The 121896-nt window shown below is 36.7% G+C and overlaps 2 protein-coding genes across 3 annotated transcripts; one reads left to right on the plus strand and one right to left on the minus strand.

The window, feature by feature from the left end:
• Window positions 1-18726: 18726 nt before the first annotated feature.
• On the plus strand, window positions 18727-121587 carry ATR (ATR checkpoint kinase; the record flags this gene model as incomplete). Of its 2 annotated transcripts, XM_080934922.1 has the most annotated exons (47): window positions 18727-18840; window positions 23982-24073; window positions 25739-25888; window positions 27808-28685; window positions 29444-29619; window positions 30342-30533; window positions 32765-32955; window positions 33472-33621; window positions 33855-34047; window positions 34272-34528; window positions 35264-35454; window positions 35533-35633; window positions 35887-36058; window positions 36767-36937; window positions 39230-39424; window positions 41372-41557; window positions 45458-45550; window positions 47682-47812; window positions 50298-50441; window positions 52950-53043; window positions 54289-54414; window positions 60126-60332; window positions 64482-64595; window positions 67742-67857; window positions 69975-70095; window positions 71349-71486; window positions 72329-72539; window positions 80086-80264; window positions 82719-82883; window positions 84153-84244; window positions 89497-89588; window positions 89811-89988; window positions 90781-90960; window positions 92684-92843; window positions 96285-96464; window positions 102015-102157; window positions 105446-105543; window positions 106144-106376; window positions 107406-107540; window positions 109323-109523; window positions 111067-111210; window positions 112683-112833; window positions 116015-116171; window positions 116286-116439; window positions 117449-117600; window positions 120549-120654; window positions 121414-121587. In XM_080934922.1, exons 1-47 carry the CDS (start codon window positions 18782-18784, stop codon window positions 121585-121587), a joined length of 7923 nt encoding a protein of 2640 aa, XP_080791048.1. In that variant the 5' UTR covers window positions 18727-18781. The 2 variants fall into 2 exon arrangements, with proteins under 2 accessions (XP_080791048.1, XP_080791049.1); XM_080934923.1 differs by lacking the exon at window positions 30342-30533.
• On the minus strand, window positions 42393-42698 carry LOC308434149 (small nuclear ribonucleoprotein E-like; the record flags this gene model as incomplete). Its single annotated transcript, XM_080934331.1, has 1 exon — window positions 42393-42698. One exon carries the CDS (start codon window positions 42696-42698, stop codon window positions 42393-42395), a length of 306 nt encoding a protein of 101 aa, XP_080790457.1.
• Window positions 121588-121896: the final 309 nt, after the last annotated feature.

The following is a 121896-nucleotide window of genomic DNA, read 5'->3' on the forward strand; positions in this document are numbered from 1 at the left end:
ACCCTGCGGATCTTCTCTAGCATCTATCTCCTCAGTGCTGGGCTTGCAGGCCAGCAGGACCACACCCACTTTACACATCGATCGAGGTCAAACTCAGGGCCTTATGGGATACAAAGCAAGCCATCACTCTTCCAGGATAAAGCAAGCTATATCCCCAGGCACTCTCTCTTTTTGTTGTTGTTAAAAAAATTATTTCCTAGATCTGTATCTTTCGACAACTTAAGATTTTGTTTTTAATAACATAATAAAACTGGTGCCCTTCAGCATTTTTAGTCAAACACACCACCAACACCTGGGTTTTTTGTCATAAAGGAATTCCCACCCTCAACATACACATGAACACACTTTCTTCTACATTACTAAATCATCTATCTACTCTATTATCAAAAAAAAAAAAAAAAAAGACTATGGTTTCTCCTGTTTTCTTCCCGATCAGATCGGATCTTTCTCTTCTTTCTCCCTTTTTTTAAAATAATGTGTGTATATATGTGTATAGTTAAGAGCTCAACTTTCATGAATTAGTTCTCACCTTCCACCCTGTGGTCTCTATGGACTCCAACTCAGCTGCTGAGTCTTAACAACACTTTTACCTACTGAGCCATCTTGATGGCCCCAGATTGGATCTTTTAAAGAAAGCATGCTTCTATAGTAAGTTATCCGTCCCCCTGGTATTCTTGTAGTTCTCCTTACAACAAATTTACTCTAAACCTTAAAACAACAACCACAACAATACTCCCGTTTATAAAGCTGGGACCTTACACAGCTCAATGGTCGAGATCTGTGGAGCAAGCGCAAGACCCTGGGTTTGGACCCAGCACTGGCTAAAGAAAGAAAATCGGTTTGTTGGTTTACTACAAAGACTAAATAAAGCCCTTCTTCACAAGGGGACCTTAGGAACAAAGCTATCTCTAGAACCTGTCAAAAATATTTTCTAAAAAGAGGGAAAAAACCTTACCCATCAAACTCCTCACCTCTCTGAGACCACAGTGTAATTAAGACAATTTGATAATGAAAATAAAATAGGAAATAATTAAAAAAAAAAAAAACCTGCTTTTACAGAAGCCAAACAGGCTCTTCCACACACAGGCTTGCTCGAATAGAAACTAGATGATCAAAGCTGACCTCATGCAGTAGCAAAGGTCCCAGCTTACCATCATTTTATAGCCAATAAACATGGCTGTAGCACAAAGATGTCTTTCTCCTTCCCCAGTTTCCTTCCTCACCCGCAGTAAAATGTCAGTTCCAAACCATAGGACACGGTAAACCAGTGAATGTTTAAAATGGCCGTAAGTGGAGCCAGATGCCAACGGCCTTCTTCATACCCAAATCACATGCCCTGGAAACGCCCAGAACAACTCTGGGGAATTCCAATCCGGCTTCCATTTCCAGGTTCTCAGGAGTGGACTGGTGGATGGCTCAGGAGGAGAACAAATTTCCTCACAAGCAACTTAGTAGACCACGTGTGGTCATATCTTGGCCTCAATGGGCCTTCAATTGCTTTTCACCTGCCCTCAGCATCTGTACCCAACTAGTGAAAGCTCACATGAGCACTCGGCATTCTCTACTCTCCCTCCTTCCCCCTCCCTTCCGGGTGTGGGTGTTTTGCCTGCATGTCTGTCTGTGCACCACTTGAGTTGTATGCCTGGTGCCAGAGGAGGCCAGAAGAAGGCAATAGACCCCTCGAACTGGGAGTTCCAAGTGGTTGTGAGCAGCCATGTGGGTTCTGAGAATAGAACCAGAGTCCTGTGGAAGGGCAGCCATAGCTCTTCACCTTGGAGCCATCTCTCCAGCCCCTTCAATCTTGGGGATACATGAAGACACACTGCATGTAAGGATTTTCCCTAGGGGTTTACGAACACAAACCTTCAGCCTAAAACTAAGACCCACACATAACCGAGAAGCTTCAAGAAAGGGATTCTGCCAGAGAAGAGAAAAATTCTGACAAGCCCGGTCAGACAAAGTTGCTATATCCTTACACAGATGCATTTTTACCCACAGCTCCACCGGGTGGATCACTGCCCCTCACCCTACACTCACACAACTCTACCCAAGAGAGAGCTATGGCCAGTCAGAGGTGCTTTTAATGCTTCCTAAAGAAAAAAGACTGCTGTCTCTTGTCTCTAGAAATGCTTCAAAGCAAAGGTGATAAGATATTAAGTATAAATAAGTAACAGAAAGTTTCTCAAATCAAGTGCTCATAAAGTCCTGAGATGGCCTATGGCCATTCTAAGCACCTATTAGAATCTCCACAGATAAAGAGACTTGATTATTTGAGCTCTCCAGGCCCGACGTCAGGCAGTCCTAGGGTCAAATCTCAGTTCAGTCACACACTAACCACGTGGCCTAACACAGATAAGCCTTATCATTCTATGTTTCTTTTTTTTTTTCTCCTATATAAAATGAGGGTAATACTCCCATCTACCTCATAGGATGCTTTGTAAAAGTTTAATTTTGTCCGGTGTTTAGAAAACACTAGCAAACTAAATACCAATATAGTATTACTGTGATCTTGAGAAAAGCTATGTAATACAGTCATCTTATACAAGGCCATAGTAAATGCTAACTTACCATGTAAAATTATATTTACTATTTGGGCATGCTTAGCTATATCACACAGCCATTCAAACATAGACAATTTGTCATTTGTCTAATGTGTCTAATGTGTCATTTGTCTAATCATTTAAACATTAACACGATTCTTAGCTGGGCAGTGGTGGCAAAGGCTTTTAATCCTAGCACTTGGAAGGTAGAGACAGGTGGATCTCTGTGTGTCTGGGGCTAGTCAGTCTACCGAGTGTGAGTTCCAGGACAGCATAGAACTGTTATACAGAGAAATCCTGTTTCAAGGGGGGAAAAAATTAAAAAGCTTCTTTCCCACCCCCAGCAGGGTTGTGACCAGGCTGACCTCACGCTAAAACTCACTGTGATCCTTCTACTTCCTGGATACTAGGTTTACAAGATTATAGTGTCATAGTACTATACCCTGTTTATGGGGTGCTGGGTTCAAACCTTGAGCTTCGTGCTCTGCAAATTAGTTCATCTCCTCAGCCTGATAAACCTCTTGACTTGTGCCATATAAGGCCAAGGGCAAGAATGTGCCCTCCAACGGCTTCCTCGGGGTGGTGTATGGCTCAACAGAAAGATTGGGCTTTGATTTGAAAGGCAGCCATTTGCAACATCTGTCCCAAGTCAACAACTGCATTCCAAACACTTCTTGAACTAGAATCTAGGTTTAGAACCACTGCCTTCTGCCTTGTTTTTCTAGGCCTAGTCTGATCACAATTTGTCCTTGCTCTCTCTCACCCTGTCCACATATTGCTGGGTCCAAAAGATCATTCTTCAGTGTTACTGACTCTGTGAGCATGTTTCTGGCACAGTAAAGCCTAGAATAACCTGCTGTCCAAAGAGTCCAGGCTAACCTGCCTTTTCTCCCACTTTAAGTAAGCTGAGCTGGCAATGATCTCTCTAGACTATTTTCTTTTTTTTTTTAATTTTAATTTTTTACTTTTTTATTAGATACTCTCTGTATTTACATTTGAAATGTTATCCCCTTTCCCCACCCCACTCCCATCCCCCTCCACTTGTCTTCACGAAGGTGCATTCCCTCCTAATCACCCTCTCTACCTCAGTGCCTTGGCATTCCCCTACACTGAGAAAATGTGCCCTCCCTGGACCAAAGGCCTCTTCTCACACTGATGCCAGACACTGCTATCTTCAGCTACATATGCAACTGGAGCCATGGGTCTCTCAGTGGTTGGTGTTTTAGTCTGTGGGAGCTGTGGAGGGTTCTCTAGACTATTTTCAGCTTCCACATGTACAGACTCTCAGTTCCCCAGCCTGACCCAACACCCCCACCTCAACTCACAATCCAGACATTTGATTACAAATTGGCCAGTGTTTCTCTCATTTCTTCCAGTGACACAAAGAGTTCCTCCTTTGAATAATGAGGCCATGGGCTAGACAAACAACCATGGAGTATCCTAAATCCCAACTGCCTACCTTCGACAAAACACCATTTATTCATTCATGCAGTAACCCTTGAGGATCTGAACAGTATCCTCATTTGAGGATGAAGTGTAATGACCGCCTCTCAAAGAGTTCACCTTCTGGAATGAGAAGACAAGGACAACAGTAAAACATAGAAAAGAAACAATGTTCCAATGAAAATGCTTGTAAGATTTCTAAAAGATATTCATAAACCCACTACCAATATCCCAACCATGAAAGAGAAATTTTCAACACCCCTCCCTTCTCTACAACAATTCTTTTTAACCACGTTTTTATTCTACATAAATTCTTTTTTGTTTTGTTTCTCTGTTTTGAAACAGGTTTGAAACTTGCCATGTAGACCAGATGGACCTCAAACTGGCAGAGATCCTCCTGCCTCTGGCTACTAGGTACTGGGATGATAGGTGGGCGTCACACAGGGCCTTTACAATCCTTTTTTAAAATGTGTTTATTTTACATGTATGAGTGTTTCAACTGCTCGTTTGTCTGTATGTCAGGTGTGTGCTGGGTGCCAGAGGAAATCAAGAGTCTATTGGATTCTCTAGAATTGGAGTCACGGATGCTTGTGAGCCACCACTTAGGTGCTGGAAATCAAACCAAGATCCTTTGGAAGAGCAGCCAGAGCTTTGAACGACTGACCCTCTCCTCCGGTCTGTTTCTTAAGTCTGTGTCTCCACTCTGCATTTATGTTTAACCCACACCCTGGGGACACTGCTCACTTGCACCTTCACCCCATTTCCAGGGCTCCCAACTAATCAATCCAGAAATCACTCCAGCTTGCTTTTTTGTTGTTGGTGGTGGTTTTTTGTTTGTTTTGTTTTTGTCTTAATCTCTTGTACTGCTCTAAGGTGAACTCCCCTGTCATAAACCGAGCACACCAAATCCCCGGAAATGTCCCTCCTCCCGAAAACAGCAGCTGAGAGGAGTTTGAACTTAGTACCGGGTGGGATCTTTTAAGTCATACACTATCCAGAGTTTACACACCCAACAACTTTGCAGTCAGAAAATAGGAATGTGTTCTAATCTTTAATTCAGGAAGCTGTATCCAAAGGGGAGAACGGCAGCATGGACAGAAGTCATAAAATACTGTGGGGTTGGGGTTGGGAAGAGAGCTACACATGGCTGCTGTTATCAAAGGAAACTACCGAAAAGAGGCTACGCCTGAGTAATGCGCTCAAACGGAGAGGGAAACAAGCAAGCACTCAGGGTGAGAAAGGGCACAGGGTTTGGTTCCCGGACCAGCAACCCCACCGGAGAAGCTTGAGAGGCGTAGGCCTTTGTGAATTGAGCACATAAAGTATGAACAAGGTAGAAACTAAGTTCTGTGCGGGAGATGCGGGAAGATAAGCAAGTTATAATCGTCTAAGCCACGGCGAGAAGAGTATCAGAGAGGCCCAGGAAAGAGATCCCTGAAATCAGAAAACCAGGTTCCCAGGGCCCAGCTTTGCCCAGAGGGGCGAGGGCGGGCACAGGGAGTCATCTAACCTCCCTGGTCTCAGCTTTCTCATTTGTAAACTGAAGCAGCTGAACTGGCTGACCTCAAAGGTCCCTCGGAACAAAACCAGACCAACTGTATATCATTTCTACCACGAAAACACTTATCGCGGCAGGAAAATAAAGGGAATGGGGGGAGGGGTTTTCTGTGATCTCTTTCTAGCTTTTTTTTTCCTTCCTCGCCTTCAACTTTGTTTCCTAAACTTACTACAATCATGTGCCTCTCACATCACAAATTTAACACTTTCCTATAGAATTTCACTAATGAATTAAGTTTAAGGAGGAGTTGATTACAAGAGGTAGGGGGTGGAATTAAATGCCCTTGCTTCACCTTTGTGGACCAAAACATCGGTCTCTGTGTTCATCCTGAAATTCTAGTTATGACTTCACATTCTTCGAAGAAATATTCATTCAGTGTTGGCCCCATTCTATACGGCGTTGAGGTAGAATACATGTCCGTGTAAGCCATACAATGTAAAGAGACAGGAAGGTTTTTTTTCTTTTCTTTTCAATACTACCCACTGAAGCATGGGACGGGGGCAATAATGTTGAAAATAGGTTTCTGTGTCTTGTTTTCTTGTTTAATTTTTAAAGCTTGTACTTGAAAATGCAGCCTGCTCAACCGCACAAAATTCTTGGCACTTTCCCCGAAGCCGAAGACTGACATTTCTTACGCTGCATCTAGAGGCCCCAGGGGTTGCAGGAAAGGCACTAACTAAATCCAGCAAACGCGGATGCAATTTTATTCTGCCCCTATTTGAGCCTATGCACCAGAGGCAAACACGGCAGTCACACGAGTTAAGAGAAACACGGACGGGTCAGAAAAACCTCAACAGTCAAGCAAAGTTTACAACAGAAAACTTAGTAATCCTCCCTTCCTGGACGCAGGGTCCCCCGATGCGCTTCCTGGGCCCTGGTTTGAGCAGCGACACCCGGACTTCACACCTGAGCGCCCGACGCAGGGCAGGAGCGCGCCCGCAGGTGTCGGAGACGCCCGGGTCCCGGAACCCCGAGAACCTCGCGGAGCACCACTAGAGACAAGCTTGGCTTTCCTGCACGGCCTCCCTCTCCTGCCCCGCGCCCGCCCGGGCGTCCTGGCACCCGGCTCCCGGTACCTACTGCGGCCGTTTGCCCGGGATCCTCGCGCCCGCCGGTCTGGTCCGCTCCGCTGCGGCTCTCTCGGGTCCGCCTCCTAGTCCCTGCGCTCGCGCCACTGCGCATGCTCGTCCCGCACCCCTGCCCGCACGCTTGAAATCCACTTGCCGGGTTTTAGTGGCTGCACCCAGGGGAGAGGCTGCCGGACCTTTGCAGTCAGGTGGAAGGAGGCTTTGCCGGAGTTGAAGAGGTTTGGGGTGGAGGTGGGGCTGGGGGTAGTGGGGAGGGGGGAGCGGACTTGCGCTGCAGGGGCGTCATAACTGTCTACACCCTTGAAATGAGTTCAGCCCCGCGATTCTCAAACAAGGGGGCAACAGGATTACCTGGATTTTGTTCAAAAAGCTCTCAAACCCAGAGTATCCACGTCTTGTGTCGGAATGCTTTGCATTTCTGATGTGTTCTCAGGACACTAGTATGCGTACCACTTTTGAAAACCACAGCTCAAAAGGCAAGATATTTATTAAAGTAAAACAATTTCTCTCATCCTTCTCCCTTTGGGAGAGAATTCAGATAATCCTTCCTCTTTATTAAACAGCCACACCTATTTAAAATAAATAACCAAAGGCCACACTCAAACAAAGGTGGGATCTTTTCCTGACAACACGTGAGTCAAGTAAATGGAATGCAGCTTCAAGGGTTCTTGCATACTTTTCTGGTAGCATAATCCACAGGCGTGCAGGGCACCTTTGCTGCCCTTTGACCCAAGCTCCTATGTGTCCCTTAAGCCCCGTAGTCCTGAACTGATTCTGATTCGGAACAGGTAACAATCAGGCCCGGAGGAATGTGGCTTAAGAAGATGAAACTGTTTAAAATCCAGAAGAATTGGCTGGGCCAAAGAGAAATGAGATAAAGATTTCTCCGTGCCTAGAAAAATCCCATAGCCTAGAAAATCTCCTAACCCAGAAAGCCCTGTAACCTACAAAGTCCAATAAATTTAACGTTTTTGTCTGAGCTCAGACCTTCAAGAGGAATTGTGTTCTCACAAAATATTTACTTAAATACGTATGGACAACATGACCCAGCCATTTCATCCTTAGCTCTTATCCAAGATAAATTAAAGACTTGAATATTAAACGTAGCAGCTTCCTCCCTTCTTTTCTTCCTTCCTTTTCCTATAGCCACAGTCTAGAAGGAATTATCTGTGAATGACAAACAAATTGCTACATCAGTACAATGAAACACTACTTAGTACTAAAAGAGTGACCTTTGTAAATGCTTCACTATGGATTGCCACATCCTGGTATACCAGGAGTGAATGAAGAAAAAGAAAACACAGAGACAAATGGACAGAAGAAAAAAAAAAAAGCTGAGATGGGATGGGCTGGGCTGCAGGATGGAGAAACCACAGAGTCCTGGAGGTGGTTTGTTATGTACGGTTTATTATGGCGAGTTTATTACGTGCAGTTGACCAGGGGGGTAGGGTTATTGCATGAAGCTGAACAAGGAGGCAGACGGTGTAGGGAGTCTCAGGGAGAGAGCAGTGGAGCAGTCTCTGTAGGAAAGCAGTCCTTGGGCAGCAACCGTGAGGAAGGATAGAAAGCAATGCTGGCATTTTCAGCTCACACCATCATCAGCGGTAAACGGTCCAGAGGAAGGAAGGCTTGGCCATCTCTCCAAGCCTGTCCTGTCCAGGCTTCCATAGGGCTGAGGCACTGGGTCCTTGACATGGTCAAGCCCGTTCACTCAGGACTTCATTTGCTCCCTACAATAGATAAATCTCAAAATCATTATGCTGAGCTGGAGAAAGCAGAGAGAAAATGTACAGTGTAGAGCTTTGCTTCTATGACGTCAAGACTTTAGAAGGGCAAAAGCAAAGTCAGCAATTGCCTGGGCCAGAGGTGGAGAAGGAATGATCTGCAAAAAGACAATGTGAATCTTTCAGTGCCATAGAGACATTCTCTTTATTGATAATTATGATGATCTGCTGGGTGTATACAAGTCCCAAGCTAAAGTAGACACTTTAAATATGTAAAATTCACTTTCTAGAAGTCATTGCCTAATAGAATTGGAAATGATAGTCAAACACACACACAAACACACACACATACATACATACATACATATATTGAAAATATTGACTGATAAGTCCATGAAGAAATGCAGAACCCAAATATGATATCACTTGATTTGGAGGGAAAGCAAAAGAAACTCATTCCCCTAAAGGAAGGTAAAACAACCAGTTTTTAATCATTTGTAAGGTAACTAACTAGTAGTCCCCAGGATGCAACTTGATGATAAAAGCCAAAGTATTTTGCAGAAGTTTCTCTCAAACCTAATGTGTGTGTGTGTGTGTGTGTGTGTGTGTGTGTGTACGTATACATACACACACGCACATCCTCATGGAAATTTTTTAAAAAATAGGCAAGGAGGTTCCACATGCCTGTAATCCCAGGGAAGGCAAAAATCAAGAGTCCTAGGCCAGTCTCTCCTACATAGCAAATTCAAGGCCTGCCTGGGCTACGTGGTGCCCTATCTCAAATAAACACATATTGGGGGAGGGGGAGTGGCTGAAGTAATGGTCTCAGGAGCAAGAAGGCTTCACTAAGAAGCCTTACTTAGTAAACACAAGTGTACTGTGTTTACTTTGACCGTGGCCTGTGAGGGATGGTTCAGTGGTTAAGAGTATTTGTTGCTCTTGCAGAGAACATGGATCCCCAGCACCCACATGGTAGTTCACAAACCTGTAACTCCAGGTACTGATGTGGAGAAAGAACTGCAGCACTGTGGCAGCAGCAGGGTAGATACACTGACCAGCAAGCAGCACAGTCAGGCAGGGTCTCTTTATCTCTGCATGACACTCACTGGAGGAGGAGTGTCTAGGGGATTTTCCCATCTAGATTAGGCACTTCCAGGAAATGCAGATCCTTACAGTTGATTCCATATCCAATCAAACTGATGGCCAAGATTAACTACTACACCATATGCTCCAGGTTTTCTAGAAAATTCCCAGTTTTGAATATTTGCTATTCACATGAATCAGGTTCAAACATGTATCCCAGTTGCTGCTTAGGGAGGAAGTCAACTAATACTGAAGTGGGAATATTTTCCATATCTTCTATCACATGTATAAAATAATAGCTAAGAGTTATTTTGGCTCCTGTTTAGTAGAAGTCACTGTTCTGAACTCTTCAAAATGTTGGGTTGTTTTTTTTTCATAGAATATACATAAGAACCCTAAGAAATTATCTTCAGTTATAGGTAATTTTTTTATCTAAAATATATTTGGCTTGTTTGTTTAAGGGCTGGCAAGATGAGTGTTTGCTGCACAAATCTTGAGGCCTGGAGTTCAGATGCCCAACAGGGTATAGCCAATGTAGGTGGGGTTCAACAGCCACAAGCAATCCCAGCCTGAGGGACAGGTAGGGACAGTAGATTTCTGAAGGAAGCTGGCTAGCACGATTAGATGAATTGGTAGAGCTCTGTGTTCAAGTGAGAGACCCTGCCTCTGTATATAAGGTGGGGGGAAATCAAGGAAGACACCCAATGTCAACCTTTAGCTACCACACACATGCACCAAAAACAACACAACTACATAGAAACTGAGCCTTTCATACACAGACCATCTTTTCTGATTCCACACTTTGCAAAGACTCATCTGGATTATGAGTTTATCTGGTGATTTGATAAGGGAAGGGTGACCATAGGAGAAAACTCTAGCGTTTGTCACGGTCACTGCTACTGTTCAGCCCATGTTTTCTCTGTACTCACTACTATGCAGGCTCACACGTGCGTGCACAGGAGTAAGATTTCAACTCAGGATCAGTTCCAAACATGTGCTGTTATCACAAAACTAGTCCATGAGAAGGTATGTCTCTACTCTGTAGACATCTCGTGAGCCGCTGTGACTTAGCTGGCATTTGCTCTCTAGGACACAAGGTTTCAAACTATGCATAACCGTGATCAGTCACCACCATAGGCACCAGTTTCACTTTGAATTTCAGAAAAAACTAGAACCATTGAAAACAGTTCAGCAGCAGGGCAATGGTGGCTTGTGCCTTTAAACCCGGCACTCTGGGGTCAGAGGCCTGTCTACTACAGGACCGGCAGGTGGGTCTACACACGGAATCCCCCACTCCTCGCAAAGGCCCTAACAAACTGAATCGGTTTAGCATATATTATTTGCACAAAGCAATGGGGTTCACTGCAACCTTTTCCTCCACGAACATAATTAATATGCTTTTTCTGTATTTCAGCTGCCCCCTTACCCTCTCTTGTTGCTTCCTCAGCACATTTCTCTCCCCAAATACTTCTCCGATTTTCGAGTTGTTTAAAACGTTTTATTGATTCTTTGTGAGTTTCACACCATGAACTCCAGTCCCCCTCATCTCTCTCGGTCTCCTTATAGCTGCCCTCTGCCCTTGCACCCTCCCACCACACACAGACGCGCACACACACACACACAAAACAAAGCAAAAAAAACCCAAAAACATAAACAAAAAAACAAAACAAAACAAAAAAAAAAAAACCCAAAAAACAAAGCATAGAAAGCATCTTGTCACGGAAGCTGTAGTGTGTCACGGTGTGTCACAGTGTGTCACTCAGTATAGCACTCTGTCCACAGATCTTCACTTGCAAATGTTTATTGCAGTGAGTCGTTGGTCTGGTTTTTGTTTTTGTTTTTTTTTTTTTTTGTTTTTTTTTTTTTTTTAAATCTGGACTCTCTCTACACATGAGAGAAAGCATGTGATATTTGTCTTTTCTGAGTCTGGTTATTTGGTTTAATATAATAATTTCCATCCCCACCCAACTTCCTGCACATGTGATTATTTTGTTCATCCTATGACTGAATAGTAATTCACTGTGTATACACGGACCACACCGCCTTTATCCATTCATCTGTTGATGGGCACCAAATATAACTATTGATGCATTCAGAATGAAACCAGGAAGTAGAAGATAAACATTTTGAGTTTATTTGGCTATTCTTTTAAACAAAACAAAATAAAAAGCAATAGAAGTGAAGAGGGCAAATATTCAGTTTAACAACATTCAGTTCAACTCTGGATTTATGTTGATTTTCTTTTTTAAAAAACGTCATTTAGAGGAGAAAAAGAATAATCTAGGAAATAATACGGAGAAGGAAACAAACCTCCATCTCTTCTGTTTGATCCTCTCCTCTCCTGTTAGGGCCTCCACGTGTATAAAAATGAGCTGAGCCTTTGGGGACTTGTAGTTGTGGCTAAAATTCACAGCTAAACGGATAGCCTCACTTTTCAAGTGGACACAGATGAGTAAGCGGAACTCGAACTGAACAACTGTCCTGGGGAGAAGCCAGCACACCGAGCAGCAGCGGGGAACAGAGTCACACACACTGGCCGAAACAGATGGCAAGTTATCCGAGAAAACAGATGTGTGGCAGAGCACACACTCCCCAGACATCAGTAAACCCTTCACTGTACAGATGAAATTATACAAGCATCAAAGCGACAGCATTTCAGGATGCTAGGCTGCTGGTAACGGCAGAACACAGGTGCGTGACCTGCCCCGCTCTCTTACACTGCCTTTCTGAAAACGCCAGAAGTAGGACTTTCCACATTTACCTGTAACTGGAAAAAATTACGTAAAATCTGAACTTCCTTTATGATTTCTCTTTACTCTAAACCTTTGGACATGTTTCCAGAAATCTGCTTTATGGGGCCCTCCAGGTTACTGTGATGAATGCTCAGATGTCTGCTTCATCAGCTTGAAAGGCTACCTAAAGCATTTTTGAAAATGGTAAAAAAAAAAAAAAAAAAAAAAAAACCAAAGCATGATTCTAATCATTACTGTTATATTATACACCCTCAGGGTCATATCTGAACCCTTTCCATTTCAAGGACAGTAATTTGTTACCTATACAGAAAGCTCCCACGTGCATGGGTAGTCTTTGTTCTTTATGAACTGCTTCCAAATTCAGTGAAGCCTGAGAAAGGAGGGGGAAGGGGAGAGAGAGAAGAGGGGGAGGGAGGGAGAGAGGAAGGGAGAGAGAGAGAGAGAGAGAGAGAGAGAGAGAGAGAGAGAGAGAGAACATGCAACTGTTTTAGAAATGGAAAAACAATGGTTTGACTGAGCAGATCCTGTCTGGGTTGTAATGGGTGTTTTCCAAGTCTCTACTAACTGAGGCAGGTACTCTCATGCAGTCAGGCTCTAGGGAATCGTTTGTTTTCCTTCATAACGTTTCAAACGATGGTTCATAGTTAGAGTGTTCACTGCCTGAGACTCTACCCAGCTGATAACAACAGACATGTTCTCCCTTGTAACTATAACCCTTGAATGACGATATTCAATACATGACCACCCTACTGAAGAAGGGAATGGATTAATCAGATCTGGATTTTACAAAGGCTTGTATTCGATGGCATAGAACAACTCCGAATAATGCCATATTACATCAACACTAATTTAAAACATCAGCTATGGAGGACTGGTGATAGCTTGGCATCACAGAGCTTATTAAGCACGCATGAGGCCTCATATTGGATAGCCAGCATCACAAAAGGTAAAAATACACCAATAGCACTCATATACCAGGTACAGAAACTTTGAAACTGTTCACACCCTTATTTAGGATTTACTAAAATACATGCACTTTAGACTGTGCATTATACAATGAAATCCTGACATAATACAGTACACGAAGGAAAACAGTAACATTAACAATGTGTTGTGACAGGACTTGAACTGGCAGACAGTTTCCTCAGCCTCTGGGTAGCAAGTCACGAAAGTCTCAATGGGGATGTAGTGCCACCTAGCGGTTATTTTGATAGTACTTTCTCACTATCAGAGACAATTCTACAAACATGACTAATGAAAACTTTCAGGTTGGTTGGCATCCCTTTGTTCACTCCCCTAGGACACAAAGCTTAGCAAGCAGCAGAGACACTGGATATACCCACACCAGACGTTCTGCTTCAAAGCTTCACCCACCCCTCCAAATTTCATTTCCACCATGATGAGACAAGCACTCACGAGGCCCTAGGTTCTGTCCTAAGCGCCACAAAAATTAAAAGACGCAAAGTACTGAATGAGATTGTACACTAAGGCAGTGTACATTTAAGCACAGAGAGTCATTTCTAAAACAGTTTACATTGTTTATCTCACTTAAGATTTATGTCTTACAATTTATATCACGTATAGTAGACCATAGTACTGAATATACACGATTAATAAAAACTGTACATAAAGACAAATACTTCCTAGGCGTAGTGGCACACAACTGTAATCTCCATATTCAGGAGACAGGGGTAGCAGAGTCATTGCAAGTTCAAGGCCAGCCTGGATTGAGTTGCAGACTAGCCAATGGTTCACACTAAGACCCTGTCTCAAACAAAACAAACAAAAATTAAGACATATATTTAAAATTTCCAACTACTAACTAACCTAAAAAAAAGTACACCCTCCCAGTATGGAAAATGGGTTAAAGAAAGGGTAAGCCCATGGGAAACCTAGACAGGGTCCCATGTACGCAGACTAGCCTCGAGCTCCTGCTCTTCTGGCCTGCACCTCGTAAAGACCGGGATTGCAGACCTGCACAAATCCACCCTGGAAGGCTTGTGAACTAACTTATCCAGGGCCTGACAATCAGCTGAGGGCAGGGTGTGGTGATGAGATCTGACAGGAAATCCATGGGTCTGATATTTCAGAAATCGAATTCTAGAAATACAAACCAAAGCAATCACAGATAAACTGATATTACACCTGGGATTTCATTTAAAAATGATCCAACTGGGGAAAGAGGGCATAGGAAGGGTGTTCGTAAGGCCGGGGTGTAGTTCATTCAGTACAATACTTGCACTGGTCAGATGCCCAACGGGGAACAATGGGGATAATGACTCGACCAAATGAAAGGACTGTTGGGTGAGTGGTAAACGTAAGGTGATTCTGGATTTTTACCTTTGTTCTGTTTGTTAGTTTGTTAGTGCAGATTTGTAAGCCCAGTCTTTGGGGGAGGGGTCCGGGGTGGGGGAGAAGGAGCTCAAGGCTAGTCTAAGCATATGAGATCCCATCTAGCTTGTCTTCCCTATAGGCATGTTTTGCTTTGTTTCCCTTTTTTTTTTTTTAAAGCAAAACCAAAAAAAAAAAAAAAAAAAAAAAAAAGTGCCTGTGAACATTCAAGGTAGAGAAATCCAGTAAGGAGGTAGACAGATGAAATAAAGCCCGAAGAGTGTGCAGGAGACAGGTGGCGAGTTCCAGAGTGGTCAGCTGATGGAAGTTACCTAAGGTCTTCAGAAGGAATAGGGTTACCCAAGAATTAAAAAAAAAAAAAAAAAAAAAAAAGAGCAATGAAGACTCCTGATGCCTTGGCGTTCGGGAGGGGGAGAAAGAGAAAAGAGAGTGAGAGACCCCAGGGAGGAGCCAAAGGAAACGTGAAGAAAGATGGCAAAGAACATACTGCTGAAACATGGGCTACTGAGCCAAAGAATGCATTCCAGGGATACAGCGATCTAGACTGGCAAATCGTAAGAAAGAAACAGGGTGACCAGTGTCTTTTGGATTTAGCCATCTGAAAGCCATGAGAGGAGGGAAGCGACTTGGAAGAAAGGCACTCGGGTGGGTGTCTTTAGGTGGGTGCTCTATTGAGACAGTTATTAACTGCACAGGCAGTACAGCTGGGGGCTGAGGGAGTGCCTGCACTCCCCACGGAACAAAGCCAAGCAGGTGTCCATTCTAAAAGGTGTTTAAGGGAGGGTGTGATCCTTGCACACTGAGGAAGCAGGCTTAGTTAATAGATGACCTGTGCTCCGGGACCTGGATGACAGGAGTCAAGGAGCGACACCGGCTAGGGGAATGGGCTGGTTAATATGTCACATTAGTCAAGCTGTAGGTTGGTGAGATGAGGACATTGCTTTTTGTGAGTGCTGTGGGGAGAGAAGCATGCAGGCTTGTAAGGCTCCTGATGGCAGCTAGGTGCGCCTGTCAGCTTCCTTACAAAGATTACACGGGGTGGCCTCGCATGGGACTGCTTCCAAGATCATCTGGAGCGTCTGTCCAGGTGTCTGTCTAGCATAACGAAGGCATGATTCTTAGTTGCTGTCCTATTGCTGGAAAAGAGATGTTATGACCAAAGCAACTTAGAGATCAACAGTTTATTGGGGGCTTGTTTACAGTTTCAGAGAGTTAAAATCCATGGCCATTCTGGCAGAGACCATGGCAACAGGCAGGCAGGCAGGCAGGCAGGCAGGCAGGCATGGTGCTAGAGCAGTAGTGGAGCACTTACATCTTGATCCACAAGCACGGGACAGAGGGGAGAGAGAAGAGAGAATGGGGAGATAGGGAGAGGGGGAGGAAGGGGAAGAGGAAGAGAGAGAACTAACTGGGAATGGCATGGTCTTTTGAAACCTAAAAGTCCACCTGCCCCTCAGTGACACTCCTCCTCCAACAACCCTTCCCAAACAGTTCCACCAACTGGGGCACCAAGCATTCAAATATATGAACCTTTGGGGGTCGTTCTCATTCAAACCACCGTGCATAAGCCTGTAACCCCAGCACCCAGAAGGTGGAAAGAGGATCAGCAGTTTAGGGTCAGCCTCAGCTACACAGTGAGCTCAAGGCCGGCATGGGTTATGGGGGAAACCAATCTCAATAAGCAACAATAACAGCAGCAACAGCAGAAAAAGAGAAACTATTGGTGACTCTGGGGAGAATTAAGGCAGGGAAGGGGAGGACAGAGGGACAGAGTATAATAAATACTGGGCTGGGACTGAATGGGAGATGAAAAACAGAATCAGCCTAAGTGAAAAATTCTTCCCAGAGTTTGGCAAAGACAGGAGTCCTTGGAGGGAAGGTTAACACTGGCCTTGACATCTGCTGCTCATTTGTTGAACTGTCACTAAAGCCGATACAAATGGCTGCCAGCTTCCTTTCATTCTGACTTGCACCTTCCTCCAAATTCAAGTGTAGCTTTGACTGGCTCTTGCTACTGTTTCAGACTGTGCCTCACCGCTAGACATCTCGAGCTAGTTGTCATGCTGCCTCCTCCCCCAAAGTGCCAGAAGTACGGTCACACAGTCCTACCCAGCTTATTGTCGCTCTATGGAGAACTATCAGTGCCTCCCCACAACTTACTCAAGTGCGTCCTTATGATACTGGGTCATGGTGCTGTCATTCACCATTGTGCCGGATGGCCTTTGTAGATATCCTAGGACGTGTAGACTGCCCACGGTGGCCCACCAGAGGCATTGGGGGGAGAGGGGCCGATAGTGGGATGTAAAGTGAGAACAAATAGTTGTTTAAAAACCACTTTTTGGATCCGACCGCCAGAACTTTGCTGTTGGGGGTCCTGCACTTCAGAACTGCAGTGCTGCTCAATGATGAAATTATACTCTGGCTGTTTTTTTTTTTTTTTTTTTTTTTGTTCTGTTTGTTTTTTGTTTTTGTTTTTTTGAGACAGGGTTCCCCTGTATCCAAGGCTGCCCTCAAACTCATTATGGAGCTAAGGATGGCCTTGAACTCTTGATCCTTCTGCCTCTACATCCAAAGAAGGGGACTGTAGGCATGTGCAATTATGCCTTTTTCATCGTTCTAAATGTTTTTTGCTCAGGTCCTCTGTGCCTGGAGCCTTGTGTGCTACGTTAGTGCTCTTCCACTGGTATGCACCCTCGGCTCTGTGAGCTCTCTCAGTGTGAGTTAAGAAGAGCTAGCTTGTCTTGCTTTGTAGCTGATGCACTTTTTCAGTCGACTGTCCTGTGTTAGGTCTCTACTGGGTGACAGAACCCCGTGGTGGACAGTGACCTGGGTAGGAAAGGGTTTATTTCAGCTGACACTTCCTGTCACACTGCATCTCTGAAGGATACCGCGAAGGAACCTGAGGCAGGAACCTGCAGGCAGACGCAGAGGCAGAGGCCGTGGAGGAGTGCTACTCACTAGTTTGCTCTTCACAGTGTTCAAAAGGAGGTTTCAGGACAGCATCACCTACAGTGAGCTGCAGCCTTCCACATCAGCCACCAAAGCAAGAAGAGGTACCACAGGCTCACCCCCAAGCCAGGCTGGTTGAGGCATTTTCTCTATTGAGGTTCCTTCTTCCCAACAGACTCCAGCTTGTGTCATGTTGACATAAAACTAGCCAGCACAAGGACTTACACACGTCAAAAGGCATACTCCATTCAGTAGTGGCACACATCTGTAATTCCAGCATCTCAGAGGCTGAGGGATGGGAGCCTGCATCCAGACCAGCCAGGAATCCACAGGGAGATTCTGGCTTAAAAACAAAGGGAGGGAGAAGAGAAAAAGAGAGGAAGAGAGGTGGCAACAGAGCAAGGGAAACAAATGACATTCTCTTGTCTGACTCTGGCACCTTTTAACCTTTACTATATTCTTAGGAGATGAAAATACAAAAAGATTAAGTACTTTCCTGAGGTCATATAGCTTCTAGCAAGCGCAATAATAGTTTTCTTCTAACATTCGACAATTCATTAAAAAAAAATATTTACTGAACATAAACTAAGCGCCAGGGACTGTTTTAATTTTTGGGTTGCCAGCAACAGGCAAAATAAACAAGCCCTTGGTTTCAAAACACACAGTATCATTAGGTTCTACGTGCGATAAAGAAAAATAAAAAAGATGAAGAGGGGGAAAGAGCGAGTTTATGTTGCTGGTCTGTGTAAGACTCGTGTCGTTTCTGCAAGCATACCTGAAGGGGGCAGAGGAATGGGTGTTCAAAGTACAGCAGGTTCCAATCCTGCAGTCAGGAGCGCTCCTGGCTGCCATTCCACCACTGTTAAATTTTATTTTTGGAAGTTGTATCAGTACCCTTGTGTCCTAAACAGCAAATGTAAGCATTGCAGCATGGCCTTACCTAGTTAAATATGTCATTCTGACATAGTGAAATATTTAACTTTGTTGAACGGTCCCTCTCCAGCCCAGATCCTGGCGTACTGCTTCGCTGAGCATCCAGGTTTGAGCAAAAATACCCGCGGAAGGGTAATGCACTCACGTGGGAGGAAAAGTGGGCGGGTACGTCCGCTGTCAGCTCCGCCCCTGTCGCCTCAGGGATGCCCCCCTCCCGTCCCAACAGCAACCGACAGCGCTTCCGGGAGGAGTTTTGGACCACGCGGGCCCCCGTTGACGCTCCGCCTTCTCTTCCAGAGGCGGCTGTAGAGAAGTCCCGCGCTGGCGGCGGTTGTTTTGAGAGCCGCTCGCTGTCACCATGGGCGACCACGGGCTGGAGTTGGCGTCCATGATTCCCGCCCTGCGGGAGTTGGGCAGGTAGGGCCGCGCGTCATCGCCAGCCTCGGGACGCCGGGTCTCCTCAGCCCGCGCCGCGGCCTGTGGGAGCTGCTCCCTCACAGTGGCAGTTGGCTGGAGCGCGGTGGCGACCCACGTGCCCGGGCAGAGGCTCTGCGCTCGCGGGGGCTCGCCCACGCCGGCTTCTTTCTGCTTGGCTTCGAGAAGGGCCTCTCCTGCTCATTTTACCACACTCGCGTGCTTCTCGAAAACGTTCCCTGGGTCCCGGTCCTTGGTCGCTGTTGGGGGAATTGATTGGCTTAGGTTTTGTTTCAAAATCACGGCCCCGCTTCTGAGAGAGGAATCAGTGGCCGAAAGCGCCGTTGTTTCCTCTGGAAGCTGTGCTTCGGCCAGCCCGTTACTTTAATCAGAAATCCCAGGGACTGGCCAGAGGTCCACGGAGTCTAACGTGCACAGCGTTTCCCAAACTAAAACATGAGGTGGTATCCATCTGCAAGTGCCTCTTTGGGGCCGTACATAGGGTCGCACGCTGCCTGAAATCCCAGAATTTGGGTAGCAGAGGCAGGGGAACCTCGAGGCCAGCCAGAACTAAATTGTGAGATTTTGCCTCAGGAAAAACAAAGACAAGAGAAGACAAACGCAAAAGCCTGGTTTCTGTCAACCTTAAGAGTCAAATGAGAAACGGTTCCAATTTGAAGTTAGTGCTTGCCACGCCCCTTCTTGTAGGCTTTCCTGTATCTGGAGCCCTGGTGCTGCAGATTCAGTGCAGAACAGTGCCCAGTTCTCAATCAAAATCGGTTCTCTTGTAAACTGGAAAGTTTGCACGTAGAGTCAGTGCTGACCTTAAGTCTGTGAGATGTCTGCTACCTTTTATTTTTACACCGCAGCTGCGTTTATTTCCTCCTGCTGCCCATACCAAAACACAAAAACCTAAGTTAGAGAATAAATGAAAAGACCACTTTTGTCCTAACTCTGAGTTTCTTCCTTCCTTCCTTCCTTCCTTCCTTCCTTCCTTTTTTTTTTTTTTAACTTTGCAAGAATGTGGCAAAATGACTTTGTGGGGGCAAAAAATAATTAAAAATTCGAATTTAGTAATTTCTTTTTCTAAAAGTATATGAGATAAAGTGGTGATTTTGGGAAACTGATAATACAAATTTTGTCATCATCACTGAAATTCTGGAAGGCAGGGACCAACACCTGAGGTTGTTCTCTGACCTTAACTCATGCACCATGGCACAAGTACCTGTATTCATATGAACATGTACATATATACATACCTCACACACACATACAAACTTTTAAAAAATACTTTAAAAGTTAAGAGTTTAACAGCTATTAATATATTAAAAGTTTATGTACTCAAAAAACAGTTTGATGAAAAAATTAGTAAGGAAATTGAGCAAATTTTTCTCCAGAGAGAATATAAAATGGCTAATAAGCAAAGGAAAGATAGATTTTTGCTATGATTAATAATAAAGGAGACACAAATACAAACCACAAGGAAGTTGGTGTGATGACTTGGGAGGTCAAGGCAAGAGGCTCACTGAGTTTGAGGACATCTTGGGCTATTGAGGTATTAAAGGAGGATATACAGTGCGATCCTGTCTCAACCCTTCAAAAAAACAAAACGAGATTCTATTTCAGACCATTGCAATGACTATTGTGTATGTAAAAGAAGTGGTAAGGGTATGGGGAAATGCCTGTGCTACATTGTCAGTATGGATATAAAACAGTATAACAACCATTGTGAAGTGGAATGAAGGTGCTGCAGAAGGAGGATGGGATAAATACAGTTACCCTAAAGCCTGACAGTTCTTCTTAATAGATACTCAAAAGAATAAAATGGATTTGAACATATATTTTTATACTTTGGTTCATCATAGCATTGTTATTCACTATAGCTCAATGGTGCCCCTCCCAATGTGACATAAACATAGAGTATTATTCAGTGTGATAAGAAAAGAAATTCTAACATGCTACAACTAAACCAGTGGTTTTCAACCTGTGGGTCAAGACCCCTTTGGCAAACCCCTGTCTCCAAAAATATATACATTGTGATTCATAACAGTAGCAAAATTATAATTATGAAGTAGTAACAAGAATAATTATATAGTCAGGGAGTCACCAAGATATGAGGAAGGTTGAGAAGCACTGCCTTAAGAAATAAGTCACAAATAGGTAAATATGATATACCACTAATATAAGAATCCTTAGAGTAGGCAAGTTCATGGAGATTAAATAGTGGAATGAATATTGCCAGGAAATAAAAGAGAGGAAGTTGTATGTTATTGCTTATTAGGTGTAGAGTTTACTGTTGCAAAGGTTAAAAAGTTCTGTACATGAGTGACAGTAATGTACTGAACTTAATGCTATAGAAGTATATACACTTTAAAATCATAAAATGGTAAATTGTATCAAAATAAAGCCAAAAGATAATTTCTAAAATTGATGTGATCCTGTTCACTGTTCCCTTTGTGAAATTCCAACCTTCTTGGAATTTAGAATCAACCTCAGTTTTCCTGTTTGGCTTTTTTGTGTCTCCTTATGGCTCTTCTAGCAAGCTTAGTTGTTTCTCTGGTCTTTTTAATCACAATTGCATTTGTATCCCAGACTTCCACTAATCTGAGCTGTGTGATCTTAGGTGATTTAACTTCAAGAGCTTCTTCACATCCAAATTAAGCTTAGTTTCCTGTCTCATTGCTTATGAGTTGAAATAGCATTGACAATAATGTTTAGTCTTATATAGTAGATATTTTATGACTCTTTCTTCATGTATCTTAAGATCTGAAAGTATCCACGAGTCTTGTAGATAAACCACTTAGTTATTACCTTGAAACCTCAAACAGTATTTCTGCTAGTTTTATTTTTCTCCCACATCTGTGCTTCTTATGTTAACTGTTTTTGGTAAGTGGCCTTACAGTCTACCCTGACTTAACAAGTAGTCACTGAACTGCTTCTTTTGCAATCTCAACATTAGCTTTTGTGCATTGCCTGGTGCATTATGGGAGTGCAGTAAATTTATGTTGACTCTAAGAATAACTGCATGATTATTATAGCACAGACTATTACATTTTCATTTTCTGTTTTGTGGTGGTTTTATATAAAATCACAGAGCTCAAGCTGAATTCATTCAGGATTTTAGGGAAGTGTATTCTTCCTTTTTTCTTCCAATGCTGATTGGACTTAGGGTCTCCTAAGTGGTAGACAAATGCTCTGTCTCTTTGTATTTTTCTTAATTAGCCCTAGGAATGAATATATATTTCTAGAAATATATATTTCTTAGCATTTTTGTTGACTTTTATGAAAATTTTCAAATATAACTAAAGAAAAAGCATATATTGATTTTTCCCTCCTTTATAGCCTTCTTTTCAGCACATATTATGTAGTAAATCTCAGAAATTTCATCCGTATCAATAATTACCAGTAAAGGACAGAGACTTCTATTTTAGATTTGTTTATTTTATTTTTTGTGTGTAGGTATTTTGGCTGCATGTGTGTGTATACCACATGTATGCCTGGTGCCCTCAGAGGTTAGAAGAGGGTGTTGGATTCCCTAGAACCGGATTTAAGGATGGTTATAACAGTGTGGGAGGGGTGCGGGGGGGGCAGCAAACCAGTATCCTCTGCAAGACTAGCAAGTGCTCTTAATACTAAGCTGTCTGTCTGCCCAATACAATGAGCAAGATGGCTTATAGTTTCATAGATGCTTGAACCCAGGACTTCATACACAAAGTGTAGATTTGATGACTGCTACGTTATAGGAATATGTTTGAGACTTAAAAATAACTACAGTACCATTATCAGTTAAAAAATACTAATATCATTTGGGGAGGTCCAGATTAGGATCACAAATTGTAATTATTTGATGTGGCTCTTAAGTCTTAATTATAGGTTTTACTTTCTTTTCTACTCTTAGGATTTTTGGGGTTATGTTGGTTTGGTTGGTTTATTTTGTGACAGGATCTCTATTATGTAGCTCTGGTGTCCTGGGACTCACAGAGACCCATCTGCCTATGCTTCTTGAGTGCTGGGATTAAAGATGTGTGCCATTATGCCTCTTCTTTCATCTTCCCTCCTTCCTTTTTTCTTTCTTTCTTTCTTTCTTTCCTTTTTTTTTTTTTTTTTTTTTTTTTTTTTTTTTTTTTTTTTTTTTTTGTTTTGTTTTTGAGGTAGGGTTTCTCTGTGTCTGTCTTGAAACTTACTCTATAGACCAGATCTCAGAGATCTGCTTCCTTTCCCTCCCTCCCAAATCCTGGGATTAAAGAAATAAGCCACCAATGCCCAACCCCAGAATTTCTTTCTTAAAGAAACTGTGTGCTATAGATTTTCTCAAGGTCTAGATCAGTACTATTTAATGGAACTATAATAGAAGCTACATATGTAATTATTTAAAAGTAGGAAGGAAAGAAGTAAAATTAAGTTAGTAATATGTTTTATGGGGTATGAGTTAACTCATTATATCCAAGTATTATTATCACGTTCATATGTAACTGGTATAAGATGATTAATGCAACATTAATTCTTTTGTCCAAGTATGAGTAATCCAATATGTGTCTTATATATACCTTAATTTGGAGTAACCTCTTTTCAAGTATTAAATTGTCACATGGATAATGGCTACCATTTTGAGCTACATATTTCTGAAATCTGCAAGTTAGATATCTGCGCTGTCATTTAAGTGCTCCCCCCCCAATGTAGTAATGTCTTTAGATTTTCACTTTTAACGAGTATAATACTGTCTATGGTAACATTTAAACCAATCATATTTGGTAGGTTCAACTTTAGAGTTTTGTACAAATTGAAAGGTAGGTTCTTTTAAAGATAAAACATTTTTTGCTGGTTTAGTTTGTAGAGACAGAATCCCTCTAAATAGTTTATGCTGGCCTAGAATTGCTAGTGTTCTGCCTCAGTTTCCAATTATAGGTATGTGCCACCGTGCCTCTAATAAAACATTTTTTACATTAATTTATTTATTGGGAGGGTGGGTCATACACATCACTGTTCATGTGGAGGTCAGAGGATAACTCATGGGTTCTCTCCTTCCACTATGTCAATCCTGGGGATGGAACTAAGGTCAGGCTTGGCAGCATGTGCCATTACCTGCTAAGCCGTCTTGCTAGCTGGCATTGTGCCTCTTTTAACAGCTTCACTTTGTATTTCAGCGCTACTCCAGAGGAATATAATACTGTTGTACAGAAACCAAGACAGATCCTCTGCCAATTCATTGACCGAATACTTACAGATGTAAATGTTGGTAAGAGGAAATTATTTCTTCCACAAACTTCAGTGGTTTTCCATGTAGTATTGCACTACCATTTTTTCCTCTAAGCAGTTTGAGTCACAATTAAATTTTGTTATAGTTACTGATTTCGAGCAAGTTGTTACTCAGTATTGCTTATTACTTAAAATATAATGTAATTTAGACCTTAAAATCAAGTGTGTGTTTCTATTAATAACCATGATTTTTCTATTGCTTCCTAGAATTCTGTAATGCATTAGCTATAAAACATTTGACTGAGTCCAATCATATGGGCTTTATCAACAGCTTGTACCAGTGGTAAAAACATACAGCAAATACAAAAAAAAGTGAAATTTGGTACCAACATATTTTGTGATTTATTATAACCATTCAAACTGTTCTTTTTCAGTCTACAAAGTTATAGGTTGCTAAAAAGATAGCAAAGGACTATGAACACTTGTAAGACAAGGTTTCATCTGGTTCTCCCTCTGTTTTGACCACTTGCCTTTTCATTCAGCCAATTCCTTATCTAGGAATTCCTTCATGGTATCTTTTGTCTCATTTTACCCTGAATTACCAAGTTGTACTACTATTTTTAATTTTTTTGACTCCTTCACCAGATTATTGTTTTTGTTTTGTTTTATCTTAAAATTTTAGCATAGTGCCTGGCATCTTACAGGCCTATAGTACAAATGTTTGAAGAATGTGCCATATTATAGATGAATGTATATGGTTATTAGACATTGAAAATTAGGTGGTAGACTGGAGAGATGACTCAGACATTAAACTTGCTGCCTTTAAATTCCCAGCACAACACAATGGAGTACTACTCAGCCATCAGAAACAATGACTTAACCAAATTCTTAAGAAAATGGTTGCATCTAGAGAATATCATCCTGAGTGAGATAACCCAGTCACAAAAGAATATGCAGTCACTGATAGTGAGATGCTAACCCCAGAGGCTCGGACTGCCCCAGAAACAACTCACAGACTGTGTGAAGTTCAAGAAAAAAAAGAAAAGAAAACAAAAAAAAAAAAGTCATGCTCAATCCTTACACACCAAGAAAACGTTGACTAATTCCAGGTTACATCCTGTTTTACATGCACTTTTTGCTCATTGTAACTAGTAAGACCTTAATGCAGAGTATCAAACCTTAAAAAAAAAAGAAAAAAAAAAGCCAAGCACTGACACAATTGTATTTGTATACATTTATGCAAAAATGTTTAAAACTTTTTTCTTTTATCTTTGTTTTTTAAAATAAAGTTTAAAAAAAATATATAAATTCCCAGCACAATCTTACAAAGCAGCTGCAGCTATGCACACCTGTGATTGCTGCAGGTATCACAGCAGATCTGTGGCGCTTCCTGGTCCAGCCAGTCTAGCTAAACTTGGATATCTTGTCTCAATAAATAAGGTAGAGAATGATTGAAGCAGACACCCGACAATGACTCTGACTTCTACATCCATGTCCACACACACACACATGAACATGTACATAGACATATACCTTATACATACAAAAATAATGCTTGATAAGATCATAGGACTTCATATATCAGTTTATTGATATATGAATATCATATATTTGTTGGACAAAGTTTTGATTACCAAAATCTAGTTTCTTAGCAAGAGCTCTAAAGTTTGTCATGACTTTTTAAAAATAATATTTTATCTCTTAGTTGCTCTAGAACTTGTAAAGAAAACTGACACTCAGCCGACCTCTGTGATGTTACTTGATTTTATCCAGCACATTATGAAGTCTTCTCCACTTATGTTTGTAAATGTGAATGGAAGCCAGGGCCAAAACGAGGCCAAAGACAGTTGTATTGGTAAGTGCTGTTATTTTATGCTAATCCTTAACCAGTTTTATTAGATCTCCTTTTCTGAATATCACACTTACATAATTACATACTTCCAGAAGTCATATTTGCTTTTGGGGAAAGGTGGTAGCAGTTTTGTTTAGTTTTTGTGACAGGATCTCTTATACATCTCTGGCTGGTCTAGAATGCATTTGTAGACCAGGCTGGCCTAGAACTCAGAGATCTGCCTGCCTCCTGAGTGCTGGGATCAAAGACGTGTACCAGCATGCCCAGCTTTAGCTACTTACTTTTTAAACAGTTTTACTGAAACATCGTCTCTAATTTCTACAAAGTTTGTTTAGACATTCTATTTAAAAATACTTACACTGGGTGTTGTAGTGCACACATTTAATCCCATTTAATCCTAGTGTTCAGTGGTAGAGGCAGGATGACCTTTGAGTTGGAGTTCATCTACAGAAACTTTCTTTAAAAACACAAACCAAACCAAACTTATTATATTGCCTTTTAATAAAAATTTGCTTTCTTTATTTTAATGCTTTTTTTTCCCTAGGCTTTAACTTATTGTTACTACTCCATTAATCTGCCCCTTCCCTGATTTCTGATTCTCCCATAAAGAGTTGCAGAGCAAACATTTTCCTATATAATGAAATATTTTAAAATTTGTTAATAGTATCTGCTTTGATAATATAGCCTTCAAAAAGTGTTTCTGGAGGCTTAGCTGTTAAGAGCACTGACTGCTCTCCCAGAGGTTGAGTCCAGTTTCCAGCAACCATGTGGTGGCTCACAACCATCTGTAATGGGTTGTGTAATCTGTAAACTCTTCTGGTCTGTCTGAAGACAGCTATAGTGTACTCATATGCATAAAATAGATCACTCTTTTTAAAAAAGTTTTCCGACTCCTCCTGACCATCTAGGACTAGCCTTTTTGCTGCTGATTTATATGTTCTTATTATTGATGTTCTGTATTTCTTTTGTTATAAGTTCTTAAACTATACTATAATCACATTTTCAATCTTTGTTATATTTTCTAAAGTATGGACTACAACCCACAGTGGGTTATGAAATAACTTTAAAACTAGTAACAATTAAAATAAAATGAGCTGGGCATGGTATCACACATTAATCCCAGCACTTGGGAGCAAGAGGCAGGCATATCTCTATGAGTTCAAGACAAGCCCAGTCTACATAATAAGTTCCAGAATAGACAGCTATGTAGAGACACAAACAAATAAGTAAATATGTAGAGAGACTGTCTTGAATAATGAATGAATGAATGAATGAATGAATGAATGAATGAATGAATGAATGAATGAATGAATGAATGCTATGTCCATATGGATAGGGGACTGAATTTAGTACCTTACATGTAGTAGATAAGTAATCTTAACACTAAACCACACCTCCAGCTCTACATTCAGTAACTTTTCATTGAAGGACGCTGGCTGTTGTGGCTTGTACATCTAATAATTCCTAGCACTTGAGAGGTGAGAATAGGATCATTTAAAGTTTAAAGTCATCCTGGGCCACATAGCAATTTTAAGACCAGCCTGGGCTACATGAGATATTGTTTCCAAAAAGAAAAATATGATTTTTGTTGAAGGGATAATAGTTGCTACTGTTAGTTGAGTATTTATGATGTTTTGGGAACTATACTGACGATCTCACATATGTTACATATGATCATTACAGTAGCCAGTAACATAGATATTATTATGCAGCTTCAGAGGTGTGAAGTTGACATAGGTAGTAGATAGTAAGCTAAAACTTTTTAACCCCAAATTGATATTCTGAAGTACAGCCTTTCTGTCATGTAGGAAATGTAGACTGTTCTCTTCGTAAAATTTGTACTTTAAAATTCAATCATCAAACATTTAGCAAATTCACACTTATACTAATTCATTTAACATTTTTTTCTGTTTGTTTCAAAGAATTCAGTCATTGGATTATTACAAGACTTCTACGGATCACAGCAACTCCATCTTGCCACATGCTACACAAGAAAATATGTGACGTTATCTGCTCATTATTATTTCTTTTTAAAAGCAAGAATCCTGCTATTTTTGGGGTACTCACAAGAGAATTACTTTATCTTTTTAAAGACTTAATTAACCTCCACAAAAGAAATGCAGTGGGTGATGTTATGGAATGGCCAGTGGTTGCTAGTCGATTTTTAAGCCGATTGGATGACCACATGGGATGTTTACAGCCAGCTCCTTTGCAGTTCATGAACATGCAAAATGTAGAATTTATTGAAGTCACTTTATTAATGGTTCTTATTCATATTGTTCCAACTGTGTTTTTTAGACGACAAGAATTGTTACTGTGGCAGATCGGCTGTGCTCTGCTAGAGTATGGTAGTCCCAGAATCAGATCGTTAGCAATTAGCCTTTTAACTGAACTCTTTGAGCTTGGAGGATTACCAGCACAGCCAGCCAGCACTTTTTTCAGCTTATTTTTGGAGTTGCTACAACACCTTGTAGGAATGGATGCTGACCAATTGAAATTGTATGAAGAGTCATTGTCAAAGCTGGTGAAAACACTATTCCCCTTTGAAGCAGAGGCTTATAAAAATATTGAACCTGTCTACTTAAACGTGCTGCTGGAAAAACTCTGTGTCATGTTTGAAGATGGCGTGCTTTTGCGGCTCAAGTCTGATTTGCTGAAAGCAGCCTTGTGCCATTTACTGCAGTATTTCCTTACATTTGTGCCAGCTGGGTATGAATCGGCCTCACAGGTCAGGAAGGTTTATGTGACAAATATTTGTAGAGCTCTTGTAGATGTTCTTGGAGTTCAGACACATGTTGAGGTAAGTAATTATTAAAATTACACATTAAGTGTTTTGTTCATTTAAATGTGTATACATATATAGGATGTCTTAGCAAGAAAAGAGAACATCTCATACAATAATGGTGTATCAAGGGCATGATAATTTTCATAGTTTAGTTTTATTTCAGACTTTTTACTTCCAGTCCAGAAAAACTTGTTCATTAAGTAGTGTACTGCCTAGTGAAGTAGAATAGATGTTTTCAAGTTGAATTCATAAAATATGTGTTTATAACAGCATTCATTGAAAGGGGACTAGTTATCTTAATTGGAGAAAAACTTAATCATTGAGATTCTTATCTGTGAATTTCACTTTATAATATGTAATTGGTGATATTAGTTTATACCATTTTTCTTGTTTGGACTGTCGGGAAAGACAGGCAATAAAATACTCAGATGTGTAGTAACTTGATTCATTTACTACATTAAACATTTTAGCTTATTTTAGTCCATACATTCTGTTAGATTTGTAATATGAAATAGCTAATGATTCCCGTATAAATATTTCTGCATCATATTTTGAGAAAAAGGGGAGGGATTATAGTATGTATTTGTTGTAAACCTTTTTAAAGTTATAGAACCATCCTTAATAGAATGTAAAATAATATTGATTGATGTGGGTATTTGATTTGTCTTAAAAGACTTAGAATAGTTTAGCTTCCTAGAAAACATGTAACATGCATTTTCTGTTTCTAAATATATAAACAGAGGTGGTATTTTAAATTGTTTTTGTCTTCTCAGTATTTGTTAGGACCATTTTATGCAGCCTTGAAAGTGGAAAGTATGGAAATTATTGAGAGAATTCAATGCCAAACTCAACAGGAGCATCTTTGTGGTAATAATGACATGTCACCAAAGAGGCGTAGACTCAGCTCCTCTCTCAGCTCTTACAAAAGGCCATCCAGACAGTCTGAAGAGTATGACCTCATCTGATTTTATTGTAGACAGTTCATAAAATGTTATCTTAAAAAATAAAGTTTCATTAACTATTCTGATTTAAGAGCACAAAGCATATCTTTCTAAACATGGGCAATAGGAATGTTTAAAATATTTCTCAGTCATTATAATGTCTACAGTATGACACTGTAAACATAGATGTAGTTACTTTGAATGTTTTTGCATGCCTGTTTAATTTGGGTTTTTACTATTTGGAAGTTCAGCCTATTACAAATTGTCTATTACAAGTTCAAATCTTAGTCAATATACTATTTTTTGTATGTAGCTGAAGAATTGCCATAGTTCAGCCAAACTGAACATTGTTTTAAATCTATCCTAATGTAGATAAAAAGTTGATGATACATTGCAGTTCTTGTTTTATTTTACTATTACAATTACTAGTGTATGTGTCTGTCTGTATTGTCTTCATGTGTATATGTATCACAACAAATGTGTAGAGATCAGTGGAAATAGGGTCCCCAGTGATCAAACTCAGGTTCTCAGGCAATGTACCAAGTGACTCTTGCTGACTCTTTTGTCTTAAATATAGGCATTTACTTAAAATTTTGTTCTGAACTTTAAGCCTTGGACCTATGTATATTAAATAAATAGTATTCCTGAGCTCTACTTCATTTCAAATTTTGTTTGAAACACATTTGTATCCTTTATTAATACCTTGTACTGTGATTATACTTATTTGCAGAGTTAATCGTGTGGATATGGACAAAAAGAGCATATTATGGAATGTTCTGAAACAGAAAGCTGAATCCCTTCAGATTTTCCTTGAATGTGGGACTCTCAAGAATTCTGTAGCTGAGGCATTAGAAGGAATCACTATTGTATTACAGCTGACAGCTCTCTGCACTGTTCACTGTTCTCACCAAGACATGGATGGGTAAAAATAATTCAGAGATTTACATTTTTTTGTTATGTGTGTATGATGTTTGTGGTTGCACGTTGCAGGATATTTGATCACACTGTGAACCCAAGATTGTTATTCACTGAGAAAATGCTGTTTCTAGTTGTGGTGGTGGCTCATCCCTTAGCACAAACCTTTAATCCCTCTGGCTGGAATACAGTCATGCCTTTCGTACACGCCTTTAATCCCCAACAGTGAAGGTAAAGTTAGTTTGTAGAAGGAAGCATGTTTGAAAGTGATGCTTAATTGAGTGGCAGCAAAGTGACAAATCTGAGAAAGATATACCCAACTCTCACCAGAAGAGAGAGGGGAAGCTACTTAAGAAAGTGGTGCAGAGAGTGGGACAGGTGAGGAGGCAGATTGCAGAGAGAGCAAGGCAGACAGAACAGGTGATGCCAGAACAAGCCAGTGAACGAAAAGGAGCCATAGATTAGAATAGATTGCCAAAGTTAGTATGAAGTTAAGCAGAGTAATTCAGTAAGAAACTGAGAGAAGCCAGATTGAAACAATGAGCTTGGAGAGGAGTTTGAGTTAGAACAGCTCAGTTGAATCAGCCAACCAGAGTTCAGAAAGAAAAAGAAAAGCTGAATTTATTCAGCAGTAAGTCTCAAGCTGAAAACATTCTAGGCCTTGATAAGAATGTATGGAGGCTACAAGCTTCAGGACTAGGTCTGGGTTAGCAGATGGAGGCAGTAAGCCTCAGAGATAACAATTACTACAGAAGAATAAAAGGTACTTTTAGTGCATACACATCATGGAATGCATGTGGAGCTCAGAGGACAACTTTGTGGAGTCAGTTCTCTCCTGCTTTTACATGGGTTCCAGAGATGAAAGTCAAGTCATTGGGCTTTCAGGACAAGTATTTTACCCACTAAATCATCTCATTGGCCCATCTCCTCTAATGAATTTGTATTTACCATTACTCACTTGATTCCTTTGACCTTAGGAAACAAATTTTGTAGTGAAGTAGGTAAGACATTTTCTATTTTATACCTGCTGAAGGCTAGATACTGTGCTTAATGTTGCTTCTGTCTTACTAATTTTTATGGCAATCCCAGAGGAAAATTCTGTTATTTACCAGTTTACTAATTGTTTACCAATTAGATGTTAAAGCACAGAAATGGTAGATTTTTTTTCTCTTAAACCTAAATAATTTTTACCAAGGACACATGATATGAAGATACTAGAACATACTTATGTGCAATTCAGAAACTCATAGGTTTTTTTGGGGGGGCAGTATATTTCTTAAAATAGAGAGGAAATTTAGAATTCAGAAGAGGTAGGTTTTCTGTTCAGTATCGTTAATATAAATTTTCTATCGAAAGAAGTAAAGATGTACTTTTACTGCCATAGTTTAGGACAGCTTGTAATTCTGTACTTTCTGACCAGTTTGTATTGACTAACCAATACAGAGTTATAAAAGAAGAGATTTTAAGAAATTTTATTAATTTAGTTGCCACTAAATTTAGAATTAAATTCCCAGATAAAAATCTCAATGATTAAGTTTTCTCCAATTAAGATAACTAGTCCCCTTTCAATGAATGCTGCTAAAAACATATATTTTATGAATTCTACTTGAAAACATCTATTCTACTTCACTGGGCAGTTCAATACTTAATGAACAAATTTTTCTGGACTGGAAGTAGAAAGTCTGAAAATAAAACTAAACTATGAAAATTATCATGCCCTTGACATGCTATTACTGTGTGAGATGTTCTCTTGTTAATGGACTCGATTAACAAGAAATAGATTATTAGATGCATGAACTTTTATGAAGAATGTCTGCCATATCAGTTATAATTACACAGGCATGTCTTCTCTCATTATTTAAGCCTGGTAATTAAACATTCAAGGACCCTAGATCAATTCCCCACATCACAAGAGTGATTTAAGAGGCTGAAACAGGAGGATTGCCTCTAGTTCAGCTGCCTAGGCTACAAATTAGACTTAGTATGTCTGCCCTCCCTGCGTCCCCTTCTACCTCCAAATATACACATATGTCACACACTGCAATAGAAAAAAAACAGTGACTTAAATCAATATAGAGAATACACTTAAGCATAGGTTGTTTTGCATATTGACTTTAAATTGGCTTAAGGTTGTAGGTTAGTTCTGTACTTAATTTTCCTTTGGCTTTATTAAAGAATTGTTATACTATAACAGAATTCTTAATTTTAATGTCTTTTTTAAAAATGTGCTCGTTGCAGCCATAATGTCAAGGATTATCAACACAAATATAAGAAGAAACCTCCAGCAGTAATAACTTGGATGTCTTTGGATTTTTATATAAAAGTGCTTAGAAGCTGTAGGAGTTTGTTAGAATCCGTTCAGAAACCTGAGCTGGAATTAGTCACTGACAGCGTGGTGAGGGTCTGTGACGCTTTGATGTATATGCAAGGTGAGTGCAAATAAGTGACAGGCTAGGCGGCGGCGTCTGTTCCCGCCTAGGGCTCAGATGCAGAAGTACTGACATACTTGGAGTAGTTTCAAATTTTCTGTCAGTTAAACTTACTGCTAGTTTCTGAGTTTCGAATTTATTTTTGTAATATTTTGATTTAGTCAATAGACATTCGTTTTAAACATTTAAATGTTTTGGTTTGAGAATCTGAAGAATACGATGATCCGTATAGACAGTATATAGATGTGTATTTTTAATTGGCCTCACAGACTTCAACATGGGCTAAGACGTATAGTTCAGTGATAGAATACGTTTTAAACTCGTGCAAGGCTATGAGTTTGCCACAGACTCCCAGTTAAAACAGAAGATTGTTTGTTTCCCTTTATTTTAAGAATCCTTATTTATTGAATGTTGGTTGTAATTTCACTTAATGTTTTGAATGTCTACATTCTTACTAGTAAAATGACAAATATGATCAAGGGTTAGGTTAATTTATGTCCTTTTGTCTGTCTCTAGTAAAAAGTTCATTTGAAGATCATGTTCTGGAAGAGTTATGTGGAATGCTCTCACTTCCATGGATTTATTCCTATTCTGATAACGCTTTAAAGATGACCTCATTTGCTACTAACCTTCTGCCATTAAGCCAGAGGGTTTGGGATAGTTACTGTAAGTAGCCACAAAATTGTCTGATGTGTATAGCTTATTTTGTTGTGTTTGATTGATTTCTGTATAGAATTTATATGTTATCATACATTTTTCAGTAATTAAAAGGGGAATACTTAGAAGAGTAGAGTACAGAAAGGAGTTTGGCATATTCACAGTATACTTGCTGTATACCTCAAAATGATAAGTGAATGTTTTTTAAAGAAATCTTGTTTCATAAAGTTAATTCTGTTTAGCTCCACAGGCACAGTCACAATGTGTGTTTCTTCTGACACTGTTTCCAAGAAGAATATTCCTTGAATGGAGAACAGCAGTTTATAACTGGGCTCTGAAGAGCTCCCATGAAGTAATCCGGACTAGTTGTGTTAAAGGATTTTTTATCTTATTGCAGCAGGAGAATTCTTGTAACCAAATTCCCAAGATGCTTATGTATGTATTAAGACTTTGATTTGAATATATCATTTGATTGTATAAATCATTAATCTGAGTGTCCAAATTAATATTGTAGAACACATACAACAAATACTGCTTGTAGTTTGAAACTTATATTTTTCTCTTCTAAATTTTATTTTTCCCCTTTGTCTGAAATTGAGAAAGTCTCATCTAAAATATTTACTAGAAAGATTTCTTTTCTTTCTTTTTTTTTTCTCCAGAGATAGAGTCAAAGATGATTCTGATGTGGTCAAGAAAGAATTTGCTTCTGTGCTTGGTCAACTTGTCTGTACTCTTCACGGCATGTTTTATTTGACGAATTCCTCAGTAGAGCCTTTCTTTGACCATGTGGACTTGTTCTGTAAGAACCTGAAAGCTGCTTCTCAGCATGAATGTTCATCTTCTCAAGTGAAAGCTTCCGTTTGCAAGCCATTCCTTTTCCTGCTGACCAAAAATACACCCAGTCCAGTAAAACTTGGTGAGTATTTACTTGGGAATTAAAAACACTTTCCAGTGATACTGGAGTATGGGTTTGTGGGGGTTTGAGGTTTACACATACACCAGGAAGATCCATATGTTTAGATAGTAACTGGCAGTTTATTCATAAGCCTTGAGAGAGATAATAAGTGGTTCTATGAACCCCTAAGTTCTATAAAATTAACAGTAGGACTAAGATCTCTCACAGTTGAGAGTTTTTGAATTAAAGTTTTTACTTTCTTTCTTTTTTTCTTTCTTTCTTTTATCTATAAAACCTAAAAATGATCTTTTGATAACTTAGATTCTGGAATTTATTTTAAATTTAAGTAATTTATACCTTTTATTAAGTATGAAGTAATTTAAATTGGAAAGTTTGCCAGCTATAGTGGCACATGCCTTTGTGATTGCAGCATTCAGGAAGCAGAGGCAGGTGGATCTATGTGTTCAAGGCCAACTGGTCTACAAACTGAGTTACAGGCCAGTCAGCCAGGTTTCTACAATGAGACCTGTCTCAAAATAAACAAGTAAACAACAAAACAACCACAAAACCAACCAAATAATAATTTCTATTCTAATTTCTTTAAATTATGTGTGCCATGAAAGCCTAAATATTGACATATAAGGCAACATGGGATTGTTTGCTGTATTTTATTTGCTGACAGTGTTTTTAAGTACAACTTTGTTATATGATGTGTCAAATTAGAAAATATATAACATACATACTATCTCACTTTAGCTTTCATAGAGAATCTGCATCATCTTTGTAAGCATCTTGATTTTCAAGAAGATGAAACAGAGGTAAAAGCAGTTCTTGGGACTTTATTAAATTTGATGGAAGATCCAGACAAGGATGTTAGGATTGCTTTTAGTGGAAATATCAAGTATATATTGGAATCCTTGAACTCTGAAGATGGATTCATAAAAGAGGTTAGAAAAATTAAAACATACAGATTGCTATAAACCTAGGTCTAGAACTATTGTGACCAAAGTACTTTGCTTTCCTAGCTTTTTGTCTTACGAATGAAGGAAGCATATACACATGCCCAAATATCAAGGAATGGCGAGCTGAAGGACACCTTGATTCTTACCACAGGGGATATTGGAAGGTATGCTTGACAGTATTTGAATTGAAAGTTACTTATTTTTGTCACTCTTATGTGTCTGTTATTAGAGATGTGAGGGCTGGAGATGTAGTCCAGTAGTAGAATACATGCCTACTGTATACTGAAAAAAAGAGAAGAGGAAAATAGTGATATAAAGTGTATATTATAGAAAAATATGATTTCCATATATTTAATTGTGTGTCTGCATTAGTTTCTGAGACACTGACTTTATATATACCTATGTTTTTATTTTCAGGGCAGCAAAAGGAGATTTGATACCTTTTGCACTCTTGCATTTACTGCATTGCTTGTTGTCTAAATCTGCATCTGTCTCTGGAGCAGCATACACCGAGATTCGAGCACTAGTTGCAGCTAAAAGTGTTAAACTGCAGAATTTTTTCAGTCAGTATAAGAAACCGATCTGTCAGGTGAGAGCCAGCACTCAACCATTCAGTAGACAATAGTGACATTTTACAGGATTTAAAAAAGAAGCTGAAGCCAGGCAAAGTAGTGGTGTATGTGGATAGTCTCTGTTATCTCACTGGAAAGGTGAGGTAGAATGTGGTTACTTGATTCCAGAATTTGAGACCAGACTGAGCTTAAGGAAAACAATATATGCATGTCTTTTCATTTTGCTTGTTGAAAAAAATTACTTTTTAGATTATATCTATTTAGAACTGAGTTTTGTCATTTGTATTTAAGGATAATGGGTTGTAAATAAAAATGAATATCATCTTTTAATAATATATTAAATTATTATATTCTTGTTAAGTTTAGGGAGTTATCATTTTTTAGCCATTTTAGTGATGATATTGTAAATGGGACATTTTGTTTTCAGAAACAAATCACCAGTGTCTGAAAAATTAGGCCATATTAAAGTATTGTTCTTACCTTGATTTGTGATACAATCCTTAGCATAATATTAAGGTTTCTTAACTAAGATTTCTTGCTTTTCTGTAAAGTGGAGATTATGCTGTCATCTACCTCATTAAAGTGAATTGAATGAGTCCAACTATGGCAGTATAGAACTCAAAATTATCCTTATGCTAACTTAAAAAGTATTTATTTGTGGGCAGGGAGGGGGCTAGTAGGAATTCCTTCCTTCTTTGAAAACTAAGAAAAATCTTTTGCTTTAGTTTTTGGTAGAATCTCTCCACTCCAGTCAGATGTCAGCACTCCCAAGTACTCCTAGCCAGGCTGCTGAGATGCGAAAACAGGATGTTTTTCATCACAGAGAAATGGCTTTGAATACCTTATCAGAAATTGCCAATGTTTTTGACTTTCCTGATCTTAATCGTTTTCTGACAGTAAGTTGTCTCTCGAGTACACGCATGTGTGTGTGTGTGTGTGTGTGTGTGTGTGTGTAGTTGACTTATTTGAAGCTTTCATTTCAACATTTCATTTGTTTCATTATGTTTGTTTATTTTTAAAGAGAAAGCTTACAGGTACTGTCTTAAGTAGGGTTTTAACTGCTGTGAACAGACACTATGACCAAGGCAACTCTAACAAGGACAACATCTAATTGGGACTGGCAAGTTCAGAGGTTCAGTCCATTATCATCAAGGCAGGAACATGGCATCATCCAGGCAGACAAGGTGCAGGCGGAGCTGAGATTTCTACATCTTCAACTGAAGGTCACTAGAAGAAGACTGGCTTCCAGTCAGCTAGGATGAGGGTCTTATAGCCCACACCTGCAGTGACACACCTACTCCAGCAGGGCCACACCTTCCAACAGTGCAACTCCCAGGGCCAAGCATATAGAAATCATCACAAGGACCATATGAACCTTAGATTTTTAAAATCACATGCTTTATGTGTGTTTGTGTAAGGTCAGAAAACAACCTTGGCTGTTGTTGCTCAGCACTAACCATCGATTTGGGGGTGTGGTTGTCAGGGACAGAGTCCTATTACAATGCCTGCAATTTTTGCCAAGTAAGTTTGAATGGCTGGGCAGCAGGCTTTTAATATATTTCTGACTCTGATTCCATAGCACTGGGAATAAAGGCTTATGTTACAATGCCCAGTTGTTTTCTGAGGATTGAACTTAGATTCTCATGCTTACCTGGCATGCTCTTTACCACCTGAACTATCTCCCTAGTTCCTAAATTGTATATTTATTTTTACTTTGACAGAGATTATTGCTTTTACAGTATAACTTAAACATATATATATATATATATATTTACTGTTCTACATATCATATTTATTGATATAATATTCTGGTTAACTCTTTTGAGTCTTTAAGTTTTTAGTAATATTCTGTGTTCCATTCGTCATTAAAAAATTAATATTTACTAAGAAGTTGAATTATAAAATATAGAATTAGTGGTCTGCTATGAATTCGAATGTCAGACTTTGTAGCATGGGATAGTTTAGGAAGACTGTGAAATTCAGTAGGGCTAAAGCTTAAAGGATGATGGAGCATATAATCTTCTTATCTTTCCCCCAAAGTCAGGTTTATTGTTACTAAATTGTGATAATAGTTTATAGGGAGATTTTTTTCTATAGTATTATTTTAACAAACTTAAATAGCCTATAAATTGATTATATATACTAAGAAAATAGGATGCTATAAGAATCACAGATTCATACCTTATTATTAATTTCTTCAAAACCCACAAATGTTTATTGCAACATAACCCATTGGCAAAATAAAACTAAGACATATTACATAACCACCTTAAGCTAAGTATGACTCAAGTTAAAAAGGCATAAGTTATGCCTATGAAGGGAAACCTATTTGTTATTTTGTTTTCTCTTTTTCTTTCTTTTTTTCTTTCTTTCTTTCTTTCTTTCTTTCCTTCTCTCTCTTCATTTCTTTTCTTCCTCCCTCCACCCTCTTTCTTTCTTCTTTCAGACAGAATCTTACACTTGCAAGCAAAAATCTTGCTCATTGTTACAGCCCAGGTTTAGAATAATGACTTAACATGCAGTTGTAATCATTAGGACATGTAAAATAAATAGGCAAAATAACTATTTTTCCCTTTGAAGTTTATGTCAGTGTAATGAGCTAGATCTTAAAAGAAATAGACCAAAAAGGAAAGTAGATTTATTGCAGTACTGGGATGTTAGATGTGTTTAGCTGGCTGTGGTGTCTGTATCTGTCTGAGTCAGCTGCTGGATGGAGCCTCTCAGAGGATAGTTACGTAGGCTCTTGTCTGCAAGCATAACAGAGTGTCATTAATAGTGTCAGGGTTGGTCTCAAGTTGGGCTGGTTATTGGTAGCCCATTCCCTCAGTCTGCTCCCCTGTGCCTGTATTTCTTGTAGATAGAATAAATTTGTGGTTAAAAGTTTTATGGGTGGGTTGGTTTCTTTATCACTCCACTGGGGTTCTCGCCTGTTTTCTGTAATTATGATCTAAAAAAGTTCTTTAAATTTGCATTTATGGCTATTTTCTACATGTTTATTCAGGCCCTGAATTAGTAATGTGGTCAGTCTGTTACAGTCAAGTGAGTAGATGACAGAGTTGAACACAAGTACAATTCCACACGTACTTCCTGTAGCATTGAAGAATATTCCTGTGGATGGCTTATTTCAGCCGTTAATCACCCGGACAAATGTACTTTTTGATAATTGTTATGTGTTTTTTCCTCCCCAGAGGACATTACAAGTTCTACTTCCTGATCTTGCTGCTAAAGCAACTCCTGCAGCATCAGCTCTCATTCGAACTTTAGGGAAGCAGCTAAATGTCAATCGTCGAGAGATTTTAATAAATAACTTCAAATATATTTTTTCTCATTTGGTTTGTTCTTGTTCCAAAGATGAATTAGAACGTGCTCTTCATTATCTGAAGGTATTTGAATATTTGTATGTGTTTTATTCTTTTATTTAAATTAGCACTATTGGAAAAACTATTGTAACATTGTAATATAGGAAGGACAGTGAGTAATTTATAGCTTATACTATAAGAATACGTATAAATATTATTGTATTAAATAATCATTGTTGGGCTTGTAAGATAGCTCAGCTGCTAAGAATATTGGGTGCACTTCCAGAGGTCCTGAATTTAATTTCTAGTAACCACTCTGGTATTTAGGCATGCATGTAGACACAGCACTCCTACATTTAAAAAAAATAATCATTGTCTTGGGAAAATTCTAAATAAAATTATTTTTTAATATTTTTTGATCTTTTACTATAATGGGATAGAATAGCCATCCTTTCATGGACCTAAGGTTTTTATATAATTTTAGTGATTTCTTGCTGATTACAGCTAATTATTAGTTGGTGGATATTGTGCAAGTAATTGAAGAGATAGCTATCTTTAAATTGTATGCCTGTATTTGGCTTATTTACTTGTTGCACTGATTATAATTTGATTATAATTCTTCCTACATTAAAATATTAAAATTTTGGGGGGGCTGGAGAGATGGCTCAGGGCTAATAATACTTGTTAAAACCTGCATTCAGTTCCCAACACCCCTGTGACAGATCATATCCTCCGGTAACTGCAGATCCAGGAGATCTGAAACCCTCTTCTGACCTCTATGCACCAAGCACCTATGAACATATACCTACATATAGGCAAAACACTCTTGTGTATAATAATAAATAAATCTTAAAATTTTAGTGTGTGTGGAAAAGAGACCGAGACAGGGTGCATTGGGCAATTGTGCATGTGTGGAGATCAGAGAACAACTTTTGGGACTTTATTCTCTCATTTCATTATGCATTAGGCTGTTAAATTTGCATGTCTAGCTGATTTTTAAGTTCAAAATTATAGCTTAGGCTTCTTTTTTGGTTTTACATTAACAGCAGTGTCTTTGAGGAGTATAAGACTATAGGAACAGAGGACCTTAATATTAGTTTTCTCTAAGAGGGCAGCAGATCTCTTCTCACTTGAGTAATGACTATTAATTGTTTTCATTCATCTCAAGAATATTAACCTGTGTGTTATAGAGACAGAATGACAATATTTATGGAATACATACTACATGTCAAAATCTTCTCTGTATGCTTCTAGGTCACTTAAGTTACGTGGCAAGATAAAGGGAGTACAGCTTATCTTTATACAAAGTGCTTAAAACTAGATTTCAGATAATTTTTTTGCATTTTGGAATATTTTCGTATATAAAAACTGAGATATCTTGAGAATGAAACCAAAGTTTAAACATATAATTCATTCCTGCTTCACATACACCTTAAATGTATAGCCCAAAGCTAATTTTGTACAATATTTTTAATGTGCCTGCATTTTGACAGCAATGTTTTGTTTTAAAATCAGTTATGGAATTTTCTGCTTCTGGAATCATGATAGTGTTCAGAAGAATTGGTATTTGTATTTTTAATTAGAAACATTCAGGCAGTGTTTTGTTTTACAGATGATGACACTTAAGGCAATGAGGTAAGGTTAGATTAGGTAACTTGTCCAAATCACAGGACAACCTATAAGTGACAGCTAGAATTGAAATTCCAGCATTCTGACCAAAACCACGCTGTGAACCACTGCTCTTACTCTTGGTGTCTGTGCATCTGTAAATACTGTGTTGCTGGTGCAGAAAGACCTTAAGCAAGCATAGGTCTTCTTTTTTTTTTTATTATTTCATTTCAAAATTAAGTCTGATTACTCTTGTTCATTGCAAACAGCTCATGGGAAACCTATCAGGAGAAAACAAAATTAGACTCCTTTGACAATGTCCTTTCTTAATACTATCAGTGAACTGTGACACCTGACCTAGAGCTCTTGTCAACGTGTTTAAATTGGACACTAATATGAGGAAAATGTTTTTAATATCTTCAGAATGAAACAGAAATTGAGTTAGGGAGCCTGTTAAGACAAGATTTTCAAGGATTGCACAATGAATTATTGTTGCGTATTGGAGAACATTATCAACAAGTTTTCAATGGTTTGTCAATACTTGCCTCATTTGCATCTAATGATGATCCATATCAAGGACCACGAGATATCACATCACCTGAACTGATGGTAAGGAAATGGTACATGGTATGTAGTTTGTTTGGTTTTCTTCTTTTCTGTACCTTACTTAAAAAACTGAGAAAATTCCTCTCCCCTATCTTCCAAACATAGGTAGTTCTTTAAGTTTTAATTGATATTTTTCTTTTAGAAAAGTCTAAAGTTGTATGGTGGGGCCTCCCTCACTAATTACTAAGTAGGAAAATGCTCTACATACTTGCTTACAGTTCCATCTTATGAAAGCATTTTCTTAACTGAGATTTCCTCTTCTCAGATAACCTTAACCTGTGTAAGTTGACATCCACTACAGCAAGTGCCTCAGTATTGAGCTATCCAGGTGTAACCTCAGTCCCCAAAGAAATCTTTCATTATTTTTTCCTGACTTGATTCCCTTAATCTTTCCTTTGGTCAGTGGTACTTTGTATCATCATCTACTCGCTTCAGCCAAAACCTGAGAACAATGCATGAGTTCTTCAAATAAAATCTGCAAGACCATATGTGACAGCATGCCTTTACACCCACCTTTGTTCACTTCTTCTTCTCACTGCTTTAGCTCTATCTTTATTTCTTAAAAATGACAAACTTTCAGATTTGTTGTTGTTGGTTTTAGATGGCCTCTGTACTTATAGTAATAATTCCCGGGGATGTTTTTTATTGTTAAAAGTTTCCTTATCACTCTATTTAAACTCGTTTATTTAGTTTTTTTTTTTTTTTAACAAAAACAACCTCACAACATTTATTGTCATCTAATGATAATGTGCAAGTAAAATAAGATGAGTAGCTCCCAGCAGAAGACACCTTTAAAAACACCAAACAGCTTTCTCAACTTCTCTGTGTTTGACCACTGTTAGTTGGAAACACTCTGGAGCAGAGTAATATTTTCTCTTTTTAGCATGATCCAACCCAGTCGTTTTCTTGACTTTGTTTTAGAATGGATTTCTTCTGATTCATCTAATGCGAGGTTCATGTACTCATCAAAGCCGATAACACAACCCTCTATCCACACATTCACTCGCTCATGCAGCCATACCTGAATTCGAGACCTATTTTGCAAGTATCTGAAGATAAGGTTGATGGGCTGCACCGTCACCTTCTGCACCTTCTGGCCTTGGCCACTGTACACCACGGTAGAAGTCACAAAGACCACACCCATTTATTTAGTTTTTATCACATGCTCATGTTTATTTTCTTATAGCCCTTATCAGTTATATTTATGTATGAATTTATTTAGTACCTCCTACTAATTTGCCATGTATACTATTGCTTATCTTAAACACATGTACTTAGCATGGTGCTGTAGAAACACGTATATTCGGTGAATGGTCAATATACATATTCAAAGTACTTTTTTACTTGATACCAAGAACTTTGAAATTAGAATATTTATGTAGATTTGAGTGCCACCTCCACCTACATTTTATCTAACGTAGATTAGAACCATATTAGTGAATTGTGGGGTTTTTTTATGCCAAAGTTTAATTTCAATTTAAATTAGAAGTTTACAAAACATATTTAGGAGGTGCTGTAATGAACCCAGTATTTTGCTAATGTCAAAAAAAAAAAAAAAAAACTAGTGATGATTTTTTTAAAAGAACTTTACAAACCAAAAGGTAAATTAGGGCTTGAAAAACAAATGTTCCTCGATTGAGAACTTTTTGTTTAAGTCTGTACCCCATTTTTTAATAGGATTGTTTGATTCTCTGGTATCTCACATTTTGAGTTCTTTGTATACCTTGGATATTAGGCCTCTATCTGATGTGGGGTTGGTAAATATCTTTTCCCACTCTGTTGGCTGCCATTTTGTTTTCATGACAGTGTCTTTAGCCTTAAGTCCCATTTGTCAATCTTTGACAAATAGCTCAAGCTATTGGTGTTCTGTTTAGGAAATTTTCTGCTGTGCCTATGAGTTCTAAGGTTTTCCCTACTTTCTCATCTAATAGTTTCAGTGTACCTGATTTAATGTGGAGATCTTTGATCCACTTGCACTTGAGCTTTGTACAAGGAGATAAGAAAGGGTCTATTTTCATTCTTCTGCATGCTGAGTGCCAGTTGGAACAACACCATTTGTTGAAGAGGCTGTCCTTTTTCCATTTAATGTTTACAGCTCCTTTGTCAAAAATCAGGTGACCATATACGTGAGGACTCATTTCTGGATCTTCTATTCTATTCCATTGATCCACGTGCCTATTTCTGTACCAGTACCATGCAGTTTTCAGCACAATTGCCTTGTAATATAGCTTGAGGTCAGGGATAGTGATTCCCGCAGATGTTTTCTTGTTGTTGAGGATGGATTTCGCTATTCTAGGTCTTTTTTTATTCCAGATGAAATTGCACATTGCTCTTTCCAACTCAGTGAAGGGATGGGATTGCATTGAATCTGTAGATTGCTTTTGGTAAGATGGCCATTTTTAAAATGTTGATTCTTCCAATCCATGAGCATGAGAGATCTTTGCATTTTCTGAGGTCTTCCTCGATTTCCTTCTTTAGAGGTTTGAAGTTCTTGTCATACAGGTCCTTCACTTGCTTAGTTAGAGTCACACCAACTATTCATAGTTTGGTGACTATGAAAATATTTCATAGTTTTTGTGACTATTGTGAAGGGTATCTTTCCCCATATGTTTGTCCTTTGAATATAGGAAGGCTACTGATTTGTTTGAGTTAATTTTATATCCGGCCACTTTGCTGAACTTGTTTATGGCTGAGAAACATCTAAGGAAGTACTCAACATCCTTAGCCATCAGGAAAATGCAAATCAAAACAACCCTGAGATTCCACCTCACACCAGTCAGATTGGCCAAGATCCAAATCTCAAATGACAATAGATGCTGGCGAGGATGTGGAGAAAGAGGAACACTTCTCCACTGTTGGTGGGGTTGTAAACTGATAGATACAACCACTCTGGAAATCAGTCTGGTGGTTCCTCAGAAAAATGGACTTAGTACTACCTGAAGATCCAGCTATTCCACTTCTGGGCATTTACCCCAGAGATGCTCCAACATACAACAAAGATACATGCACCACAATGTTCATTGCAGCTCTATTTATAATAGCCAGAACCTGGAAAGAACCCAGATGTCCTTCAGTAAATGAATGGATACAAAAATTGTGGTACATTTACACAATGGAGTACAGCTATCAGAAACAATGGCTTAACGAAATTCTTAAGAAAATGGATGCATCTAGAGAATATCATCCTGAGTGAGATAACCCAGTCACAAAAGAACAGACATAATATGCAGTCACTGATAATGGGATACTAACCCCAGAAAGCTCTGAACACCCCAGAAACAACTCACAGACTGTGTGAAGTTCAAGAAAAAAGAAAAAAAAATATTTTAATTAAAATAGAACTGTATCACATCCCCCTTTCCTTCTTACAGCCCCTCCCAGTTTCTCTCCTATCCCCTCAAATTAATAACCTCTTTTCCTATATTATTGTTACATATATACATATGTGTATGTATATGTACCCACAAATACTTAATTACAACCTTATAAAAATGTATTCGTATACTTTTATGCAAAAATGCTTAAAAATTTGTACATTTATCTTTGTTTTTTAAAATAAAGTTAAAAAAAGAAAGAAAAACAAATGTTTCCTTTGCTTGGCAAAAATTTCTGTATGCTATATAGTTACCTAATTTATCTTCACTGTATGCTAGTACAGACCTCCTCATCTGTCCTCAGCCATGTATGTAACCCTAAGGCAACCTAAATCAGGTGGCTGAACGTTAACATGTTTTCAATTATCACTCACCACAACTCTTTTTCTTGCCATTTTTCCTGCCTGGCGTAGTTCAGTGGTTGAAAGCAGCCTACTAGGAGTTCTGTAGTAAATCTCCAGTTCATAGGAAAAGAAGAGAGACACTTAATATATTTAAAACATATAACATCTTTTCTTTAAATCCACAGGCTGATTATTTGCAACCGAAATTGTTGGGCATTCTGGCCTTTTTTAATATGCAGTTACTGAGCTCCAGTGTTGGCATTGAAGATAAGAAAATGGTAAGTAGTGGTATTTGAATTCCAAGAGACTAGAATAAAATTTATATTGAATATTCAGGGAATATGAGTTCTGCATCTAGTTGTAAATATTCAAGTCTGAAACGTTGTGGAATAAGCTAGGTGTGGTAGCTCACACCTGTAATTTCAGCATGTGGAAAGACTGAGAATGAAGAGTAGCGCCAAGCTTATACCAGCCTGGACTACATCATCAGTTAAAAGTAAGCCTTTTAACTAAGTATGAGACTGTCAAAAAGGAAAAGCAGCCAGACATTTGACATTTATTACTGCATATCATATATTTGTTCTTTATACATTGAAAAAATAAAAATTATATCATTGGCAGCTCTTTCACTGATGATGAGAATTAGGAAGCGCAACTCAAGCTGTCCTAAATAATTTGTTGGGTCTGTTACTAAATAGACAAAAATAATATAACTTGAGCCATAACTTGATTCAAGATTCAACATTTCAGAATCAGTATCTTTGGTCAGAGTCACCTAGATTAACTCTACTTTGGCTCAGGATGCCTTTGAACTTCTTTCTAGTAGTCCTCCTACCTCAACCTCCTGTATGCTGGGATTATGACATCCACCTTGTTTTTACTTGTCAGGTAATAATACTAATAATGTCTGCAGACCCAAACCATCATGACATGTAGCATAGTTGAAGAGATAAGTAACTGAGAGCTTGAATATCAGTTGTATAATTGAATTTTATTGGTTTATTGGGTCTACTGTTGGTATTTCTGTTCTTAGTGTATATGTGTGTTAGCCTGAATGTTCAACAGTACTTACATAGAGGTCAGAGGACAACATGGATAAATCAGTATACTTCTACTATATGGGTTTTAGGGCTAGAACTAGGTTGTCAGGCTTGGCTGCAAGCCTTTACCTTAAGAGCCACCTTGCTGGCCCAGTAGCAACTTTTGTTTCAGAATGTATTCCCCTTCTGATAACTTTAAGGATCCATGTAAGACAGCAAAATTTAGCTACAGATTTTAAGTCAGTGCCTATAATTTCAATTTTAACTAGTAAATTTTCAGTCACTTTTATTCCATTTATATGGCTTCCCAGACAATTATGCTAAATGAAAGAATAGATGACTGTAAGTCTAAGGAAAGTGGAATTTATTATAACATAGAGAGCCATAAAGAGCTTCCATGTTTTGGTACATATGCTGGCTAGTTTTACGTCATCTTGACACAAGGTATAATCATTGGCAAGGAAGGAGCCTCAGTTCAGAAAATAGCTCCCTAAGATCAGGCTGTAGCCAAGCCTGTGGAGCATTTTCTTAACTGGTGATCCATGAGGGAGGGTCCAGCCCATTGTGGGTGGGGCTACTCCTAGGCTTGGTGATCCTGGGTGCTATAAGAAAGCAGGCTGAGCAAACCCTGAGGAGCAAGTCAATACATAGCACTCCTTCCAGGCCTCTGCATTAGCTCCTGCCTCCAGGTTCCTGCTCCATCTGAGTTCCTGTCCTGACTTCTTTCAACAGTGAACAGTGTTGTAGAAACAAGCCAAATAAACTCTTTCCTACCCAAATTGCTTTTGGCTGTGGTGTTTAAACACAGGAATAATAACCCCTAACTAAGACAGTATTGTATAAGATTAACCAGAGACTTTTTATACTGGTTCATTAGAACCTAGAACTATTGATGCAGTTCTTATTCTGTTTCTGTTTAAGACTATCTAGCAGTTGTTTGTTGTATTAAATTCAGAACATCTTGAATTTAGTATCATTAAAACCATTATTGACCATTATGAAACATTCTGCATAAAGTATATTAAAATTAACTTTAAATTCAGTCTATATCTCTGTTTACACTAATGATATGAAACATATTTGAAAAAAATTAAGATGTATCATTACATCTTTGTAAATCCAAGATTTATTGTACTGTAGCAACAATACAACTTCAAGGGCAACAAAAATAAGAGTGTAGTTTGTGTTTTTCAGATTCTTTGTTCTCATATGAGTTGACCAAAAAATTGGCCAGCATTTATTAGACCTTTTGTGTCATGCATATTGATACCTTTACATTTTGGTAGGATGCAATTGTTTCTATCACTTGTCTTTTTCTGGCATCTTGTTTATAAGTTATTTTTTTTAACAAACACTACTTTCTTTGTAGGCCTTGACTAGTTTGATGTCTTTGATGAAGTTGATGGGACCTAAACATGTCAGTTCTGTGAGAGTAAAAATGATGACCACACTGAGAACTGGACTGAGATTCAAGGATGATTTTCCTGAGTTATGTTGCAGGTAAATAATCATCATAGTTGAAATGTTTTCTTGTATTTCTAGGTTTTTGAGTTCTAGAAACTTGAGTTCTTATCACAGGCTGATCTGATGGGAATTTTTTTTTTAATTGAGGTATTCTTTTCCTAAATGACTCTAGTTTGTGTCAAGTTGACATTAAACTAGCCAGCACAATTGACCCTTTGTCAATTTGATGTCCAAACACACACATCACTTATTAAGTCATAACCTTTTTTTCTTGATCATCCCCAAGGTGGTTGATTAATGTAACATATAAAACATTGTAACTTTAAAGTCCCAGTCTAAAATTTTAAACACTTTAAAAGTAAATTTTTTATAACATTTAAATCTCTCTAAAATTTCAAAGTCTCTTAACTGTGGGCTTCTATAAAGTCAAAAATAAGTTACATATTTTCTTACTCTAAGAAGGAAGAACAAGAGCACAGTCCCATTCTGAACAAATCAAAACCAAATTCCCAACAGTTTAAATAACTCAGTGACCAATATCTGGCATTTATGAATGCTCTTCCAGGCTCCAGAGGGCTTTAGACAGTCTTACTCCTCTGGCTCTGCCATTCACAACTCATGTTTTTGTCATCTAGGATCAGGCTGCCACCACTTCACAGCTGCTGCTGTCCTCATAGTTGTCCCATAATACTGATGTCTCTAAAATGGACTTCACCTTTGCCTGTAGACTCTCCTAGGCTCTTTTCAGGGAACCTAACTCTGCTACATGGTACCAGGCCTCAGCTACTCTCCCATGGTCCCTTCATTCTAAAAAATTCTATAACTCGTATGTAACTCTTTCAATACCAAGTTCAGCTGCCAGCATGAGATACAGCCTTGGCCCCTTTGACACAGTTTCTTTGGGCTGACCCTGAGGAAGTATTCCCAGATTAATGGTTCTCAAGGGCCTTCATCTGCACTGCTCTCAGCACACTGCACTCTGAGCACTCCACCGCTTTTTCAGCCCAGAGTTCAAATGCCACAACAGTCTTCCCAGAACCCAGTGACCAGGTCTGTCACAGCAGTGATTCATAGCATGATTCTGGTACTTTTTTTTTTTTTTTTTTTTTTGGTCCCATTAGGATTTCTATTGCTGTAATAACTCTCAACTATCAAGGTACAGACCATCACTGTGTGAAGTCAGGGCAGGAACTCAAGCAAGGCAAGAACCTGGAGGTGGGAACTGAAGCAGGTCATTGAGGAGTGCTGCATATTAGATTGTTTCTCACAGTTTGCTTTCTTAGACCATCCAGAACCACTCCCCCAGGGATGGTACCACCCCATTTAGTATGGACCCACCCACTACAATCTTTCCACAGGCTGATCTCTTGAGAACATTTTCTCAGTTGTGATTATCTCTTCCCAAGTGACTCTAGCTTGTATCAAGTTGACATAAAACAAGCCAGCATACTTCTTCACCCACCTGTTTCATCGTCCATAGTTCCTAGGCTGGCCTGGAACTTTCTGTGTGGGCAGAGATGGGATAATAGGTGTTTGCCACCACATCTGTCTTTTTGGGGTTTTGTTTGTATGCTTGTTAGATTTTATTGTTGTTTGGGTTTTTGTTTGTTTGTTTGTTTGATTGATTGATTAATTGATTTGGTTTGGTTTGGTTTGGTTTTCATGTGTGTATTTGGCCATACTGCTACCTCAGGCTCCTGATTTCTGAAATTTCAGACCTGAACCAATATACATTTTTAATGTACCTAACCTACCATACTTAACCTACTACCCTATAACCAGGTTTAAATGAGCTCAGAACACTAACTGTAGCTCTCAGTTGGCCAAAATCATATAACACAAAGCCTATTTGTAGTAAGTATTGAGTATCTCATTCAGCCTACTGAACACAGTAGTATGCTGTTATGTACAATATCCATGGTTCCATAATAGTTAATGACTAGAAACTATGGCTTACTCTCACTGCCTATCACAGGGAAAAATTGTGCTTTATTCCTAGTTCATAGAAAGATGAAAATTGAGGGTTTTTTTTTTTTTAAAGGTTCTTCTATAGCCCAGGCTGCCCTTGAACTCTACGTTGTTACTCTACAATTGTTAAGACTGGAGTTATGAATCACCACATCCAACTGCCAAATACAATTTCTTCTAAATGTGTTGTACAGTTAGAGCATTCTAAAGTTAAAAATTCCTTAAAGCTGTACTGTCCATAAGATTATCTGTGTAAACAAATGCATAAATATATAACATTCAAATTTTCTTTTGTATTGATCATGCCATTAAAAACTGATTTCTTCTTGGTATTCATTTGTTTTGAATGTTTGATTGGTTGGTTGGTTGATATTTTTAAGTTTTGTTTCACTTAATATAACTAAGAGATCATTGTGTGTTTGTATGTATCATTGATCTTTATATCAAAAGCTACTTTAATCTCTTGTATGTATATATCATTATTCAGCTAACAGCTAATTGATGGTACTTTACAACATAAAAATACTTGAATTAATTGTTGTTTTTCACTTAGAGCATGGGACTGCTTTGTTCGTTGTCTGGATCACGCCTACCTGGGGCCTCTGCTCAGTCATGTCATAGTGGCTTTGTTACCTCTCATACACATGCAGCCTAAAGAAACTGCTGCTATCTTTCACTACCTCATCATTGAAAACAGGTATTGTAACGGAAATTAATCAGAAAATAGTAACGTGTGTGTGTCTGTGTGTGTGTGTGTGTGTGTGTGAACCAAAAGTTGACATTGGGTGCCTTTCTCAGTCATTATCAACTTTATTGTTTTTGTTGTGTGTGTGGATTTTTGAATGTTTGAAGTAGGATCTCACTATGTAGCTCTGGCTGTCCCAGAACTCACTGTTTAGACAATTCTGGCCTCAAACTCACAGAAATATGCCTGCCTCTGCCTCCCAAATACTAGGATTAAATAGCACCACCTTATTTTTTAAGACAAAGTCTTTGAAAAAACTGATTCTTCTAGTCTAGCTAGCCAGCAAAGTTCCAATAATCCTGTCTTTGCTTCTTTGGCACTGGGATTACAGGCACATACTTTCCTTTGGTTACTTCCAACTTACATCCTCAATCCTACACAGCAAGTGCTTTACCAAAGAAGCAATCTCTCCAGCTCTAAAACATTTAGAAATGTATTTTTATGTCTCAAAGTATTAGTATTACTTTGATAATGTAGATTACTATTTTAATAGAGTGGAGTCCTTGGGAAATTATTGGTATACCACTACTTATTAAATAGTTGAATTTTCAATGGGTCTTATTTCTATTTTAAAAATACTTGAAACTCATTGATTAATATATCAGCGATTAAATTTTTTCACTGATTTTCAGTTGGTAAAGGTAATTTACCTTTCTTAAGTAAACCAGGTAACCTAAGGAATGCTAGGGGGTATTTATCACTATCTGCACCATACCTCCTTAGTTACTTAGAATTCCTGTTTCATCCCATTACCCTTGAACCAGCTTCCCTTACTTTATTAGACTTTTATGATGTTTGTTTCTTTAAAGAACATTTCTTTGCATATATTATTTCAGCATAGACAGATGTTCTCTGGGTCTCTGATTCTAAATATTGAACTGCAAATTGGTTAGCATGACCTTTAAAGCTGGACACATCTTACCTCTTGACATTTCTTCCTGCTGATTCTCCAGTTCCATTGCTGTCTGTAGCAGCAGACTATAGGGGACATGAACTAGTGACAGAGCAGACCACACTTACCCACACTTATTTTCCACTCACACTGCTTCTTAATCTAAAATATCTTCCAACATATTTTAAGCTTTTCTTTCCTGTTACTTAACTGCTGCATGTCATAATTCATTTCTTCTGAAAAGTTGGGATGTAAGCAGTGCCCACCCATATGCTGTTGTATTCCTTTAAATTACGCCAGTAACCATTCAGGCATGAAAACACAGAAGTAACCATATATCTTTTTATTCATTGGAAGACCTGTAGGTTTTGTTTTTGTTTTCCTTTGATGAGCTTTCTACATGCTAGAACAATAAAATCACCAATATCACTTTTCACATTAACTTTATTTACACATTTCTTTCCATTGTTATCCTAATTATACATTTGCTCTCGTCTGTTATGGATGGTAAAATATTTTTTCTTACTTTTTTATGTCATAAGAAAAATATTCTTTTACTTGGTGCTAGGAGGACCCTCTTCCTCCTTGAGTAAAGGAGTTGTTCTGGATTTGTTTATTGTTTTATCCAAAGTCTAGGGCAGAACTTGGAGTCTGAACAACCAACATAGTTGCTATTTCTGTTTTTTTATTAGTAAAGACTAGAATTAAAAATATATTAAATCCCCAAAAGATCATTTATTGTAATCTAAGCAAGTAATATCAAATAGTATCAATATGTGTTGTTTTCATATTTTTTTCTAAAACTTCTATATTAGAATTTACATTTGGTTTGATTTTCTTCTTGCTATTACAAATTACTGTTAATGTGGTGCTTTAGGAAGAGTGAATACCATTATTTGTTTATAATTGTGTAGTTTAGGCTGAGTTCAGCTTGTTATTTCTTCTCGTGATCTTACCACAAATGTAGCCACATTTGGCTAGAAGGTAGACTGAAGTAGACTCTTCTCTTCTCACTGTGTGTGCTGTCTATATTGATAGCCAGATTTCTTTCAAGGAGACTCAGCATTTTCCTCAGCACAAAAATGGAAACTGCCATACATAAGCTCTTTTCTGTCCACAGCATATCTTCTACCACATGTATTTAGCAAATATATAGCATATGTATTTGCTAGAGGAATTCTTGTACCCAATCTGGGTTAAAGAACAAGGTGCTATATATAATGAATGTTCGTACTGAGAAGCTTGGTTTATTGTGGGCCACTAACATAACAATCAAGGATGATTTTCACAGCTGTGGTTATTTGCCATTATTAAATACTTTAATTATTGTTTTATTTCTATTTAATTTACTAGAGATTGAGCTCAGGCCTTGTGCTTGCTCGGCAGTCACTCTACCACTGAATTATTCCTATAATAGTTGCTAATGTTAATTATCTGGAATCCTAGACATGACCAGGAAGATTAGTTTGCATGTGAATAATTACAATGAGCTTTTAAGTATGCATTTTATAGCTTTACCTTCAACTTTTACATTGATATTCTTACAAATAATTCTTTGTAACTATTAGGGATGCTGTGCAAGATTTTCTTCATGAAATATATTTTCTGCCTGACCATCCAGAATTAGAAAAGATAAAAGCAGTTCTCCAGGAATATAGAAAGGTATTTAATTTCTTTACTTATGGAATGGAAGATCTTAATATAAAATTGTACCTGATTCCAGTACACTAAAAAAGATGCTTTGCCATCAAAGCTTGGTGTGTCGGCTCATGTGTGTGATCCCAATGTTCTGAAAGCAGAGCCAGGAGGATCTCCATAAGTTTGAGCCAGCATGTTTTTAATGAGTGCCGGCCAAGACGACATAGAAAACCCTATCTTGGGGGGGGGGTGGGTAAGAATAGGGCTGGAGAGGTGCTGCAGTGGTTAAGAGCACTGACTGCTCTTCCAGAAGTTCTGAGTTCAATTCCCAGCAACCACATAGTGGCTCACAACCATCTGTGATGGGATCTGATGCCCTCCTCTGGTGTGTCTGAAGACAGTGACAGTGTATTTATATACATTAAATGAATACATAATTTTTTTTAAAAAAAGATTATAACCATGGTGATTAGATAATAGTTCTGTGAATCAGTAACTTTGGGAGGGAAAGTTTAAATTAAAAAAATTTTTTTTTTGCTTTATTTTGTGACCATCTTTTATAGCTGAGGCTGTCTTCAAACAACTCTATGTAACAGGGGCTGGTATCTACCTACCTACCATTCCAAGTGCTAGAATTATGGTCACACTGCTGTCACATCCTATTTCGGTAAAACACATTAGCATTAGGTAGAGGCCACCCTTTCTACATTCCTGAGAGGAGAAGTGTGGGATGATTCCAGTTATAGCATGCTGTAAGTCGTAGTATCACTAGGATTATCACTGTGATATCATTGTATGATCTAAATGATTCTTGATCATCTTGAAGTTTTACAAAGTTTCTAAAATTATAAAAATACTGGATTTCATAGATTTCCAGAACAGACTAGAATTTGAGCTGTGAAAGGACTGAGTAGAATTAGAGTCCACAGATCTGCCTCAGGGTCATTATGTAGCATCCACAAATTAGGAAAAGCTTGTGCCTTTTAAAAGTTGTTATTATCAAGAAGCACTTATTTTTAGATACACATTTTTATTCAATTGGAAGAAAATCTTTTATTTCTAAAAATTTAGAATAAAAATTATTTTCTTCAAAAATTATACTGATGACAATAGACTTTGCAAAAGAAGGGTTGAAACCAATTTTAGTTATACTTTATACTGTAGGTTATATACTTAGCTATTTTAGTAGTAACTAGTTATATAGAGAATAAAGGCTTTGAGATGTTGTTAAGAGAGTTAATATGGAATGTTTCTCTGTTCTTTGTATAGGAAACATCTGAGAGTACTGATCTTCAAACCACTCTCCAGCTATCTATGAAAGCAATTCAGCACGAAAATGTAGATGTTCGCATTCACGCTCTTACCAGCTTGAAAGAAACCTTGTACAAAAATCAGGTATGTTAACGTGATATAATGCAACATACACACACACACACACACACACACACACACACACACACACACACATATAACCTATTGGGACTTTAATGAATTGATGATTGATTGGCATTTTTGGCTTGAGAACTCAAAAGATTTAGCCTTCATTGCTTATACATTTTTATTTTACATAGATTTATTAGATCTGACTGAAAAAAAATCAGCAATTTGTGAGATACATATCCTCCAGTTTCAGTCTCAAAAAAAAAAAAAAAACTGCAGAATTTTTTGTTGTTTTGAAGGGCCCTGATTTCATAGTTGTACTTTATCTTCTTTAAATTTAAAAAAAAATTATCACGTGGCATATATATGTAGTACATCCTCATGTGTGCAAATCCTTACTCTATCACTTGGCTTTTAAGAATCTCACTAAAATGAGAGCTCACTGTTTAGGCTAGGTTGGCTATCTACATTGTTTCTGATATCCTCCTGCCTCTGCCTCCCAGTTCTGGGTTTCCAGCCATGTACAACCATTTTCCACTTTTTTAAAAAAAACATCTGCATTGCTTTCATCAATCACTCTTATCTTCTAAGCCCTACACCACAGCTGACTGAAGTTTTTTTTTTTTTTTAATTTTATTGGATATTCTCTGTATTTACATTTCAAATGTTATACCCTACCCCCCCACACACACACTTCCCTCCCTCCTCCCCCTCAACTTGCTTCCATGAAGGTGCTTTCTCTCCCAATCACACTCTCCACCTCAGTGCCTTGGCTGTTGATGGTGTTTTTCTTCCTGTGAGGAAGCTGTACTTCAGCTCTTTCAGTTCTTTCTCTAGCTTTCATTGGGGTCCCTGTGTTCAGTCTGATGTTTAGCTACAAGCATCCTCTTCTGTATCTATATGACTCTGGGAGAGCCTCTGAGGAGACATCCATGTCTGGTTCATGCCAGTAAACACTTCTTGGCGTCAGCAATAGTGCTTGGGTTTGGTGGCTATATATGCAGTGGTTCACTAGGTGAGGCAGTCTCTGTAGATCCTTTCTTCAATCCCTGCTTCTTTATTTGACCTTATATTTCCTCCTCTGTTTTGTTCTCTCTTCTAAGAAGGACTGAGGCATCCACATTCTGGTCTTCCTTCTTTTTGAGCTTCATAAGTTCTGTGGATGGTTTCTTGGGTATTCTGAGCTTTTTTTTTTTTTTTTTTTTTGGGGGGGGGTAGTATCCGCTTATAAGTGAGTGCATACCATGAGTGTTCTTTTGTGACTGGATTACCTCACTCAGGATGATAGCTTCAAATTCCATCCATTTGCCTAGAAATTTCATGAATTCGTTTTTAATAGCTTTAATACTCCATTGTGTATATGTACCACAATTTCTGTATCCATTCCTCTGTTGAGGGACATCTGGGTTCTTTCCAGCTTCTGGCTTTTGGGTATATGTCCAGGAGTGGTATAACTGGGTCCTCAGGTAGCACTATGTTCAATTTTCTGAGGAGCCTCCAGGCTGATTTCCAGAATGGTTGTACTAATTTACAGTCCCACCAACAGTGGAGGAGTGTTCCTCTTTTTCCACATCCTTGCCAGCATCTGCTGTCACCTGAATTTTTGATCTTAGCTATTCTGACTGGTATGAGGTGGAATCTTAGAGTCGTTTAATTTGCATTTCTCTGATGACTAGAGAGATGTTGAGCATTTCTTTAGGTACATTCGATATTCCTACGTTGAAAAGTCTCTGTGTAGCTCTGTACCCCATTTTTAATAGGATTATTTGATTCTCTAGAGTCTAACTTCTTGAGTTCTTTGTATATATTGGATATTAGCCCTCTATTAGATGTAGGATTGGTAAAGATCTTTTCCCAATTTGTTGGTTGCCGTTTTGTCCTTTTGACAGTGTCCTTGGCCTTATAGAAGCTTTGCAATTTCATGAAGTCCCATTTGTCAATTTTTGATCTTACAGCATAAGCCATTGGTGTTCTGTTCAGGAAACTTTTCCCTGTGCCTATGTATTCTACGTTCTTTCCCACTTTCTGTTCTTTTAGTTTCAGTGTACCTGGTTTTATGTGTAGGCCTTTGGTCCATTTGCACTTGAGCTTTGTACAAGGAGATAGGAAAGGATTGATTTGCATTCCCCTGCATGCTGACTGCCAGTTGAACCAACACCATTTGTTGAAGAGGCTATCTTTTTTCCATTTAGCTCCTTTGTCTAAGATCAAGTGACCATAGGTGTGTGGGTTCATTTCTGGGTCTTCAATTCTATTCTACTGGTCTACCTGCCTGTCTCTGTACCAATACCAGGTAGTTTTTTTTTGTTTTTTTTTTTTTACAACAATTGATCTGTAATATACCTTGAGATCAGGGATGGTGATTCCCCCAGAAGTTTTTTTTATTGTTGAGAATAGTTTTTGTTATCCTGTTTTTTGTTTGTTTGTTTGTTTGTTTTTTAATTCCAAATAAATTTGCAAATTGCTCTTTCTAACTCTATGAAGAATTGAGTTGGAATTTTGATGGGTATTGTATTGAATTTGTAGATTGCCTAAGGCAAGATGGCCATTTTTACAAATGTTGATTCTTCCAACTCATGAGCATGGGAGATCTTTCCATCTTCTGAGATCTTCAATTTCCTTCTTCAGAGTCTTAAAATTGTCATAAAGATCCTTCACTTGCTTGGTTAGGATCACACCAAGGTATTTTATATTCTTTGTGGCTATTATGAAGGGTGTTGATTCCCTAATTTCTTTCTTAGCCTATTTGTCCTTTGAGTAGTGGAAGGCTACTGATTTGCTTGAGTTAATTTTATATCCATCCACTTTGCTGAAGGTGTTTATCAGCTGTAAAAGTTCCCTGGTGGAATTTTTGGGGTCATTTAAGTATACTATCATGTCATCTGCAAATAGTGATATTTTGACTTTTTTCTTTCCAATTTGTATCCCTTTGACCTCTTATTGTTGTCTTATTGCTCTGGCTAGAACTTCAAGGTAGGGAGATAGTGGACAGCCTTGTCTAGTGTCTGATTTTAGTGGGATTGGTTCAAGTTTCTCACCATTTACTTTTGTTTTCCTTACAACTTTATTTAAAGAAGAGAGATACATGTACAGATTTTTAAAAGCATTTTGGCAATTATTTTAGAGGTTTGATAGCATGCATTGAAATCCCACTAGTTACCATAAGCATAAAGTACATGTACAACAAAACATAACATGGAAATAGTCAAAGTTTTCTTGGTGTGTATAGATAAAACATAATTTTTGAATACCAAATATTGCCACAAGGCTATATTCCTAGCTCTTAGATTATTAATGATTTAAGGTGTAGGTGTACCACACTCTGAGAGGGTGCTATACACTTTTTCTTTTTTTTCTAATAAGAAGTGAGGCTTTCACTATTTGGCCTTTGTTATTCTTGAGCTTCATTATGGTCTGTGAGTTGTTTCTTGGGTATTCAGAGCTTTCTGTCAAATTATCAGTGACTGCATATTATGTCTGCTCTTCTGTGACTGGGTTATCTCACTCAATATGATATTCTCTAGGTGCATCCATTTTCTTAGGAATTTCATAAAGTCATTGTTTCTAATAGCTGAGTAGTAAGTACTCCATTGTGTAAATATATCACAATTTTTTTATCCATTCATCTACTGAAGGACATCTGGATTCTTTCCAGCTTCAGGCTATTATAAATAGGGCTGTTATGAACATTGTGGTACATGTGTCCTTATTGGATGTTGGAGCATCCCTGGGGTATATGCCCAGAAGTGGGATAACTGAGTCTTCAGGTAGGACTATGTCCAATTTTCTGAGGCACCACCAGACTGATTTCCAGAGTGGTTGTACCAGCTAACAACCCCACCAACAGTGGAGGAGTGTTCCTCTTTCTCTGCATCCTCGACAACATCTGCTGTCATCTGAGTTTTTGATCTTGGCCATTCTGACTGGTGTGAGGTAGAATCTCAGGGTTGTTTTGATTTGCATTTCCCTGATAACTAGGGATGTCGAGCACTTCCTTAGATACTTCTCAGTCATTTGATATTCCTCAGTTGAGAATTTTTTGTTTAGCTCTGTACCCCATTTTTTAATAGGATTGTTTGATTCTCTGGAGTCTAACTTCTTGAGTTGTTTATAGTGGATATTAGACCTCTATCAGATATGGGGTTGATAAAGATCTTTTCCCAATCTGTTGGCTGCCATTTTGTTTTCTTGACAGTGTCCTTACCCTTACAGAAACTTTGCAATCTCATTAAGTCCCATTTCTTAATCCTTGGTCTTAGAGCACAAGCCATTGATGTTCTGTTCAGGAAATTTTCTCCTGTGCCTATGTGTTCTAAGATTTTTCCCACTTTCTTTTCTTATAGTTTCAGTGTAACTGATTTTATGTGGAGATCTTTGATCCACTTGCAGTTGAGCTTTGTACAAGGAAATAAGAAAGGGTCTATTTTCATTCTTCTGCATGCTGAGTGCCAGTTGAGCCAGCATCATTTGTTGAAGAGGCTGTCCTTTTTCCATTGAATGTTTTCAGTTCCTTTGTCAAAAATCAAGTGACCATATATGTGAGGGTTCATTTCTGGATCTTCTATTCTGTTCCATTGATCTACATGCCTATCTCTCTCTGTATCAGTACCATGTGGTTTTTAACACTATTGCCCTGTGATATAGCTTGAGGTCTGGAATGGAGATTCCTGCAGATGTTTTCTTGTTGTTGAGGATGAATTTCGATAGTCTAGGTTTTTGTTATTCCAGATGAATTTGCAACATCAAACTTAATGGTGAGAAACTTGAAGCAATCCCACTAAAATCAAGGAGCTCTCTGGAAACACAATATCTATTAAAAATACTGAAGTACTCCATTTTATACAAAGAAAATACCAAGTTCTCAACTCAGATAAGTCATAGAGTTTAGTAATGTAGAAAAAACAGAGCTTTCAGACTAAAATAAAAATCATAGACATATATACATATTTTATGTAATATGTTCATTATATATATGTACATGTATATATGTACATAATACATATATCTTTTTTCTATGTGTACATTCCTGGTGACTGCATAGGTCAGAACTGGAACTGGGGTCATAAGTGTTTATAAGCCACCATGTGAGGACTGGGAAATGAACCCAGGTCCTCTGTAAGAGCCACAAGTACTCTTTAACTGTTGGTTCATCTTTTTAACACCCCTGCCCCTTTAAAATTCAGTGGCAACACAAGGAAGCTAAATTATTATACTAGAGACTCCAAAAACAAACAAACAAAGAAACAAACAAACCTTTCCAGCTGTGCTTATTAGAGGATCATGGTTAAGAACACAGCTTTAAATATACAAAAACTCAATAAATACCATTTTTACAAGTTAGCCCTTCCTAACACATTCATTTGAGGATTGGTTTTATTTAGTCTGTATGACAGTAGACTTTGTAAAAGAAAATAAAAATACTATTTGTATATTCAGCTGATTTAATTATAAATCTAAGATGAAATAATATTTGGGTAAGAAGAGAATCTCTATGAATGTTACTTATTCCAATAAATAAATAATTATTGGGCAAGAGAGATATCTTAATAGTTAAGAGCCTGTTCTACTACTGCAAAACATACTGTGAGGTATATAAAGTCGTCAAAAACTAACTGAAAAGATTGAAGATACAGGAATTTAATTTTTGTGTATTAATATTTTTAATCTCTCTAGTTTAGAAAAACATGCCATACGAGTTCTGTATAAACTTTCTCCTTTTATTTAAGGAAAAACTGATAAAGTATGCAACTGATAGTGAAACAGTGGAGCCTGTTATCTCTCAGCTTGTGACAGTAATTTTGAAAGGCTGCCAGGATGCAAACTCTCAAGCTCGCTTACTCTGTGGGGAATGTTTAGGAGAATTGGGAGCAATAGATCCAGGACGATTAGATTTCTCAACAACAGAAACTCAAGGAAAAGATTTTACATTTGTGGTAAGTAATCGTAATTTGAGTGATAATATTTCTCTGCCTAAGTTATCTTTTCTGTTGTTTTTGTATTTTGTTTCTTATGTGTGAGGGCTTTACCTGAATACACATTTGTGTGCCATGTGTCTATTTGGTGTCCACAGAGGCCAGAAGAGGGCGTTGAATTCCCTGAAATTGAATGCAGTTGTGAGCTCTCATGTGGTTACTGGATAGTGAGCTCAGGTCCTCAGTAAGAGCACCCAGTACTTCTATCTGCTGAGCAATGTTTCTTTCTGAATTGAGTTTTATATATTCCATTTATACAATCACACATTTTAAATAGCTTTTATTCCTAAATACCATCATGGAATTCTTTAGCCAAAAGTAATACTTTGAGCCCAATGTGTTCTGTTTTTAGAAACAAAGCTTAGTAATCTTAATTATGATAATAGTTAAAACCTAATTAGTTATCTAAAGATTAACACTTGAAAATAATTGATAGTGTTTCCATAGAAAACTAGTTTCTTAGGATATTCTAGTAATGTATATATATTTTAAGGAAATCCATGTTAACAATCAATTTGTGTTTTTGCTTGCTCGCTTGTGTGTATGTGTGGGTTTGTTTGTTTCAGTGCTTGGGATTGAATTCAGGATCTTGCTACTAGGCAAGTGCTGTTCTGCTGAGATATCTCACTAATTAAAAATGAAATGTTTGATGTGTATCTAGTGAATATGAGATTTGCTTTTTAAATTTTATTATCATTAGAGAGAGAGAGAGAGAGAGTGTGTGTGTGTGTGTGTGTGTGTGTCACACACAAGTGGAGGTGAGAGAACAACTTTGAGAAGTTAGTTTACTTGCACCTTTATTTATTTGTTTGTTTGTTTGTTTGTTTATTTATTTATTAACATTAATGAGAAATCTATTTTTAATAAAAAGAGAAAATATGCTGGGGTTAAGAAAGGTCAAACAAGTAAAGGTCTTAAGAGTTCCAGCTGTATAAAACTACGAAGATAAACTGCAGGTGGCACAAACATGTTTTTACTAGAATCATAGAAAGCACAGTTTAAACATTTAATTGAATGAATAACAACCAAAAACAATAATACACAACCTGAAGTGAATTTGTGCTTATCCACTCCATCTGGAAGAACCAGAAAAACGCATTCCAAGAACAATTTTGGAGAATTCTAAGAACAGTTAGAAGAAATTGAAATCATAAGACTCTTCTGTTTTCTTGAAGTGTTCTCATGAGTATGCAGTGTTATTCATGGACCGTGTTCCTACAAATGATAGATTAGATTCTGAATCAAGTGAATAAGGACAATTAAGAAACTATTGCTTCTGAATATGTGCGACTAGGTTATCATGCTTATCCCTCTTACTAAAAATATACAAACATCCTTGCTGACATTAACAAGAAAATATAAAAGTCAGTCACACAATCAATTGAAAGAAAAGAAAAATCCAACTTGAGATAATAGGTCAGATAAATAATGGAAAAGCATAGACAGATTTTCATGATGTAAAGACGAAATTCTGGTTTTAAAATTTTTCCCAATTTTTCTCCTGACATTACACCACTAATCAGAAAGATTATCATCATTGTGAATATCTTTTCAATAAATTAAAATTAAATTCAAGTACAATTTAGTTCTTTGAAAGCACGAGGATCATTTTTAGTATTCATAAGTCACATAGGATCAGTGGATGCCAGTGAACAGTAAGGATGGAGAACTGCTGTGGTTTTGATTTTACTGCACAATACTGAAGAGGAAAGCCCTTACAATGATAAGTAATAAAGGTTCCCTGAACAACCTTGAAAGTCTCAGGAATAAGGGAACAAAAATTTTAAGCTAAGGCTACTTAGGAGTAAAGAACAGAGGTTAACAAAATCAACTTTGCTTTCCTCTTTGCCCTTAGGAGGATGCAACAAGAAATATGCTTTAGCTAGAAATCATCTTTTTCTTACAGGAACTGAGCTGGCTTTATGTCATTTCAATACATATATTTGCATCAAAATATATTTAGGTAATTACACATCAAGAAAACTTTGACTATTTCCATGTTATGTTTTGTTTTACATGTACTTTATGCTCACTGTAAAGATTTCAAACCTTTAAAAAAAAAATCAAGTACTGACAAAAATATATTCATATAGTTTTATGCAAAAATTCTTATAAAATCTGTGCATTTATCTGTTTTTTTCAAAATAAAGTTGTTTAATAAAAAAAGAATTTGAAATTAGAAACAATAACATGAAATGAAAATGATGCGGAAAGCAAATGAGATAGAAAATAAAATAAAAAAAAATCAAACAAAAATCTAACAGAAATTCTGAAGTGGAAATTAAATGCAATGAATTCTCACCAATATTTGAACAAATAGTAATGAAAAAAACTATCTCATACCTCATTAAAAAAAATAAGATGGCTCAATCAACTGATTGATCAAGAAGAAGAAAGAAAAATAAAAGGTTACAGAAATTTTAATCCAGCAACATGGTTGCTTTGGGAAGGGAATCACATCCAAGGTATGATCTACTTGTTGGAATGCAGACATGTCTGGAATTACAGTTTGATATGGCTGAAAAACAGACATACTCTTAGCACACACCTTGAATCCTTAACAATGAAGGTAAGGTTAATTTGTAGAAGGAAGCAGCCAGGTTGGAAAATTACTTCTAATTGTGGGGCAGAAAAAAAATGAGGGGTCAGGGAACTTAATTTCTTGATTGGGCTTAGAAATTAATTAGGCTGTAGCATTCCATAGCAATATGAATTTGCACATGAGCTGCATTATGATGTATCTGATGTTACATATTATTTATGAGTGGAATAATATTTCCCCGGGGATATATAAGTGATGGATGTGTTAATATCCACCATAGTGAGAAAATATCTTCATACTTTTAATGTAACTTTCTGGGACACACTGAGTCCAAGTGAAGAATGATCCATTAAGATGTAATACAATAGTTCTGCTTCTTCCTTATGGTTCTTACTGTTCTTCTTTCAGACTTCCTTTAATGTTGTTTTCTATAATCAAGCATGAATAGAAATAAAGTACAAGTGAAGTTTCTCCAAAGTTTAGACATGCAATGGTCTACTTATTTAAAAATAATTGAAAAATTGAAGACAAGTAAGAAATGTATAATGAAAAATAGATAAATTTTGCATGTACATATGTGACATTTATTTGTATACATTTGGTAGTTAACTTTTGTGTGAGCGTATACTCATACATATATTTGTATACAAATATATATTAAGTATACAATATCTGTTTTATATATATTTGGTAGCTTTAAAGAAAATAAGAAAATTATGAATTCAGAGCTTATTCTCTTGTTACTTTTAGTTTACTATTTCACTGTTTAAGCCATGTTTTTCTTAATGTACATAGACTTAGAACCACATCAGACCACTTCATTATTTGTTTTGCAATGATAGGTGATCAGATATTTCTGAGTATACCTGGGCCTAGGCCTAGAAGTATCCATCCTTCATACAATCTGATCTTCCAAGAAGACCAATTCAGATTGGCTTCTCTTGGGTTCTGATTGAATTGATCTTCCTGCCTCATATTATCTTTGGCAATATGTTCTAATCCTCTGGCTCTTTCTTGTTCTTGATGGTTCTGTCATCACCTGTGTCTACCTTGTTCACTCTGCAACCTGTCTCAATTAATCTGTCCTGGTGAAACTGCCACACACACATACCAGATACCACATACCACACATACATCACCTTTTTATCTTTCTTGATGTTCTTAAGTAGCCTCTTTCCTGTGATTTTTTTCATGTTCAGTGTATCTTCTCTCTGACTTATTCTACTTGTACCTTTATATTTCTCAGGATTGAACTTAGGTCACCAGTTGTACACTGCAAGCACCTTGACCCCACTGAACCATCTTGGCCCTGCAGTTTGCTTTCTGCCTGTTAACACAAACTGACCTAACTATTCAAAAGTTGAATGACTTAGATACAATTTCATAACATGCTAAGAAGATTCAGCATTTGACTTCTTAGCTTTGGATTATATCTTAGCCATGATACCAGCTTAGTTTGAGCTTCACTCTCCTTTCCTCTTTCTAAACTCATTGTGAGTGGCACAGTAACACCTGGAGAAAATTTATATATCAATTATTGAATTAATATTTTTCTTGCTTATATTAAGACTGGAGTGGAAGATTTGACTTTTGCCTATGGATTGCTGATGGAGTTAACAAGAGCTTACCTCGCATATGCTGATAACAGCCGAGCACAAGATTCAGCTGCTTATGCTATTCAGGTAAGCATGCTCACATGTAATAGCCATTACTGACTTTACAGTATTAAATGCTAGTAAGGAAGCTATAAATTTCATACTGGTAAAATACTTAACTATATCACCTTTATCATCTAAATGATACAAAAATATTTTAGAGAACATAGTATATTTTCTTGAATGAATAAAAAGAAAATGTGGCACAAATATGAAAATACCATAATGAAACCCATCACATTGTTGCAAACCTAAAAATAATTTTAAAGTTTATATTATTTTTAAAAGTATTTAACATGCTATAAATACTTAAAAATGCTTAATGTCTATACAAATACAAAATGTCCTTACTGCTAAATAATGTGGAATATTATTTATTATCTTCATTTTTTTTTTTTTTTTTTGTCTAAATGGTCTGTCTTGGGTAATTTTCTGTACCAGTAACATATATCTAGTTCATTCTTTGCAGGGACTCAAAGATACTCAATATGAAGGCATTTAAGACGTTTGCTTGAAACATCTAGGTTGTTACACTGCCTTTAGAAAACATGACTTATGACTTGGGAGCCAGAAATCGTGGTGCACACCATAAATTTGAGCATTGGAGAGACGGAAACAGGAGGATCATCACAAGTCTGTGATTGGCCAATTGCAGAGCAGCCTAGTTTACATAGTGAGGCCTTGTCTTGGACTATCTCACGAATTTTAAATTTTAAATGAAATTAAATGCTTTTAATCCCAGTATCCTGGAGTCAGAGGCAGGCAGATCTCTATGAATTCAAGATAAGCCTGAGCTATCTGAAGAGTTCCAGGCCAGGGATACATAGTAAGATCCTTTCTCAAAAAATAAATAAAATCTTTAAAAAATTCAGAGACTATATATCAAACAAAACCCAATTTTGTGCTTACTTTTGTAGGAATTTTAAGTTAGTTTTTTGGTTTTGTAAGTGTATTATAACCCTCATCCCCTTTTTTGGTATTGGTTGTTTTGCTAGATATTTAGGTCTGTTCTCAGAATGTTTAGGGGGGTTGCTTTAGATAAGGTATTTGAGGCCAGGTTGTCAAGACTATTTCAGAAAAGGAGATGGGGTATTCCAGTCTTTGGTCCTGGGATGGGAAGTTACAGAATAGATAAAGATACAACAAGCAGACCAAAGAGAGCTGCCAGTGAGGGGAGAAGATCAGAATGTGCTAAGTCTTATCTTTGGGATCTGAACTAAACCCTGATTGTACCTGTAATCATTTAAGAATTGAAAGCTGCCCACTGGCTGCAGAAGAAAAATGGCAGTTGTTGGCCTTGACAAGATCAGTTTTTTTTTTTTAATTTATTTTTTACTAAAATAATACAAAAAAGGGAGATATTTACAGTTCAACTCTCAATCCACAAACCCTCTACACAACAATATTGTATCAAATAGACAAAGGTACAAACTGTTCTTCTATATGGGATATTAGACCTGTAAAATCCTTAATGTTCATAGCTTTTTAACACCAATCAATATCACCTGGGTCTAGCTGGTCCTTGGGAAGCTCCGTGTTGCCTTGACCTTCTGCCTCTGTCCTCTGACCTCCTGAGACCTCTCAGCCCTCTCTACCTCCCTTGCCCTGCCCAGTCACTGGCTTTCCTTTATTTTACTATTTAAAATGGGAAGGTTCAGTTGGAGTCATGTGACTAGGCAGACCTTCTTGGTGAAGTGGAATTAACATTAAAATACAACAGCTTCAGGACTATCTACCGGAAGGAGCCAGAAGATTTGAACAAATTGCCAAAGTTAGTATGCGGCCAAGCAGATCAGTTTAGTAAGTAGCTTAAAGAAACCAGATTGAACTAGTCAGCTGGGAGAGGAGTTTGAGCCAGAACAGCTAAGTTGAGGAGCTAGTCAGAGTTTACAAAGAACTACAAAGGGTGAACTTATTCAGAAGTAAGTTTCAGAGGCTGAAAATATTCTAAGCCTAGATAAAAGTGTATGAAGGCCGGAAGCTTCCAAGCCCAGGCCTAGGTTAGCAGACTGAGGCAGGAAACCTCAGAGATGACAAATGAATCAGGAGAATAAAAGTTACTTTTACAGATATTAATGACAGGGAGTTTATGTCTTAAAAACACCAATTTCTTTCTTCTCTTCTTCCTCCTCCTCAACCCCCTCCCTCTTTCCTCCCTCTCTTCCTTTCTGTCTCTCTCTTGCCCTCTCAGTTTTTTTCAGACTGGCTCTAATTATGTATGTCATCACATTCTTGCCTCAAACTTTAAATCCTATTTCAGCTTCCTAAGTGCTGGGGTTACAGGCATGGACTGCAGTGCCCAACTGCGTTTGTTTTCTTTTTTCTTTACAGGAATGATAATAGAATCATTCAATCTCTGAACTTGATAAGATAGTGGTTTGGGCCTTTTTAATTGTTTGTTTCAATTGTACATACTTCATTATGTAGACAAGGCTGGCTTGGAATTCCTATATAGTTCATAGTCTCAAGCATGGAACTTGTGGAGATCCTGTGTCTCACAATGTGGGGTTTCAGGTGTATTCTACCACAACTAGCTATGAACTGGTCTTTAACATTTACATCATTTTGGGGGGATTTTAAGCTCAGTACTTTATATCTTGAAGTTAAGATGCCTTGAGTTTATGTACTCTTTTGGACTTTTAGCTACTTTTATTATAACTCCAAAGAAATCAGATTTTCAGGGCCAGGGCTTGGGTGTGTATTTCAGTTACAGAGTGCATTCTTAGTATATGTGTGTAAGTTCAATCCTTAGCACCAAAAGAAACATTTCTAAGGACTGTAATTTTGTGCCTATAGAAAGTGGTTTTTTTTGTCACAAAAGAGTTCTTTTTTTCTTTTTGGGGGGACTTGGGGCGTGATACAAGATTTCTCTGTTTAGCTATCCTTGAATTCTCTATAGACTAGGTGGCCTGGAACTCAAGGATCAAAGTGCTGGAATTAAAGGTGTTGCACCACCACCTCCCAACTTCAAAATAGTTCTTAATTTTACATTTTAGAAACTAATTTACATGAACTAGCTTCATAATCAAATGTTGCCATAGCTTTGTGACCCCAAGTACAGTACCATAATGGTTTGGATCATTGAAATACATGTCCTAAAGAAGTTTGGAATCTTAAATGTTTTCATTTATCCATTCACTATGGACTTACAGTTGTGACATATATGTTTGTAGGAGTTGCTTTCTATTTATGACTGTAGAGAGATAAAGAGCAATGGCCCAGGTCACCAGTTGTGGAAGAGATTCCCTGAGCATGTCCGGGAAATATTAGAACCTCATCTCAATACTAGGTAGGTCTTTCAATTCATTTAGATTATTGTCACAGTATTTTTTCTAATTTTGTAAATTTAATATTACCTTCATAGAGTTTTTAACATCAAAAGTATTTTTGAGGTTGGGCTTCTCCATTAGAGAAGTGTCTGCTGGTAAGCATAAGAATTGGAGTTCAGATCCCTGAACCCATGTAAAAAGCCAGACCTCTCTCATGTACCCAGAGCCTCTAGGCCGGCCGGCCTAGCCAAACAGAATTTGGCAAGCTGTAGACCCTGTTTCAATTAGGGGGGAAAAAAGAGGAGGAGGAGGAAGAGGGGGGGAAAGGAAGGAAGAAAAGACAAGATGTTTGGCACCCAAGGTTGTCTACTGGCCTCCACATATATATACACACATTGGCACCAAAGCACACACTCATAGGCACACACAAAAAGTAGAAGTCCATCCACATTTCTGCCACTTTTTAAGTAGTTGTGTACAAGAGTGACCTTAGGACAATAATGAGAATTTGTATATGATACTTTTTTAATTAACATTTTTTACATTACTTATTTGTGTGTGTGTGTGTGTGTGTGTGCATGTGCACATGCTATGGCACACATGGAAGTCAGAAGACAACTTGTGGGTGTTGACTCTTTTTTTCCAACCATGTTGGTTCTAGGGAGCAAACTCAAGTCCTCTAACTTGGCAGCAAGTACCTTTACTTGCTGAGCCATTACACTAGCCCATGGTATGACACATTTATAGCAGAAAGATTAAAGGATCTTCTAGATGGGGTACCTCTAAGCTTTTTATATGTAGTCTCTGTATCTAGATTGCAGCTGTGAGTGATACCTGTATCTAGAAGATTTAAGTTTTAGAACCAGTTAAATCTAATGTAGTTGAAAGTTGTCACAGAAACAATTTGTGCAGAAAACTTGAGACTGTAACTAGGCAGAATGTGACTTGTAGTTCATATTCATTGATTTTTTAAATTAAATTTACTTAAGCATGTTAGACATATGTTTAAGTGTCTAACATGCTTAAGTGAATTTAAGAAAAAAGTTTTACTCCTGTTTTAGTGTTGTATTTGAGATTTGAAGATTTCTTGTTTTCTAAAACATGGAATATAGTAAAGTGTATTTTTTTTTCTGGAGACCTTGAGTATAGAGCAAATATTATAATTATTAATTAGAATCTATGCCTTTCAGAAAATTCTGCAGCTATATAGCTGTGAGATGAGAGCTGTTTGAACATGTTTAGCAAAAATGTAATGCTGAGGACACAAAAGAAAGCCATATTGAAATGAGAATTTCTCTCATTTTAATAAGGAAAGCTAAAGGCACCAGCTCTGTTTACAGGTTAGATTTTAAGAAAAGCATGATGGTTTATTTTTATCCTGTTGTGAAGTCAGAAGTACAGGAGATGAGACCACTGGGCAAAAGTGGCCACAGACATGGTACAAATAATTTGAGGAGCTCTTGGCATTGGTGAAGGGGAAATTCTTCAGAAGCTTAGCATTGATTAACTAGTCCAGCCAAATAGAGAGACCCATGGCTCCAGGTGCATATGCAGCAGAAGATAGAATTGTCTGGCATCAATGGGAGGAGAGACCTTTGGTCCAGTGAAAGCTTTTTCTCCCAGTGTAGGGGAATGCCATGGTGCTGAGGTGGGAGAGGGTGGTTGGGCGAGGGAGCACTTCAGAGGTAATGGGAGGGAGAGGGGGATTAATACAAAGAATATCCAATATAAAAAAGTGGTTCAGCTAAACAGTGAAATCAGTTGTGATTATAAAACTTAAGAAAGAATGTAGCTGTGTAGTGAAATAGTCAATTAATGTGATAATCAAAGAGTTTAGTGGATGCCCAAAATGAGGAGTAATGGAGGATAATATAACTGAGGAGCTTGACTTTAACTGGAAGTTAGGAGGATCTGAAGGCGAGACATACTCAGATTCTAAGATGTACCTGAGGAGTATGTAATGACCTGCTCCATGCTTCACCCTTAAGACAGATAGCAGTAGAAAAGTACTTTCACCAGATTTCAGCAACTATATCAGAAGACCTGTTCTCAGTGAAGAGGTGCATATAACTTCTTATGCTTTCTTTACAATATTTCTACATACATATTTTCAATATATAATTTTTCAAAATTGCAGATATAAGAGTTCCCAGAAGTCAACAGATTGGTCTGGAGTAACAAAGCCAATTTACTTAAGTAAACTGGGTAATAACTTTGCAGAATGGTCATCATCTTGGGCAGGTTATCTTATAACAAAGGTAAGAGAACCTAGTTCACAATTTATTAAGTGAACAGAAATTATGGAAGAATCTGAAACATATACCTGAATGCATAGCATATATTACAAAAATAATATATGATATGATAGAAAATGTTTACCAATGATAACAATTTTAACTGTTTAATTAAAAATTTAGTAATTATAGTTCCTAGGCAAAAAGGCAATTCTTTTATTAAATAAATTATAGAATTAATTTACTGTAAAGCATTCATTATATCTACATTTTATATTGCAAAATACCACTTAAGAGATTTACAGGCTGAAAGAATTAAAAGGTAATATTTTTATTTTTATGCATTTATATTTTAATGTAAACAAGATATCTTACCATTTAGTGATACTTTTGGAAGCAGAAAAATTATCTATACTTGTATCTAAAATAAAAATATTTTTAGATGAAATTTCATAGAAAAATAAAGTGGGGCAAGGAGGAGGTATGGGATGTGGAACAGTTAGAGTTTGGACAAGGAGGGAAATAAAAACTGAAATGTTTGAAAAAATAAAATAACTAAAATAAAAAGGATGGAAAAAATATATATTTGTAAATTTCCCTAATAAAAAATTTCTGTGGGTCTAATAAAAATATACTGTGAGTTCTAAGAAAATGCTTAAGTGACAATTAAAATTTACAACTTTTGCTTTAAATTTATATATTTGTTATTATTTCAAACATTAAATGGCAGTTTCAAAGCATTTTTTACTTTTTTATGAATATACAAAAATATGTGCGAAAAATTGAATATTGTTAATTTAACTATTTCTAGCTCCAAATATTTTATTTTTGCCAAAATTTAACATTTTCTAATTTTGAGATTGTTTCAAGTAAAGTCTTTTTTTACGTCAAAATTTAATATTCAAGTTTTAAAAAGCCTTTAAAGTGTAACAGTTCAATAATCATAGTAAGTTGGATATTAGATCATAGAATTAGCACACTATACTTAATAATAGCTAAATAAGATGCAGTCAGGGAAGTTAATCTGTTGCAAAACATGAGACATTGAAAAAGAGGTGTAACAGAGGAAGGCCATGCAGGCTAATGCAGTTAGCTCCGAATTGCCACTAGGATCTCGGTATTCCGGCATTTGGGATCAGTTAGAGGGATGATCTGAAGTTCCCTTGTTGAGTGTACATCTTCCTCTTCATAGAGATCTCATGGGGTGCATTTTTACATTCAGTCAATAGAATACAATGTAAAACTACTAATCTTTCTTAAACCATTTGAGTTTATAGGTTCGGGATAATCTTGCCAGTAAAATCTTCACCTGCTGCAGCATAATGATGAAGCATGATTTCAAAGTCACCATCTATCTCCTTCCACATATCCTCGTATATGTCTTGTTGGGTTGTAATCTAGAAGATCAGCAAGAGGTGACAGTTTAAATTATTTGGTTTCTAGACATGTGACATGAGTTTTGAACATGTGAAACTTAATTTCTGTAACTTATTAGTATTAGAAGCTACAGAGTAAGGGCTAGCAAGATGGCTCAGTGGACAGAATGGTTACCACACAAGTCTGGGTAACCTGAGTTCAGTATCCTGATTCCACATGAGAAAGGGAGAACCAAGCTGGGAAAACTGTCCCCTGACCTTCACATGCATACCATGGAACACCCACACTTGCTTTCCCACACATACACAATAATAAATTCTACCACTTCAGAGGCAGAGTGGCAGGAACATCAGGAGCTAGAAGTCACCTTAAGCTATATAGCCAATTTAAATCCAACCTGTAGTACACGAGATCTATCTTAAAACAAAAACAAATCTTGTCTTCTAGCTTTAAAAAATGTTTAATACAAAAAAAATGTAATATCATTATCATATTAACTCTGAAATTAGTTACAATTATTCATCTTAAAACTTTTTATTATATGTGGGCGTGTGTCACATATATTTGCAGGTGCCCAGGGAGGCCAGAAATGAGTATCAGAGCCCCTGGAACCGGAGTTATAGGCAGTTGTGCTGTCTCACATGTCTTCTGAACTCCCATCCTCCAAATGAGCAGCAAACACTTTTAACTGCTGAACCATCATCTGTCTAGATGTTTTTAGTTATTCTTATCAGTTTTTCTTACTCATTGATTTAGCTACAGATAAGAAAGGTTATTGTTAATCTGCTATTTCTCTTAATTTTTGCTAGAATGTTTAGTCTTTCACATTAATAAAATGATATGATATAGATATGTTATTAACTACAAATAAATTATTTAGGTTTATGCAGAAATTATGGCAGTACTTAAACATGATGATCGGAATACCATCAGTACCCAAGACAGCGCATCTGATCTGTGCCAGTTGAGTACACAGACTGTGTTCTCTATGCTTGACCACCTCACCCAATGGGCAAGGCACAAATTTCAGGCACTGAATGCTGAGAAACTTGCACAAAACAAACCAAAAGGAGGTAAGGTCAACCAAATGTGTGGATATTTTCTTGTACTATTCACCAGTCAACTCGTCTATGTGTTAGTTCTAAGTTTAAGCATTAGTGTCACAATATGTAGCCACAGCTGGCCTAACTTTCCATGTATAGACCAGGCTGGTCTCAAACTCAGAAATCTGTTTTGTCTGCCTCCCAAGTGCTTAGGATTTATGATGTGCTCTATCATGCCAGCTCAGCATTAGTTTTAAAGAGCCTAGTTTTATGCATTTGTTTGTTTTGAATTCCTGGGATAGAACACAAGGCCTTATACATGGTATGCAAGCATTCTACAGCGCATGTGAATTTTTAAATTGGTAATAATACATTCTTTTCACTGAGGAAAAACAGTTAATATGTATGACCTCACTCTAGGGTTAGAGTGGAGCTCAGTGGTAGAATGCTTATCTAGTATGTTGGAGACATAAATACCAGAGTTTTTAACCTCCAATAATGTAAAAGTAAAAGCAAAATCCAAGAAACTTCAGTTTTAAGTTCTTACTCTTGTATCCATGGACAAGATACATACCTAATTTTTCTTTAGATGAGATGGGGTCTCTCCCTCAGATTTTTGTGAGTGTTTAATGAGATAATATATAATGGGTGTTAGTTGTGAGCTATGAAGTAGATGATAAAGTGATACTAAAATTGCGCCATTTCTCACTGTTACCTCATTTGCTCCTTGTGTCTCGGTGTTTTTGTGTGTCTGTACATTTTAAGTGTTAAGGAAAAATTTTATTTCACCGTTTATTTTCCTGGGTTCTAATATCGTGGGCCAATCTGACTGGTGTGAGGTGGAATCTCAGGGTTGTTTTGATTTGCATTTCCCTGATGGCTAGGGATGTCGAGCACTTCCTTAGATGCTTCTCCGCTATTCGATATTCCTCAATTGAGAACTTTTTGTTTAGCTCTGTACCTCATTTTTTAAATAGGTTTGTTTGATTCTCTGGTGTCTAACTTCTTGAGTTCTTTGAATACCTTGGATATTAGGCCTCTATCTGATGTGGAGTTGGTAAAGATCTTTTCCCAATCTGTTGGCTGCCATTTTGTTTTCATGACAGTTTCCTCAGCCTTACAGAAACTTTGCAATCTCATTAAGTCCCATTTGTCAATCTTTGACCTTAGAGCACAAGCCATTGGTGTTCTGTTCAGGAAATTTTCTGCTGTGTCTATGAGTCCTAAGGTTTTCCCTACTTTCTCTTCTAATAGTTTCAGTGTACCTGGTTTAATGTGGAGATCTTTGATCCACTTGCACTTGAGCTTTGTACAAGGAGATAAGAAAGGGTCTATTTTCATTCTTCTGCATGCTGAGTGCCAGTTGGACCAACACCATTTGTTGAATAGGCTGTCCTTTTTCCATTGAATGTTTACAGCTCCTTTGTCAAAAATCAAGTGACCATTTATGTGAGGGCTCATTTCTGGATCTTCTGTTCTATTCCATTGATCGACGTGCCTATCTCTGTACCAGTACCATGCAGTTTTTAACACAATTGCCTTGTAATATAACTTGAGGTCAGGGGTGGTGATTCCTGCAGATGTTTTCTTGTTGTTGAGGATGGATTTCCCTATTCTAGGTCTTTTTTTAATCCAGATGAAATTGCACATTGCTCTTTCCAACTCAGTGAAGGACTGGGTTGGAATTTTGATGGGGATTGCATTGAATCTGTAGATTGCTTTTGGTAAGATGGCCATTTTTACAATGTTGATCTTTCCAATCCATGAGCATAGGAGATCTTTCCATTTTCTGAGATCTTTCTTGATTTCCTTCTTTAGAGATTTGAAGTTCTTGTCATACAGGTCCTTCACTTGCTTAGTTAGAGTCACACCAAGGTATTTCATAGTGTTTGTGACTATTGTGAAGGGTATCTTTTCCCTAATTTCTTTCTCCACATGTTTATCCTTTGAATATAGGAAGGCTACTGATTTGATTGAGTTCATTTTATATCCAGTCACTTTGCTGAACTTCTTTATCAGCTGTAGAAATTCTCTGATGGAATTTTTGGGGTTACTTACATACACTATCATGTCATCTGCAAACTGATGTTTTTACCTCTTCCTTTCCAATTTGTATTCCTTTGATTTCCTTTTGCTGCCTAATTGCTCTGGCCAGGACTTCCAGTACTATGTTGAATAGGTAGGGGAAGAGTGGGCAGCCTTGTCTAGTCCCTGATATTAGTGGGATTGCTTCAAGTTTCTCACTATCAAGTTTGATGTTGGCTGTTGGTTTGCTGTATATTGCTTTTATTATGTTTAGGTATGGGCCTTGGATTCCTGTTCTTCCCAAGACTTAACATGAAGGGGTGTTGAATTTTGTCAAATGCCTTCTCAGCATCTAGTGAGATGACCATGTGGTTTTTTTCTTTGAGTTTGTTTATATGGTGGATTACGTTGATGGATTTCTGTATATTAAACCATCCCTGCATGCCAGGAATGAAGCCTACTTGATCATGCTGAATGATTATTTTGATATGTTCTTGGATTTGCTTTGCAAGGATTTTGTTGAGTATTTTTGCTTCAATGTTCATAAATGAGATTGGTCTGAAGTTCTCTTTCCTTGTAGGGTCTTTCTGTGGTTTAGGAACGAGGGTTATTGTGGCCTCGAAGAATGAGTTAGGTAGTGTTCCATCTGACTCTATTTTGTGGAATAGATTGGAGAGTATTGGTATTAGGTTGTCAATAAATGTCTGATAGAATTCTGCACTGAACCCATCTGAACCTGGGCTTTTTTTGGTTGGGAGGTTTTTGATGATTCTTTCTATTTGTTTAGGTATTATGGAATAATTTAGATGGTTTACCTGGTCCTGGTTTAAGTTTAGTATTTGGTATCTGTCTAGGAATTCATCCATTTCCTCCAGATTTTCCAGCTTTGTTGGGTATAGGCTTTTGTAGTAGGATCTGATGCTTTCTTGAATTTCCTCAATTTCAGTTGTTATAACTCCACTTTCATTTCTGATTTTGTTAATTTGGATACTCTCTCTCTGCCCTCTAGTTAGTCTGGCTAAGGGTTTATCAATCTTGTTAATTTTCTCAAAGAACCAGTTCTTGGTTTTGTTGATTCTTTGAATGGTTCTTTTTGTTTCTTTTTGGTCAACTTCTGCTCTGAGTTTGATTATTTCTTACCTCTTGGGTGTATCTGCTTCCTTTTGTTTTAGAGCTTTCAACTGTGCTGTCAACTTGCTAGTGTATGCTCTCTCCAGTTCCTTTTTGGGAGCACTCAGAGCTATGAGTTTTCCTCTCAGTGCTGCTTTCATTGCATCCCATAGGTTTGGGTATGTTGTATTTTCATTTTCATTAAATTCTAGAAAATCCTTTATTTCTTTCTTTATTTCTTCTTTGACCATGGTATCATTTAATAGAGCATTGTTTAGTTTCCATGTTTATATGGGCTTTTTGTTGTCTTTGTTGTTATTAAAGACCAGCCTTAGACCATGGTGATGATATACGATGCATGGGAGTATTTCAATCTTCTTATATCTATTGAGGCTTGTTCTGTGACCGATTATATGGTCAATTTTGGAGAAGGTGGCGTGAGGTGCTGAGAAAAAGGTGTATTCTTTTGTTTTAGGATGAAATGTTCTGTAGATGTCTATTAATTCCAATTGGTTCATAACCTCTGTTACTTTCACTGCGTCCTTGTTCAGTTTCTGTTTCCATGATCTGTCCATTGATGAGAGTATGGAGTTGAGGTCTCCCACTATTATTGTGTGGGGTGCAATGTAGTTTTTGAGCGTTAGTAGGGTTTCTTTTATGAATATGGGTGCTCTTGTGTTTGGAGCATATATGTTAAGAATTGAGAGTTCCTCCTGACAAATTTCCCCTGTAATGAGTAAAAAGTGTCCTTCCTTATCTTTTTTGATAACTTTTGGTTGAAAATCTACTTTATTCAATATTAGAATGGCCACTTCAGCTTGCTTCTTGGGACTGTTTGCTTGGAAGATTTTTTCTCAACCTTTTACTCTGAGATAGTATCTGTCTTTGTCTCTGAGATGAGTTTCCTGTATGCATCAAAATGCTGGATTCTGTTTATGTTTCCAGTCTGATAGCCTATGTCTTTTTATTGAGGAATTAAGTCTATTTATGTTAACAGATATTAAGGAATAGTGGTTGCTGTTTCCTGCTATTTTTGCTTTTAGAGGTAGAATTGTGCCTGTGTGTCTTTTTTCTTTTGGTTTTCTTGCTTAGGTATTTTCTTGTTTTTACTAGGATGTAGTTTCCTTCCTTGTATTGGATTTTCCACCTATAATTTGTTGTAGAACTGGGTTTGTGGTCAGATATTGTGTAAATTTAGTTTTGTCCTGGAATATCTTGGTGTCTCCATCAATGGTGATTGAGAGTTTTGCTGGGTATAGCAGCTCGTGCTGATACTTGTGTTCTCTTAGGGTCAGCATGATGTCTGTCCAGGATCTTCTAGCTTTCATAGTCTCTGTTGAGAAGTCCAGTGTGATTCTGATTGGTCTGCCTTTATATGTTTTTTTTTTTTTATTGTTTAAATTTTTTCTTTTTTTTTAATTGAACAAATTTAGTTTAAAAAACAAAGATAAATGTACAGATTTTAAAAGGATTTTTTGTATGAAAGTATATGAATACATTTTTTTCATTACTTGAATTTTTAAAGGTTTGATAGTATGCATTAAAATCTTAATAGTTACAGTTAGCATAAAGTACATGTAAAACAAGATGTAACCTGGAAATGGTCAAAGTTTTCTTGGTGTGTAAAGATTAAACATAATGATTCTTCATTTTTTTTTCTTGAACTTCACACAGTCTGTGACTTGTTTCTGGGGGTGTTCAGAGCTTTCTGGGGTTAGTATCCCATTATTAGTGATGGCATATTATGCCTGTTCTTTTGTGACTGGGTTATCTCACTCAGGATGATATTCTCTAGATGCATTCATTTTCTTAAGAATTCCATGAAGTCATTGTTTCTGATAGCTGAGTAGTACTCCATTGTGTAAATGTACCACAATTGGAACAGTGAGAGATCCAGGGACACAGGCCAGGTACAAGGGAAAGGTGAGAACCAATCACTGACAACAAGATGGCAAGAGGAAAGCGAAAGAATGTACCCCAGGGAAACCAAGACAACCTGGCAACACTAGAACCTAGCTCTCCCATCAAAGCAAACAGTGGAATGCCAAACACTCCAGAAAAAGAAGACTCAGACCCGAAATCATACCTCAAGATGATGATAGAGATCCTTAAACAAGAACAGGAGGAAAAGCATAAAGAATTAGAAGCTTTTAAAGAAGAAACAAGAAAGACACTCAAAGAACTCAAAGAACTAGAAGAAAACAGAACCAAAGAGATGAAGGAATGGAAGAAGGAATTTAAAACGGAAATGGACACAATAAAGAAAACACTAAAAGAGACAACTCTATAGGTAGAAATCCTAAAAAAGAAATCAGGAGTCACAGATGCAAGCATTGCCTTTATATGTTACATGACCTTTTTCCCTTACTGCTTTTAGTATTCTTTGTTTGCTTTGGGCACTTGGCATTTTGACTATTATGTGTCGGGAGAAATTTCTTTTCTGCTCCACTCTATTTGGAGTTCTGTAGGCTTCTTTTATGCTCATGGTCATCTCATTCTTAAGGGTAGGGAAGTTTTCTTCTACAATTTTGTTGAAGATATTTACTGTGCCTCTTAGTTGATATTCTTCGCCCTCTTTTATTCCTATTATCCTTAGGTTTGGTCTTCTCATTGTGTCCTGGATCTCCTGGACATTTTGGGTTAAGAGCTTTTTGGCGTTTTCATCTGCTCTGACTATTTTGTCTGTTTTCAATGTTATCTTCGGCCCCCGAGATTCTCTCTTTCATATCTTGTAGTCTGTTGGAGATGCTTGCATCTGTGACTCCTGATTTCTTTTTTAGGATTTTTACCTATAGGGTTGTCTCTTTTAGTGTTTTCTTTATTGTGTCCATTTCTGTTTTAATTTCCTTCTTCCATTCCTTCATCTCTTTGGTTCTGTTTTCCTCTAGTTCTTTGATTTCTTTGAGTGTTTTTCTTGTTTCCTTTTTAAAAGCTTCTATTTCTTTATGCTTTTCCTCCCGTTCTTGTTTAAGGATCTCTATCATCATCTTGAGGTATGATTTCGGGTCTGAGTCTTCTTTTTCTGGAGTGTTTGGCATTCCACTGTTTGCTGTGATGGGAGAGCTGAGTTCTGGTGTTGCCAGGTTGTCTTGGTTTCCCTGGGGTAAGTTCTTTCGCTTTCCTCTTGCCATCTTATTGTCTGTGATTATATGTGGTCTTGTCAGTGATTGGTTCCCGTCTCTCCCGTGTACCTGGCCTGTGTCCCTGGATCTCCGCTGTTCCCAGTGGCAGAGAGCCTGAGCATTTGTTCTGAGTGCAAGAGCCCTCTGCGTGTAAACAGAATCCCTATGGCAGAGTTTCTGCTCCCCTGAACCAATGGGGGGGGGGCTTTCCAGGCGCTCAACCTATACCTCTCTGCGCCCTGACTACTTGCAGAGCAGTCTCACCAGGCCTGTGTTCCTGGATCTCAGCTGTTCCTGGTGGCAGAAGGCCTCAGCTACTGTTCTGAGTGTTTGGTTCGCAAGGACTGTCCCTCCGGGTGGAAACCGAGTCCCTGTGGCAGAGTTCCTGCTCCCTTGAACCAATGGAGGGGGCACTTTCCATGTGCTCGGCCCAGACCTCTCTGCTCCCCGGCTACTCGCAGTGCAGTCTCACCAGGCCTGCGTCCCTGAATCTCTGTTGTTGCCAGTGGCCCAATCTGACATTTCTAAAGAGACTTTTACTTATAAAATTGTGAGGGTATGAGCCACTCCCTCTCTTTATTCATATGCTTGATAGATACAATAGGTTATTATTTTACAAATTTCTCTATATTTGCAAATAATTACCTGTTTGTAGGAATGTTTCCTATGGGGTGTGACTAAGTAGCAATTAACCATTTGTCTGTAATACCCTAGTTCTGTTTGTAAAAATCTTACTGTTAAAAGCAAGTTTACTAACTTGACTATTACTTTCATTAACTCTGTAATTAAAATTCTGTCTTTTAAGACTAACACTTGGAGTCAAGGAATAAAAATAGCTCAAGCATGAGCTTAGCCCAGAATGAATAAAGGCCAGGACACAGTCTTCTGCACTGGGGGACACAAACAAAAAGCTTCTTAACTTTAAAATATAAAGAAGTCCTATTCCATAATTCTGCACTGTTTTTACTAAATAATTGTATCTTACCAGTATTTTGTAGTCATCAGCAAAAAGAAAATGTATTTCTATTATCTTATCTTTTCAACATTTAATTATCATTTTGCATTTACTTCTTGCAATAATTTGTAAGGAAGGCAATACAAATATCACAATTTCTGTTTAGCAGATGAGAATCAGGTTCAATGGTCAAATAGTGTTCACAGTTAATAATAATAAGAGAATTGGAGCAAGATCCTCTGAGCCGACATTTTGTTCTTCGTTAAGACCAAAATAGTAGCCACTAATATATTTGTATTATTTAATGAAAAAAGTTAAAGTTAGATAGTTCATCATTTAAATGTTTATCTTATCTTTAACCACTCTTTTTTTTTAAATCCAGTATCAAGTGTGAACTTTGAAGACTATCAGAGTGTAACTCGTTTTCTAGACCTCATACCTCAAGATACTCTGGCTGTAGCTTCCTTTCGTTCTAAAGCATACACACGAGCCGTAATGCACTTTGAGTCATTTATTACAGAAAAGAAGCAAAACATTCAAAAGCATCTTGGATTTCTACAGGTTTGAAATTAATATAGTTAACTTAATAATAAAAGTAACATTGGTGGTCATTTATGGTGAAATTGTTCTTTTTATTGACTATTTCAGACACTCTTCGTACTAAATAGTTGTAAAACTTAAGATGCTTACTGACAGTGGGCAGAGACTGAAATGGATTTAAGAAGATACCTAAGTGTGTTGATGCATTTGTCCTGAGTAAGGGGTACTTGTCCTTAAAATGAGAGTAGTGAAATGACTAACTTCATGCCCATGCTGTCTGAAAGTTGCTGGAGAATTGTTACAGAATTTTAATAGCTGGTTTCAGTTTGAAGTTTTTGATCTTGAACATCTATAACATTATACAACTCTTTAACAGTGTCTTCACTTCTTTATTTCTCCAATAAAACCACTTTCCCTCTCTTCAAGATGAGTATCTTGTACCTTCATTTTATCATTTCTACCTCAGTCTTAATTAGTGGTCCTGCCTCATTCTTCATTATGAAAGTAGAAGCCAAATCTACAGCAAATTCTCTTTTAATCCCTTAATCCCAGGGAAGGCTTCTTGTCAGAATCTATCCTTGCACTATGTTCTTGGTTTTTAGAGCTTTTACTCTTTCAAAACTTCCTTTCTTTAGTATCATTAATTTCTCTTACTAACACAGTAGAGTATATAGATATGTTATACTTAATTTTTTTTACAAATTGGAATTAAATCTTGATTCTTCACTAACTCCCTTGATCTTTCATTCTCTAACATGTCTCTCTGTTTATTAATAGACAGCTTTTAAAATAACTTTCTTTTTATCCATGTATTATCATCTTTGACTCCTATTCACTCTGCCTATTCTAACATGACTTCTCACTGGGCATGGTGGTACACACCTTTTAATTCGAACAGTTAGGAGGCAGAGGCAGATGTATCTCTGTAAGTTCAAGGCTAGCCTGATCTACAAATTGAGTTCCAGGACAACCACAATTCTGGTACACAGAAAAATCCTGTCTCCAAAAACAAAACCAACATAACAAACAAGCAAAAACCCAAGATTTCCCTTTGTCTCTTTACTTTTAATGTTTGTTGTTAGGGTGTTTGTTTGTTTGGGTTTTTAAGACAGGGTTTCATACAAACAACCCTACCCAAACTGGCCTCATAACTTATAAAGTGACCAATGACCTTGAATTCCTGATCCTTTTGCTTCCACCTCCCAAATTCAGAGATTCTGAGAGCATTACACCATACCCTTTTGTCTCAGAGCTATTCTTGCTAAAGATCAGTGGTCTCCATGTTACCAAGCTCAGTCATTTTCTTAAACTTGCAGTATCATTTGACAAACCTTTATATTCTCATCAAAACTTGATTTCAGCCAGATTTGGTGGTGTTTAGTGGTAAACCAATACAAGTTCACAGTCTTCAAGGTTAGCTTGGGGTCTATACACCCCTGTCTCAAAGCACCCACATAGAAGTGCTTTGTTGTTATTTTGTCTTTTAATCTAAGAGACATTTGCTTTTTATCCATGGCTTCAGAAATATTTTCTTCCCCAGAATTCTGTTTTCACTCGTTTCTCTTACCAGTGAATAGCCCATATCTCCCAAAAAACACTTTATTGAATCATAGCTTGGACATAAAAAGTTGTACATGTGCAACATGGTGTTTGTAGATAATATACCCAAAAATCTGTAATCATAATCAACACTAGGAGCATCATTACTCCTAAAATTTCTCCCATACTTTTTATTGATTGATTGTGTATATGTGTTAAAGAACATTGATTAAACTCTAAGCATTCAGTAACATGCACTAACTTCAGTCAGTATAGCTTACTCATCTGTTATAATGTAAATGTATATGTGTAACTAATTTCCCAGTCTCCATATCTCCAGGCCCTGACAAGCATCATTTCTCCTTTCTACTTTTGTAAAGAACCTAAAGTAGTGATCACGGCTCTTCCTCTAAATATGTCTTTAGTAAAGCTAGCCGCTTTCCACTTTATTATGTTTAAGCCTAAATATCTTCGGTAAGCTCGGGTGGTCATCTGTGGGTATTTTCTTTTTCAGTTATTTGTTTGCTTGATTGCTTCTGCCAGGGTCTCATATGGTCCAGGCTGGTCTTGAACTCAATATGTAGCCTATTATTCCTTAATGCTCTTGCTTCTACCTTACAAATGCTGGAATTAAGGTGTGTACCCTATATCCCATTCCAAAATTATGAGTTACTTGAATTTTAAACTATTGTCATTTATAATCAAAGAAAATTTCAGGAGATGAGGTTCTCTGTAGTCTTCAGGATCAATAATACTAATGTCAATATGAATTTAAGTGGAATAAAAGTGTCAAGGTCAGAGGATGCCGGCAAATTGTAACTTTACTGTGATTCTGTCTTGAAAAAAATGTCTTATTTTCAGTAAAAAAAAAATTAGCTTTATTTTTTTATTGTGTTTCTTCCTTTTACTTGATTTTTTTTTAACGGATGAACAAAGAAATTGTATGCTGCTATGCATGAGCCAGATGGAGTGGCTGGAGTAAGTGCAATTCGAAAAGCAGAGCCTTCCCTGAAGGAACAGATTCTTGAACATGAAAGTATTGGATTGTTGAGGGATGCCACTGCCTGTTATGACAGGGCTATTCAGCTAGAACCAGACCAGGTAAGATGACAGTTTAAAAGTCGCTAAGAATGGTGGCAGTCTTGGTTTCAGAACTGTATTGCTCAATGTCACATGTGAGACTTGTGCCTTATGGTTTCCAAAATTCTTTCCAATGCCAAACTTGTATGACTTTAGAAATCCCTTAAATTAGGGCTTTGTAGATAGCTCAGTCAATAAAGTGATTGCTATGCATGCAGACTTGAGTTCAGTTCCCAGAACCCCCATAAAAATATCTGGGGTGATGCCTGTACTTGTGATGCCAGTACTGAGGAGGATGAAACAAGTTGATTTTGGGGCCTTCCTAGCTAACCAGCCTAGCAAACTTGGAGAGCTGCAGGGCATGAGAAACTGATCTTAAACTGGGGTGGAAGGAGTGGGGGAGCTCTTGGGGAATAATACCCAAGATTGACCTCTGGTCTCTACACACAACAAACATACACATGTATCCATACACACAACTAATACAAACATACAGACAGGCAAAATAACTCTCCCGGATTAATTAGAGTATATTTATACTGATAAGTACATTTAGAAATTCTGTAATTTATTTCTTCATTTTCTTTTTTCTTTTTATTTCACTTGTTTGTTTAGAGCAAGGGGAGGCACGGTGTCATGTAGCTTAGTCTGGCCTCCAAACTGTCTTCTCATGAAGTTCAGTTTAATTAAACACATGATGTTTAATTAATTGAGTTAATTATCATCTTGACAGAATATAGAATCTTTGTGGATATGAGCCTATAGGCATGTCTGTGAGGAATTATATTGCTTGCTTCAGTTAATGGGTAGGCCTATCTTGACTGTGGGTAGGACTATTCACTGAGGGGTTCTTGAACTCTATAAGGTAAAGAAAATAGGCTGAACGAATGTTTTAGAAGGATGTCTTCTGAGTGGTTCTAGATCCCATCAAGTTGGTAATTAACATTAGCCATGATAGTATTAGAGCCCCAAATCTATATTAATAATCTGTTGACTTATGGTTCATACTCTTAAGCAAAATATTAAAAATATTAAATACTTTTATGGTGTCTATTTGATCTAAACCAAAAATTGGAACACATATGGAAAAATAGAATATATGCAACTAAAATTAAATTTTTTTGGTTACTTTCTATGTTATAACATTGGTAGTGAGTGCTGCTACATAGCCAAGCCAGATAGTTGCTAAACTAGGAAAGGTACATACAGGCAGGAATATAGGAAATAAGATATCCTTATTTCTTCAGCTATATTTGAAGTTAAATTATCTTAATTTTTTTTTAATTCTAGATCATTCATTACCATGGTGTCGTGAAGTCCATGTTAGGTCTTGGTCAGCTGTCTACAGTAATCACCCAGGTTAATGGAGTACATGCTAATAGGTAATGTTTCTTTAAGGAATAGTTTTATTATTCTGGATAGGAACTTTTTGATTTGTGAATTTCATGGTTTTATATTCACTAAAGTAACAAAATTTTTTATATGCTTTTATGATGCTAGAGATACCAAAATTATTGTAGGGCAGAGTTTGGTGGGAGAGGCATGCATGTGTGGAGGTCAGAGGACAAGTCTGTGGAGTCACTTCTCTCCTTCCACTGCTGTTTCTCAGGTGTCAGGCTTTCATAGCAAAACCTCTCTCCACGAGGCAGCCTTGCCAGCCTTTGTCCTACATGTCAATCTTTCATGTTCCAGTTAATAGAATCTACAGTCATTGTTAAATTAGATTGTTCTTTTGTTTTATTTTTCAAGACAGTTTCTCTCTGTATCCCTAGCCATCCTGAAATTCATTCTGTAGACCAGGCTAGCCTCAAACTCAGAGATCCACTTGTCTCTGCTCCTGAGTTCTGGGGACAAAGGTGTGGCCACCATGCCCAGCTAAATTAAATTGTTCTTTAAGGCAAGAACTTCTCAGAGCTCACCTGTCATTGGTATGAATAGTTACCTAGCTTCAACTCATCAGCGTTCTGACTATAGTATTAATACCAGTTGTTTATGCTGGAAGATTTTTGAAATACTACTGTATAATTGATTTTATCTAAAAGATCTATAATTATGAAAGCAGTCTTCTTTTCCTAAAGATAATGGGTTTATTGTATTAAATTGTACCATCCCTCCAACCAAAAAAAAAATTTGCTTATGGCAAAGATGAAGGTTTAACATTTCTTCCAATTGAAAGATTTACGAGGAAGTTATCTCTGTCTTGAAAATGTTTTTCCTGAGAACAAAAATCCCTTTTTTTTGTTATATATCCCACACCCCAGCAATTCTAGGCAGACAGATTTGGTCCACAAGGCATAGATCAGTTAATTAGAGAATACTGATTGTGTTCGTAGTTACATACTTTGAGGCAGCTTATCTAATTTCTGTATGTTAAAATCTGTGATTAATAAGGACTTCCATTCTACCTTGAGACAGAACACTAACTTTAGTTTGATAGTTACCACAGTGGAACTCATGAAGCAATAGGAGAAGTTACCAGATGTGAGGAGATTGCTACATGCTGTAGGTATGTTTCTGCAGATTGAGAAACATCATGGATAAGGGATTATAGGCATTTGACAGGGAACTTTGTGGTAGCACAGATTGGTGTGTCAAGTTCCTTAAAATAGACCATGTAAAATTAATTCCTCTTGTTTTCTGTCTAGGACCTAATACATCTCAGTCTTTGGGTTGTGAAAAGGCTCTGGTCTTGTCAGTGAAAGGATACTGTATCACAGTAAAGCAAAATAGCCAACAGGGGCTCATATTATTCGTGGGGAGGATCTCTGTTTGCATTTAAACAGTTTTTTTTTCTGTGTTTAATACATAATTCCATTCAATTAATTTATCTATTTTAATAATCTCATTTTAATCTTTCTCATTTGGTTCTTTTGATATAAAACTTTGGATGACACATCTCTGATACTCCAATAATAATCATTTTTAATCCTGAAATTTCGATACTTTGGCATCTGATACTAAGCTTTGAAAATTATTTTCAGTTGGACTTTAAAATTTTAAACGTTTATTACTTTGCTCTTAGCCTTGCTCCACATTCATTTTGGTAATATTAGTATTTAGAAATTGAAGTATGTTCAGCACACTCCTGTTTTTAGACTTTGGGGAGGGAATGTCTTTTCAACAGGTCTCATGTAGCCCTGGCTGGTCTCCAGTTCACAGGGTAGCCAGGGGTGACCTGAACTTGAGGTCCTCCTGCCTTCCTACCAAGTTCTGAAATTATGGCTATGTAGCACCACTATGGGCTTAAATGACCTAGGGTCTTGTGCATTCTGGCAAATACTGTACCAATTGAGCTTAATCCCAGCCCTATTTGTAGACCTTTAAAACTAAATGTTATTAAGTTATTCGTTGTATTTTGTGATTTTGGTGTAAAAAGTCAAAGGAGGGCATTTAAGGATAATGGTTCTAATCCAGCCTTACTCCTTTGTTCATTTTTTTTCAGTATTGTTGTTTTCTTAATAAAATGGGTATATATCTACCTTTATGTGATGCTATTAGATAAGAAACCATCATTTTAAGTATATATATAAAGAATATTGGCGATAAGCCAGATTCCTTATCCAGAATTATCTACTTAAAAAACTGAAAGACTAGCTGCTTCTGTGCACTTATAACCCAAAACATCACTGTTTCTCCTAGTGTCACCTTAAGTAGAGTCCTTAGAGGAAATTAACCCATTAATTGGGGATGGGTGGCTAGTTTAGTTTGTGTCTCTATTGCTGTGATAAAACATTTACCAAAACAAACTTGGGGAGAAGAGGGTTTTGATTTTGGCTTACAAGTTACTGTCCATCATCAAAGGAAGCCAAGGAAGGAATTCAAGAAGGAATAAAAGAGAAGAGAACATGGAGGAACACTTCCTCCTAGCTTAACTACCAGTCTCATACTTACCTACCCTTCTTATGCTGAACAAGCCCAAAGATAGTACCATCCATACTGCACTGGGCAATTAGCAAATACTCCTGTGTCAATTAGCAATCAAGAAAATGCCCACATATATAGCCACAAGCCAGTCTGAGGCAGTTTCACACTTGAGCTTCCCTGTCACATTGACAACTCAGGTGTGTCAAATTGACAACTAAAGGAACCAGGACCTACCTGTATTGCAGTTCCTCTGAAGGTTGAGACAAAAGGATGGCATAATAAACCTAGGAGTTTGGGAACAGCTTTGGGACCAGGGACATAAAAAGGCCACCTTTTAAGAGACAGACAGGGAAGAAGAGGAAGGAAATGAAAAGAGAGAATTATTACTGATTTTGCAAATCAAAAATTCACAAATAACTAAAAATAGACTAAGAAAACATATATTGTAGACAGTTGATTTTTTTATATGTTGTAACTTTCTTAAATCCTTTTATTGGATAGTCTATGAAGGCCCCAACTGTCCATGACTCACACCAAAAATCCCAGGTTCTTTTAGAAGTGCTTTACTCTGCCTTAAATAAGCTTTCTTTTGTTCATGATCTTGTTTTAGGTTAAGTACACAGATAATAAAGAACTGTTACTATCCAGCAATTAATTTTCTTCTAATATATGCCAAAATTCACTTTGTCACAGTCAATTTTTATCTTTTTATATTGAATAGATTATGTATTTACATTTAAAATGTTATCCCCTTTTTCGCTTCCCCTTTCTCTCATCCCCTCTCCCAGCTTCTATGAAGATGCTCCCACCTCAGCACCCTACACTGGGAAAACTAGCCTCCACAGGACCAAGGGCTTCTCCTATTGATGCCAGACAATGCCATCCTCTGCTACATTATGTGGCTGGAGCCATAGGTCTCCCCGTTTGTACTCTTTGTATGGTGGTTTAATCCCTGGGAGCTATAGGAAGTCTGGCTGGTTAATACTGTTGTTTTTCCTGTGAGGTTGCATACTCCTACACCCCCTTCACTTCTTTCTCTAACTTCTCCATTTGGGTCCCTGTGCTCAGTCTGATGGTTAGCTGCTAGCATCTTAATCTGCATCAGTAAGGCTCTGGCATTTGTCTTAGGGTCTGTATGACATCTACCCAGAGTCTCTGTTGAAAAATCTGGTGTAATTTTGATAGGTCTGCCTTTATATGTTACTTGACCTTTTTCACTTACTGCTTTTAATATTCTTTCTTTGTTTAGTGCATTTGGTGTTGGAGGAATTTCTTTTCTATTCCAATCTATTTGGAGTTCTATATAGGCTTCTTGTTTATGGAGTTCATGGGCATCTCCTTCTTTAGCTTGGGAAAGTTTTCTTTTATAATTTTGTTGAAGATATTTACTGGCCCTTTAAGTTGGAATATTTGTTATCTTCTATACCTATTATCCTTAGTTTGGTCTCCATTGTGTCCTAGATTTCCTGGATGTCTTGGGTTAGGACCTTTTTGCGTTTTGTATTTTCTTTGACTGTTGTGTCAATGTTTTATACGGTATCTTTTGCCCCTGAGAGTCTCTCTTCCATCTCTTGTATTTTGTTGGTGATGCTTGCATCTACAACTCCTGATATCTTTCCTAGGTTTTCTATCTCCAGGTTTGTCTGTCTTTGTGACTTCTTTATTGTTTCTATTTCCATTTTTAGATCTTGGATAGTTTTATTCAATTCCTTCACCTGTTTGGCTGTGTTTTCCTGTAATTCTTTAAGGGATTTTATTTTTGTGTTTCCTCTCTAAGGGCTTATACTTGTTTACCTGTGTTTTCCTGTATTTCTTTAAGGGAGTTATTTATGTCTTTCTTTAAAGTACTCTATCATCATCATGAGATGTGATTTTAAATCCAAGTCTTGTTTTTTCAGTGTGTTGGGGTATCCAGGACTTGGTGTGGCCAGAGAACTGGAATCTGATGATGCCAGGTTGCCTTGGTTGCTTAGGTTCTTGCACTTGCCTTTCACCATCTGGTTATCTCTGACATTGGTCTTGCTGACTGGAGCTTGTCCGTCCTGTGTGCCTGTGAGCCTATGATCCTAGGAGTGGAGCACTGCTGGGAGACCAGTTCTCTTTGGGCAGGACTCGAGTAAGGAAGGCTGCAGGACAGCCTCAGCTCCAGGGCGTAGATGGAGACTGGAAGTACAAACAGTTATTTTAAAACATATCTATCAGAAATAATTAGTAGAGGGCCAGCAAAATGCTCATTGGGTAAAGGCATCTGGTGCCACATCTTACTGAGCTGGGTTCAGTTTCAATGACCCATATAGTAGAAGAAATGAACCCACATTCAGCAATTTGATTTTTTTAACCTTCATTTGTTTCCTGTGACACATATTCATAAGCACACTAAATGAATAAATGGATTAATGAATGAATGAATAAGTTTCTTTAGAGAGTTTTTTTTTAGTTGGATGCTTGGTTGGTACTTCTGTAACAGAATCTCACTATATATCCCCAATGGCCTCAAACTCATATATTCGTCCCTGACTCTCTGAGTGCTGGGTTTAAAGGTTATGCTGTCGTACCTGGCTTAATTTTTTAAAAATTAGTGGAAAGTGTTCTTCAGAAACAAAAGACTAAAATCTTTTTGGTTGTTTTGGGTAATTACTTTGTGTCATACTGTGAAACACAATATAAATAAAACAGCAATAAATAAGTAAAATATTTAAACCTAGAAAAATGTAAATGCTACTTTAAATGTAAATACATTAAAATGTAGTTGATATGCTTCTCTTAATAGATCTGAATGGACAGATGAATTAAATACATACAGAGTTGAAGCAGCTTGGAAACTTTCACAGTGGGATTTGGTGGAAAACTATTTGGCAGCAGGTAAAGCTACTACTTAATGTTTTAGCAGCTTTTCGTTGCTATAAATATTCCAACTTAGATATTTAGCAAACTCACAATTAATCTGGCCCATTTTATGATTGTCAGTTTAGTTGTTTGAAGTGGAACAGAACCATTTGTCGAGTATTTCTTCTGACCCACTTATAAAACATAACAAAGCTGGCTCGACCTGCTCATCACAGCATTTCTTGGCTTGTTTTTCAGATGGGAAATCCACAACATGGAGTGTCAGACTAGGACAGCTACTGTTATCAGCTAAGAAGAGAGACACTACAGCTTTCTATGACACACTGAAACTAGTGAGAGCAGAACAAATTGTACCTCTCTCAGCTGCAAGCTTCGAAAGAGGCTCCTACCAGCGAGGATATGAATTTATTGTCAGGTATTTTGGGGATACCACGTTTATACTTTTCATTTATATAAGTCAACTAGGACAATTTTTACATATAAATAATTCTTATATTTTTGGTATGTTACTTATCAACATAAATTGGCTCTTTCATTCTTTTTTAAATATCCTAATATAGTCTCCTTTAAGTCTACTTACTCACTTGAGGAAAAATGGTTAAAAAAATAAATGCTATAATTTAAGTACTGTAATAGAATTCTTTGTTAAAATTTATTATATTTTCTATGATCTTCAGTAATACTTTAGTGAAACCAGATATTGGGTCACTGACTTTAATTTCATTCTGTATCTATTCAGCTATTTTTTTTTTAATGCCTTCAACACTGAGTCATAAACATTAAGATAGTATGACTATATTATGGCTTCTATCACGTAGAAAAAAATTAACTATCACTGTACAGGTTTGTTTTTTTTACTATATTTACCATATCGGTCCTCTTACATTACTACGAGTAGTATGTAAATATTTTGTATTCATTTATAATGAATAAGTATTTTGTTATCATGTTGGCAGTAAAGTTTAATTTTCATACATTTGAACTTAGTTTTTATATATCCTTTCATTTAATTCAAGGATGACATCAAGCTACTGAACGTTTTCGTGTGAATACATTGTTGTTTATACTTAATTTTAAAATATATAAATGTTGCTGTTTATATACCAAAAAAGGTGTTAAAAGTTTATTTTTCATAGCAGATCTAAAATGCATACTTCATATCTGAGGTTATTAAGACTGAATATTGTATTATGTTGTTTGTCTTCAGGTTACACATGTTGTGTGAGTTGGAGCACAGCCTCAAACCACTTTTTCACAAGTCTCCAGGTGACAGTAGCAATGAAGACTCTCTGAACTGGGCAGCTCGACTAGAAATGACCCAGAATTCCTATAGAGCCAAGGAGCCTATCCTGGCCCTCCGGAGGGCTTTATTAAGTCTCAACAAAAGGTTGTTCATACAACTTTTTAAAGAAAGTCAGTTGTCTTAAATTTAGTATCTCGTTTGTACTTTCTTGGGGAGTATTTTTCATTCTATATCTACATTTTGTTTTCAGTTCTTGGGAATTCATCACATAGTTGAAACAAACCTAGACCATAATAAACATTTTTACTAAGAACTGGAAAGATTTCTCAGTCCATAGTTAAGAACACTTGCTACTCTTTCAGAAAACCAGGGTTAGATTTCAAGCCATCCACTTGGTGGTTAACAACCATCTGTAACACCAGTTCCAGAGGATCAGATACCCTCTTCTGGCCCCTGTAGGCACCAGGCACATATATAGTGCACGTATATAAACAGACAAAATACTTATATGCATAAAAATAAATAAGTAAAAAAATGTTAAGATAAACAGAAATTTTAAAATGTTTAAAGAAAATTTTAAAGAATCAGTTTTATAGCCAAGCATGATGTTTCATGCCTATAATCTCAGTATTCAAGCAGCGGACATGGGAGAATCTTCTCAGATGTCCAGTGAGCCTTCATAGAAGACCAGTATAAAAAAATGTGTATCTTATCTTCTAATTTCTTAAATTGTAATTAACACACATGTCTTGGGAGGTGAATACCTACACAAGTCAAGAATAAAGTCTTAGTCCTACCTGAAGACCCAGGTATTCCACTTCTGGGCATATGCCCCAAAGATGATCCAACATACAATAAGGACACATGCTCCACCATGCTTATAGCAGCCTTATTTATAATAGCCAGAAACTGGAAAGAACCCAGATGTCCTTCAGTAGATGAATGGATACAAAAATTGTGGTATATTTACACAATGGAGTACTACTTAGCTATTAGAAACAATGAGTTTATGAAATTCCTAGGAAAATGAATGCATCTAGAGAATATCATCCTGAGTGAAGTAACCCAATCACAAAAGAACAGACATAATATGCAGTCACTGATAATTGGATACTAACCCAGAAAGCTCCTGAATACCCAAGAAACAACTCACAGACCATATGAAGCTCACAAAAAAAGAAAGGCCAAAAAGTGGAAGCCTCAGTCCTTCTTAGAAAAAAAAAAAAGAAACCAACAACAACAAGTGTATAGCACCCACTCCGAGTGGGGTACAGCTAGACCTTAAATCATTAATAACTCAAGAGCTAAGAAGATAGCCTTGTGGCAATTTTTAGTATTTAAAAATCATTATGTTTAATCTATACACACCAAGAAAACTTTGACTATTTTCATGTTATGTTTTGTTTTACATGTACTTTATGCTTATGGTAACTAGTAAGATTTCAATGCATACTATCAAACCTTTAAAAATTCAAGTAATGAAAAAAATGTATTCATATAGTTTTATGACAAAATGCTTTTAAAAATCTGTACATGTATCTTTTTTTAAAAATAGAGTTGTAAGGAAAAAGAAAAGAAAAGAATAAAGTCTTATGCAAGGATAAATCTAAGTAGAGTACCTGCCTACCAAGTATTAGGCTTTGGTTTTGAGTCTCAATACCAAAGGGGGGAAAAAAGGCAACAACAGAAAGAGTAAAGACCAGACAGACTTATAAGACATGGATGGAACAGTTTGTTGTTGCTTTTACAAAGTAAGAATTGGAATAGTACACTTAGAAATACAAAACATTCTGTTTTGGGAAGAGCTGTTTAAGTTACTGAATCTACTCACACACGTTATTTTTCTATGTTTTGCTACATTTTTTAGGCCAGATTACGATGAAATGGTTGGAGAATGCTGGCTACAGAGTGCCAGGGTAGCTAGAAAGGCTGGGCACCATCAGACGGCCTACAATGCTCTCCTTAATGCTGGAGAATCACGACTTGCGGAACTGTATGTCGAAAGGGCAAAGTGGCTGTGGTCCAAGGTACTGGCCTAGGGAACTTCATCAGAAAATGTTCTGTTGGAATTATACATGTCTACCAAAGTCCATCTGGGAACACCCTTAGTCCAAATTCAGAACTCTTTCTGTCACTTGTCTTCATTCTCTACTATAGTCTAGGTAGAAAAGCTGCTGCTGCTGCTTTTTATTTATTTTTATTCATTTTATATATGTGAGTACACTGTTGCTTTCTACAGACACACCAGAAAAGAGTATCTGATCCCATTACAGATAATTGTTAGCCAAGATATGGTGTCTGGGAATTGAACTCAGAACCACTGCACTGAAGACTGCTTCTTTATATTCTTCAGTCCTCAAATAAAATACCTCCTATTTTAAGTCTTATGGTAATGTTCTCTCACTTTTCATCTGTCCTACATGTTTCTGAGGAAAGTGACCAATTCTCATTATATTTTACTTTCTGAAGGTATATAGGATATATGTAGTAAGTCCTCAGTATGTACTTCATAAATGATTATAACACTTTCTCACTTAATGACTTTGGGAAGCACTTCTGTGTTGATATATCAGTATTACATGTCATCACCTGTCAGGAAATACTGAGCTTCAGAACAGGTATTCCCAGCTCCCACAGCTTTGGGGGCTGGAGAGATGGCTCAGTGGACAAGAGCACTGGATGCTCTCCCAGAAGTCCTGAGTTCAATTCCCAGCAACTACATGGTGGCTCATAATCATCTGTAATGGGCTCTGATGCCCTCTTCTGGTGTGTAGACATATATGCAGAGAAAATACTGTATACCTAATAAATAAATAAACCTTTTTAAAGAAGAAATAGGAGCTTTTTAAGTATGTGAACTACTTTCTAATTCTATGTTTCATATTTAAATGGTAATCACTAGTTTAGAGTTAATAGTAGGCACAACATGTTTTGCAGGTTAACATTTTTTAGCTCTACATAATGCCAAGTATTACGTAGTAACTTAGTGGTGACTAAGAGGACAGCGGAGATGTCTTCTAGGCTGATGGGGAGAGTAGTAACAGAGCCTGTGTTAGATGATACTACTGTTACTCTTTGTGTTGCCTAAACTCAATATTCCCAGAAGGCAATTCATTATCTAATAATACCTATTTCTCCTTTCATGTTGCTTAATTTTCTGAACAAGCCTCTTTCCGTCCCCTTATCTAGAACAAGCCTGGGCTTTTATCTTAAACTCTTCCTGCACCCTCACTTTCCACATCCAGTCTTAGGCTAAGTAAGGCTCTTTACTTTTAGAAATGGTTTTTGAATCATCTCTCTCCTTTTCCTCCTATTTTAATTCTTGCCATTATTTTAAGCCCCTAACAAGACACAGCTTTCTTAAGGATCTCACAGTTTCTCTGTTTACATTACTGTAGTCCTTTTCAAAATGCACTTTGAAACATGCTTCTTGTTTAAAAGGTTAAATTCTTCAAAATAGCCTTTATTCATTTTGGATTCTGAACACTTCAGCTTCATTTGTCCCCATCACACAGATGCTTTATTTAAGCTTCACCTAAAATGAAACTGCTGGTGCTACCCAACTCGTATTGGTTATATCCCAGTAAGCTCGTTATAAATTGAAACAAACCTTGAAGTCAGAAGTGCACTTATATCCCATACCTAGCAAACACTGAAGCTTGGTGACAATGTTAAATTAGACCCCTTCTTCAGCTTTGCTTTTCCTACTTTCAGTCACCTGAGGTCAACCTATATAGCTGGAAACATTAAATGGAAAAATTCAGAAGTAATCTATAAACTTTACCACTTGGAAAACATTTAAAATTTAACTCACTACAGTATCTTAACCTCTCACTGTAACTTACTCATAGATTCAGCTTCACTGTGGGTATATATATTTGCAAAAACAACCTAGCATCTGTAGGGTTTGTACTGCTCACAGTTTGAGGCATCCACTGGTAGTCTTGGAAAATACCTTTTGCAAATAAGGGGAATTTACATACTGAGAAGTATTAACTCTTTACTTTTATCAGTATATAGACAGGCATCTGTGTCTCATTACCATTGACCAGACATTGCTTGATCATTTATCATAATTTAAAGTATTATTTCTGCCTGATGTGGTAGAATAGGCCTTAAACTAAAAGTACTCCGGAGAAGGAATCAACGGCATTCTGGTCTAGATAAGGAATTCTCTGCCAACCAGGGTCATATTGACCACATTCTAAACCCTCAAGTACCAAAATTAAAAGTGTTTCTACTGGGGCTGTAGAAATGGCTGGTCATGAAAAATAATTGTTCTTGGAGACTGGAGAGATGGCTCAGTGGTTAGAGCACTGATTGCTTTTCCAGAGGTCCTGAGTTCAATTCCCAGCAACCACATCATGGCCCACAAGCATCTATAGTGGGATCTGATGCTCTTCCTAGTGTGTCTGAAAACAGTTACAGTGTACTCACATATATTTAAAAAATTAAAACAAATATTTGTACTTCTAGCAAAGGACCTAGATTTTAATCCCAGCATCCACATGAAGTGGCTTTAAACCACCTGTAACTCCAGTTCCAGGAGATCTGACACCCTCTTCAGGCCTTTGAGTACATATGTACATATGTGGCACACATATACACACTTGGGCCCACACCTGTTCACATAGAATAAAATCTACCTAAAATGCCATTTACTAAATTGTGTGCCAGAAAAATTACTACTCGTTGACCAAAATCAGATTTTTTTTCTGTTTAAGATCAAACATTTTTTTCTCTCTCCCCTCCCCCCTCCCTCCCTCCCTTCCTCTCTCCCTCTCTCCCTCCCTTCCCTCCATGTGTAACCTTGAAATCATGGAGATCTGCCAGCCTCTGCTTCTCAGGTGTTTCCTGCTCTCTTACTTATCTATATCTTTAGATAGATATGGGGGACTTTCTTTATCCCTTAAGATACCCATTTATGTTTATATGTTCTAACACTTAAACATGTTGGCGTTTTACATAGTTTGTTTCCTCAGTTGATTGTGAACTTATTTTATTCTTTTTGTTTGGTTGCTTTGTTCTGTTTTGTTGAGACAAGATCTGACTGTAGCTAAGACTGACCTTGAACTTGTGGTCCTCCTACCTGCATCTTCTGAGTAGTACAAATATTATAGACATACATCATCATGTCTAAGTAACTATGAACTTTTTAACCCAAAGATTTTAATTTATGGTTCATTCTTATTCTAAATCATCTAATTATATCTTCAGTTCCTTGTTCTTTGATTTTAAAATGCATGAGTAAACAGATCAATGATTAAGGCATTCTACAGGAAATGAGTCAGTGCTTCATTAGATCTTTAATAAGGAGTGGTATATAAACTTGAAAATCCAAATGTATTAGTGAGTTAGAGATTTGTCTGCCGCTGCCTCTGGGGTGCTTTGATTAGAGGTATGTGCCAACATAGCCCGGCTAAGGATAGATTTTTAAATTAAAGACATTAATTGCCTTTTCATTTTAGGGTGATGTTCACCAAGCACTTATTGTTCTTCAAAAGGGGGTTGAATTATGTTTTCCTGAAAATAAATCCCCAACTGAGAGTAAGCACATGTTAATCCATGGACGAGCTACATTGTTAGTTGGCCGGTTTATGGAAGAAACAGCTAACTTTGAAAGCAATGCAATTATGAAGAAATATAAGGTGAGCATGTATATAATGTAAACCATCTTTGAATGGATTAAATGATTTTTAAGTCTATATTGAAGTGTATATTGTAATAGTACTCAGGAAAGCTGACTTTTTCATAGATAAAGTTCATAAGTATATTGAATTGTCAGAAATAAATACATGCATGAAACCACCACCCCAGGTTAGAAATTGTTGCACAGTGAGTCTACTTGTGAAACCAACTACCAAATCCTGAAATGGTACAGTGAGTAATACCCACCTTCCACCGAAGTAACAGTCTCACCTTCCTGTACAAAGTAACCGTAGCTGAGCCATTTAATGAACTTGTTATATACTCAAAGATGTTCGCGGAATTCTGATCCTTCTGCCTCCTTCCCATGTGTGCCACCACGGCCTGTTTAATCCACAGCTGAGACTTAAGCTCAGAATCTTGTACATGTTAGGCAAACACTTTACCAACTAAGTGACATCCCTAGCCCATTGGAACTTCTTTATAAACATCTTTATATAGCATCTCTACCAGCTATTAAATTATACAAGATAAAATTATAAAAGACAAACCTCCCAGTAATGTTTAGAGAAAAAAAACAGAAATGTAAATTGAAAAATACCTAGGACTGTTATTATAAAAATTGATAAATTAGAATTATTCAGAAAGTATTTTTCACACCTTGGGTGATGATAAGAATGAGTAGAGGCTTTTGTGGGTTTGTTTTTGAGTGATGATGACAGTGTTCTGTAATGTTTACTAATGGTTTCCTAACTGTCAAAACAACAACAGAAACAAAAAGCACTTCAAAAGTATGAGTTTAGTGCTGGGGATGTTGCTCAGGCATGTTTGTCATATAAGCATAAGGAACTAAATTGATCCCCAACATCTACTTTAAAAAGCCAGGTGTTGATAGAGTTGAACAGTGTAACAGTGTAACTGAAAACAACTATCTTCCTGGAAGTGCAGGAGACCCTAAAATACATTCTCCAGCACTGAATCTCACGGAGTAGTGGCAAACAGGCCTGTAATACCTGCACCCCATAGGAGGAAAGGAAAGGATCAATATTTGAGATCATCCTATGTGTAACCCACTCACCTGAGCTATATAAGGTGTGTCCAGAAAAGCTGATTACCACAGCATGCAATTGAGAATACCCTTGGAATTCCTGGCCTGTCAGTTCAGAAGAATCAGAGCTTCAGTAAAAGATTGTTTCCAAAAATAAGGTTGAGAACAATCAAGACACGAACAACAGCCCCTCATATCCATGGTCACATGCACACATACACATCTCGACGTATACACATATACATATCCACATAGAAAATAAAGTGTGAGCTTTATACATAATAATTATACTTAGGCCTATTTCTTTTTAAATTAACTAAATCTAATTTGTTTAATCCCAGCACTCTGGCAGAGTGGTAAATTGATCTCTGAGTCCAAGTTCATTGTAATCTATTTGGAGAGTTCTAGAACAGTCAGTGCTACATGGTGAGACAGTATCTCAAGAAACAGAAATAAGGGCTGGAGAGATGTCTCAGCGGTTAAGAGCACTAACTGCTCTTCCAGAGTTCCCAAGTTCAATTCCCCAGCAACCACATGATGGCTCACAACCATCTGTAACAGAATCCAATGCCCTCTTCTGGTGTGAAGACAGCTGCAGTGTATGTACACATATAAATAAAAATAAATAAATCTAACAAAAAAGAAACAAATAAATTGTAACTTTAAAATGCTTTATGATATTTTTATATGTGTACATGTTTGTGTATACTTGGCATACATGCACATAATATATTCTAATTTCTTAAAAAACATTTCGTTATAAATTATGTGTATATGTATGTATGTGTGGAGGGGGTAATATATATGTGAGTGGAGGTGCCTAAGAAGAACAGAGAGGCTGTTAGATCCCCTTAGAGCTGAGGTTATAAGTGGTTGTGAGCCACCTGTGTGTGCTGGGGACCATGAACTACAGGAGTAACAAGTACTTTTAGCCTTGAGCCATCTCTCCACCCCCTTTAAAAAACTTTTTTTTCTAAAATGTATTTATTATATATAAGTACACTGTAACTGTCTTCAGACACAGCAGAAGAGGGCATTAGATCCCATTACAGATGGTCGTGAGCCACCATGTGGTTCCTGGGAATTGAACTCAGGGCCTCTGGAGAGCAGTCAGTGCTCTTAAACACTGAGCCATCTCTCCAGTCCCCAACTTTTCTAAAATACAAAATGAAAACATACACATAATCTACAAGTAACTAATGCCTGAACTGCTAGAAATCGTGTGAAGAAAAGATAATCATTTACTGTCTATGAGTAAATTTTACTTCAAAGTGGGTTTAATATGACTAAACTCATAAATTTAAATAAAAGAAAGAGAAGGAAATCTTTTTCGCCTTAGTTTAGTCAATTGTTTCTTCCATCAAAAAAAAGCCTTAACCAAAAATAAAGCCTTATATTGGAATTCCTTGAAAATTAAAGTATACTGCAGAAAACCACTTGTTGGGGGAAAATATGCTATGTCTGTACCTGCAAAGTTTTATTCAGAGTATAAAGAACTCAGGACAAATAACTCAAAACCTAGAATAGGCACTTACAGAATACATACAAATGGTAAAAGGCACATGAAAACATATTTAATGACATTAATTAGTATTAAGATACAAGTTAAAAATCACAGTGAGGTAAACACTCAAAAGTCTAGAATGACTAAAGTCTAAAAGACTAACCAACCTTTATTGTGACAGCTGGATCCCTTCTCATGGTTGGTAGCAGTCTAAGACATAACATACACATGCTATAATACCAGCCTTTCTACCTCTAGGTATGTATTTATACTTATACACTTAAGGCACATAGTTTATATGAAAATTATACCTCAGAAAAATAGATGTGATTTTTTTTTTTTTTTTTTAAGTAGAGCTTAGGGGGCTGGGAAGAAGGCTCAGCAGTTAAAGTGCTTGCTGCCCTAGTATGAAATCTGGAGTTGGGATTCCCAAAAACCTGTGTGAATGCTGGAGCAGTTCATCTGTGAGTCCACCCTAGCAAGTGCAGAAACAGGGCAGCCTAGAGCAAGCTATGCATCAGTACTAGCCATGTTGGCAAACTGTTTGACTGAGAGATTCTGCCTCAATTGGTGGATGAGCAATTGAGGATGGTTCCAGAAATAAAGTTCAGGCCTTCAGTTGTATCCATATAAGAACACTCACATCCATGTAAAGACATACATATACATTCATATACCACACACACAGGAGAAAAAATAAATAAATAAGGTAAAAATCAAATACCACTTAGAATAGCATCAAAAATATAAAGTACTGAGGTTGGGAATTTTAGCTCAGTGGTCAAAGGTCCTGGATTCAGTCCTCAGTTCTGAAAAACAGAAAGAAAGAAAAAAGGAACAAAAGAAATGTTAAGTACCTAGGATTAAGTTGCTGAAAAATCTGTAAAACCTATACAAGTTTTTCAATGTCAAGTGGTTAGCCCTGAAAACATACATAAAAATAACAAACAATCTGAACAGGTTATCTGTGTGCATGTAGAAATTGTGTGTGTGTATTTATGTGTGTTTATATATAACAACAGTTAATGAAAAGGAAGGTGTGAATTTGAAAGAGGGTTGGGAAAGGGAAATGATGTAATTATAATCTCAAAAAAACTTAAAAGCCTTTAAAGGAAATATTCTAAATTATTATTGGGTAAGTTTTCATTTTGTCTGTTTTTATGTGATTGGGTCTTTTGCTTGCATATATATCTGTGTACTATATACCGAGTGCCACTGGAAACCAGACAGATCCCCGAGAACTGGAGTTGCAGGTAGTTATGACCTGTCATATGGATACTGGGAATTGAACCTGAGTTCTTTGTGAGAGCAGCAGTGCTCTTAATCACTGAGCCACCTCTCCAGCCCTTGTATGTAATATGATGTAGCACAATTTTGAATGAGAATATTCTAAAATCTAAATATATTATTTCATTATAAAATGACTAGTAAGTTTGATGCAGTCTTTATCAAATACTAATAGGTAATTAATTGATAGTTGGAATTTAAATTTTATGTGGAAATGCAAAGGGAATAACAGAGATTTTGTCTCTCTGATAATCTTAATTTTTTTTAAATTTTTAGTTTGAACTAAGTATAAACTTAAAAAAAAGCATGGAGAATTCTTGTATCCTTCGTTAGGTTTTCTGATTTTATTAATTTGTACAGCCATAGTTTTATTTTCAGAAATTTTACCTCTTTTGTCAGGATTCTATACAGTGTTCGCTTTGTTGTTGTTGTTGTTGTTCTTGTATCCAAGATACCTTTATAGTGAATGTAGATAGAAAATAGATGGTAAATTAAAAGAAATACTCAACAGTTTAATCAATAACTATGTTAAAGGAAATAAACAAAGGATTGTGGTGACTCAGTACCATGTATCCAAAGGAACAAGATATGAGAACATCTACTGGAGTAAAAGATTATTATTATAGGAAGGAATAATTGGACCACACCTGTATTTAGGAGCAAAAACATCTCAGCAGGAAGGAAACCAGAGAATATAACAACCTTGACCTACTCCTACTCTAATCTCCCAGATCTAATTAGAAGCTAGAGGGTGAACAAGCTCAATAATAGAAATTAGCAGAATTGCATCCCTAAGTAGGATAGAACTTTAGAGTAGTAAGTATATCTGTTGAAAAATAAACAGACTAACCAGCAAACATATATATCAAAATCTATAAAGGTTTTATAATCAACATGCTATATTAATAGACAGTTAGATAAACCAGAAGAACAGAACAAAGCCCAGACAGGCTATAAATTATTATAGAGTACTAAAAATAGTTTTCAAGACCTTGTCCTATGTCATTTAGACATTTTTCAGGGTTGGGGAATTGATCTCTTAACATCATAAACAAATTAACTAAGTTAGGATCCTTTTTAGGGTGGGTTGGGCAGTTGAAATCAGATCTTGCCTTGTATCTGGCTGGCCCGGTACTGAGTTAGGCAGTTCATACTAGTTTCAAACTCATGACACTTTTGAAAACCTCAGCAACCTTAGTGCAATATGGTGAGACATGCCTATAAACAAAATAGTAACGCTAAGCATAGGAGAAACTAATTTCATAAGAGGCTAATATTTATGAATATAATCTGACCTATCATACCTGCATAGGTTATGTGCAACAATGTTCTTTTTGAGGTGGGTTTTGGGTTCTGATTTTTCTGGGAGGAGGGGATTGGATTTACATGTGTTATTTTGAGACAGGATTTTACTCTGTATCACAAATTGGCCTGTAACACACTTTGTATTTGTATCCCAGATTTGTCTCAAACTTAACTGAAATCCTACTGCCTCAGTTTCCTAATCGCTAGAATTACAGGAGTTGTCTGCCACATTTGGCAAAGATGTTTATCAGGATCAAAACTGTTCTGATGGAACACTATGTATCACGCTACACACAGCTTGAGTTTGCTATGTGATGCATACTCTTGATGTTTACTCACCTAGTCCTACCTTATGCCCCAGGCAAAAGGAAGATTTGCTTAGATATGAAGCTTGTGTCTTTTTTATAGGATGTGACCTTGTTTCTGCCAGAGTGGGAAGATGGGCATTTCTACCTTGCCAAGTACTATGACAAATTGATGCCCATGGTAACAGATAACAAAATGGAAAAGCAAGGTGATCTTATCCGATACATAGTTCTACATTTTGGAAGGTAAGTATGAGAACTTCATGTTTGAGATTCAAAATGGATGAATATTATCATATACCATAGCAAATTCAGGATGTTTTCTGTTTTGGGATTCATTCTACAATATAATTAGAATATTTTCCTTTTTCTAATGTTTAATTTATCATTATTTTACATGTATGAGTGTTTGCTACTTGCCTGCCTGTATGTATGTTTACCATGTGCACATTTAATACTCCTGGAAGCCAGAAGAGGGCATCAGATTTCCCTGGAACTGGGTTTAGTTGTGAACTGCCTTGTGGGTGCTGGTAGCCAAACCCAGGTCCTCTCTTTAAAGGCAGCAAGAACTGAGCCATCTCCAGTCTCAGAATATTTTTCTTCATACTTTTTTTTCTTTAGTCTTAAAAAATGCCTTTTGTGTGTGTGTATAAAGTTTATAGATACAGTTTTGTAGAAAAGGTATAATGTAATATATATATATATATACAGTTTTAGAAAATCAATGGTACTAGACAGTAGACATAACTCAATAGTAAAACACTTTAACCAAAAAATATCCTTTAGTCAGCTGTATTCTGGAAACAGTTGGCCATACACATAGTCCCAGTACTCAGGAGGCTATGACTTTCAAACCACCACGTATAGAATTTCAGAAGACTATATATTTAATGTTTGTTAAATTTAATGATAATTGAGTATATCTTCCTAGTCAAATCTAGTAAAACAAAACAAAAAACCAAAAACAAAATGATATTATTTTGAAGTTATATAAAGTAAAGATCTTGGGTTTTTTTTATTTTGCTTTTGCATTTTAGAGATAGCTCAGGATGTTCTTGAACTCATACTTTGCCTCAGTTCTGGGATTTCAGGAGTGCTCTACCACATTGTCAGGAGCCTGTTCTTGAACTAGGCAGAGGATAAAATAGAGCTTTTTGTTTTGTTTTGTGAGGTAGGGTTATACAGAGCCCAAGCTAACCTCAAACTCACTATGTAGCTTGAGCTTGACCTTTCTGATCTTCCTGCTATGGTTGGAATATAACTTTGACTTTCAGATGCCAATACATTTAGATCTATGTGTATGTTTACATATATATAAATATACATATGTCGTGCTCAGTGTTTATATTTAGCAATTTATTAATTCTTGAGTGCATAATTCTTGTATTCATGTGCTTTTACCTTCTAGTGAAGGACTCTGACTTAACGGCAATAAATTGATTAAAATTTCTAATTTTTAGGTTTTATTATTTCTCAGTTAAATATTACTTTTCAGTAATTAAGGCAGTATTTATCTATTCCATATTGGAGTAACATTTAGCCAAATTTTGTTTTCCTAAGGAAATTTTAATTTTTGAAAAATCCAAACTTAATTTCATCAATTTGTTTCAGAGTTGTAATTGCTAATAATTATAAATATTGTTGGTTTTCTTAATTGTGTTATTTAAAAAGAATTCATGTCTTGTTTATATTTTGAAATGGAATCAGAAACAAGAAAATTATTAATTGAATTTTTTCTAGAATAAACAATTTTTAACTTTTTTTTACTCAATATATATCAGATCCCTTAGTATACAGAATGTACTCATTACATTCCTTATATCACACTAACAAGATGGAAGGAATTTTACTTGTTTTTTCTGTCTTTTGGTTGTTATTTTTGTTGTTGTTGTTGTTGATGGGGATTTTGTTTATGATAGGTTCTTGCATATATAACCCAAATTGGCTTCTCAGTCTTAGCTTCCTGCATGCTAGGACTGTTAAATACATAGTACCACTCTCAGCTTCTATGACATATTTATAGCTGTGGTACTGTAAATTTGGGAATTTTTTAAAAAGATTTATTATATATAAGTACACTATAGCTATCTTCAGACATACCAGAAGAGGGCATTAGAGCTCATTACAGATGGTTGTGAGCCACCATGTCCTTGCTGGGATTTGAACTCAGAACCTCTAGAAGAACAGTCTTAACCACTGAGCCATCTCTCAAGCCTGGGAATTTTTTATACTAGTATTTAAAGGTTTTATTATCAGATTTCCTCGTTTTATTTTTATTTTATGTGTGTTTTGCCTGTGTGTATGCATGAATATGTACCGTGTGTGCTTGATCCTCTGGAAAATGGAGTGATAATCAATGATAATAAACTACTATGTAGGTGCTAGAAATTCTAGGTCCTCTGCAAGAGCAACAAGTGCTCTTAAACACTGCACCGTCTCTCTAGCCCCTATATTTATATTCTTAAAGGAGTGAAACTTAGCTATTGAGATATATTCACTTGAATACCTTAAATAATTCATATTATTGCTTTAGTGTAAATGTTTGTCCTCAAGCAGTTTAATTACTTAATGAAACCTTAAATAGATAAAACATTTAGATAATAGTTTGTAATAGAACTTGAGGATAAATATAAAAATGAATGATACAAATATTTTAAAAACTTGCCTGGAAGAGAAGTTATGATTAAGAAGACTGAGGATCAGGATGATTTTTTTTAGGCTGAGCTTAGCCGTTGTACTCTAGCTGTGGTGTCCATGTGGTTTGTCCAAATGTGGGAATGCCTCTGCACAATTTGTGGTAGTAAGAGTTTGTGTTTACACTTTTACTTGGGACTGAATGGAGATGTATATGCACCATACTAGAAGCAAAGCAGACACATGTAAAGGTTATATATATACTTTGGGAAAATGTGTGATAAAAGCTCAGGCTACTGGCTTCATGATTATAAACATATATCTTCTTCTGCATCCTCTGTAAAACGGGAAAACTATGAAGAAAATATAGAAATAAAATCTCAGAAATAGAATGATTAGATCTGAGCATTAAGGTTACTACTATGGAATACAAATTGAGGTACAGATTCTAAGAACTATCTGAAATATGTATTTAAAAGCCTTTTGACTAACTCAAGACATATAATTTTTGATGCAGGCTACCTGAATACTTTAGCAAGAAAAGATAAAAGAAGGGAAAATAACCCACTATGAAGAAATGTCAGTGCCACTGTTTGAGGGGATAGGGCCATCTCACAGTAGGTAGAGTGCTTTCTTAGCAGGCTTGAAGCCTGGGTTTGACAGGTGCACCAAATACTCGCTCATGCATGTAGTCTCTTAACTTTGGAGATAGAAACAAAGGATTCAGGGTTTCATCCTCAGCTACATATTGAGTTCAAGGCCAGATAGATGGATACGTAGATGATATCATAGTCCTTATCAGAAGATGGTACTTAACTGAAGCTTAAGCTTTTACATTCTAGTTCATATAACCTACAAAAACCTCTGTGGTAATTGTATTTTTCACTCATATAATTGCAGATCTCTTCAGTATGGAAATCAATTCATATATCAGTCAATGCCACGAATGTTATCGCTATGGCTTGATTTTGGTGCTAAGGCATACGAATGGGAAAAAGGTATAACTTTATGTAAAAATTTTAAGGCACTGGGGAGAACTTTGATATAAAAAATTGGCATTACAATTTCACTTTCTAAAACCAGTAAATGGTTTAATAATTAAAATATTATAATATTGTAAGAAACAAAAGTGTGGGGGCTGGAAAGATGGTCCAGCAGTTAGAGCACATACTGTTCTTGTAGACCTGAGCTTAATTCCAGTACCTATTTCAGGCAGTTTAAAACTCCTTCCAGCTCCAGCCCCTGAGAGATCCAAAGCTTTTGTCCTCCACAGGTGTGTACTTGTGTGCATATGTGTGTGTTACACCCACACAAACATAATCATACTCTTGAAAAATAATAAAAATTAATCTTATAAAAATAAATTAAGTGTGAAAAAAAAAGAAAGATAAAACCATACACTTAAAGTACTTGTAGATGCAGCAGATGATGAAAACAAATGCCACTTCTATCTAAATGTTTTTCCCTTGTCAGACAGCTAGCTGTGGGCATGCAAATGATGTATTTTTAAAGCTGTTTTATCAAGGTTTTTTTCCCCATGTGAAATGAATTGAAATACTGATGTTTATTCTTCCTGTCTTAAACTGATTTGCCCTCAGGTGGTCGTTCTGATCGTCTGCAGATGAGAAATGATTTGGCTAAAATAAATAGCGTACTCACAGAGCACACAAATCGGCTAGCTCCATATCAGTTTTTGACTGCTTTTTCGCAGTTGATCTCTCGAATTTGTCATTCTCATGATGAAGTTTTTGTTGTCTTGATGGAAATAATAGCCAAGGTATTTCTGGCCTATCCTCAGCAAGCCATGTGGATGATGACTGCTGTGTCCAAGGTAACCATTAGTCACACAGTGTCTTCTACCACTTATTATGCCATGTACTTTTAGAGCAAGTATAGAAATGCAAATTCCAGTGTTCTTGCCTGTATTGTTAGTAATTTTGAATTACTTTCTATAGACAGAAAAATTTACCTCTTTAGATATTTTGATAAATTTATTGTATGAAACGAAGTGACCAGTATATGTAGAATAAAGACTTGAATAGTGCACTGCTGTGGAGTTTTTAGTAATATTTATAGTATGCACCTTTTTAAAAGATTTATATGTATGAGTGATTTACTTAGATGTATGGCTGTGTACTTCAGAGGTCAGGAGAAAGTGATGAATTCACTGGAATTGGAGTTATGAATAGCTATAGATTGCAATCAGAGTGCTGGGAATTGAACCCAGGTTCTCTGTGAAAACAACTGCTCTTAATCACTGAGCCATCACTCCAGCCATGTATAACTTTGAAGTGTTTTAATCCAAGATCTTGAAAATCTATTAGTGGGCATATACAAGTTGATTAGTATATTTAACGAGTAAATATTATAGAAAAGTTAGTATAAAAATAAAAATTAAATTAAAATTCAGCTTATTTATTAGTTTTTTTTCTTGTAACTTTTTATTTCATTTTTCTAATCATTTTTGACAGTAAATATTAATTAAATTGACAATTTTATTTCACCTAAATATTAGATGATTAAATAACTTTAATATTAGATATATTAATATTTTTGACAACACATTTTTGTAATTGGACAAAATTATAAAAATAGCTGACTACTCATTAAATCATTAAGGTTTTGTTTTATTTTTCTTTTTTTCTGTTGTGCTACATCTCAAAATATTGGATTGTTTCTTTAGTGTAGATTCTATCAAACATATTCACAGGCTGAAGGATTAAAATGGTGTTAAGAAATTGATTTCCTGGATGCTCAACATTATAAACTCATATCTTATGTATTCTTTTAAGTTGATTCTTGCCAATCAGGTTTCATATATAATTGTATTTATCCTTTTTTTTTTTCTTTTGATTGACAGTCTTCTTATCCCATGCGTGTAAACAGATGCAAGGAAATTCTAACCAAAGCCATCCATATGAAAAAGTCTTTAGAAAAGTTTGTTGGAGATGCAACTCGCCTAACAGACAAGCTACTCGAATTGTGCAACAAATCGGTACCATCACAGATCTTAGTGCTTATCAACCAGTAATGTTACATAGAAACTTATATGTGATTTGAGCTTATACATTTCACTAAAGTTTTTAACTACATCAGTATACACATATCAAAATATATCAAATGGTACATTTTAAATATATATGTTTGCATCTTTTTTCCCCCGACCCCTCTCCGTTTTTTTTTTTTTTTAAGATTTATTTATTTATTTATTCAGACACAGTAGAAGAGGGCATCAGATCTTATTACAGATGGTTGTGAGTCACAATGTGGTTACTGGGATCTGAACTCAGGACCTCTGGAAGAGCAGTCAGTGCTCTTAACCACTGAGCCATCTCTCCAGGACCCTGACCCCTCTTCTTAATATGCTAGAGATTGAACCAGAAACCCAATCTTGCTAAACAAGGGCTTTACCACTGACAAATGCCTCTACTCCCTATATGATTTAATAAATATAATAATAAATCTGTTTTTTTTAATTTGTAACATATGTCCCTCTTTCATATGTCTTCAATGTTTCTGAATTTTTCTAAAAGTATATTTTAATAGTTATCAATAGTTTTATGTAAAAAAATATTAAATCAACTATAAAAGAATATAAATAAATGTAAAATATATTTAAAATTTATTCAAGGAGTCTCTGGTTCTATTGTCATATCCTTAAGCTTTGAAAACTTGTATGTTAATCCACATATATGATAGGAAAGAGAATGGAGGAGTTTTTGTTTGTTAGTTGGTTACCTTTTATAGTGTTAGATATCAAACCCAAGGCTTTATCCATATTAGGCAAGCACTTTATGCATGAATTCTTGATTTCCATTTTTTCAGGGTATATTTCAGTGTACAGGTATTGTGATGAAGGAACACAGATGACTAGTAGAAATGTCTAGAATTGCTGGTACATTTGTAAGAAGGAAGCAATGCCTCTTATCTGGAGTAGAAATTATTGTTTTCAATATAGTTGTGACTAAAGTAGGAAGGTGGATAAAGGAATACATCACTGTTCTATGTAAGGACTAGGAGAGAAATCTAAATGTAGGAGAGTTAAAAGTGTATGGGGTGACTACTAAAGGAAATGTTCTTTATCAGGTAAACAGCTAGTTCATTTGACAATCAAAATCCAGTAACCATTTCTATGTAAAAATATACAGGTGACCCTATTTTTTTTCCTTTCCTTTCATAAATAAACTGTTCTCAAAAGCATAATCTTTCATTATTTCCATTAATTCTATTTGACTTTTGATGTATTTGACACTAGGAAAAACTTACTTATTGGATGCTGGCCCTGTAAGTGCTTTACATGTTCAGGTGCTTAGTTCTTTATGTGAAACCCTAGTTCCTTATTGGAAACTACACTTAAGAATTCATTTTTTTCTCATTTTAAAGGTATTCATATTTATATTGGCTATTAGAATTGGTAAAAATGTATCAGAATATCCTATAATCAAACACACATGGCATTCATCTTTACTTTAAGAAATTCAGTATCATTTTGTTGTCAAATGAGATTTGGTAACCAACAAAGTTATTTACAGATTTTCTCATGTCTGATAATAGATCTCTGATTTCTACTATCTGTTCGTTAAACACTCCCGTGACAGAGGAACGTTATTTATAAAAATAAAGAGGCTTAAATGAGATGATTAAAAATACTTAGGACATTGAACACTGCTAAATAATTGAGACTGTAAAAGTAAAATTTTTACTGTGATTAAAGTTCTGTAATTCAAGGTTAACTCAGAAAAATTGAAATATACTGTTTGTTTGTTTGTTTTTCCAGGTTGATGGAAGTAATTCCACTTTAAGCATGAGCACTCACTTTAAAATGCTTAAAAAGCTGGTAGAAGACCCAACATTTAGTGAAATCCTCATTCCCTTGCAGTCAGTCATGATACCTACTCTTCCGTCAATCCTGGGTGCCCATGCTAATCACGACCCCTTTCCTGGGCACTGGGCCTACCTTGCAGGCTTCGATGATGTGGTAAACTTCAGTTTTATATAATTATAATTTTTAAATGTAGTTGAATTTACACCTTCAAATTAAGCTAAAAATCTAAGTGAGTTTATTTAAAAAGAAAACCCTAGAAATGTAGAGAAATAAAAATTTTTTATACTATAGTACAAAGTTAGGTGATGAGGGATCATAACAAGCCAAAATTTTTATTTTCACATGCTCTTATTTCACTATGACTATTTTTTCATAACTGTATTTTCCTATATTTTCTTTTGTCCTAGAAAAATGGAGAGCAAATGGAGAAATATGTTTTTATTTGTTTCTTATGAGGAAACAAGATTCAGATAACATTTTATTCTCTATGTATGCATGAATTAATATGTGTATGCCACAGCCCACAGCAGGCCAGAGAATAACCTCAAGTGTTGGTCCTCACCTTCTACTTTGTTTCAGAAGAGTTTTAGGCTAGCTTCCAAAAGCCTCCCACTTCTGCCTTCTACCTCATTACAAAGCACTGCATTACAGGCACGCTCCAAACTCAGTTCCTCACACTTGTGTAGTAAGTGCCCCACTAACTGACATTTCCTTGGTCCCACCCCTCTATTTTTCAAAGCTCTGCTGGGAATGAGTCTGTGGCCTCTTACTTGCCAGGCATCCCCTTTTCTTCTGTCCCACATGACTACCCATGAAACATGGCTGTAAATGTATGCTTATTTTAAGGAAATAGTCCTAGGGAAATGCTTTTAAAGACTCCATATTTACGACAAAATTTCTATGGCTTTTGACAATTCAAAACTATTTTTACATTGTACATTATTGCAATCATGTTTTGTTTTTAACTTAAGTAATAATTTTTAGCTTATTTACATTACGAAGTAGGCTTCATTTTGGAGAAGTTTCTTTTTTCAAAAACAATATACTTTCTTTTTTTTTTTTTTTTTTTTAGATTTATTTATTTATTATATACACTGTACCTGTCCTCAGACACACCAGAAGAGGGCATCAGATCTCATTACAGATGGTTGTGAGCCACCATGTGGTTGCTGGGAATTGAACTCAAGACCTCTGGAAGAGCAGTCGGTGCTCTTAACCACTGAGCCATCTCTCCAGCCCAACAATATACTTTCGATTGATAAACTTATTTTTTGAAAATTTTCATACATTTATATGATTTTTTTGATAATATTCTTCCAACATTTTGATAAACATTTTTATTATGCAAAATTTTGTGACTGCTTTGAAAGGACTAGCTGAATATACATATGTAAGTACTTGTTTTACTGACAAGGTCAGGGTGTTTTTTTTAATTTCCTATATACTGTTTATGTCCTGGGCTGGAGAGATGCTTCAGTCGTTAAATGCTAGGCTCACAACCAAAAATATAAGAAAGTATGTCTCTATTCATAAACAACCTTACTTTTTAGCTAAGGTAAAAGAACACTTTAAAATGCAGATATATTACATACTCCCGCTTACTCTTTTATCATGATGATGTATAACTCAACATAATATTCAAATCCAACAAAGAATTTCATCCTTGTCTTAAATATAACACTTATTATTTTTTTAGGTAGAAGTTCTTTCTTCTCTTCAGAAACCAAAGAAAATCTCTTTAAAAGGCTCAGATGGGAAGTTCTACATCATGATGTGTAAACCAAAAGATGACTTGAGAAAAGACTGTAGACTAATGGAATTCAATTCTTTGATTAACAAGGTTGGAAACAGTTTGCTTTTTAAAGATTTATATTATTTTCAATATGTATGTGTGTGTGTGTCTGTGTCTGTGTGTGTGTGTGTCTATGCACATGTATACAGGTGCCTGCTAAGTCCAGAGGCATAAGATTCCCTGGAGCTAAAGTTGGATGACTGAGCCACCTGAGATAGGTACTAAAAACCAAATCTGAGTCCTTAAGAAGAGCAGCAAGTACCCTGACCTGCTATGCCATCTGGTCCAACTTCATTGCTTTCATTTTAGAATTAGGAAAGATGGATTACTATTGAAATTGAATGTATGTTTTAATTTTCTCATTTTTGTGATAAAATGTATATACTATGATTTAAATCAAGTATATATTTCAGTGCCATTTAGTGTATTTACATTGTTTATCTCCTTATCCATTGTGAATGCTCTAAGACTTTGAATGAGTATACCAATATTTGTTCAAGTCCCTCTTATCAGATTTTTGGATATATTCATAGATCTAAATTGTCTACTCCAGTTAATTATTTTGTTTATGGGGATATAAAACATTAATGAAGGAAAATATTTTCTGCTTAATGGCTGTGTATAAATCTCTCTTACTACTTATCAGGCCTCAGGTTTCTGTTTCAAAGCTAGGAGAAAACAATAGGTTCTGTTTTCATGACTGCACAGTTGAAAATAACCATTAGCATTTTATTTTCATTCTGTTAGTGCTTCCTATCACACTCAAAGAAACATGGAAAATGTAGTTGAAGGCTTTTTAGTAGCTAGGAATGGTGGTAGTAGCACCACTCAGGGGACTGAGTCAGGAAGGCCTCCAGCATAGAGAGGCTACAAAGAATCATTTTTAGGGAAAATTTATTTCTGTGCAGAAGTCACAATTCTCTGTGTTAAAAAAGAAAGTTAGTCAAATATGTTGATATGTAAGCCAAAAATGACTTGAGAAAAGATTGTGGACTAATGGAATTCATTTTTTATTAGTAAGTTTTACAAGCAAGACCCAGTCTCAGAATAAAAGTTAATTATATCTATTTATGCAGATTTATATGCATTATAGGTTTGGGGGATTTTATTTTTTTGGTAGTTAATATTCCTTATGATGTTTTCAGAGAGGAAAGTAAAATAACAATTCTTAGATAAAACATCAGTCTCTGTGCTTAAAAACTTATCAGTAGTTAATCATTATCTGTAATGCAGTAGAAAAGAAAACAGTGCATTATTGTTGATGTGGCTATAAATGATGCTTTTCAGATGTAATATTTTGTTACTTGCATAGTGCAGAACTAAAAAGACGCTACTCCACAGGCATTTTAAGGTTTAGAGGTAGAATAGGAGCATGGTCGCATAGCTTCTTCCTCTAACGCTCACAGTTATTCATTTCAGGCTGCCAGCAGCACTTTTCCTAGGAAATGAACAATATTTAGATACATTTGACATAATAGGAATCTGAATTTTTTTTTTACTTTTGTCTATGTTTTCCATAGAGCTTAAGAAAAGATGCAGAATCACGTCGAAGAGAACTTCATATCCGAACATATGCAGTTATTCCGCTGAATGATGAATGTGGGATTATTGAATGGGTGAACAACACTGCTGGCTTGAGACCTATTCTGACCAAAATATATAAAGAGAAGGGTATTTGATTTATTCTCATGATAGAAGTGTATACTAGGAGGTTGCTAGCTGCAAACATGTTAAATATGTATAATAGCTTTTTATCATGTCAATGTACAGATTTTACCTAAGCCTAGCAAATTGTATATTCTCTACACAGAAGCATGTAAGGTATTCTTTCTTCCCTTCCTTTCTTTGAACCCTTTCTTTTCTTTTTCCCAGTGTGAAAATTTTTTGAGGTAGCTTTAAAAAAAAGTGAACATTTATTTTTCTGAAATATTTGTTAGCAATTCTGAAAATACTTCATCTGACTACAGCAAATAAGCAAATGAATAACAAAATTAGTTTTCTGTCAGAGAAATGAAGATATTTGGTTGGATTAGGAAACTTAGGATTGACTTTAGAAAAATAATATTGATCAAAATTATAAGCCATGAAATAGGATAAGTGTAACTTCATACTTACATAATCAAATACTTTCCAAAAAAGGTAAGTAGGAAAGGTCTTTATTGTAAAATTGGAATGTAAATGCAAGACTAAGGAAATAGGATATATAAACTAGCAAACATTGTCGGAATGGATATCCTAGGCAACGATTATAAATGGATTCTAATATTAATAGGCAAAGGTAGTTAACCTTGGTGATGCTTGCCTGTAATCCAGGAAAATCCAAGGCAGGAAGAATATGAGTTCACTGTCAGCCATGGCTGCAGATGATATCATGTCCAAAATTCTTATAAAGAAAAAAACTAAGGCAAAAGTATGGTTAAGAAACAGGTCATTTGTAATATTGAATCTTTTTTCATGAGTGTATTATTCAGGGTTCTCTAAAAAGTCACAGAACTTATGGAATGTATATTATATTATAGTAGTTACTCAGTCCCACAAGGCTAGGTAATTCAGCTGGTCTTCTGTATAAGCTGGAGTCCTGAAGAAGTATGTTCCAACAGGTGTGCTGGCAAGTAAGTGCAAGCAGATGAGAAGAGAAACAAACCCTTCCTTTCCACTGTCGTTATGTAGGCGGATGGTATGGCCCAGGTTAAAGATGTGTACCACCATGCCTGGACCTAACCTATTCTTTACTTGGAACTTGCTCTGTCCCAGGCTGACCTTGAATTCAGAGATGTGCCACCTTGCCTGGGCCTTAGCTTTTCATAGCCACTGTGCCTTCCAGACTCAAGATCTCCATCATAGGTGTGCTTTCCATTTCTGGATTATAACTTATTCCAGATGTGGTCAAGTTGACAGCCAAGAGTAGCCATCAAAATGAGAGAACTGTTCACTGTGAAGAAATAAAAAACATAGTAACTTTATAATAGAAAAAAAAACTGATCAAATTTCTATGTTGTTGCATACCTGTTTTTTGTTGGTAGTTTTGTTTATTTCTTTTTGATACAGGTTCTTACTATGTAGACTAGGATGGCTTCAAACTCAGAGTTTTCTCTGCATGTTTCTGCCTCCCAAAATGCCCAGACTAAAGGTGTGCTCTGCCAAATATGCCCCCTTTTATTATTTAAATTTAAAAATTGATTCTTTAACAATTCTGTACATGTATACAATATATTTTAATCATTTTCATAAACTAATGTACATAAAAACGGCTACAGTGTGCACGTGGTGGTCAGAGATGACTTGGTTGTCAGTCCTCACCTACCTTGAGACAGGGTCTCTTGTCACTATGAAGAACAGGCCTTGAGCTTTCAGAAATTCTTCAACTCTGCCTCCATCTTGCTCTGGAAACATTCGGATAATAAAACAGCACTATCTAGCGTTACATGAGTTCTTAGGACCTGAAGTCAAACCCTCATGCTTACATGGCATTTTATCTACAGACCCCATCTCCCTGGCATATCTCTTTTTTCCTACTATAAGAATACAACTTGTGGATTATTGAGTTAAATTCCATCTTAATACACTCTTCTTAAACTATCTGCAAAGATCATATTTCTACTCCCTAACATATTTGGGGGGATGCTCTTTTGGTTTTTGTTTTTGTTTTAAGACAATATCTTACTATATAGCCCTGGCTGTCCTTGATAAATTACTATAGTATGGATATTATACTGAGCATGTTATTATATAGCATGTTAATTTAAAAGCCAAATTATATATATAACTAGTTCAGGTTCACATGGTGAGCAAACATCTTGAACTGAAAAGACTCAATCAAATGTTAAGAATCCATCTTATAAATACAGTAGAACTATGCAATGAATAAGGCTAAAAGCCTCAAACTATGAGCTTGTCCATAAGTCTTTTCAGTCTAAGGTTTACTGTAAGACTTAGTATTATGCTGGAGCCGGGAGTGCTGGTGTAAGCTTTAATTAAAAGATAGAGGCAAGTGGGTTTCTGTAAGTTTGAGGTAACTTGGTCTACATATAGAGTTCTAGAATAGTCAGAGCTACATAGTGAAACCTGTCTCAAAAACAACAAATCAAACAAACAAAAAATTATTTACATGTCAGGCATAGTTGGATACCCTTTAATCATAGCTCTCAGGAGAAAGAGGCAGGCAGAACTCTGAGTCTAAGGTCAGTCTGGTCCACATAGTGAGTTCCAGGTTATCCAGAACAACATAGTAAAACGCTGCCTCACAAAAAGAAAAGACAGTTGGGAACATACTGGGTGTAATGGAGCACACCTGTAATATCAGCACTCAGGATGCCTAGTTTACAAAATAAATTCCTAAACTCCAGAGTAGCCCTGGCTATAGAGAGCTGGATTTAAATAACAGTAATAGCAGTAATCCATGAACTTCATAGACTAGCCTTAGAGTAAATTATTTCAGAGTACCAGTTTGTCCTTTTTCCTAGTAATTCAATTTACCCCAATATGACATCCTGATCATGAAAGATGACTATAATTTTAGTAAGAGTGTAGCATTTTTGCAGTCCAGAGTGATGCTCACACCTGAACTATTCTGAACCTTAGATTCTGGAGCTATTTGATGAAACATTGGGTCTGTTTGTTTACATTAATTTTCAACAATTAGAGGCCATACTTTTAATAAATATTAAAGAAAGATAAATAGTAGAGTTTATTATTGTTTTGCTGTCAAATTATAATGATTGATATGCATAACTGGTATTTTTCCATTTTTGCTTTTCAGTTGGAGCGAATATTGACACTTTCATATTTTAACAAAATTATTTTTCTTTTTTCATTTGGCTATACAAATAATTAAAATCATTCTGCTCTGTAGGAGTGTATATGACAGGAAAGGAGCTTCGCCAGTGTATGCTACCAAAGTCAGCAGCTCTATCTGAAAAACTCAAAGTATTCCAAGAATTACTCCTGCCCAGGCACCCTCCTGTTTTTCACGAGTGGTTTCTGAGAACATTCCCTGATCCTACATCATGGCAAGTTACCAAGAATATTGTTATACTTTAATGTTTCTTTTAAAATGTTTACCTTTTTAAAAAATATGTATTTAACCTGTCACGAAGTGTTTGACAAGCATTGTGCTTCTGTAGGTACAGTAGCAGGTCTGCGTACTGCCGCTCTACTGCTGTCATGTCGATGGTTGGCTATGTCCTGGGGCTTGGAGACCGGCATGGTGAAAACATTCTTTTTGATTCTTTCACTGGTGAATGTGTACATGTAGACTTCAACTGTCTTTTTAATAAGGTATGACGTGACTTCGTTTATTCGATATATTACCTCAAATTTTCTTTCCCCAACAACTGTTCTCCCTAGCTATACCTTTTAGTCATGGCTGCATAACATGGAGTCTCTTGACTGGTTTTCATCAGTGGATACCTTAGAAAAGCTATTTAGGATGCAGAGAGAAGTTAGAAGACTGATCTATGAAAGATGAGCTTTAAGTTCTGACTGAGTTACTAGCTATGTGAACTTGGGCAGCTCAGTTTATTTTACAAAGACTTAGTTTCATAAAGTTGGAGTTGTTTAACATTTCCAAATTTGACAGTATATAAGTCTGATCTAGGTTAAATGTCAAGCTAGGGTACAGTTCAGTAGTAGAGCACTTACCAATATGTGCTAGGTTCTGATTTCAAGCCCTAGCAACTAAATAATAATAACAGCTACAACAAACAGTTCCAGAGTGGGTCCTTGAGAGTAAATTAAGGCTAATGGATACACCTTTAAGAATTTCAATAATTTTCTCCTATTACAATTCTGGAGGAAAATTAGAAGGTCATTTCAGTTTCTGTTGACCTGTCTTCTTTGGGTTGCCATTAGCTATCACAGGAAGATGAAAAAGTCCATAGATTCGGCTGAAAAAAAATAAATAAAAAGATAAATAAATGGTTAAATGGTATAGAACAAACCATAGAAAAGGAGAATTTAGAACAATAGACATGAGAATAGATGCACATTATGTTATTGGGAGTGAATATTGAATGTGTAAATATGTACTATAATAATAGCATACTAAGCTGGACAAAGCGATTCCATTCATCTTAATCTTATAACTAAGATTAAGCCATGGTTTCAAATCACCCAAAAGCAAAGCAGTGTTACATGGCTTTTTTTCAACAGATGACTCTATGTAATTACATAAATATTTGGAGGATATATTTTCTCTTTCCTAAGAGTCCAGACATGAAGTTCCAAACTCTTTGAGCAAAGGTTTTGTAAGTTTATTATTACCATATAATAAAACTTTGTTTTTAAGGGAGAAACTTTTGAAGTTCCAGAAATTGTACCATTTCGACTGACTCATAATATGGTTAATGGAATGGGTCCTATGGGAACAGAAGGTCTGTTTCGAAGAGCATGTGAAGTTACACTGAGACTGATGAGGGATCAGAGAGAACCTTTAATGAGGTAATTGTATGTACTTTGTAAATAATCTACTAGTGACCTTGAATATAAATACTGGTCGATTAATACATTTTCTTTACATAGAAACCACTCTGTGTTACTTAAAGTATATTTTTAGAAATAATAACTTAAGGCTGGGCATGATGGTCCATGCTTGTCATCCCTGCACTCAAGAGACAGAGGCAAAAGAATCACATGTTTTAGGCCATCCTGAGTTCCAGTCCCATCAATGCTACATAGTGAGATCTGTCACCTCCCACCCCACAAAAAGTTTTTCTGAGGGTCTCAGTATAGTCCTATAATTATTCATTCATTAGTATTCTCTAATTTTAAGATACATTCAGTACCTGACACAGAACAGTTCTGTGGACATTACCAGTTCTTTTCAACTCCTTCCTCCTTTCTACTTCCACTAATCCACTCCCTATCTCTGGATTTCCTACAGTGGGCATTTAAAATCAGTTTGATCATGTAATTTGTGACCTTTTAGTCCATCTTCTTTCATATAGCATAGTGATTTCAAGGTTCATCATATGTAAGAACTTCATTCATTTTAATTACCAAGTAGTGTTCTATTATATTAATGAAACCATGTTTTATTTATTCAACTATCAGGTAATAGACAGCAATTCCACCTTTGGCCTATTATTGATAGGATGTTGTGAACTTTATTCACAAGCTCTATGTGCATAAATATTTTCAGTTCTTTTATGTATACCTATGAGTGGAACTTTTGAGTCATGGTACTTGGAATAGCCTTCAAACTGTTTTCCAAGGCAGTTATAAAATCTATAATTCTATTAGTAATATGTATGACTTTTCCATTCCTCTGTCTTCACCAACACTGAAAATGTTATCATTATTTTAGCCATCCTATGGACTATGAAGTAAATGAAGTAATATTTCATTGTAGTTTAATTTGCATTTTGCTAATGACCAGGAGTGTAGAGCATTGACTTTTTGTTCCCTTATTAGCATTTGTATATCTTTTTTGCATTAATGTCTACAAAAATCATTAGCATATTATTTTGGTGTGGTGTGTCTTAACTGTATTATCTATCTAGTCTACCCTTAAACTCCTGGACTCAGTCCATCCTCCTGACCCAGCATCTCTAGAAGCTGGAGATATACATGTATGCTACATTGCATACTTTCTTTGCCTGTTTTTATTTTTTTTAATTGGGTTATCTTTTATCCCTGAATTGTAAGAATTCTTGCTCTGGATACAAGAGCCTTCTGACACATTGATCAACAAATATTTTCTCTCCTTTTTTTAATTTAAAAAATTGTGTGTCCATGGGTGTCCCTGTACCACATGCATGCCTAGTACCTGTAAAGGCCAGAAAAGGGCATTTGATCTCTTAGCACTGGAGTCAAAGTCAATTATGAGCTGCCATGTTGGTACTCGGTTTTATCCATATCCAGTGCTCTTTTCCACTGGACCATCTCTTCAGCCCCTATTTTCTCCCACTTTGACCATCCCCATTCAGTCCCCATTCAGTCATAAAAGTTTGTTTTTGGTGCTAGAGGTTGAACTCAGGGCCTTCAGTATGTTAGATATACACTTAAGCACACAACTACCACCTGTCTAATATCTTTAGCCAAAGTCTTTAATTTTACTAAAGTCATAAATTACTTATATTTTCATTTTGGTTATTTATGTCACATGTAAATTAATAATAATAAAAAGCTGTCTTGGCTTTCTGTGGTTTTGTTTCTTTCTAATCATTTAGACTTAGCTCCTTTTTTTGATCTGCTTTATGTTACTTTGTCTATGGTGTGAAATAGTTTACTTTTGTTCTTTTTCCTATACAAATTCAGTTGTCTTGACAACTTTTTTTTTTTTTTTTTTTTTTTTGGTTTAAGACAAGATGCTAGTTACTATATAGCCCTGACTGAACTGGAACTCACTGTGTAGACCAGACTGGTCTTGGATTTGCAAAGATGCTTTGTCTCCCTGAGTGCTGAGGGGGGATTATAGGAATATGTTACCACATTTGGCTACCATTTGTTGATATGACTTTTTCCAACATTTAATTGTGCTAACTTTTTATTGAAATGGTCAGTTGGTTTTCAGTAATTATAATGAGTTATGTGTTAATATGCTAACTACCCAACCACTGCCTTAATGGTTACATTTATAACAAATTTTGAAATTAGGAAGAACATTCTAATTACTTCTTTATCAAGATTTCTCAACTGGTTTTGTGTGTAAAATTTTATGGCAGATGAACAACAGTTAAAGATGATAGTTTTTTTTTTTTTTGTTCAGGGCAGGAGTACAAATGATGTTACTAATTTAGGAATATAAAATATAGAAAAAGACAATAAATTTTGTTTTGAAGATAATTTGAGATGTTTGTAATATATCTAAACAAGTTTCCCATAGGCAGTTGGAGTTGATGTCTAGAGCACAAAAAGATGTGGATTGATCTGTAATGTAATTGAAGGTATTGTATATTCCTTGAACATGGTAGAGAATAAGTTAATAAATACTTATTTAGTGGCTGGAGAGATGGCTCAATGGTTAAGAGCACTGACTGCTCTTCCAGAGGTCCTGAGTTCAAATCCCAGCAACCACGTGGTGGATCACAACCATCTATAATGAGATCTGATGCCCTCTTCTGGTGTGCCTGAAGACAGCTACAGTGCACTCACATAAATAAATAAATCTTTTTTAAAAATACGCATTTAACAGTTGACAGTATACATCTTGAGATGTCATAGAATTCATCTTACTCTCCTCAAAACTCCTGAGGCCCTCTTGGCATTACCTCTCTACCTTTCCCTTACCTTGCCCTCTATACCCCCAAAATAAAAACACCTCTATCTTTCTGTTCTTCACGTATTCTACTTTTAAGTACTGACTTAAGTAAAGATTTCTTCTTTTGCAAAGGGAATAAATTATTTGCAAAAGGGAATTATTTCTATATTATATGTTTCAATTTCAGTGTCTTAAAGACTTTTCTGCATGATCCTCTTGTGGAATGGAGTAAACCAGTGAAAGGACATTCCAAAGCACCACCGAATGAAACCGGGGAAGTTGTTAATGAAAAGGTTGGTAAAAGCTGAACTTGGCATGAGCTAATCATGTCTCTCTTTAAATGAGAACTGATTCCAGATATTATCAGTGACCAAAAGAATTGATTATCCTGAAATCTAAAATTGGTTAAAACCTCAGAGTTGACAGATATACACTGAAGGTTTCTTTTCTCCCCCAACCTCCTTTTTCTGCTTGAAACTCAAGCCATGTGTATGCTAAGTGCATGCTTTAATTAATGTTAACAACCCCAGACTTCATCCCACAGTCCAAAATTATTTTTCTAATAACATTTTCAATTTTGCATTCTGATATGCTTTTTCTTAAGAGAGATGTAAAGAATCCCAAGTAGTTACTTAAAATTCCATTTGCATGCACAAATGCACTAGCCATTGGAACATTGCCACCACTGTTAAAATCGTCACTAAAATATTTAAGAACTAACATTTCAAATAGGTTGCTTTCTGTTTGCTTTACTTTCTTTGGTAGTGGAAGGGAATAGAAGCAGGGTCTCCTGTCTAACCAGGCAAGCCACTGCTGAACTATTCCTCTTGCCCTCAAAACAGATTTTTTAAATTATTACTTTCCTGGAATTAAGGTATGTGGAGTTACCTAGTGGCTTTTATAATGCACATCAAAGTGAGATCTCAACTGGATTTGTTTCATTGCTACAAATGGGCTACTGTTTAGTCAGACACTGCTAACATTAAATGAGAAAAGTTGAAACACAGTTGTATTGAGTCTGTAGCCTTAATGATTTTCTGTATCTTCTTTAGGCCAAGACCCATGTTCTTGATATTGAACAACGACTACAAGGTGTAATCAAGACTCGAAATAGAGTAACAGGGTTGCCGTTATCTATTGAAGGACATGTGCATTACCTCATACAAGAAGCTACTGATGAAAACTTACTATGTCAGATGTACCTTGGTTGGACACCATATATGTAAAATAAAATTATTTCAAAGAATATATTAATAATCTGAAATTCATGTTATTAATCAGTGGTTTTGCTTTTAATTCTAAAGTTCAAAATACATTTGCTTACATTCGCAGAGAAACTAGTATTTCTCTGTGATTTTTTTTTACAGTATTTAAAATAATGGGTTCAGTTATCTATTAATTTCTATCCATATTGTTTTTTTAAGAATCATTTTCTAAGTATAATGTGTGATGGTTTATATATGCTTGGTCCAGGGAGTGGCACAATTAGAAGGTGTGGCCTTGGTGGAGTAGCTGTGTCACTGTGAGTGTGGGCT

Source organism: Micromys minutus, assembly GCF_963924665.1.
Source record: "Micromys minutus genome assembly, chromosome: 21".
In the NCBI taxonomy this organism is placed as follows: Eukaryota; Metazoa; Chordata; class Mammalia; order Rodentia; family Muridae; genus Micromys; species Micromys minutus.